This window comes from Chiloscyllium punctatum, chromosome 5 (genome assembly GCF_047496795.1).
Source record: "Chiloscyllium punctatum isolate Juve2018m chromosome 5, sChiPun1.3, whole genome shotgun sequence".
NCBI classification, from domain to species: domain Eukaryota; kingdom Metazoa; phylum Chordata; class Chondrichthyes; order Orectolobiformes; family Hemiscylliidae; genus Chiloscyllium; species Chiloscyllium punctatum.
In genome coordinates this window covers 37,494,718-37,638,896 of record NC_092743.1, presented here as the reverse complement: position 1 = coordinate 37,638,896, position 144,179 = coordinate 37,494,718, and the positions used below count along the sequence as shown (strand labels likewise).

At 41.7% G+C, this 144,179-nt stretch overlaps 1 protein-coding gene across 1 annotated transcript; it reads left to right on the top strand.

The window, feature by feature from the left end:
* The first annotated feature begins 44,344 nt into the window (after positions 1-44,344).
* Positions 44,345-126,831, top strand: wnt9a (wingless-type MMTV integration site family, member 9A). The gene is made up of 4 exons (XM_072570049.1): positions 44,345-44,513; positions 72,342-72,601; positions 83,164-83,429; positions 116,845-126,831. The coding sequence occupies exons 1-4, from the start codon at positions 44,428-44,430 to the stop codon at positions 117,325-117,327; spliced, it is 1,095 nt and encodes a 364-aa protein (XP_072426150.1). The 5' UTR covers positions 44,345-44,427; the 3' UTR covers positions 117,328-126,831.
* The last annotated feature ends 17,348 nt before the right edge of the window (positions 126,832-144,179 follow it).

Here is a 144,179-nt window from a genome sequence, read left to right as displayed (position 1 = left end):
ACAAATTACTATATTTTACTCTAGCTGCAGATAAACAGTTACAAACTGTCAGCATTTCACACTACTAAATAAAATTCTATTCTCCTTATACACATATAGGCAGACAAACAGACGGGATTAAATAGGTTATGGACAAAGGGGAAAGACTGGAACTTCTGCTTAATAGTCTTTGTTCCCAGACTCTATGACTATTCTGCCGGCCAGCACGTTGTTCAGTTGTTCTATTCTCTGGTTGCTTCCATAGGTTAATGAGAATAAAATGACTGGTTCCCTTAGGATCTTTGGTTATGGACATTCTCTTCCAGAAGAAATAAAATCTGTCCAAAGGTATGCAAGTTAGGTGGATTGGCCATGCTAAATTGCCCTTATTGTCCAGGGATGTGCAGGCTATGAGGAGTAACCATGTGAAATGTGGGGTTACAGGGATAGGATGGATCTGATTGGGATGTTCTTTGGAGAGTCGGTGTGGACTCAATGGGCCAAATGGCCTGCTTCCACACTGTGGGGATTCTATGATTCTATAACTTTTCTACATTTGACTATCGGGTAAATGTCAGAGCTTACAACAACTGTTGCAGGATTTAAACTGGTTTTCTTCAGGTTTATAATGAGTTTCATCTACGGAGAACAGAGCGTTCTGTCCTGAGGAAGAACTAATAATGTCTCTCCCCCGGAACATGTTCCCAGCTCCAAGCTCTTCAGTTAAAAGTACTAATCACACAATTGTTGGCAGGCTAAAAAGGTCTCTGACATCAATAACTAATCACTAGGCCATAGACCAATCAACTCTTATTACCAACAAAAGCTGCACACACTTGTGGTTCCAAACCAACTGCAACTCAACTTGCACTTACTGCTTGTTCAAACAATTGTTTACATGATGCCTGAATCGATGTCAGGTCACGTGTTTTTCAGAGTTGCAGCCACTCCTTCAAACACTTTCTCATTTCAGTTCCCAGTTTTCAAAAACACAAAATAAAAAGTCACAGTCCTTACAACCTGCCCTAACACAAATACTGACAGAATTGTTCCGTACTTGTTAAAAATCACACAACAGCCAGGTGACAGTCCAACAGGTTTATTTGGAAGTACAAGCTTTCAGAGGGTTGCTCCTTCATCAGCTAGCACCTCCACATCATGTTTTCCATTTTAGGTACAGTTTCAGGATTAGGGGGGATTGTTTAAGGCCGAGATGAAGACAAATTGCTGCAATCAAACCATTGTAATTTTTTGGGAATTTTCTATCCCAGAATTGTAGACACTCCATTGTTATTTATATTTAAGGTTGGGATTAACAGAGTTTCAGGCACTCTGGAAATCAAGTGACATGGGAAGCAGGTGGATAAGTGGACTTGAAGCCCAACAACAAACATGATGATATTGAGTGATGGAGAAGGCCTAAAGCACCGTGTGTGTCTCCTATCTCAGTGTTCTTGTATTCTAGTTAATCCCAAGAACGAAGATTCTCTGCAAATGGATGTTAGGAGAGAGACTTGCCTTTTTAAAGTGCCTTTCACAGCCTCAAAACATCACAACCAATGAGATATATTTGAAGTGGTGCACTATTGTAACTGAGGGAATAAATCAGTCAATTTGTGCACAGCAAACTCCCACAAATCGCAATGAAACAATAACCAAATAATCTGTTTTTACTGCCAAAACTAAAATTGCTGGAAAAGCTCAGCAGATCTGGCAGCATCTGTGAGGAAAAATCAGAGTAAACATTTCAGCTCCAGTGATCCTTCCTCTGGTTTTGGTGATATTGGTTGAGGAGCAAGCTTTGTCAAGGAATTTCATGCTCTTCTTCAACATAGTGATAGCAAGTCTAATACTTGATAGGGCGACGGAACTTTACCATAACATCTTGGTCAAAGGACAACAGCTTTGACTGTGCTGCATTTGCTTGTTGCTGTACCTCAATATTGTCTCAAGAGAAACTTAAATCTCACCATCTGATTTAGCAGCAAGGGCACTATTTACTGAGTTATAGCCAACACCGGAAGACTAGAGTGAAGCATGAGAGCTCACCTCTTGACCCATGACGTTATTAAGTTGAGAGGCAGGACACCTGCAATGTGCTCAGAGAATGACTTCAAATGTCCATTTAACCCCACATACAACCTAACCTAACCATAACATTCCCATCCAGCACATCACTTCCCATTCACATTCAATATGTCGATTACAGCGTCCAGGAAAAACATCCCTCGATGTATAATCCGGCTCCAAGGATAACATTTTTCCCAATTAGTCCTGTTCCATGGATCCCGTGCACTCAACAGCGTCAGTTCATGGCCTGAAGTCAGTTAAAGTCAGCAGCAGCTGTGAGCTGACAAGCTTTTCAGCACATTAGCACCTTCCAGATAAGTGTCAGCTTGGCTCACTCACAGCACTTTCACCCCTGAGTCAGAAGGTCTTTAGGTAGATGGAGAAAGCTATTTCCTCTGCCAGGGAAAATTCAGAACAAAGGAGACTAATCTTAAAATTAGTATTTAGGAGGGAAATTAGAAAACACTTACTCACTCAAATGAGAATGGAAACTTGGAACTCTCTCCCACGAAATGCTGTTCACATTGGGTCAATTGGAACTTTTAAGGCAAAGGTTAATAATCTATTGTTACTAAGACTATGAAGGAAGTTTTTTTAAAATTCATTCATAGGATGCAGACAACCTTGGCAAAGTGAGATTTTAATACCCAACGTTAATTATCTTTGAGAAGCTGGCGGTGAGCTACCTTTTGAATCTCTTGTGGTACAGGTAAGTGAATTCCAGGATTTTGACTGCGTGATGATAAAGAATCATCGTTAAACTTCCCGGTCAGGACGGCGCGTAACTTGGAGGGTGACATACAGGTGGTGGTGTTCCTATATCCCCACTGTTATTGTCCTTCTTGTGATGGATGTGGAAGAAATGGTAGGTGGAGTTTAATTCAAATTAATAAATAAATTTCTTTGTTGTTGAACAGAGTGACCTAAAGGCAGCCCAGAGATACGTTGCTCCTTGAAAGTAGTATCACAGGTAGACAGGGTGGTGAAGAAGGCAGTTGGCACGCTTGCTTAGAGAATTGAGTACATGAGTTGGGAAATCATGTCACAGCTATACAAGGCATTGGTAATACCACATTTGAAGTATTGCATACAATTCTGTCATCCTGCTTTAGGAAGACTGTTATTAAACTGGAAAGGATGCAAAAAAGATTTACAAGGATGTTGCTGGGATTGGATGGTTTGAGCTATAGGGAGAGGCTGAATAGGCTGGTGCTATTTGTCCTGGAGTGTTGGAGGATGAGAGGTGACCTTAAAGAGGTTTTTAAAATCATGACGGGCATGGATAGAGAAAATAGACAAGGTATTTTCCCCAGGTTAGACAAAGTTAAAAATCACACAACACCAAGTTACAGTCCAACAGGTTTATTTGGAAGTACAAGCTTTCAGAACGATACTTCTTTGTCAAGTAGCTAGTCAGGGTAGGGAAGTCCAAACTAGAGGACATAGGTTTCAGGTGAGAGGCAAAAGGATTAAAAGGAACATATGAGGCAATGTTTTCACACAGAGGTTGGTGCGTGTACAGAATGAGCTGCCAGAGGAAGTAGTAGAGGCAAAGACAATTACAACATTTAAAAGACATTTTGACAGGTTTAGAGGGATATGGGCCAGTCAAAGACAAATGGGACTACTTCAATTTAGGAAGGGTCTGTTTTCATGTTGTATGACTCTATGACTGAGAGGTGCTGCTGAAGGGGGCTTGCTGAGTTGGTGCAGTGCATCATGCAGATGGTACATTCTTCGACCACTTTCAGTGGTTGAGGCAATGAAAGTTGAAAGTGGAGCAAAGTTGAATAATGGAGTCAAAGTCCAGATCAGCCATAATCTGATGAAGTAAGAGTGACAGTTCTTGACATTAAGGCTACTTTTTGAGTGTTAGAGTCATAGCTGGCACATAGGAAGATGGTTATAGGTGTTAGAGGTTAGTCATCTCAACTTCAGGCCATCTTTGCAGGAGTTCCTCAGGGTGATGTCTCAGGCCCAACCACCTTCAGCTGATTCATCAATGACCTTCCATCCATTATAAGGTTAGAAGTGGGGATGTTAACCAATGATTGCACAATGTTCAGCACCATTCTCAACTCCTCAGATACAGAGCTGAAAATGAGTTGCTGGAAAAGCGCAGATCAGGATCCTTGGATGCTGCCTGACCTGCTGCGCTTTTCCAGCAACACGTTTTCAGCTCTGATCTCCGGCATCTGCAGTCCTCACTTTCTCCTCAGATACAGAACCAGCTCATTTTCAAATGCAGCAAGACCTGGACAATATCCAGGCTTGGGATGAAGAGTAGCAAGCAACACAAATACCAGGCAACAATCATCTGCAATAAGAGACAATCCATCCACCACCACTGGACATTCAATGGTATGACCATAATTGAATCCTTCTGTATCAACATTCTGGGGGTTGCTATTGACTGGAAGCTGAACTGAATTCATCAGGTAACTACAGTGGCTATAAAAGCAAGTAAAGAATCTAGGAATACTGCAGAGACTAGCTCGCCTCCTGACACCCTAAAGTCTATACAAGGCACAAGTTAGGAGTGTAATGGAGTACTCCCCACTTGCCTGGATGAGTGCAGCTCCAACAACAATGGGGAAGCTTGGCACGATCCAAGACAAAGCAGCCTGCTTGATTGGCACCACATCCACAAACACCCACTCCTTCCACCACCAATGCTCAGTAGCAGCAGTGTGTACTAGCTACAAGATGCACTGTAGAAATTCACCAAATATCATTAGACAGGACCTTCCGACCCACAACTATTTCCAGTTAGAAGGACAAGTGGAGCAGGTAAATGGGAACACCACTACCTGCAAGTTCCCCTCCAAACTACTCCTGACTCAGAAATGTATTGTATTTCCTTCGGTTCATTGGGGAAACAGCCTGGAATTCCCTCCCTAAGGGCATTGTGGGTCTGCCTAAAGCACATGGTCTATAGTAGTTCAAGAGACACCTCACTATCACCTTCTCAAGGGCAACTATGGATGATAATAAGTGCTGACCCTGCCAGCAATGTCCATGTACCACAAGTGAATAAAAAAGAAAATCTACCTGAACTTTGGAGCATGAGTAAGAAGCTGAACATCTACAACTATGATGACAGGATGAAATTTCCAGATCACCTGCCAGTGTGAATTCAGTGGTCCCATACATTAAAGCATTGTGTCATTTTTGGCACATTTGCCTCTGACCCACTGAATGTCGCCTTTGTTACAAATTCTGGCTAAGACCAGATGTCATCATTTGAACCAATCATCATCCAGAATTCCTCAAACTCTGGCCGCTTCCAGTAGCGACAATGCCTTCAGCTATCTGGGACTTGTTGCCTATGGTCAGAAAGGGTTAACACAAGCACCACCCAGTGTGTTGATTTAATGAGAACTTGTGGGAAGGATAATCAAGAAAGTTGAAGGAGTTAGATCTGAAACCAAGTCCTCCTAACAATCTCTGTAATTAAAAACAGCTTGTTCCTATAAACTATAAATACTTGCAGAGATGCAATAAACTATATCTTGATGACTCAGCAGCACTCTTCTCATTAACCCAGAAGGTGAATACTCCCACACTGCTTGATCAAGCCCCTAAAGGACCCCATATTTAGAAGATAAGATTGAAAGCACACACAATACCTCAGTTCTAGAATTTTCTCCTTTGACACTTCTATCCTCTTGAAGCTTTCTTAAACCTAACCTTTGATTAAATCACCAACCCTGAAGTTTTCATCTTTGTCTTGGTATCAATTTTCTGTATGATGAAGGGCTTGTGAAGACCCACATCATGTTGTTCCTATTTTAAATATGGTTATTTGTGTGATTTTTCTATGTTTTTGATTATTCTTTTTGAGGTGTGGGTGCCACTGGTAAGCTTGATATTTATTCTTCATCTTTTATTCTCCTGAGAAATTGTCAGCATTCTTCTTAAACCACTGGTCTATAGTATCGAAACACTGGAAGTATTGCGAGCTTGGAAACTAAATGTTAAGAGGACTATGAACCAATTGATGCTCCCATTGCTTTAATGTGTCTTCCTAAGGTAGAGTGATGTACCATAAAGGTTAGAAACAGCAAGCCCCATTCCTATGTTGTTGACTATGGTTCTGCAGTAGTGTTCCTGTCTTTAAATCACAAGTTTGAGAGTTTAAATGTCCACTGTATAGATGCAAGGACAAATATAGACTGACATTTCAATGTAGCAATAAGGAGGTGTCAACATTTTCTAATGAGGCGGAAAACAGAGGATCTGTCTGTCCCCATTTACAGACGTAGACAGTCTGATGGCAATACTACAGAAATGAACAGTGAGGTTCTGCTGATGACTTGATTGATGTTTATCCATCAACTAAAAGCTGAGACAGATGACTTGATCGCTTATTTCATGACTAGTTGTGGAATCTTACTGTGCACAAATTACCTACTATGTTTTCTGTAGTAGGCTGTTTTCAATCTGGTGATGTGTAATGAGGCAGGTTTAATGAATTATATCAAAGGAGAAGGTTCCCATGGAAACAGCGACTATAACATGGTAGAATTTAGAACTAATTTGAGAGAAGGAACTTGGGTCAGCAATGACTGTACACAGCTTAAATAAAAGTGATTTTAAAGGAATGACGACAGAGCTGATTGGAAAGGATAAGGTAAAGTCATCATAGTCTCAGAGAACCCATGGTCTGCTCTCACATTGGAGAGAGATGAATGGTGGTAAGCTTAATCTGATGGTCACCATGCCTCAGGTCAGGGACAAGGTTGACAAAGCAGGTAACCTTCACGGTAATCTCAGCCAGTGCACTAATTGAACCCATATTATTCTGCATCGCAAACCAACCATCCAACAAACTGAGCTAACTAATTGATCAACAAACAAGAGGGTTCCCTCCCAGTCAGAGAACACTTCAGCTGTCCGGGACATTCAACCTCGGACCTTTGGGTGACCGTCCTCCAAGGCAACTTCGGGACGGCAACAATGAAACGTGGCCGAGCAGAGGCTGATAGCCAAGTTTGGTACCCATGGGGATGGCCTCAACCAGGGCCTTGGGTTCCTGTCACACCACAGGTGACCCCATTGCACTATACACACAGACAGACGCACAGACACCCCTATACACACACACACCTACAGACGCACACACTCTCCTACAGACCAATATACTCACGCTCATATATGCTCACATATACACTCCCACACTCTCACATGCACCCTCTCACAGACTTATACCGCCTTACACTCACGTACACACACTCTCACAGACACTCATAACGCGCCCCCCCCTCCACACACACACACACACACACACGCACACATACTTGCATGCACATATACACATATAAGCTTGTGGGGTGAATTTGTACTTGTAGAATTACATTTTACTTTGCTCAAATATTGCATGAATCTATGCAAGATTCTGTAAATCTGTTTTTTATATTAGAATCAGTCTGACCATTGTGGCACAGACAGTCTCACACAGGGCAGCTTACACCTTAACTGCATTATCTGGGCCGACATGACACCAACTGTTAAAGTTCACTTGAAAATGTAACTTTTTAAAAAGTTTTGCGATTTACATATGAAAGAACTGAAACCAACATGGTCATACTAAAAGATGAGAGACTTAACAAACAACCAAGGTCTTTTTCAATATATAATCTCAGTTACAACACACTGTAAACTTTTGCTATAAATTCTGTGTCTTAACTCTTAAACTCCACAACTACCTGATGAAGGAGCAGTGCTCTGAAAGCTAGTGCTTCCAAATAAACCTTTTGGACTATAAGCTGGTGCAGTGTGATTTTTAACTTTGTACACCCCAGTCCAACACCGGCATTTCCAAACCATAATATGATTAAACACAGTTAGCATGGTTTCGTGCTGGGGAAAACATGCAAGTCAAATTTACCAAATTTGAGGAGGTAACAAGCAGGATAGATAAAGGAAAAGCAATGGACGTAACATATTTGGATTTTCAGAAGGAATGTGATGAGGTACCATATATTCGTTGTTTAATAAATCAAGAGCCCATGGTGTTGGAGCTAGCGTATTAACACAGACAGACTAATAGAAGACAACAAATTGGGATAAGGGGCACATTAGCAGGATGGCAAACTGTAACTAATGATATGCCACAAGGATCAGTGCTGGGACCACAATTATTTCCAAGTCAAATTTGTGGATGACACAAAGATAGTGGTGAGGGTGATGCAAAGAGTATGTAGAGGGATATATATATATATATATAATATATATATGTTAAACAAATTGGAGAAAATCTGGACAAACGAAATATCATGTGGGAAAATGTGAGGTTATACACTTTGGCAGGAAATGTAGAGGAGCTGAGTACTATTTAAATGGAGGAAGACTGTAGAAGCTTGTGAAACAGAAGGATTTGGAAAAGGTTAGCATTCAAGTTCAGCAGCTAATAGGGAAGACAGATTGAATGGTAGCCTGCATTTAAAAGGAAATGGAATATAAAAGAAGAGAGTTCTTCCTAAAACTATACGAAGTACTAGTCATGCCACAGGTGGAACACTGTGAATTGTTTTGGGCCCCTTATCTAAGGAAAGAAATGCTGCCACTGGGGACAGTCCAAAGTTGAATCACTAGGCCAATGAGGAGAGGTTGAGTAGGTTGGGCCGAAACGTGGAATATAAAGGAATGAAAGATGACCTTATTGGAACATGCAAGACTCTTAGGGACTTAACAGGGTAGATGTAGAAAGTTGGCTTCCCCTTGTGGGAGAGTCTAGCACCAAAGGGATATAACCCCAGAGTAAGGGGTTTAAGACAGAGATGATTAGAAATTTCTTCTTTCAGAGACTAGTGAATTTGTGAAAAATCTGTGGATATTAAGGTTGCGTCATTCAGTACTTCATTGTAAAATGCTTTGGTGCATCTTGAAATACTGAAAGGCACTATATAAATCCAAGTCTTTCTTTTCTGATTTAGGCATTCTTATATCTCATAGTGAAAAGGCAGAGCAATTGGTTTCAGTATCAGTGTTAAGAAACAGAACAAAATCACATGGAATTCACCCCATTGATCTTTATTCAGTCACTCCTGCTGGATAGCCTGTTTGTAAGGATGTAAAATCAGATCCAGTCAGGGGTAACTGTGATGACTTCCTCCAACACACAACAACTGCTCCAAAATGTAAAGCATTGAAAAACATTGACAACACTTTTTTCAGACAAAAAGACCCACGGAGTTTTCAGAAACATCCTCTTATTCCACTGTAGTTTATGTAATTAAATGAGCTCAAGAGGAAGGAATGTTCTAGAGCTTTGATATTCTCAGTCATTTAAACTAATTTTCCCAAGTTCTGCTGAGTTAGCTCGTCTCAGCTGGGAAGAAGCCAAGAGGGATCTTGCATTTGAGCTTTCCCACCACAGGGGGACAGGTCTGCCCACATTGTGGAAAGACCACATGGTTGAGGCACAAAGATATATCCCTCCATTGTTTATGCAAAGATGTTCCATTGTCTGATGTCAGTTGGCTGAATGCATGATGCCCACTGTCCCCGCAGTTTCCCCCACTCATTTACTCAACACAAATCCTATTTGAGAACTCAGTTACAGACTGGTTATCATGGGAGGACAGGGTACAAGATGAGTATGGAATGAAAGGAATGGCATGGCAAGTATGGAATGGTATGAGTTGGGGATTTAATGAAGTATTGCTGCAACCAATGCTCCGAATTGCACCATAAATGTTTTGCACATCTCTGCTGGTGTTACAATGAAGTGCAACCAAGAGATCCAGGGTTACTATTCAGAGATATATTTACAATACTGGGAATGGCCTTGGGAATGCTCTTAGTCAGCCATCAGAGCAGCAAAACCAGAGGGACTGATGCCAAATAATCTAATCTTACATATCAGAGGCTGCCATTCAGCCTGTCATGCCTGTGCCACTTCTTTGAAAGAACTATCCAATTCACCCCACTCATCTAAAAACAGAGTACTGGGGGTGCTGGAAATCTAAGATAAAAACACAAAGTGCTGAAGAAACTTCAACAAGTCTGAGAGCATTTGTGGAGAGAGAAATAGAGTTTATTATTTCATTTTAAATCCCGTGACTATTTTTGTGTATGTGTTACACAGCACATTACTACAGCAATACTGAGAGCCTTTGGTTGTGGCTGAAGTGTTAATGCACTCATGGGCATGGCCAGACTAGATAAGGCATGGCAAGGTGAGGCAAGGATGCTGTGAACATGCAGGTAGGTGTTACATGAGCTGGTGCCCGAAGTATACAGCTCTGAGATGCAGCCTGGTCTGATCCATGAGCTGGGTAACTGTGACCACATGGACTCTTTCAATGCTAATTGCTGGTATTGTAAGACTATGTTTCATAAGCAGCCTGCAAGTGTAGCAAGGAGGTGCGACGGTAATCATGATGGGTTGGTAAATGTTGAGTGTCAATGTCTATGTTGTCGGTGCTCATGGATGCTGTTTGTGCTGAGCACTATGAAGACTAGTCACATCTGAAGTTGCCAAGTATCCGCTCTGACCTCCATTCTGAGAATTTTCTACGTTAAGTTCTTTTGTTACACCGGTCAGCGAAGAAGCTGGATATTGCAGTGGTGAGTTGGGCCATTTATAAAGTGTTTAACAATCTACAATCCTCCTTAAATGGCAACTCCCTGCTGTCTTCCAAGATATTTACCTTGCCACTTGGCAAAAATATATAAGATGCGGATGGATGTTCTCTGGGGTTCTAGCCTGATTCTGCACAAATCTTGCCGTTGTCCATGTTGCTCAGATTCCTATAAGATCCATCCCTCTGTATCTCTCTCCACAGATGCTGTCTGACCCGCTAAATGCAGGCACTGTCTGTTTCTATTCCCAATCATACCTAGTTTGTGCAAACCGCTGCAATTGTTTCCTTTCTCAGTGTATCTTCAGTTTCCATTTGCAAGGTCTTACTGGAACTGCATTCCCAAACATTCAGAGAATACATTGCATAATATAAACAACTCATTGCATAAGAAAATGTTTCCCATCTCCTCCCTAATTTTGTTGTTAATGATTGTGTTTTACTTTCAGTGCCGTGTGGTGTTTTACATGGAGATGGTAGACTTGATCACCGTTAATGCCTACAACCACCCCCACCTTTGGTCAGCTTCTCAGGCAGCAAAAGATACATGCTGGTCTGGATCTCCCAGGAGCTACTGGTCCTGTGGTTGTTCTAATGGACCAGGTGGGAAGCCTCCCCTGGGCTGCACTTGAAACTGCTGCTGACAAACGAGTTCCTGTGCTCATGGTCTTGGAGGAAATGCCAGTGTCAAGGTAAATCCACTTAATTGCTTTGTCGGTGTAGATGGTGTAAGTTACTTTGCTGGAATTTCTCGTCTTCTTGCCACTCTTCACAGGTGCCCTCTTCATTGCTTTCTTTGTGTCCTTCTTGGCAACTTGTGAGTTGGTGTTTTCATTGATACTCTGCCAGTGTAAATAATTTTCCATTGTCTATTACATGAAGGCTTCTCATCATTTTTAGCACCTCCGTTAAACCCTCCCTTAATCTTTTCTGTTCTGAAGTGAATAATCATTACTTATCTTGACTCCTCTTATAACTGACGTCGATCATGTCCAATATTTTGGCGTATCTCCCTGCATGCTCTTGAAGCCTTTGACATTCTTTCAGAAACATGGCGCCTGCATACTATCAAGAATTCTGTTGATTTTATCTCCTGAGGAAATGTTTCAATAGTTTTACTTCAGCCTTTTCCCCATAATGAAATCAATTAAGCCTCCAAGGACCTTCTTCAACATCTCAACCTCCTTATAATTTATTTTGACAAGGCCACTGCTGTAATCCCTGCTGTAACAGCTCAAGGCCACCATATCTCAGATCAGATTTGATCATTCCTGTCCTACAGACTTACATCTTCTTTGTTGCACATTTTCAAATGCCACTTGTGTAAGATCTTCTCTGCTTCTTGATGCTGTCCTGTAGCTCTGGAGAACAAATTAAAAAGTAAACAGGTAGACATTAGACTGCAGAGTTGACGCACTAACACATTTGAAAATTCCCCTTTGCTTGCCACTTTAATTTCGTTTATTTAAATCCTTGTTAAACTGGTGGAGGGAGGGGAATGTGATAATCGCACTCATGACTAACATTACAACACAATTTCAACCCCAAGGTCACTAGAAGCCTATTGAGTAAAAGCAAAACCGGTGATGGTGTGGGAGCTCAAGGAATAGAGATGCTTTTTATTTTATAAGTGACATTCAGCAAACAAGGAATGAAATGAGTCACTCACATAGCAAATGAATTAATGAGTTTCTTTCCTTCGTTTAGCTCCAACATTTATGAGATGATCTAATCTTCATTGAAGCCATTCTGCAGGGCTGTAGTACAATATGTTTGTTGTACTTATGTCTTGCATAGCTGTTTCCAACATTTGCCCAGATGTGATTCCATTGCTTTGCCTGAAGATTTTGGATCTAAATGTTTTAGATTTGGTGACAGTTTTCAGTTAAACTCCACTCTAGTCACCCTCTAATCCTCCTGGATATAGACAAATGCACAGGATCAAGAGGATGAAGTAGTGGTATAATTTACACACTTTTAGTCAATGCGAAGAGGGAGTGAAATAAATAGAAATATAGATAGATAGATAGATAGATAGATAGATAGATAGAAAGATTCTGACATTTTCACACCACTTTTCAGAACCTCACAATGTATGAAGGTGCCTTAGAGAGATTGAACAAAGTGGGGGAGGTGATACTATTACTCAACTGTTAATCCACAGACCCATGCAATGACTTAGTGACCTGGGTTCAAATTCTGCCATGGCATATATTTGAATTTCAACACAATAAAAAAAAATGTGGAACTAAGTATCTAACGATGACCATGAATCCAATGTCAGTGCAATCAGTCTGTTCTTGAACATCAGCAAAGTGACGGAAGGGGCCACAAGTAGTGCAATCAAGTAGTACTTGCAAAGGAATAGTTTGTTCAATGATACTCAGTTTGTGTTCCATCAAGGGGCACTCAGCTCCTCATCTCATTACAGCGTTGGTCCAACATGGACAAAAAAAACTAATCTCTAGAAGTGTAATGAGAATGACATCAAGTGGTCTGCGTTCTTATGCAGGAATTTCCTGAACAACATCCAGGCTTTGGCTTATAAACAGCAAGTAACATTTGTGCCAAAGAAGTGCAGGTAATGACTATCTCCAACAAGACTGAACAATTCAATGGCATTACCATCACTGAATGCCCGAGTTACCAAACTGAACTGGACTAACCATATGAATACAGTAGCTGCATGAGCTGATCTGAGGCTAGGAATTTTGTTGTGAGTAACTCACACACTGTCTTGACCAGCTTCAAGTAACAAGCTAGGAGTGTGATGAAATGCTGTCCACTTGTCTGGGTGAGTGCAGCTCCAACAACAGTCAAAAAGCTTGGTACCTTCTAGGACAAAGCAGCCTGATTGATTAGCACCACATCTACTCCCTTCAACATTCACTCCCTTCACCACAGGCACACCAGTGGCAACAATGTGTGCCATATACAAGATGTACTGCCATCACTCACCAAGGCTTCTCCAACAGAGATTCCAAACGTATGACCTTTACTCTTTATAAGGACAAGAGAAGAAGATGCATAGGAATATCACCACCTGCACGTTCACCATGTCCACTCTAAAATAGACTCATGGGATCTTTTATATGTATCTTTGTCGTAAAGAAGTGTCAGCCTGGGTTTCATATTCAAATCTCAATTGAGCCCAACATTCTGACTCAGATTGAGATTATTATTGCCAAACCATTGATAACATTTTGATGGGGTTAATTTTCTCCTACTCTGTGCTCCAGTTGTAAGAAAGTCACCTTGCATTGTATGATATTTCAGTGCCAGATTCAAAAGCATTGGTTAGCTGTCACAGTGCAACTGACCACATTGAGGCAGTTTTGTGATTTACATTCCAGGCTATAAAGAATTGTTTTAAAGAATAACTAAACTCATTTTACAGCTGTTAAAGAGAGAGGGGAAATTTATTCCATTCCAGCCTAACAGTGACCAGAAAGAGTTCTGACTCATGACATCACCCAATCCTGCTGCATGTTTTCCATTTTACGCTCAAATTTGGTTGAGAATGCCACAGGATTCTTTTTCAGATGAATGTCGTGTTATTATATAAAATTATGAATAATATCATATGCTGACATGTACACTCAAGCAGTCACTGAATAAATTATACCACCAAGATAGGGGATGGCACAAAAAAAAGGTGTTTACGGCATTTGTTGCTTGGCAACCTCACAAAACTAGGGATGCATAAAATGCACATAGTTAGGAAAGAAAGATTTGCATCATTCACTCAACATGATGTAAGGGCTTTCCGAAGTGCTTTATGGCTCATAAGGCATAGGGTGGATATTTGTGGAGATGACAGGGTTCTCAGCTGCTGACTGAAGAGCTAGGAGGTAGCTATATCACCTCTTTACAAGAAGGCCTGCTGCATCTTGCATTCTACAGGCTCTTAACAGTACAACAAAGGGTCCTCTCCCAGGATCAAGGTCCTTGAGGTGAAAGTCCTGTCTACTAGCAACTCTTCTGCACTCATCACTGGGGAGGTGGTGGCTGCTGCTAAGACAAACACTCAAGGAACAGGCTCGAATGAGTGATGGTGGAGGGGAATACAGCTGATGGTCATGGAGGAGAGGAATTTGACAATATATCACCGGGTGGAGATTGGCTTTGGGGGACACCTGTCCTCCCACACCTTCCTGATGCCATGTCCTTTGATCACAATCTGAAAATCTTTGCACAAAGACCTCCCGCTGCAAATCCACAAACATATAAGAATTTGATTATGGCAGTTCCTGCTTGGTGACTCCCTCCCCTAACTGTCACAGGGGTAATAATCTTAATACTCCTCAGAGTGTGGTGAACTTGTGAAATTCTCTACCATAGGCCAAATTAATGAATATGATTCACCAAATCTGCTTAGGCAGCACCTTCCAAGCCCACAAGCACTTCCATCTTGAAGGACAAAGGCAACAAATACATGGACACACCATCACCTGCAAGTTCCCCTCCAAGTCACTTACCATCCTGACCTGGAAATATAACACTGTTCCTTCACTGTCGCTGGGTTAAAATCCTGGGATTCCCTTCCTAAGGGCATTGTGGGTTTTATGAGTTACTGTGAGGTATGTGATTTATATATATTTTAAGTTTTGTTTTAATTTGGATTTTGAATTTGAACTAGTGACATTTGGGTTTTCTGTTGTTTTGAAGGGACTTAAAATTAGTGTGTATATATTTCCATAATCACAGGTCAAGAAGGCAGTTCACCATCACCTTCTCAAGGGCAACTAGAGGCAGGTAATAAATGCTGGCTCAGCCAATGACACCCAAATACCATGACTGAATTTTAAAAAGAACATAAGAAATAAATAGATTTCATGAGGCTAAAGATGTCAAGAGTTATCGGTGAAAGTGGGAGTATGACGTTGTGATAGAGGACATTGAGTGTGAGAGCAGCCTTGATATTTGGATCATTATAGTCATAGGTGAGGTGCCGGAAGACTGGAGGTTGGCTAACATGGTGTCACTGTTGAAGAAAGGTGGTAAGGACAAGCCGGGGAACTATAGACCAGTGAGCCTGACATTGGTGGTGGGCAAGTTGTTGGAGGGAATCCTGAGGGATAGGAAGTACTTGTATTTGGAAAAGCAAGGACTGATTAGGGACAGTCAACATGGCTTTATGCATGGGAAATCATAAACTTGATTGAGCTTTTTGAAGAAGTAACAAAGAGGATTGATGAGGGCAGAGCAGTAGATGTGATCTATATGGACTTCAGTAAGGTCTTCGACAAGGTTCCCCATGGGAGACTGGTTAGCAAGGTTAGATTTCACGGAATACAGGGAGAGCTAGCCATTTGGATACAGAATTGGCTCAAAGGTAGAAGACAGAGGGTGGTGGTGGAAGGTTGTTTTTCAGACTGGAAGCCTGTGATCAGTGGAGTGTCACTAGGATCGGTGCTGGGTCCACCACTTTTCATCATTTATATAAATGATTTGGATGCGAGCATAAGAGGTACAGTTAGTAAGTTTGCAGATGATACCAAAATTGGAGGTGTAGTGGACAGCAAAGAAGGTTACCTCAGATTACAACAGGATCTTGATCAGATGGGCCACTGGGCTGAGAAGTGGCAGATGTAGTTTAATTTAGATAAATGTGAGATGCTACATTTTGGGAAAGTAAATATTAGCAGGACCTATACATTTAATGGTAAGGTCCTAGGGAGTGTTGCTGAACAAAGTGACCTTGAAGTGCAGGTTTATAGCTCCTTGAAAGTGGAGTCGCAGGTAGATAGGATAGTGAAGAAGGTGTTTGGTATGCTTTCTTTTATTGATCAGAGTAATGAGTACAGGAGTTGGGAGGTCATGTTGTGGCTGTACAGGACATCGGTTAGGCCACTATTGGAGTATTGCATGCAATTCTGGTCTCCTTCCTATCGGAAAGATGTTGTGAAACTTGAAAGGGTTCAGAAATGATGTACAGGGATGTTGGAGGATTTGATTTATAGGGAGAGGTTGAATGGGCTAGGGTCATTTTCCCTGGAGTGCGGAGGCTGTGGAGTGACCTTATAGAGGTTTATAAAATCATGAGGGGCATGGATAGGATAAATAGACAAAGTCTTTTTTCTGGGGTGGGGGAGTCCAGAAATAGATGGCATAGGTTTAGGGTGAGAGGGGAAAGATATAAAAGAGATGTAAGGGACAAACTGTGGTACATGTATAGAATGAGCTACCAGAGGAAGTGGTGGAGGCTGTTTCAATTGCAACAATTAAAAGGCATTTGGATGGGTATATGAATAGGAAGGGTTTGGAGGGATATGGGCTGGGTGCTGGCAAGTGGGACTAGATTGAGTTGGGATATCTGGTCGGCATGGACGAGTTGGACCAAAGGGTCTGTTTCCGTGTTGTACATCTTGTGGGCTTCTTACAATCTCTATGACTCTTTCTAAAATGGATCATCTTAGCACAAAGAGTTTTGTAAGACCTCAAGACTGGAGAAGTTTGGTTAAAATCCTGAAGAGATTAGGGCGGCACGGTGGCACAGTGGCACAGTGGTTAGCACTGCTGCTTCACAGTGCCAGAGACTTGGGTTCAATTCCCGCTTCAGGTGACTCTCTGTGTGGAGTTTGCAGATTCTCCCCGTGTCTGTGTGGGTTTCTCCGGGTGGTCCGGTTTCCTCCCACAATCCAAAAACGTGCAGGTTAGATGAATTGGCCATGCTAAATTGCCTGTAGTGTTAGGTGAAGGGGTAAATGTAGGGGAATAGGTGTGGGTGGCAGGTTGGTGTGGACTTGTTGGGGTGAAGGGCCTGTTTCCACACTGTAAGTAATCTAATCTATGTAAGACAATTTGAAGTTGAGAAAGTTTGAGGTCAGTTAGATGAAGTATCCATAAAGAGGCTATCAGATTCTCCATGCAAGGAGTTTAAAATACGGTCAAATTAGTCCTATACAGTGTTTTAGGAGGGTATTATTTGGGTGTGAGTACTATAAAGGGTTGCTTCTGGAATTAATGGAGTTATAATCTTACTGTATGTTTCAAAATCTTTAAATTTATGTTATATATAAATAGTTTGATTTATTCTATTTTATCTGCATTTCTTTTGCATAATAAAATTTTGATTAATTGTTGAAATTAAATTTGTAACATTACATGTTGATGTTTCAGTGAGTGACCCACCTCATTAAAATCAAAAGAAAGAATCTATCTAGCTAGATTTCATTCTGGGATTCAATGAAGTCATCTTTGACTCTTCTGAACTCCAGAAGGTACAGGCCTAGCATGTCTAGCCTTTCCTCATAAGACAATCCAACTATTCCACTAGTTGTTCTAATAAACATTCTTTGAACTGCTTCTGATGTGTACGATATGCAATACTCCAAATTTGGTCCAACCAATTTTCAAACTAAAACATAACCTCTGTACTCTTGCCTTAAATTCCTCTCACAATAAGACATGACATTCTACTAGCTTCCGGGATTACTTGCTGCACCTGCATACTAACATTCTATGATTCTTGAACTGAGACACTCAGATCCCTCTGCATCTCAGTGCTCTGAGATGATCTGCCTTTTAATTATTCTTTCTGTGAAAATAGACCATTTCACACTATTCTATATTATACTCTATTTGCCACATATTTGCCCATTCACTTAACCTATGCATATTCCTTTGTAAGCTCTTTATGTCCTCTCAATAACTCACTTTCCAACTTATCCTTGTGCTAACAGCCAATTGAGCAACCATATATTCAGTACCTTAAAAAAAAAGGGCGGCACGGTGGCTCAGTGCTTAGCACTGCTGCCTCACAGCACCAGGGTCCCAAGTTCAATTCCAGCCTCAGGTAACTGTCTGTATGGAGTTTGCACATTCTCCCTGTGTTTGCGTGGGCTTCCTCCGGGTGCTCCGGTTTCTTCCCACAGTCCAAAGATGTGCAGGTCAGGTGGATTGCCCGAATGTTAGTGCATTAGTCAGAGGGAAATGGGTCTGGGTGGGTTACTCTTCAGAGGGTCGGTGTGGACTTGTTGGGCTGAAGGGCCTGTTTCCACACTGTAGGGAATCCAATCTAATCTAAAAAAAAACTGCAAAAGATTTGTGGTGCCCATACTGACTCCTAAAACATAGAACATAGAACAATACAGCACAGAACAGGCCCTTCGGGCCACGATGTTGTGCCGAACTTCTAACCTAAATTAAGCATCCATCCATGTACCTATCCAAATGCCGCTTAAAGGTCACCAATGATTCTGACTCTACCACTCCCACGGGCAGTGCATTCCATGCCCCCTGTGGCACACCATTCATGCACAACTGGCTAGCCATAAAAAAGACCCATTTATTCCTACACTCTGATTCCTGTTAGCCAGCTAATCTTCTATCCATGCTAATATGTTACCCCCATGCCGTGAGCTTTTATTTTCTGCAATAGCCTTTGATGTGGCACTTTTTTAGATGCCTTCCAGAAATCAAAGTATAATGCCTCCACTGGTTTCTCTAATCTAGACTCCCTTTATCTACAGAACAATTTATTTCTTTAAAGAATTTTAATTAATTAGATAAACATGATTTCCTTTGTTAAAACCATGTGGGCTCTGCCTGATTACCTTACACTTATCCAAGTGCCTTGTTATATCTTTAATAATAGTTTCTCACTGTTCCTGTGATAAATGTTAAGAAAGCAGGTGTGTAATTTCTTGTGTTATGTATCCTTCCATTTTTGAATAAGAGAGTTACATTAGCTGATTCTTAATCCAAAGGAACTGTCCCCAAATCTAAAAAGTTTTGGAAAATTAGAAACAACACATCATTTGACTCATTAGTTCTTTCAAGGATGAAATCCATCAGGACCTAGAGACTTGTCATCTTACAGTTCCAGCAATTTACTGAGTAATATTTGCCTGGTGATTGTAATTTCCTTGAATCCTTCCTTCCCTTTCAATTTACAGCTATTTCTGGGGTGTTACTTGTATCTTCTCTAGTGAAGACTATTGCAACTATCTTTTCAATTCTTCTGCCATCTCTTTATCTTCCATTACTAAATCCCGAGACTCATTTCCTATAGGAACAACATTTAATTTGTTAACTCCTTTTTAAGTATCTGAAGAAACTACCTATCGATTTTTATATGTCTGGTTAACTTTCTCTTGTACTCTCCTTTTTCCTCCTTATTAAACTTTGATTTTTTGATTTTTTAAAAGAGACTTTGTTCAATCTTCTGATCTGCCACCTATCTTTGCATAATTGTGTCTTCTCTTTGATACAATCTTTGACTTTTTTAGTTAACCACAGAAGTAGAATTGTTCTTATTTATTGGAATGTATCTATTCCGTGATTTCTGGAATTTCCTCTTAAATGTTTGCCACTGCATCTCTACTGACCTATCCTTTAAACTGAACTGCAGTTTACTTTCACTACCTGTGCTTCTATAATATTCCTTGTTTAAGTTCAAAGTCATAGTCTTGGACTCATACTTCTCTCCCTTAAACTATAAATTCAATCACGTTGAGATCACTGCTATGAAAACATACACTGTCAGTAATTAGTCCCATCTCATTGGTCAAAACTTTGACTACCATTGGCCTGCTCTCTCATTGGTGCCATAACATGCTAGCCTAAGTCGTCCTGAAAATATCCAATGAATTCCTCATCTAGACTACTTTTTCCCATTTGCTTGCTTTCAGTCTATATGTAAGTTTAAGTCCCTCCATTATTGCTGTACCCTTCTGACAAAATCCCATTTCTTCTACCAAGGTACCCTGTCTTACAAGGTGGTTACAGTTCGCAAGCCTGTACACAACTACCACAAGCATCCTCTTGCCTTTATCAGTCTTTATCTCTTGCTTCTAAATCCCAATTTGCTGAATTTAGGTCATCCTTCTCTATTGTGTTATTATTATCTTTCCTGAACAGAGCCATTCATCTGTCCTTTCCTAGCTCCCTGTCCTTCCCAAATGTCAGATACCCTTCAATATTCAGGTCCCCATCTAGGTTATTCTACAGCCACTTCTCGGTAATAGCCACTAAATCATAATTAACCATGTCAATTTGTACTACTAGTTCATTTGTTTTGTTTCAAATGCTGTCTATTCAAGTGCAGTGCCTTAAGTTGTGCCCTTTTATTAATTTTGTATCCTCTAGTCTTACCTGTTGATTGGGTCTTAGATCTGCATTCTTTATCCCTTCCAGTCATCATCTGTCTATCATTTCCCCCATGAATTCCTTCCTCTGGTGCCTTAGCCCCACTCTTTGATTCAACACAACTTCCAAATGCACAATGTTTGACCTCTGATCCCTTGAATATACTCAATGACTCTACCTCTAAACTCTCTGTAGTAAAGAATTCCAGAGATTCACTATGTTCTGAATCAAGAAACTTCTCCTGATCTCTATCTGAACTGGGTGACTCCTCTCCAGACTGTCTCCAATGCTGGTATATCTTTCCTTAGATAGGGGGACCAAAATTGTTCACAGTATTCTAAATATGGTCTAACCAATGACTGGCATAGTTTTCGCAAAGGTTACCTACTTTTGTACCCTATTCACTTTGAAATAAAGGCCAACTTTCAAGAGACCTTCCCTATCACCTGCTGAGCTTGAATGCTCGTTTTTTTTTGTAATTTATGCATGGATACCCTCCAGATTTGTGCTGCAGCTTCCTGCAGTCTTTTTCCAATTAATAAATATTCAGCTCCTCCAGTCCTGTCAAAATGCATAACCTCACATTTTTCCATATTCTATTCCATCTGCCAAGTTTTTGTTCACTCTCTTAACCTGTCTAATAAATTTGTCAGGCATGACTTCCCCTTCATGAAACCATCCTGACTCTGCTTGATCATATTTCGGATTTTTAAATGCCCTGCTTTCATCGTTTATAATAAGTGTTAACATTTACCAAAAATTGATGTCAAGCTAATTGGTCTATAGCTATCTTTCTTTTAATCTCCTTCTGTTTTTGAGTTAGGGTGTGACATTGCCAATTTTTCAGTCCTCTGGCACTGTTCCAGAATCTCAGGATTTTTGAGAGATTATTACCCGTCCATCCCCATCTCTGTAGATATTTCCTTTAATATCCTAAAATACAACCCACCAGGGGATTATTGGCCCTCAGCCTCATTAGTTTTCCTAATAGCTTTTCTCTAGTGATAACTATTGTACTTACTTCTTCCCACCCTTTTGCCACCTCATTATTTAATATTCTTAGAATGCTTTAGTGTCTCCAACTGTTAAGATTGATGCAAAGCATTTATTCAAGTCCTCTGCCATTTTCTGGTTCCCATTATGAGTTTCACAGTGTCATTATTTAGGCATCTCTCTACATTTCCATATTATATATATATAATATATATATATATATAAAGAAGTTCCTCATTTTGACAATACTTGCTAATTTACTATCAATTTATTTTCTCCTTTTTTTATTATTTTTGGCCACCTTTTCTTGATTTTCAAACTTCTCAATCCTCTGGCTTATTACTAATTTTTGCCACATTGTATGTCTTTTTCTTTTGATTTGATGCTACCCTTAACTTACTTGGTTAACCTCCTTAGAATTCTTTCTCCACACTAGGATTTATCCTTATTATGAGTCACAAACTGTTTTCTTAAATGTCTGATGTTGTTCCTCAACTGTCTTTTGTGCTGAACACTTTTCAGTGTCCAATCCAGTTCACTCTAGCCTCATTACCTATTTGGTTTAGCCCAGTTATTTCTGACCCAGGTTTCTCAGTCACAAACTGGATGCTAAGTCCTATCACATTCTGGTCACTGTTTTCTAGGGGATCATTTATTAAACCTACTTCAAATTATCAGATTGAAAATAGATTGATCCAAAACATATTGTTCGAGGAAACTGTCACAACTCAATTTTAAATTCTGTTTGGCAGCCATCTCTGCCAATTTTATTTTCTCAACTCACGTAAAGAGTAAAGTCACCCATGACTAATTGACTTCCTTTGTTTACACGCGCTCATTAAGTCCTGATTTATTCTCTGTCATATACAAAAGTGGCCTATAGACTACCCCATCAATGCCTTCTTACCTTTGTTATTTCTTACCACCCTCATCTGGATTCAACATCTTCTGATCCAAGATTATTTCTTGCTATTGTACTTATTTCATCGCATACTAACAATGTTACTCTCACTATCCTTCCTGCCTGTTCTATCCAAAAGTCACATACCCTTGAATGTTTCACTCCAAACCTTGTGACCGTGTTTCTTTAGTAACTTTAAGACCACACCCATTAACCTCAATTTATTCCATTAATTCTAAACACTAACTGATATGTAATTGGCAATATCACCTCATTTTCTAAGTCCAAAATTCAATGTTGGAATGGAACAAGCAAAAGAATCAGTTCACCCTTCCTGGCAAGGAACAATTAATCTGCAGTCACAGCACTGGATAAAGGAAAGTGTAATTGATTCTGTCATATTTAGATTAGATTCCCTACATGTGGATACAGGCCATTCAGCCCAACCAGTCCACACCGACCCTCTGAAGAGTAACCCACCCCATTTCCTCTCTGAATGATGCACGTAACACTATGGGCAATTTAACATGGCCAATTCACCTGACTTACACATCTTTGGACTACGGGAGGAAACCCACGCAGACACAGGGAGAACGTGCAAACTCCACACAGACAGTCACCCAAGGCTGGAATCGAACCTGGGACCCTAGTACTGTGAGGTAGCAGTGCTAACCACTGAATCACTGTGCCGCCCAAATAATTAAATAAGGTATGGCTATTTATTTGTGTTGTGTTATCCACTTTTTTTTCTCACAACAGATAAAACTCAAGCATATTACATAAGAATCTGAAGCTGTACATATAATTCGAGTTCTAAGCAATATTACCCTCAAGTATCACCTCATCTATTTACCATCTTGGGCATTCCAGCTGTAAAATCTGTCTTCTATATTCATTCTTTCTGTTATGCTACCCAATAAACTCAGATGTCAGTATGAAAGACAATTCTACATAAGCAAGGAAGTTATGCCAAACTTTTATACCCTGGGCACCTCATTTTAGGAAAATTCCAAAGCTTTGGAGAGGAGGAACTGAAGAGATGCCTGTTATAAGGAATGTCAGTTATATAGACTGTGATTGCATTCCTTACAGTGGAGAACATTTAATAGAGGTGAGCAAATTTGTGAAGTTTTCATAGTGTTGCTCATGAGAAACTGTTTCTGTTGCCAGGAGAGTCAGAACTGAGAGGATTATTTTGTACAGTGAGTTGTTATGGGAATTACACTGTTTTATTCACTCAGGGAGTGTGAGCATTGCTGACTAGGAGAAAGTGAGGACTGCAGATGCTGGAGATCAGAGTCGAGAGTGTGGTGCTGGAAAAGCGCAGCAGGTCAGGCAGCATCCGAGAAGCAGGAGAATTGATGTTTCAGGTATAAGCCCTTCATCATGTCCGAAACGTCAATTTTTCCATCACTGACTGGCCCAAAAATGTCAGTGGTGGAAGGACTGAATATTTGTTGATGTTGTGCTGATCAAGATGGATGCTAGGTCCTGGATGATGTCAAAGAATCATGCACTACATGGGAAGGATGGAGGAAACAGATTCAATAATAACTATCAAAATGAAATTGTCCATACATTTGAATAGGAAATAAATTTTAGAGCAATGGGGAAAAAACAGAAGAGTGGGACTAAAGGCAATTAGCTCAGTCAATGAGCTGCCAATTTGCCCCTTCCTATGCTGTAAGATCCTAATGTTCACTTCCAAGTTAATCTTCGAGCTTCCTTCCCAGGCTGGCAATCTGGAGTTGTGCAATGAATCTTCCTTTCTTTCTCTGTTCAAGGATACCTTTACATAAGTCTTATTTCACCATTACTAAATCATCCATGTCTCTAATTAAGGAACAGTTAACAAGCATCACCCAGCAGGACAATCCAAGACTAATAAGTGTAGGGGAGGTTAAAATGGATAAAAGCAAAATACAGCAGATGCTGAAAATCAAAAATAAACAGAATAAGGGAGAAACTCAGTGAGTCTTGCATACTTATGGAGAGAGAAACAAGTCCACTATTACTGTTCTTCAGAACTGAAGACTCAGAATGTTAAGTTTGTTTCTCTCTCTCCACAGATACTCCCAGACATATTAAGTTTCTCCAATATTCTCTGTGTAAATTAAAGTGGAGTTGGAGGGGGACATAGCGGACTCTAAGCTTTGGAGTGCTCACATCATTATTAAGGCTTTGAGGATATTGGTGGAAAAGTGAATTTCCCTTTTAGACAGATAAAGGGAAAGACAAGCAGTCTATTGAACTCCTGCACACATACTTGCTGGAGGATGATTCTGCTATTCCTCACTGAAGTGGTCAAAAAAGCCTCCATGCGCTTCACCATCTCCCAGCCAGGCTATGGTAGGTTCTGGGAGAGGAACACCAGCTACACATCATCATAAGAGATGTTTCCATCTCATCTACTTTTAAAGAGTTCACACTAAAATGTTTTATTTTGTCATACTAACCTATTCCACCATTAGCCATGCGGCTGATGCAGCTACCACCCCCACGCTGATTGATGATGTCACTTCCGACCCATCATGGCCACCCCCACAACCACTTCCACCCCTCACAATTCCTCATGCATCACACCTGACATCACTTCTGCCCTTCACATCAAAGCTGATGCCACATGCTCAGTGACTTCCGCCACCCCTACTGCCGTGGTCACCACCACTTCCACCCCCACCAGCGCCACTCACCTGCATTCTGCTGACATGCCCCCCACAGACCCCACTGTCACTATCCCCACCCCCCAGAACCCCAAAGGGAACACTACCCCTGCTCATGACTCCACCCTCATTCCCCCCACCATCACACCCACTTCAGTTACAGGTTCCGCCCCCACTCCCATCTCTACACCCACACCAGATCCCAGCTCCCAGCCCCCAGCCCTGCCGAGTTTTCACCATCGCCTCCAGGCCTCCCCCTGACTGAGGACGAACAATCAGTCCTCAGCAAAGGACTCACCTTCATCCCCCTCCGTCCACGCATCAATGCATTTAATACACGCCGTGATGTCGAACAATTCTTCCATCGCCTCCGAGCTTACTTTCACAATCAGGACTCCTGCCCACCTTCCGAGGACCCCTTCGCCCACCTCCAACACACTGCATCCACCTGGACACCCCGCGCTGGCCTATTACCTGCCCTCGACCTCTTCATTTCCAACTGCCGCCGGGACATTAACCGCCTCAACCTGTCTACCTCCTTCCCCCACTCCAACCTCTCATCCTCACAACACGCAGCCCTCCAATCCCTCTGCTCCAATCCCAACCTCACCATTAAGCCAGCGGATAAAGGAGGTGCAGTGGTAGTCTGGCACACTGACCTCTACACCGCTGAAGCCAAACGTCAACTCGAGGACACCTCTTCCTACTGCTCCCTCGACCATGACCCCACCCCCCATCACCAAACCGTCATCTCCCAGACCATACAGAACCTCATCACCTCAGGAGATCTCCCACCCACAGCTTCCAACCTCATAGTCCGGGAACCCCGCACTGCCCGGTTCTACCTCCTTCCCAAGATCCACAAGCCTGACCACCCTGGCTGACCCATTGTCTCAGCATGCTCCTGCCCCACTGAACTTATCTCTACCTACCTCGACACTGTCCTAACCTCCCTAGTCCAGGAACTCCCCACATACGTTCGAGACACCACCCACGCCCTCCACCTCCTCCAAGACTTCCGTTTCCCTGGCCCCCTATGCCTCATCTTCACCATGGATATCCAATCCCTCTACACCTCCATCCGCCATGACCAGGGCCTCCAAGCCCTCCGTTTTTTCCTCTCCAGACATCCCCAACAGTACCCTTCCACCGACACTCTCATTAGTTTGGCCGAACTGGTCCTCACCCTTAACAATTTCTCCTTTGAATCCTCCCACTTCCTCCAGACCAAAGGGGTAGCCATGGGCACATGTATGGGCCCCAGCTATGCCTGTCTCTTTGTTGGCTATGTAGAGCTGTTGATCTTCCGTAATTACACCGGCACCACTCCCCACCTCTTCCTCCGCTACATTGATGACTGCATTGGCGCCACCTCGTGCTCCCGCGAGGAGGTTGAGCAATTCATCAACTTCACCAACACATTGCACCCTGACCTTAAATTTACCTGGACCATCTCTGACACCTCGCTCCCCTTCCTGGACCTCTACATCTCCATTAATGACGACCGACTTGACACTGACATTTTTTTACAAACCCACCGACTCCCACAGCATCCTGGATTACACCTCTTCCCACCCTACCTCTTGCAAGAATGCCATCCCATATTCCCAATTCCTCCGCCTCCGCCGGATCTGCTCCCAGGAGGACTAGTTCCACCACAGAACACACCAGATGGCCTCCTTCTTTAGAGACCACAATTTCCCTTCCCACGTGGTTAAAGATGCCCTCCAATGCATCTCGTCCACATCCCACACCTCCGCCTTCAGACCCCACCCCTCCAACCATAACAAGGACAGAATGCCCCTGGTGCTCACCTTCCACCCTACGAACCTTCACATAAACCAAATTATCCGCCGACATTTCCGCCACCTCCAAAAAGACCCCACCACCAGGGATATATTTCCCTCCCCACCCCTTTCCACCTTCCGCAAAGACCGTTTCCTCCGTGACTACCTGGTCAGGTCCACGCCCCCCTACAACCCACCCTCCCATCCTGGCACCTTCCCCTGCTATCACAGGAACTGTAAAACCTGTGCCCATACTTCCTCCCTCATCTCTACCCAAGGCCCTAAAGGAGCCTTCCACATCCATCAAAATTTTACCTGCGCATCCACTAATATCATTTATTGTATCCGTTGCTCCCAATGCGGTCTCCTCTACATTGGGGAGACTGGGCGCCTCCTAGCAGAGTGCTTTAGGGAACATCTCCGGGACACCCACACCAATCAACCACACCGCCCCGTGGCCCAACATTTCAACTCCCCTTCCCACTCTGCCGAGGACATGGAGGTCCTGGGCCTCCTTAACCGCCACTCCCTCACCACCAGACGCCTGGAGGAAGAACGCCTCATCTTCCGCCTCGGAACACTTCAACCCCAGGGCATCAATGTGGACTTCAACAGTTTCCTCATTTCCCCTTCCCCCACCTCACCCTAGTTCTAAACTTCCAGCTCAGTAACTGTCCCCTTGACTTGTCCGGACTTGTCCTACCTGCCTATCTTCTTTTCCACCTATCCACTCCACCCTCTCCTCCTTGACCTATCACCTTCATCCCCTCCCCCACTCACCCATTGTACTCTATGCTACTTTTTCCCCACCCCCACCCTCCTCTAGCTTATCTCTCCACGCTTCAGGCTCACTGCCTTTATTCCTGATGAAGGGCTTTTGCCCGAAATGTCGATTTCGAAGCTACTTGGATGCTGCCTGAACTGCTGTGCTCTTCCAGCACCACTAATCCAGAATACTGAGGCCGAGGTCAATCCCAAAGTTTAACTATTGATTCACATGTCACAGTTGGAATGTTATGTGGAATGTTAGTAGGGCATTATGATTGCCTGAATGTTTTGGCTGAGAGAGGCACTCCATTATACTGATGGTCATTCTGATTAGTAACTTCTAAGCAGAAAAGTGCATGTGAGTGGGACGGACAAACTAAACAAAAATGGCAGGAAAACACCAACTGGTGCATCAAAAATGCACACACTCAATAGCTGGACTGCTCTGATTAGGCACTTGCCAAACTTGCCTGTCAGCCACTAACTGTCCCATCTCCTCCCAAAGGCTTGTAATTTCCTCAGCGAAGGACAAATATTAGAAAGAAAATCCAGTGTTACAATGAGGAAAGAATTTCAGATATTCATTTTCATACTCAGTCAATCAAAGTTAGTTTGGGAGACCACATTGACTGGATGAACATTCATTGTTTATCCACCTATCTTCAATTTGATACATCTGTGACCCAGTCAATAACTGATTTTTTTTTTCTAAGCATGAGGAGAGATAGCAGACACTACAAATTTTAAAAGGCTCACCACCCATCAGAGGAAAGTGATGGCCCATTGATATTATTACTGAACTGTTAATCCCGAGATCCAGATAATTTTCTGGGGACCTGGGTTCGAATTCCATCATGCAGATGGTAGAATTGGAATTCAATAATAATCTGGAATTAAGAGTCTAATGATGAATTGATTGTTGAGGAAAAATTTAATCTGGTTCACTAATGTCCTTTAGGGAAGGAAATCTACCATCCTACCTGATCTGGCCTACATGTGATTCCAGACATACAGCAATGTGGTTGACTCTTAACTGCCCTCTGGGCAATTAGGGATGGGACACTAAATGCTGGTGTAGCTGGTGACACCCTCATCCTGTGATTGAAAAATAAAACAAACCTTTCTGTCAGAAACAAAGAACCAGCTAATTTGCCTATTTTTCATCATTTCAATATTCGACTCCAGCCTTCCCAATTCATTAATCTGAAGTGATGATGAAATAGTTCAGAACACATAGCTTAATAATTCAGCATCATTTAAGAGTAAGGTATTGAACCTGAATATCTAACCGTGAAGCCCTCCTGAAAGGGCACATTGATGAGTAACGTGCTTACAATATCTTGTGTCTGAGGACATTTGCCAAGGCAGCAGAGAGAGGCTGAGAATTAGAGAACAAATAGTGGAGCAGTAACAATTATTGAGACAAAGTTCAGTTAGAAGGGGTCACTGTCGACAGTTTAGGAGTAAATCAGTGCATGCTGTTAATCTGGAAACCTCGCTCCTGCTTCAGGCAATCTCATTTTCATTCCAAACACCAACTTCAAACAACTTGGCAAAAGTAAAAGCAGGTGTTGATCCAACTAACATCCCATGGGAATTTAGCTCTTTACTTGTAAAATCAAACATGTTCCTCACACTTGGCATTTTAGTATTTCAGCTTTAAAAATATTGGGCTGAATTTTCAGGACTCCCATCTGGCAGTTACAGGATGGCTGCCTCAAAATTAGAAGGGGGAGTGGGTGCTGGGGGGAGTTGGTAATGATTTCCCACCCTACAGCCATTGCTGCTGTAAACCTGAGCTTGCCATAGATGACCAGAATGCTCCTGAAGTAAGTACTGGGAAGACTGAATGGCTTAATCCTGTCCCCATGATCAATTGAAATCAAGGCGGGGGGGCTTTCAATTATCATTTTTGAACTGACTTGAGCAGAGTGCATGCTATTCCCATGCTGATCAACATTGTACTGTTACCAATCTGGTCTGTTGCTCCACTCCCCCAGTGCTTTCCATGCCCCTGGACACTGGGCCTTCCCCACAAACCTACAATCTCCAAGGCCACCTGACTGCTTCTATATTATGGCCTGAGTGTTACACCCTAATGTTAACATTGTCAAGGTGAACTGTGCCTTCTTCAGGGCAGCTGGTTGACCAGCCAATTGTGCACACTTGGCTCAGAGGTAGACCCACCCTCCATGGGTTTTCAGGCAACTTATCAAATAAGAGATACTTAAGGATTTACGAGCTGATTCTTATTGAGCACAGTGATAACAATTAGCTGCCAAGTTTCAGCCACACAAATTTATCTTCTTATTAAGATTTGATTGACTCAGGTAAAATGCCAAAGAGGCTTGATTGCATAAATACCGAGAGATTAGTTCTGTTGGGCAGGGAATTTAAAATATAGGGGTACAGTTTTAGGATAAAGTGGCCAATAATTTAGGACTGATATTTTGAGAAATTACTTAGTGTAAGTAGTTTTGATTCTGTTATTTAGGAAAAGGTACCTATTCATTTGAGGCAGTTCAGAGAAGGTTTACTGGGATAATCCCTGGTATGGAGTGATAGTCTTATGAAAAAAGGCTAAATAGGTTGGAACTTTATGAATTGGAGTTTAGAAGAATGAGAGGTGATTTCATTGAAACATATAGGAGTCTAAAGGTGCTTTACAGAGTAAATGCTAAGAGAATGTTTCCCCTTGTGGGAGACCCTAAGACCAGAGGGTGCTATCTCTGAATAAATGGGTGCTTCTTTAAGACTTTTGGTGAGGAGAAATTTCTTCTGTTTTCAGAGTCTTTGGAATGCCTTATCACAGAGAACTGTGGGGGAGAGTCCTTGTGTATGTTTAAGGCTGAGAAGGATAAGTTGTTGATCAGTAGGGGAATCCAGGATTACAGGCCAAACCTATTGAAGTGGAAGTAAGGAATGTCAAATCAGCCATGACCCTATTGAATTGCAGAGTAGGCTTAAGTGGCTGAATGGTCTACTTCTGTTCTGATTTCTTATGGCCACAAAGGGTTGAGAATTGATGGAACTCTCCATCCCAGAGGGTTGTAGATGATCCATCAATGTATATATTTAAGGTTGAGACAGGCAGACTATTGGTCTCTTTGAGAATCAAGGGAAATGGACACTCCAACTGAAATCTGACATCTGTCATGATCATATTGAATGTAAAGAAGGCTTGATGGGCTGAATGGTGAAATCCTGCTCCAATTTCTGGTGTTCTTGTGCAGAGGCACTATATAGAGAACCAAACAGAGGTTAACTGTAGAGGGAGGTTGATGTAGATTGGAAGCTGCTTGTAACTCTGACTTCTCTGGAGAGTGACTTTCTTCAGAAAATTGGGAAAGCAGCAGGAAATGACTGGCTTTCTATTCTGTTTTGACTTCTGGCATCTGTCTAGAGTGTGTAAAATGCAAAAGATGTGTATTAGTTGCAAGAAATACACCTTTTGCTGGCTGATTTCTCAGTGGTCTGGTCCATGGAGATTCAATGAGTTCTCTAATACCATTTGGCAGAGGAAGCTCACAGGCCGCAGGGAAATAAACCTCCCATCCTATGCAAAGGTGTCCAGAGCAGAGCCAGGATCTAGGGTTGGGGAGGGTGTTGGGCGCAGTGATGCAGGCACTGGATCAGCCTGACTGGGTAGAACCAAGGAACGAGAGCTCATCCCATTAGAGAGTGGGATAGACATTTTGAATTGATCCAGAAGGCAGGTGAGAACTTTTACTGAATACCATGGTATTTGTAGTATGTTCAGGTCTACACTCTTGTATGTGAACTTTAATAGTGATATTAAACATAAATATGTAGAAGAGTTGTTGAGGGAGGAATCTTCTGGAATCTTATAGACTTGGGCTCCTGTTCCATGTGGTTTGATATCAGTTTGACCATGCTCCTTTAACTATAAGCTCAGTAGTCTTAGAGTGAAGATAAATTATATATAATTTATAGAATGGTGTAATATTGAAAACTGTAATTGATGTTGATATATCTCAGCCAGCAAATCTGATCATTGGATGTTCTGTTAGAGTGCCATCTACTGGTGTTAAATGAAAATGTAACTGTTAAATACAGCAGTGGTATTTAATGTGGTATTTTAATGTCTTAATAAAAGAAAGAAGATATTATTAGCATTTTCCAAAATGACCACTACTGTTGACACCTCATGGTATTGGTCATGGCTACCAGTATGTTGTGCTGCGTGAGAGTTGTTTGAGGTAGTTTTCTGCCGCCAACCTTGTTTCTCTTCACTTTTGCCCTGGGTTACCTTGAAGGACATATTACTGTAGAGTATCTACAGAAGAGGCACAGTTCTTTGATAGCAAAGAGTTGTAGTACATGTTAGTAATAAGCACAACTATATTTGGTCAGTCATTATTGCTAGGATCTTGGGGATACATTAGCTGTCTCAAAACTGGAACAGATCTGCTTGTCTCCACCAATGGACTGTGTGTAACATTAGAAGAATGAAGTTAATGTAACAAACACTAACCCCTTCATTGCAAAGTTTAAAAATCACACAACACCAGGTTATAGTCCCACAAGTTAAATTGGAAGCGCTAGCTTTCAGAGTGCTGCTCCTTAATCAGCTGGACAACCACCTGAAGGAGCAGCGCTCTGAAAGCTAGTGCTTCCATTTAAACCTGTTGGACTATAACCTGGTGTTGTGATTTTTAACTTTGTACACCCCAGTTCAACACCAGCATCTCCAAATCACCCCTTCATTGCCGTTATCTTGTCCACTATATCCATAGAATGCATGCAGACATCAACATGTAAACAGGCCACATGTTGTGAAATTTGCTCACCTGTGTTTTCAAAATCTGCTCATTTGACCCTAGTTACTCCTTATGGGCTCAGTGACATACTTTATACCATCTTGTTTTATTACTTTAAAGGTGGTATACAGGTTGTTGGAATCAGCTGTTAACTCTCGAGATCATTTTATAATTGATCTGTGACCTTGGGCTGTTTTTATTTGATATTTCATTTGAAAGTTAACTTGCCTTTGTTTTTTTTTAAAAAAAGTTAAATGTTATTAGTGGTGATCAGTTAAAGGATTCTTCTGAAAGGGTTGTTCAGAATTACAGAGCAACTTTTTCATGCAGAGTGTGGTGCTTGTGTGGAATGAGCTGACAGGCAGTGGTGGAGCCTGGTACAATTGCAATATTTAAAAGGGTGTCTGGAGGGGTAGATGAAAAGGAAGGGTTTAGAGGGATATGTGGCAGGTGCTGACAAATGGGACTAAATTAATTTAGGATATCTGGACTGTGTGGATGAATTGGACCAAGGGATTTTTCCATGCTATACTGACTCTTGAATGATAATAAGTGAGAGTGAAGTTAATAAAGTCAGGCAAAAGAACTTTGATGGTTGTAAGGCACTTTAGGATGTCCTGAGATTTGTAAGCGGTGATAGAAAATGCAACTTGCCTTTTTCTTTATTTTATTCATCTTCGCATCTTTTGCACTCATTCTGCCCAATGCTGTTTCACAGCAAGAACTTACATGAATCCACCACTTCCCAGGCTGCTCTAAAGGAGCAAATCATTACATTGAACCTGGCTAAGAGATGGTGGTTAAAAGCAAAATCCCTGCTGTGTTTTGAAGATTATTTTAAGGGAAGAGGAAGTGTAGATGGACAGATTGATTGAGTAGTGAGGAAATTCCAGAGCTTGGAATCCTGATATGACAGCTAGAAACATGATACTGAATGGAGGGCACTAAAGAAATGAACAATGCACAAGAAGCCAGAATTGGAGTAAAATAGTTCTCAATGGTTGCATGGCTGGTGGAGATTACAAATTTAGGGAGAGGGGAAACTACAATGAGATTAAGAGTGAGATGTGGTTGGATAAAAATATAATATACATCAGTGAGCACATAGATGATTTCTGTGAATCAAGACATGGTCAGCAGAGTTTTGCAAGAGGTTAAAACGTACCACCAGGAGGCTTTAAAGTAGCGCTGGTGTCTGGAAGCAATGGCTTTCCATGGAGTCAATGGCTTAATTGTTGTGTCTACATCTGAGTTACAAGATTCTGGGTTCAAGCTCCAATCCAGGACTTGCACACAAGAAATAACTTCATTGTCATATTGAATTGTCAGAGGCGTTGTCTTTCAGATGGAATATCAAATCAAGGCTCCAGCTGCCTCATCAAGTGCTTGAAAAGATTCTATGGCATGAGGCCAAAAGAATGGGGGCTTAAACCTGGTCATCTAACCAACTTCATTGCCTTTAGAGTATTTTGAAATGTTAAGTTTTGTGAAAAGTAATACATATATGCAAATTCTTTTTTATGGATGAGAATTTCAGTAGCAGACATGATGTTGTAGAGGAACAAACAGGTAGCATTACAAAGGTGGAAATCAGTGTACTTAGTAAAAGAGCACTTTTAAGATCCAAAGCTCAGTTCAGGGTCAAACATGATACCAAGGTTTCAAACAAACTGTTTTAAGCTGAAACAGTGGGAAAGATGTTTTCTGGAATTAGTACCTTGCCAATAGAATTTGTAACACAACCTCTTTCTTTTTATTTCATACCTTTTTTTTTCTTCACTTATTCTTATAGCCTCACATTCAATATCCTTTGCTTTCTCAATCATAGTCACGTACGTAATCATTCATTCTACTTACCCGTCTGAAACTGTTAATCACTTCATGGCATACTTTAATTTGTTATTACTATAAGACCATAAGACATAGGAGTGGAAGTAAGGCCATTCGGCCCATCGAGTCCACTCCGCCATTCAATCATGGCTGATGCGCATTTCAGCTCCACTTGCCAGCATTCTCCCCGTAGCCCTTAATTCCTCTAGACAACAAGAACCTATCAATCTCGGCCTTGAAGACATTTAGCGTCCCGGCTTCCACTGCACTCCGTGGCAATGAATTCCACAGGCCCACCACTCTCTGGCTGAAGAAATGTCTCCGCATTTCCGTTCTGAAATGACCCCCTCTAATTCTAAGGCTGTGTCCACGGGTCCTAGTCTCCTCGCCTAACAGAAACAATTTTCTAGCATCCACCTTTTCAAAGCCATGTATTATTTTGTACGTCTCTATTAGATCTCCCCTTAATCTTCTAAACTCCAACGAATACAACCCCAGTATCCTCAGCCGTTCCTCATATGCTAGACCTGTCATTCCAGGGATCATCCGTGTGAATCTCCGCTGGACACGTTCCAGTGCCAGTATGTCCTTCCTGAGGTGTGGGGACCAAAACTGGACACAGTACTCCAAATGGGGCCTAACCAGAGCTTTATAAAGTCTTAGTAGTACATCTCTGCTTTTATATTCCAACCCTCTTGAGATAAGAGACAACATTGCATTCGCTTTCTTAATCACAGACTCAACCTGCATGTTTACCTTTAGAGAATCCTCGACTAGCACTCCCAGATCCCTTTGTGCTTTGGCTTTATTAAGTTTCTCACCATTTAGAAAGTAGTCCATTCCTATATTCTTTTTGCCAAAGTGCAAGACCTCGCACTTGCTCACGTTAAATTCCATCAGCCATTTCCTGGACCACTCTCCCAACCTGTCTAGATCCTTCTGTAGCCTCCCCACTTCCTCAGTACTACCTGCCTGTCTACCTAACTTTGTATCATCGGCAAACTTCGCTAGAATGCCCCCGGTTCCCTCATCCAAATCATTAATATATAATGCGAACAGCTGTGGCCCCAGCACCGAACCCTGCGGGACACCGCTCGTCACCGGCTGCCATTCTGAAAAAGAACCTTTTATCCCAACTCTCTGCCTTCTGTTAGATAGCCAATCCTCAATCCATCCCAGCAGCTCACCTCGAACACCATGGGCCCTCACCTTGCTCAGCAGTCTCCCGTGTGGCACCTTATCAAAGGCCTTTTGAAAGTCCAGATAGACCACATCCACTGGGTTCCCCTGGTCTAACCTACTTGTTACCTCTTCAAAAAATTCCAACAGGTTTGTCAGGCATGACCTCCCTTTACTAAATCCATGTTGACTTGTTCTAATCAGACTCTGCTCTTCCAAGAATTTAGAAACCTCATCCTTAATGATGGATTCTAGAATTTTACCAACAACCGAGGTTAAGCTGATTGGCCTATAATTTTCCATCTTTTGCCTTGATCCTTTCTTGAACAAGGGGGTTACTACAGCCATCTTCCAATCGTCCGGGACCTTTCCTGACTCCAGTGACTCTTGAAAGATCTCAACCAATGCCTCTGCTATTTCCTCAGCAACCTCTCTCAGAACTCTAGGGTGTATCCCATCGGGGCCAGGAGATTTATCAATTTTAAGACTTTTTAACTTTTCTAGCACTATCTCTTTCGTAATGGCAACCATACTCAACTCAGCCCGGTGACACCCTTTAATTTTTGGGATATTACTCCTGTCTTCCACTGTGAAAACTGACGCAAAGTACTTGTTAAGTTCTCCTGCTATTTCCTTATCTCCCATCACTAGGCTCCCTGCATCAGTTTGAAGTGGCCCAATGTCTACTTTTGCCTGTCGTTTGTTTCTTATGTACTGAAAGAAACTTTTACTATTATTTCTAATATTACTGGCTAGCCTACCTTCATATTTGATCCTCTCATTTCTTATTACACTCTTTGTTATCCTCTGTTTGCTTTTGTATCCTTCCCAATCTTCTGATTTCCCACTGTTCTTAGCCACTTTATAGGATCTCTCTTTTTCTTTAATACATTTCCTGACTTCCTTTGTCAGCCAAGGTTGTCTAATCCCTCCCCGGTTAATCTTTCTTTTCTTGGGAATGAACCTCTGTACAGTGTCCTCAATTATACCTACAAACTCCTGCCATTTTTGCTCTAGTGTCTTCCCGGTTAGCCTCTGCTTCCAGTCTATTTTAGTCAGTTCCTCTCTCATGCCCTCATAATTACCTTTATTCAACTGTAACACCATTACATCAGATTTCGCCTTCTCCCTTTCAAACTCCAGACTGAACTCTACCATATTATGGTCGCTACTTCCTAAGGGTTCCCTTACTTTAAGATCTTTTATAGAGTCTGGTTCATTGCAAAGCACTAGGTCCAGAATAGCCTGCTCTCTTGTGGGCTCCATGACTAGCTGTTCCAAAAAGCCATCCTGTAAGCATTCCATGAATTCCCTTTCTTTAGATCCACTAGCAACATTATTTACCCAGTCCACCTGCATATTGAAGTCACCCATGATCAATGTAACCTTGCCTTTCTGACATGCCTTCTCTATTTCCCGGTACATGTTGCGTCCCTGGTCCTGACCACTGTTAGGAGGTCTGTACACAACTCCAATTATGGTTTTTTTGCCTTTGTGGTTCCTCAATTCCACCCACACAGACTCCACATCATCCGACGCTATGTCATTCAATACCATAGATTTAATTTTGTTCTTAACTAACAAGGCAACTCCACCCCCTCTGCCCACCTCTCTGTCTTTTCGATAAGTCGAAAAACCATGGAGGTTTAACTGCCAGTCCTGACCCCCCTGTAACCAAGTCTCTGTGATGCCTACTACATCATAATCATTCACTATTATCTGTGCCATTAATTCATCGGCTTTGTTATGAATGCTACGAGCATTCAGGTAAAGTGCCTTAATGCTAACTTCCTTATTAGAGATGTTGTAAGTCATATGTCCTAAGTTATCCTTGCTTTTTTCTGCATTCTCAGTCTGCCTCAATTTTAAATCTGCCTGGAAACATGCCATCCTGCTGCTTATCTTTCCATTTACCTCCATACTCCCTGTCGCTTTCACTTTCCCTTCCCCCCAACTCAGAAGTTTAAAGTCCTACTGACCACCCTATTTATCCTCTTCGCCAGAACATTGGTACCTGATCGGTTCAGGTGGAGACCGTCCCAACGGTACAGATCCCCCCTGTACCAAAACTGATGCCAGTGCCCCATGAAGTGGAATCCCTCTTTCCCACACCAATCCCTTAGCCACGTGTTTACTTGCCTAATTTTCTTGTCCCTATGCCAATTGGCACGTGGCTCGGGCAGTAATCCGGAGATTATGACCCTTGAGGACCTGTGCTTCAATTTCCTGCCTAGTGCTTCGTAATGCCCAAACAGGTCCTCCACCCTAGTCTTGCCTATGTTGTTGGTACCAACGTGGACCACAACAACTGGATCCTCCCCCTCCCGCTCCAATATCCTTTCAAGCCGGTCAGAGATGTCTCGCACCCTGGCACCGGGCAGGCAACACACCATGCGAGACTCCCGATCCGGCTTGCAAAGGATACTATCTGTCCCCCTAATTATAGAATCCCCTATAACCACTACCTGTCTATTAGCTCCCCCCTCTTGAATGGCCTTCTGCACCATGGTGCCTTGGTCAGTTGGCTCATCCTGTCCAGAGCCCTTTTCCTCATCCGAACAGGGAGCAAGAATCTCGTACCTGTTGGACAAGGTCAAGGGCTGAGGCTCCTCCACTCCTGAACTCTGGGTCCCCCTACCTGCCTCACTTACAGTCACACTCTTTTGTGCCTGATCACTAGCTGAGTGGGAATTAATTAATCTCCCAGGTGTGACTGCCTCCTGAAACAAAGCGTCCAGGTAACTCTCCCCCTCCCGGATATGCCGCAGTGTTTGAAGCTCAGATTCCAGATCATCAACTCTGATCCAACTACCGCCCATTCTTGAATTAATTCTATTTTGTGTTATTTAGTCCTATTTACTTACTGCTGGATTCGATTATGAAGGCGATCTTAACAACGCACTGGAAGTATAGCATCATTAGAACAAATCAACAAAGTTTTACAAAAGAGAATTCCTGTTTGACAAATTCATTTTGTCTGGGTATTTTCAACTTGTCAGGCTATGACGAGTGGAATGTGCAAGGTTTGGTGTTAAGACCTCAGCAATTTATAGTCCATATTAATTACTTGTATGTAAAAACATAAAGGTGTTTAAGCAAGGGGAGATATTGTTGTAGTAATAATTTAAGTAGTCATCCAGAGAGATCCGGGCAAATGCTCTGTTATTCTAGTGATGTCTGCCTGATTTGATTGTTGTATACTCACAGTCCAAGTTCATTCTCTTTTGTTTATTGAACCCAATGATTCCAAACAACTCTATCCCATGTTGCTTAATTCATTCTACTCCACATCTTTCCTTCACTATTAGCCCATTCTAGCTCACCCACTTAATTTTGTATTGTCTTTTCAAATGAATGATATTCTGCCTGAATCCAGCAATCAGTAACTGCTCTGTTTCATTCCAACAATAAGGATGTCTCTACCTTATACCAGCAATCAGTATTTGTCTGCTTGCTTCCAAAAGCTTGTATTCTCAATTTCCAATTCCATATGAATTTACTGCTCCCTTTCTCATTCCAACTCTCGTGCAGCCTAATTTTGTCTCCTGTCTGATTCCAGAACCCATTGTACTCTTCAATATATTGTCTCCTGATTCCGACTCTCTCTAAGCCAAGGCTTCCCATCAAATTATTTTCTCTCTCTCTCTCTCTCTCTCTCTCTCTCTCTCTTTCTCTTTTTCTCCCCCCCCCCCAAATTTAATTCCAAATCTCCTGTGTAATCTATTTACAACTCTCTCCCCCTCAATCTAATCACAACTTTCATCCTCTCAGTATAATGCCAATCTCATTTTCTTGAAGAATCACTGAATTGTTCTTGTGCAGCAGAGAATGGTTGGCCCATTGAGGCTACATCAACTCTCTGAATTCAAAGTTCAGCTGGTGCCATTTCCTGGCCACTCGCTCTCATCTTAAGTCTAGTTCTCTCTATTTAGATTAGATTACTTAGTGTGGAAACAGGCCCTTCGGCCCAACAAGTCCACACCGCCCCGCCGAAGCGTAACCCACCCATACCCCTACATCTACATCTACCCCTTACCTAACACTACGGGCAATTTAGCATGGCCAATTCACCTGACCTGCACATCTTTGGACTGTGGGAGGAAACCGGAGCACCCGGAGGAAACCCACGCAGACACTGGGAGAACGTGCAAACTCCACACAGTCAGTCGCCTGAGGCGGGAATTGAACCCGGGTCTCCAGCGCTGCGAGGCAGCAGTGCTAACCACCGTGCCGCCCACTCTCCCTCCTACATCTAATTCCAGCTCTTCAAACTAATTACATCTTCCCTTCTGTTTAATTGCTCAGTCTAATTCTAGCTCTTTCCCTTTTCAGTCTAATCAAAAATCTCCATTTGATTTACATCTGCATTCACTTGCCAAGTAAAGAATAGTATTATTCTTCATTAGTAATATGAAGATTTCAGACTCCTCACTTCCCCAATAGCACACCCCACTCCACCAACCGCTCCTCCACAAGTCTCTATTGTTTGAAGGGCTAATTTCTTAGCTGTATAAGGTGTTTGAGCTGGCATATCATTTTCATTGGAAGGCAAACACATTGTGGGATTGGAATGGCAACTCTCAGGATGGCTTCTTCTTGAGCTGTGACACTCCGTCAAAAACTTGAACACAGCAGCAATGAAGATGAATCATGAAAAAAAAATTCAAAAGAACACACTCCAGGACTCAAACAGCCTCTTGAGGAAACAGAATGAACTAAAATTCTTTATCCTGTGGCATTCTCTGGCCTAGGGATGAATTTAATAGATAAAAATAAAACAATAGTTCTTCCCAAGACAACTTTTGGAGGTAAATAAATGGAGACTTCTTTACCACTTCCAGGGTAGGAGTTTATCTTTCTGTAGGTGGTGACATCATGTAGACACTTATAGAGATGTGAGGGCTGCTGAGACATTGGCATGCGAATTTCCTGCAAAGGCAGAACTGCAACATCATGGAGAATGGAATAGATTTCTGTATGAGCATCATTAGAATTTCCTTCAGAATTCAGAGCTGATGTAATACCTGCAGTTTCACTTGAAAAGTACTTCCTGATGTTGGATTAGTTTTTATTTGGCCATTGTGAAGGATTTAAATGTTTCCCTCAATGTTCTAAGTTCATGTTGATGTTCCCTGTGTGTGATTGTAAAGACATTGCATAGAAATGCCTTCTGCTGGCCCAAGTGGGGCATGATCTAACAAGCCTGAAGTTTGAAAGGACATTAATTAGTTTTGAAGCTCTGAGACCGTCTTCCTGCACGATTGAAGATCTTTCTAATTCCATCCTCCTAAATGGATCAGATTATACTGTTACATTAGGGCCTGTAGAAGTGTTTGTAACCTCAGTTGTTATCATTAAGGCTGAACTGCCAAAAAGGCTTTGCTCTCACTTTTCAGTAGTGGTCATTCAGGGGGTGGAAGGGAGAGGGTAATTTAGTGATTTGAAGGAAGTGGTACTAGCAAACTGTTGGAGTTCTGGGCTGGTCAGTCTCCGGATCAGAATCCCAACCGTGCAGATAGAGGCCATGTGGCCAATCAAGTCTGCACTGACCCTCTGAAGAGCATCCCACCCAGACCCACACGCCCACCCTACCCATGTTACAATCTCTCATTAGAGTGAATATAGAGGTGCCTTTGTGGGGGAAAAGAACTCTGGGTAATCAGAGCAGATATGGCTTCATCAAAGGGTAATTATGTTTAACTAATTTATTGGATATCTTTGAAGGAGTAGCACATGCTGTGATAAAGGGTAGCATGCAGATATACTGTACTTGGATTTCCAGAAAGTAATTGATAAGGTGTCATATGAAAAGCTTTTGTGGGAAATAAAAGCTCCTAGTGTAGAGGGTAAAGTAGTATGAATAAAAGATTGACAGAAAACAGATATCTCCAGAGCTTTGGAGTTTACATAAATGCATCTTTGCCTGATTGACAGGATGAGTGCTGTGTCTGTACTGGGGCTTCCATTTTTGACAATTTACATCATTGACTTCAGTAAGGGAAACAAAGACTTGAAAGCTAAATTTATAGATGACAGCAAGTAGTATAAAGAAACCATAAAGAAGGTTCAGATAGATAAGAGTAGTGAGCAAAAATCAAGCAGCTAGAGTATAACTGGGGAAAACGTCAGGTTCTGGGAAGAATGAAAAAGCAGAGTATTCTTTAATCCGAATGACTGCAGAATTCCAAGGTGCAGTGGAATTCAGGCATTTCAGTGCATGAGTCAAAGTTAGTATGCAGGTATGGCATGTAATCATGAAGGCTAATAAGATGCTATCCTTTATCAATGGCATTGAACGTAAATTAAGAACATTGTTTCAGTTACATGGGACATTGGTGAGACCATCTCTTGAATACAATATGGTTTTGGTCTCCTTATTTAAGAAGAGATGTAAGTGCTTTGGAGGTGGTTCAGAGGAGGTTTGCTAGATTAAGATGAGGATATGTCTTATGAAGAGGTTGGGCTGTTTCCAAAAGGGTTTAGAGTGAAAGGAAACTTGATAAAGTGTAAAATTCCTCAATGGTCTCCAAATGGATGTGGAAACTGTGTTTCTGCTAGTGAGTCAATCCACAACTAGGGAGCACTGATTTGAAATTAAGGGTCACCCTTTTCAGGACAGGGGTAAGGAGATTTCTTTTTTCTGATGATTGTATGGTTTTCCGAGCACCACCTCAAAGCTAAGAAGGTGGAGACATTGTGTATTTGTAAAACCAAAGTGGACACCATTCTTTTTAGGCAAGAGGATCATTGGTTACTGGAGTTGATGGGAATGTAAAATGTGTACCACAAACATCATCCATGATCTAATTGAATAGCAGTACAAGCTCAAGGGGCCAGATAGTCAAATCCAGTTTCTATTTTGACTTTGTATGATCTATTCTTCTGAGAATAACCCCTTCACTAACCTTGGCAGATGCTGCATGTTCTTGGTAGGTTCTACGAAATAAGTAGACCAGTTTACTAATTAATTATCAATTTCAAGAAAGGGCTGTTCTAATCAAAAGATAGCTAACTTTACAGGAGCAGAAACACTCAAACATGAAAGTACAGGAAAGTCCAATGTCTTGGGCTCCAATAAAGGAATGATCAAAGCAGTAAGAGCAAATCAATATCCAGAATGCTCTCCAGTAGCTGACCACTCTTTCTTTGGCACCTTTATTTCTCATTGTTTGCAGGCTTTTTTCTGAGAACTGAAGGGTTTGCTTCTTGGGTAAATGTTATTGCTGAAGTGTCTGTAGTGGAATGCAGTTCCTGGCACAGAGTCAATGTCAGAATCTTCAGTAGCTACTGAACCATGAAGGCTTTTCACAGCTCTGCTTAATAAAGAATTAATGATTTTGGAATAATACAGACACAATATGCTCTATTCCATTTTAGCAAAATTTAATGTACATCTTGCCTTTCATACTGTCTAGTACTTCCTGAGCCCCATAGTTGAATAGAGGATGATCTGAGGATCTTCCATTGGTGCAGCAGCTGAAAGAATTAATACATCTGTTGAATGTAAAGTGAGCTGTCTTGCCTTTTCCCATAATCTCTACATGCTGCAATTTGTCCCATATATCTACAAGCAGGAGAGTTGAAATCTTGTATTGGGTCTGCTACATTCCCAGGAAGAATTTGTCCTGCTACATCCCCTGTTGCTGGATGCAGAACTGGATGGTATTTGAACTAATAAAATGCTATTGCATTACCCAATTATCTCTTTCTTTGGACTTGCGATCCTTTGTAAAATAGAATGGATTTAATTCCGGCTTGTGGGGTTCCTTCATGGCATAGACCACACCCTGTTTCTTCACTCACTTGCTATTCGTGTATTTTGAGTCCGAATTTATTCTACATACTTGTAAAGATCTTGGATTGTATGTAATGTTTTACGTTGGCCTATTTATTTCTTGTTCTTCAGCAATATATTCAACCATGGCTCCTCTTTTTTTTCAGTTTGAATGGGCTTTCCCAATTATCATTCCAGTATCTAAGATGATCCAGGGCTAACCTGCCCTGACTGCCACTGAGTTTCTCTTTACAGTTCAGATCACACAATTCCTTTTGCACGTGTTTTATATTCGGGATATTTAGAGTATACTTATCTGAACTGCAGTCACATTTTAGTTCTCTCTCTCCTCCAGTCTAATCCAAGTTTGTTGGAAATAAAGTTGGAAACTGTCTTAGCCCAGTTTTCTCCTCTTTCTGTCTAATCCCAGCTCTCCCCCTCTGATGCACAAATACTGCCTAAATCTCGATTACTTTTGAGTCCAGCCGTGTAGTTCCAGCTGCTTCTCTTTTACCTCAATCCAGATGTCTCCAACCCTCTGTTTAATGCTCCAACTTCGCCTAATTTTAACACCGTTTAGTTGAAATATCCTGCGCCTGATTCTAGTTTTTTTTTCCTCCCCCCACTCCCAAACCTCTGTCTTTATCTCTGCCTACTTTGCCCATCTCTCCCTCTGTCCGAGTGAATCTCTCTCCCTCTAATTTCCGCCCCTTTTTCGATACCGCCCTGATTGCAGCCCACTGCATCTCCCCACTTTCTGTAGTCCCGGTTGCAGCTGTCAATGCCGCCCGCACTGTCTGTCTCTCTCTCTCTATCGCTCTCCCGCTGCTTGCAGCTCCACCCTGGCCGTGGTCCGCTTGTTGTGGTGCTGGCTGGCTGGCTGAGGAGGGGAGGCGGACCGGTCAAGCGCGCCTGCGCCTGCCTCTCCGGCTCACTATAAGAAGACGCCGCGTTCGTGAAACTCACCAGAAACTAACCTCAATACGAAACGAGATGGTCAGCTTCCGAGCCGGTACAGCAAAATGCTGGATGGACACTGCTCTCTGGGATGGGAACTCTTCGCTGTTGTAGTCTTTCTGACCATCGGCAACACCACTGCCTACTTCGGGTACGTCCTGACAACTTTCAAAATTTTATTATCAAGCTCTAACTTTTTCTTGTGATTTCCACACGCCCCAAAACAAAACTTTTTCTCAAACTTTTTTCTTAGATCTCTGCAAAGTTTCGTCTTTTTTTTAAAAAAAGCATTCTCTAAGAAATAGGATCTGCTTCAAAAGTTTCCAGAATTTTTAATGTTTCTAGTCTGGTTTTTCTTGGTTTTCTTGTCACAGTTGCAAATCTAAGTAAGTGTTGAAATTAGCTGGGTGCGCCTCAGTCTCTGAGATTCTGTACTGGAGTCGATCAACGCAGCTCCCAGCTGCAGGTTGTATTTGTGGAATTCTAATTTTTAAATACTTTTTTAAAAAAAATCCCAAATGTGGTTTGATCTCTCTTGGGCAGATCGCTTACACACTTTAAACTTGATTCATTTTTTTCCTTTTGGAGAAAAATTGTGTCGCGATCCAGTCTGATCGTGTCTGTATGTTATACTGTGTGCTTTTCTCTCATGTCATGTCTCATGTATTAAGTGCAGTGTTGGTCGACAATACAGTGAGTATGGGGAGGAGGCGTATGCTGTCACTTATTGCTCCGGCTTCTCTCACCTTTTCTTGTGTATAATAATCAGCTACTACTTTAACACTTACTGACTTTTCTTTATCTGGCCCCCGCCTACTCAAAGCGTTAAACGTGAGAACAGTAAGTCAAGAGCTGGGAGGGCAGAATATTATATATAGATACTAAATCGCGGTTTATATCAAACTCTGGGTTAGATTCCGAGTCTGGAACTCTTTTTTTTTTACAGCTTCGAGTTATGTAGACAGTCTCTCCTTTCCCTGCCCCGAAACCTTCCTCGTCTCTTCGTGAGACCGCCAGATTCACTTATATTTTTGAGACTGCTTTACAGTTACCAGCTATAATAACACAAGTCAGCACATGCTGTTTTACAAAAAAAACCTACGGCATTTAAAAAAAAATGATTGGGGATCTAATCCCAGGGAATCCTTCAAAACACACCGGTCTCCTGTGTTGCAGGGTGTGAGGTGAGGCTGGGACGAGTGGATTGTAACGTTAAGGGTAAAAAAAATGAGACCACACCATTCTCTCTATTTCAGATAGGAAATAATCAAGGTAGTCATATTAAAATATTAGCTTTTTATTTGGAAAAGAAATTCTCTTCCACCTCTTCCTTTAGAAAAGGTGAAATGGATAAAGTTGGAAATTGACCTTATGACCCAGAAGGTTCGGTCACGTTTCAATTTTACACTTTTTTTTGTAATAATTGATCAGATGTTTCTGTATTTCTCACCGCCCCACAAGAGAACCTCCCGTCTCTTAATCCGAATTTAATCCGAGCGCCCTGCCCTGGACACAAAACGGTTTTATAATTAGGCAACGTCTCCAAATTGTCGTGAAATATAAGGCAAAAGCAAACAGGATAACTTCATGTTGATTGGTTGAAGATGCAAAATCAAAGGTGTTTATCGATAAAACTGTACTCTGGCCGAAGTTACAGTCCGCTATTTACAATATTCAAGGAGCACCTGTTTTAGAGGGACAGTGTTGTTGTTTTGCAGATCTCTCTCTGCCTCTCAAAACCGAGCCGCCGCTTTGCAGAGAAAGGTTATTGGATCGCTCGTTCTGCTGGCCTCCTGACAGCAACATCGCAGTAAAACCTGGTGGAACTCGCGGACCCACACTTTTTTTGTGTTTTTAGATTAAATGGTAGTTTGGAGACATTCCCTAACTGCAATGTCTTGGTTTTTTCGCTCTCCGTTCGCATGCTCAAAGGAAGTCCGTGTTGATAGTCCGCTCTGTTGTTTTAGTACAGGTGGGAATCTCGAATGTGTTAACACCTTCGTAAAGTTGAACCAGTTTGTCATTCTTTTACCAATTTCCCAAGTAGATTAAAACTGAGATCAGTCATGGCCTGACATCAACTATTCTCATTCAACACCCTTTTTAAAAAAAATCAATGTCACAAACTGTTATATTCGGGCTGAACTTTTTAAATAAAACTACAAACTGTTTGGAAACCGGTAGCCTTAACTCTTCGATCTGTTGTATAAACGGACTTGACCAAATATTCATCCTAGCGTTTGTTCAATTGGTAAAGTCTTCACCTTTTGAATATTCAAAGTTTGTTCCCTTTTTAATGATTTGAGTTTTCATTGAGAATCAACACAATGGGCAGTGGGTGATGCTGTTCCCTCCTTCTCCCAGAATAGTCCATGGATCATGGGTCACACCGTTTTGATTGAGGAGTGATGGTGGTGAAAGTTTCTCTCTCTGTGCCCCACCATCCCACAGCTGTTTGGTCCACTGGCAAGCTAAACGTGAAACTTCGGCTCTTAGGACGGAATTAAGTCTTGTCATATCCAGCAGACTCCACCCTTAAACTGTTCTTTTTTTCTCTCTCCTACCAGGAGATAGAATGCCATACTGTGCCAGGAGCTCCTTATGAATCTGCTCCACACATGGCAAAGATCTCTCCCCTCTCCATAATACAAACTACAGAAATGTATCTCTCTGGTTTTCCAAGTTCTCATTCTTGGGTCACGACTCCTCAGCTTCTGCTTATGCTGACTTCCATAGACAGACATGGATATTAAGGACAGTCTTTTCTGAATGTCATTCCTGAGCTTTAGGACTGAACACCGTATTAGTTACTGTTGGGAATGAATGAGTGTCTCATTTTAAAAAGCTGTTGCATTTCACAACTTCAAAATGTCCCTAAGCACTTGACGACAGTCAATATTGTTTTTGAAGCTTGCTTGCTGTTGTAACATAGGAAACGTGGCAGCCAACTTAAGCAAACAGGATCCCACAAACAGAAATATGGTAATGACCAAATTCTTTGTGGTGTTGGTTGAAGAATGAATATTACACTGGGGAAAACTGCTGTTTCATCTTCCAGTTGTGTCATGGGACTTTCCTTTCATCCACTTGAGTGCATTACACTCCTCCTAAGTGGAAAGGCTGTGAATTCAGAGCCTAATAGGCAGAAGTTCAGACATATCCGCATTGCACTGTCAGAAGTGCTGGATTCACGATGAGGCTTCCTGCACACTGTGATCCCACAGCATTTTAACACCAGGGAAAATCTTGCATTCTGGTTACTATTTATCCATCAGTTAACATCAAAAACAGATTAGTCAGATTATTACCTGTCTGTGGTTCATGGGAGCTTGCTGTTCATAAAGTGGCTGCCATGTTTTCAATATGAAGTAACTGCACTTCAAAACACTTTGGATGTAAATGCACTGGGATTCTATGCATTTGGCTATACCAATGAATTTTTTTTCTGTCACCTAAGGATGTTATGACCATCATCCTGTATGAGATCAGCCAGCTCAGCAAAGATTAGTGGCCCTTTCTAGTCTCTGCACATATTGAAACAAGGTAGTGGGCTTCTATTTGCAGGGCTGACTTAATCACTTTCCCCTTGTCGTTTAAGTTCATTGCATATTATTTAGAAATTTTCATGTAATTCCAGTTCTAAATGAGATTGTACTGGTGGTGATGCAGTGCTTCAAATGCCACTTATTCAGATGTCTTATTCAAATACCACCTTTGTGACGCTTGGCAATGGGCCTATTCAACTACAGGGATGGTAGGGGAGGGTATTCTTTGGCTTGGTTCTACACTTCAACACATTCCAACTAACTGGGTCAGAAGAACAGTTCTAGTTTGTCTGTAAACCCCTGAGTCTCCTTTTACCTTTATCTCAAAAGAAATCTCTGCAGAATTGAACTATTAGTTTAAGCCTTACTTAAGACTAATGTGAAGGTTAGGGTCTCTATTTCTTTCACTTGGCAAAGCCCAACTATTAAGGAAGCCCCAAGTCAGCAAATGGTTTTTTGGTTAGGGGAATTGTAGAGATGTTATGTGATTGTGGGTACCCTTGGCAGTGAATGGTTTTACGCCTATAAAAGCACCCCAGCTCACATTTTTAAACAAACTTTTATCACCGATGTTGGAGGTACCCATTGCTAAGATGCAAAGTGACCTGAATCAAGAAGCATGCTCATACAGACTTAGCAAGGTGCTCTGCCAGTAATAGATACTTTGAATGTTATATGTATCAATTTGAGTGTAACACTAAGACTCTCTCTGATATCTCCGTGCTTAGGGTGGTGGCTTTGACTTACAGCTGCAAATCAAAATGATGCTGTCTAAAGGTTTGGGTCAACACTCCCTTTCTGCAACAAAATTCTGAAAATTTCCAACAGAATATCCAAAGGCTGGTTTCAGTTTCCACTGAGATTCTCAAAAGATGTGTAATCTATCTTAGGCTCTGTCTTCATTACAATCTTAACACCATCCTCCATCCAACCCCATCTTCCCCACTTTCAAAATGTGGGAAGTGTTTGTGGAATCATTAGGATGCCTTCCCATATTTCTGTGGAACCCAATGTGTAACATTTCAGTGCAGCAGGGCATAAGCTGGAGGCTGATATTAATGTCAATCTCTCCCTGACCTGTGCTTTCTCAACCTAACAGCCAGTGACTGGAGTGTGGGCATCTGTTTCATGCTTGCTGTTGCTATGTTTGGTTTTCTTTTTCTTAAAATTTCAGTGAGGAAGAAAGACCATCATTTTCCCCTAACAACTGGCAAGGTCAGATTGAATAAACTGCATTCACCAGAGGCTTTGACATGATGTTTTGTATTGACCACTGACCTCCAGGAATGAACTATTGAGTTGATGGATTCTGCTTGGAACATGCTATGCCCAACACAATGGTGGGGAGTAACTATGGAGTATTGTTGCCCAGGCTCCCACATCTGTGTCTATCCATTGCCAGAAAATTAGGCATTTTGAAGCAAGGGCTCCCTCACTGGCTGATATTTTTAGAAATGTATATCACTACTTTATCACTTATCAAATTGTCAGGGACACCAACATGCAATTTTCTTGTGTCTTTATTGTATTAAGATGCTTCACAGGAGTGTATTCCAATCCCAACCAACAGAAGGGATGTTGGACAGTTAATCTAAAGGTAGGTTTCATAACTCTTCTTGGAAGACACAAGTTAGGAACCTTAAGGGAGGAAAATCCAGGAATTGATGACTAAAGATACAGCTGCTAGTGGTGGGATGAAGGAAGTGGGGCATGCATAATATTTAGAGGAATACAGAATTGTCTATTGTAGTTGCAGGAGGAGTTTAGGTAGAGTGAGTCATGGTGGGGATTTGATCCATAGACCAGCTTTAAATTGGAATCTTTCTGAAGTAGATAAAGATTTTAACCAAGAAATATAAACAGTCACAATGTTTGTTTTTTGTAAAAACTTTCCTGCTTCTTTTGATCTGAAAATTTAGGTCGAATAGCATCTGCCTGGCTATTCCAGTGAATGGTGCATTTTGGTCTAGTTTGAAGGACCTCTTGCAAATTTAGGGGAGACGTAGTGGATAATTGAGATAGTAATCCAGGGGCCCAGGCTAATGTTGTGGCAGCACCAATTTAAATCTCTCCAAAGCAGTTGGTAGAATTGAAAGTCAGATAATGAAGTATAGAATTTAAAGCTAATATCAGTAATAGTGCCATGAAGCATCACCAACTGTTGTAAGTACCCATCTTGCCCTCTAATATCTTTTAGGGAAGGAAACTTACTGTCCTTGCTGGTCTTATCTACATCTAACACTAGACCCACAGAAATATTGTTGTCTTTGACTCTTGAGCTGTCGTCCCATCAATTAAGGATGAGCAATAAACACTAGCCTTGTCTGTGATATCCACATTACATGAAGGAATCAAGAAAAATTAGATTATCCTTTTTCTTCACCTTCTATTGGTGGTCACCTGACATTTGTGAGTGCTTCCCCTCTGGTACAATGTCTCCCACACTTTCCCTGGCACCATGTCAAACTGTGCTTTGTCACTGAATGCTGTTTTTGGTCAATGGAAAATGGTGTTGTAACAAGTGGCCCTTTGGATTCGCAACTGTCACAAGGAAGAACCTTTTGAGATGAGCTTTTTTTTTTAGGGGTCCCCATTTTTATTCATATCACTGAATAACTATGAAAAGTTGTTTAGCCAGCTTATCTTGTAGCCAAAGTTCCCCTACCCTGTTCTGACTATGCCATGAATCATGCCCCAAGTCTTCCTTAATCTTTTGGACCTTGAACTCTAGGTTCACTTGATACTGCTCCAATCAGAAATCAAGTTGAGAAGTGTCCTATTCTGACCCCACCCAATTTCATATCCAATCTGCTATCCATAAGGACTTGCAAAAAATGTGGTGTTTCTCCCACATCTAGATGAGGCCTATTGAACTTGCCTTTGAGGCTTATTTGGTACTATCTTCTTGCTTTGGGTTTGAAATGAGTTTAAGGCCTAATCCAAGAAATGATCACTATCTAGGACACCTCTTCTGGGCATTAATAAAGATGGAGATGGCTTAGCTCCAGTGAAACATTAATCTGAGGTCTTGTCAGCCTATGGATAGATGTTACACGTAAGCCAGGAATTCTCTATCAGAGGCCATTATGCCTATTACAACCAATTCCAAAAGAAAATAACTAACTAGCTTTCAACTCCTGGCTGGTTATGAGATCTTATTGTATGCAATACAGCTAACTATCTTCTGCAAAAATAAAATTGCTGTATGTGATGTGTCGGGGTAGCAAGGCACAATCACTTACACCTAAACCTTCCCTGGCTTCACCCTGATTTCAACTCCCAGACTGAGCAACCTACAATCATTAGTATCACCCACCACAAATCCAGAATAAGCACTCTGTTGTATGGTGTTTTTGGATTTCAGCTTCAGAAGGGAGGAAACAGTTGTCAGAAGGTAGGTAGAGGGATTAGAAATGGTACATTTAGCACCTAGTGACTGCTAAGTGTCTGTTCTTGTGGAAAGTGGGTCAGATGGGTGTGGAGTTTAAAAATCTCTATTTGGGTAGAAATCTGCACTGAGCAGTGCTGGGCTCAGCAATCACCTGTTAGCGTGCAGTTGGCTTGACCCTGTGCTCTACTGGGAACCTGAGCCAATGAGTTTCTGGCTGTGAGCCTGGCCTGCCTGGGATGCAGTTAGTTCGATCAGCACAAAGCAGATCATTCCAATGTGTTTCTGACTTGACTCTCAGACCCAAGCCTTGCTGGTTTTGGCTGGTAGCTTCAGTTACTGCAAATTGGATGCATGTGGAAGATGATTGGGGTGGGGGAGAGACAACGTCTTCAGTTTTGTTTTTTGCTCTTTAATTTAAAAGACCATTTTTCTTGGCAGACTCTCTCATGTTTAATGGATAAACAAACTATTTAGTTGAATTTTTAATAAATTGTTTTATTTAACCTAATTTTTTTTCTAATCAACCTGTTCAGAGATGGGACTTGAACCTGAGCCTCTGTGGTCTAGGGGGTAGGACTGCTATCACTGCACCACAACAGCCTCTACAACATTGCATTTCTTTAGCACCATTTCAACTCATGGCTATTTCTAACACCTCAATTAGTTGGTTGCATCTCAATCTAATTATCTTGTCAGAGTAAAACATGTTTAGCAAACTGCATAAAGTACACGTGTTCCTTCACACCTTGGAATATTGAGACGAATGATTTGTTAGTTATGTTGTATTGATTAGGATTTTTTTTTTTTGTAAAAACATCTCCCAAAGAAATACAATGTGGTCGCTATTTTATGTACAGCTGAGAGGATCACTGGAGCATTGTCATCTCTGACAGTACTGCACACCATTTGAAATGGAGTGCCAGTTTAGATGTTCTATTCTCCAAAATGGAACTGGCACCTGTAACTTCACATTGAAGCAAGAGTTTTACCACTTGGCCCTGGCTATAAACCTGGAATAGGGAAGTTTGGGGTGGGAGGGTTGGGGAGAATCCACTTTTCTGCTTATCAACGATTCCTGCTGGAACATTTGCAATTCCCTAAAGATGATGGAACTCTGTCAAGAGATTTTTTTTAATTTTTATTTTTCTTGCTTTTGTCCTCATTTTAATCTTTTTTTTTCCCCAAAAAACTGCACTACTAATAGTGCAGTACTCCCTCTGAGTGGAATTAGACAAGGCGTATGTGCTTATGACTGACTTGCATTCATTTTGCTATGGGCAAGTGAGGGAATTGAAGCCTGTAAAATCTCAACACCATTAAATACCCTACAAGTATACTGGTCTAGTGTGAATTTTTAGGGTTACATTAATGGTTGGAAATATTATTAAATAATGGGGTGAATGGTTGAGTTACTGATTCAGCAGCGCATTGAGGAGCAACTTAAGGAATGCAAGCTAACCATGTTGGTTATAATGTTATCCCATCACTAATAGATATTCTCCACAACCCACAATGCTTGTGTGGAGTCACACTTATTTTTCCACTTCACCCACCCACACTTAGCATCAACATGACCTGACCAGTGTTGGACACACAGTAAACATGTTCCTGTAATGTATCTTAGCTGCTTCAATACTACAGTCAATCTTCTGTACCAACCCATCTCATTGCCTAGTCACAAGATTTAGCAGCTATTATTTCTGTCATAATGGTGGGTCTTGAAGGTTGTACCCTCCGTATCTAGAAAAATTGTTCTATTTTAAGCTGTTAAGACACACACTATCATCTGTCTAGAGTCTGCTGTCATGTGTTTTTTAGCCCTTCTTTAAGAGGAAGTCGAAGGTCAGAGTGCAGACTTGGGCATGAAAAATGAAAACCACTTTAGAGCAGGTTTGTTAAAAGCTCTAGTTTCCAAAATCTGTTCTAAAAGGAATCTGGCCATCTTCCGCAATAGCTTAAAATGGGCATTGGCAAATGAGTTGACCTTCGTTTTTCATTTAGTGTTTCACAAAAACAAGACCTAATTTTAATCCCAACCCCTGTATTTCCCCAAGAGACATTAGTAAACCTATGTATTGTTTGTCCAGTCATAGAGCTACTAAACATCTGTACCATATTAACCATATCAGTAAAATTAATATGCATATAGCTGTAAATCTCAACCAATGTATACCCTTCAATCTGTTTTTCTCATCTTTTTTTAGATTATATAATGCAATGGATATCCCTCTTCCTTTGAAAACTTCACAGGGGTTGAGCTGGAGACAGTGATTAACCCAGAATGCATTGCAGACTGGCCACAGGCAGAATTTGCCAATTCTACTGACCTCAGTTAACAATGTTGGCATCTGTCTCTGTTCAGCCCACTAGCCTGTACTGGAAGCATAGCCAGTGGTGCCAAACCTCAATGTTTACATATAAGGGTAGGCTCACCAAGAAGTGCAAGGCTGGTAAGCAATCACCACCCCCATCCCACCGTGAAGAGCTAAAATCTAGAATTTACCCCGAGGTCACTTCCTCTTCTTCTCTCCTAATCACATGAGTTGTTTCAATCTTCCAGTAAGATAAATGGGTAGTGGCTCAATTTCTTTTTTCCCACATTCTTCCCTTTCCCCGCACTGATTAAAATTGCCCTAAAGCTGGAGACTAAGTTGCCTTCCCAGCAAGGACCTCTCTCATGAGAATGCCAGTGTACACTATTTAATCATCTGATGCAATAAACATGAAGCTCTGTGGACCACACTGACCACAATTACAAAATATAACAGGGAAGATGATGGTCTAGTGGTATTATTGCTGGACTGCTAATTCAGAGACCCAGGTAATGTTCCAGGGACCTGAGTTTGAATCCTGCCATGGCAGATTGGTGGAATTTGAATTCAAATTCCAAAACAAAATTCTGAAATGGAGTCTAAAGATGACTATGAATCCTTTGTCTGTTTCTTTTTCAAGAAAAACCATCTGGTTTGTTCATTATTTTGGGAAGGAAACTGCTGTCCTTGCCTGGTCTGGCCTACATCTAACTCAAGTTATCTGCCTGCTAGACATTCAGGGATAGCCAATAAATACTGGCCTAGTCAGCAATGCCCTCATCTCATTGAATAAAAACAAAATCAAGTAATTAGAGTAGACAAACCCAGAATATTACCTCAGTGAGCCAGGATAGTAGATCAAGAAAAAGCAGTTTTTAAATTTGAGTATGTAAAGAGGGCACATTTATTGTTTACCTCTAGCTGGCCTTTAAAGATGTTCTTTACTACTATGAGTAGTAAAGCAATGAGTTTTCACAAATTTAAGGGACAATAAAGAACCATAATGACTGTAGCCATATTTAGTCCAAAGGGTGTAAGAGCTTTAGTTAGCTTTCCTGAAGGACATTAAGAAACTACTTGGGTTTTTCCTACAATATGGCAATTTTCCTGGTTTAGTTTCTTTATCTCCTGATGCTAGTCCATAAATTTCTAGAATTATTGATAGCTGTGGTAGGATTTGAGCTCATAGTTCAATCCATGGTCATACTTAAAATATAGTAGTACGTTGTTTTAGTCAACAGCAGTAGACGTTTAAAATTTGTCCAACAGGATCATGGCAGCAAAGTAACAATGATATAGTAGTGGCAGTGTCGGTGTGCCAGATGCTTCAAAAGGTGAATATAGACTTCCCTAACCCTGGGTTATATTTTGTAATACAGGAGTTTGGCTCACCAAAAATACATGTGTTGTGTGGGGAGCTGCAGGAAGGCCTTAGGCTAAATCTAATTAGTTTGACTCCTGTATCTAGTTGCCCATGAAGCAATCGCATCACATTCTTTCATTTGCAACCTGCCCAGAGCAAGATAGGAGTCTCTTGAATTATCATACATTATGTTCAATAGGTTGTAGTTCTCTACAGTTCACGTTTTACATGTGCTAGTCTGTAAGACTCGTCATCTGAGTGTTTTATGTAACAATCAACATCTTAAAGACAACAGTAGTTATCTGGATTCTACCAGGATAGCTGGTGAATATCCATTAGTCTGACTCCAAATTTCAACCTGTCTGACTTGAGTTTGGAATTTTATTCCAGCTAACTTTCAGTCTTTTATGTAAACATGCAAGGATCTCCTCCATAGCAAGAGAGCATCTTTTGAGGATGGGGAGTTATTAGCAGTAGGCATGGTTGGATTTTGGGGAAAACCTAACTGTTAACAATCTTTGTCAAGTGATAGGAATACAGGACATGTTTCCTGCTTTTCATCAATGTCATTGATCTTCTCTAGTAGAGGTAATCTCCAAAAACTTTTTCCCAATTGTGCTGTTTGAAGCTGAAGCTTAGTCCTCATTGTTCTCTATTGTAGCTACAATTTGCATCTTGTATCATCGCAATGTACAATTCTCAGCTTTCATTTCTGATTCTTATTTGGCTTTGCATAATAAATTAGTCACTTAAATATCTTGGTGTCACAGCTGCCTTGATGTAGCTGCTATATAATTCACAGTAGTATTATCCATGAGGGAATTGCAAGATAATCTTCTATGCTGGGGATGGCTATATTCACTACCACTTATTGGTTTGAATTTTAACATTAATTTTTGGCTAAGTCCAAGTTCCATCATAGTTTATGGAGGGATTTCAGCCCTGAGGCCTGGTGAGTTTTCTTGCTATACCTTAACAGCTCAGCTCATAAACTATTTACCCAGTCCCATGGCATCCCTTGTGTTCAATTGCAGCTGACTCTTTCTAGGTACTATGCCTAAAGCAACTCCCCATTCAGCAGATATCCTGGAATTCACCAGCATCCCTGGCACCAGTGTCTTTTTTTAAAAAAAGTTACCTGGTCAAGCACTCAGTCTGGAACTTCCCTGTATGGTTGTTGACATTTTTCCCCAGATAGACAGAGCAGGGGAAATCACCCCAGTTCATGGGCAGGGATCTAGAGATCCTGCTGGCTGTGGTGATGCAGAGGTGGCTCACTACTACCTCCCAGGACCAGCAGTGGAGGCCATAACACCACATCATGCCAGTCTAGTCAGATTGTAACCTGGATTCAGCCTTCTGGAAGAATACACATGAATGTAGGGAGAAAGTCAATGACCTTCCCACTCTGACCACTTCTCTCCAGAATAGCTGCCAGGAGGAAAACACCAAATAAGGTAGAAAGTCAGACTTTTCCTTGTTGGGCTATCCGACATTTGGTTCCTCATCCGTTATGGATCTGGCTGACTCTCCATTTCAGAACACCTGGACTAACATTGGAGATGGCCCTTGACATACTGGGGCAAGGCCCACTGAATGGAGGCTATCCCCTTTACTTGACTGAGGCCTACTGACAATCAGGCCAGGCTGATTGGCATTTTATGCAGATACAAAGAAAGAATGATTTCTCTGGCTAAAGAGACAAAGCACAAAGGCCAAGGCAATATAGGTCAGGGATGCTGACTATCCAGTAGGGTCAGTGAGTGAGCACTATAATAGCAAATGCAAGCCTGGAGATCAAGTTTTGTCCACTCTGTGCTGGCTGTGTCCATTGGTTCAGCTTATCCTTGCTGCAGCATTCCAATGTCAGTTGTCCAGGCAGAGACCTGAATGCCATGATGGCTCAGCCTGGCACATTGGATGACAATATCAGTGGACAATGGGTGTTTGATTAGTGCCTGTGGAATATCTTTGGTGCCTGGTGTCCAACAGGAGGTCCTTCAGAATCTTCAGGACTAGAAGTCAGCCTGTACCCTGCATTGCCCCAGATACCTCAGGGGAAATCCCACTTTGCATGCAACTGCCCCTTCCTATTTGCAGTCATTGCCCATGGAGCATATCCTGAAATCCTGGCACTTGGTGTACATGATGAGCCAATGGCATGGTAGTCATTTGCACCCATGTCAGTGGGTATCATATCAACCATATTTGTTGGTATGAGTTACATGTGGGTAAGGTATGACATGTCATTTTCTAAAAGGCATTTGTGAACTAGATGGATTTTTACACCAATTTTCAATTGTCTCATGATCCCAATCACAGATTAACCTTTGTTTCAGATTTATTCACCAAATTCAGATTTCACATCTATGACATGCACTTTGCCTTAACCCAGTGCCAAGCTTCAACTTGTGGCCATTAGTATTGGCAGGGCACTTGAGTGTGAAGTATAGTGTTTGCAACAGAGCTCAATTCTGTCTCCAAACATTCTCTTGTCAAGGAAGATAGTGGTTAATGATTAAGAATTGAAAACTTGAACTTCTGACCAATGCAGAGTGGCTGAGCAGAAGCTGATAGCAAAGTTTGGTTCCCTTGAATGGCCTCAACTGGGACCTTGGGTTCATGTCACACTACAGGTGACCCCACTGCATGATACACACACACTCTTAAATACTCTCATTCTCTCAGACCGTGTCATACACAAGCTGTCTCTCATATGCTCATACACCCCCACACTCTCTGACACGCACCCTCTGACATACCCCATCGCACACCAACACACACTTAACCAAGCTTACATACTCTATCATGTGCACTGACACCTACATGCATACAATAAGATGCACATTCAATCTGTTGCTCCCATATGTGCACCCAATTTATGGGGTGAATTTGTTTTTGTAGAATTACATTTTTATTTTGCTCAGACTGCACGAATTCATGTAAAACTGTACAGCAGGTTTGTCATACTGACATAGCATTGGGACACTGACAGGCTTCACACCTATTTAAAAAGCTGAGCATCTTGAATATAATTTGAGTTCTGGTATTTACATATCCAAGAACAAAAACCAGTATATCCCATTATAAAAGATTGTTGACTGTATCACATCTCCATGACACTGGACTCCTTCTGGCTATAAATTCTGAGTATGATCCTAACCTCCACAACCACCTGATGAAAGAGCAGTGCTCCAAAAACTAATGCTTCCAAATAAACCTGTTGGACTACATAAGTGGTGTTTGATTTTTTTTAACTTTGACTACCCCATTCCAACGCTGGCTCCTCTAGTCAAACTTGCTTTCATTATTGTAGACCAAGAGCAAATGGCAATAACTGCAGTGTCAATAATTGTCAACTCGGGCAAAACTCTTGAATGGTTCAAAGTCACTGCAGGCAGTGAAATATGTATTAGCTATAATGAGGCCCCTCTTATCTCCTTTTGACACCTCCTTTCTGGCAAGAAAAGGGAAAACATTTGTATTTTATATAGTACTTTTCATGATTACTGGACATCTCAAAGGGCTTTACAATCAACAAATTACTCTAGGTAAAAACAATGACTGCAGATGCTGGAAACCAGATTTTGGATTAGTGGTGCTGGAAGAGCACAGCAGTTCAGGCAGCATCCGAGGACCAGCAAAATCAACGTTTCGGGCAAAAGCCCTTCATCAGGAATAAAGGCAGTGAGCCTGAAGCGTGGAGAGATAAGCTACAGGAGGGTGGGGGTGAGGGTGGGGAGAAAGTAGCATAGAGTACAATGGGTGAGTGGTGGAGGGGATGAAGGTGATAGGTCAGGGAGGAGAGGGTGGCGTGGATAGGTGGAAAAGGAGATAGGCAGGTAGGACAATTCATGGGGACAGTGCTGAGCTGGAAGTTTGGAATGAAGGTGAAGTGGGGGGGGGGGGGGGAGAGGGGAAAAATGCAGAAACTGTTGAAGTCCACATTGATGCCCTTGGGTTGAAGCCTTCCAAGGTGGAAGATGAGACCGCGTCAGGAGCAACGGATCCAATAAATGATATTAGTGCAAGGCTCCTTTAAAGATGCCCTCCAATGCATCTCGTCCACATCCTGTACCTCTGCCCTCAGACCCCACCCCTCCAACTGTAACAAGGACAGAACGCCCCGGTGCTCACCTACCAACCTTCACATAAACCAAATCATCCACTGATATTTCCACCACCTCCAAAAGACCCCACCACCAGGGATATATTTCCCTCCCCACCCCTTTCCGCCTTCCACAAAGACCATTCTCTCTGACTACCTGGTCAGGTCCATGCCCCCCCCACCCCCACAACCCACCCTCCCATCCTAGCACCTTCCCCTGCCACTGCAGGAACTGCAAAACCTGCACCCACACCTCCCTCACCTCTATCCAAGGCCCTAAAGGAGCCTTCCACATCCATCAAAGTTTTACCTGTGCATCAATTAATATCATTTATTGTATCTGCGCCCGATGCGGTCTCCTCTACATTGGGGAGACTGGACACCTCCTAGCAGAGCGCTTTAGGGAACATCTCCAGGATACCTGCACCAATCCAGCACACCGCCCCGTAGCCCAACATTCCAACTCCCCCCTCCCACTCTGCCAAGGACACGGAGGTCCTGGGCCTCCTTCACTGCCGCTCCCTCACCAGACGCCTGGAGGAAGAATGCCTCATCTTCCACCTTGGAACACTTCAACCCCAGGGCATCAATGTGGACTTCAACAGTTTTTCCGCATTTTCCCCTTCCTGCTACCACCACACCACTTTTCCACCCCCCCCCCCCCCCCCCCACTTCAAACTCATTCCAAACTTCCAGCTCAGCACTGTCCCCATGACTTGTCCGGACTTGTCCTACCTGCCTATCTCCTTCCGCCTATCTCCTTTTCCACCTATCCACTCCACCCTCCCTGACCTATCACCTTCATCCCCTCCCCCATTCACCTATTGTACTCCATGCTATTTTCTCCCCACCCCCACCCTCCTCTAGCTTATCTCTCCATGCTTCAGGCTCACTGCCTTTATTCCTGATTGAAGGGCTTTTGCCCAAAACATCAACTTTTGCTGCTCTTTGGATGCTGCCTGAACTACTGTGCTCTTCCAGCACCACTAATCCAAAATTGCTCTTTATGTAATCATTGCCATAATGTAGGAAATCCTGCCACCAATGCCACACAGCAAACTGCAATGGGCTAATAGCTAGATAATCTGCCTGTTTAAAAGGTAAGTATTGGCAGGTCACCAAGGGAAGATTTTCTGTTCTTCTGAAATAGTACCTTTTATTGGTCAAGAGTATTGAGTAAAGGAGTTGGGAGGTCATATGGCAGCTGTACAGGACATTGGTTAGGCCACTTTTAGAATGTTGTATGCAATTTTGATCTCCTTCCTATTGGAAGGATGTTGTGAAACCTGAAAGGGTTCAGAAAAGATTTACAAGAATGCTGCCAGGGCTGAAGAATCTGAGCTATAAGGAGGCACTGAATAGGCTGGGGCTGTTTTCCCTAGAGTATCGGAGGTTGAGGAGTGACCTTTTATAGAAGTTTTATTTTAAAAATCATGAGGGGCATGGATCAGATAAGTAGACAAGGTATATTCTCTGGGGTCAGGGAGTCCAGAACTAGAGGGCATAGGTTTAGGGTGAGAGGGGAAAGATTTAAGAGACCTCAGGGGCAACTTTCAGAGGGTGTTGCATGCATGGAATCAGCTGCCAGAGGAAGTCATGGAGGCTAGTACAATGGCAGTATTTAAAAGGCCTCTGGATGGGTGTCTGAATCGGAAGGGTTTAGAGGAATGTGGGACATGTGCTGGCAAATAGGACTGGTTTACTTTACCATATCTGGTTGGCATGGACGAGTTGGACTGAAGGGTCAGTTTCCGTGCTGTACATCTGACTCTATTCTTTTTACTACATTCAGCAGATGAGTCTCAATTGAAAGAGGGAAACTGAGCATGGCACTCCTTTGTTCCATGCTGGAGCATAGACCTAGTTCCTGCTTGAACCCCATAGCAGGATTTAAATCTGAAACCATGTAACTGAAGGGAAGAGTGTCATCAACTGTCACAGTTGCCAGAAAGAACTGAACAGACAAATGGTGAGGCCATTAGATAGCCTTAAAGTCCTAGACTTGTTGGTTCTAAAAGACTTTCCCTATTGTATGCAGTAGGACAACACCACTTAACCATTATTTCCTCATGGTAGCACTGTGTGACAGGGGGATAGGGTTTGTGCTATCATAGATCTCAAGTGATCTTTGCTGTTGTAAGTGTTAAGAACATTTTATCAATAAATTACCAACATGGGAACTTCAATGTCAGCACATGCCTCCACACACTTTTTGAAGGAGAAGAATGTGGGTTCAAATAATACTCTTGTCTGCCTGAACAACTGATCCAGGCTGACACTGCAGGTACAACTGAGGGAATGCTGTACTGTAGGAGATGCCACCTTTTTCAGATGTAAGTTTTTAAACCTGGCCACACTGGTAAATATGAATCCTTTTGTGAGACCATTTTGAAAGAGCAGAGGGGGTTGCAAACTGGCTGCTATATTTCTTAAATTGCATTAGTGACTATTTGGCTAGTTCTAGAATATATCTAATTTAGATACCCTGAAGCTGTGAAAGGCACTAACAAGTGCAAGTTCTGTCTGGTTCAGTCTTGTCCCAGCAGTAGTGACAACCTTTTTTTATCCTAATGCCTTCCTTGCTTCATTACTATGCTGTACTTGTGCACTACCACTTTGAGATGTGTGCAAGCCTTTAAGGTGTTTGCTTGCAGTAACGTAAAGATTTCCCCCTCCAGGGTCTGCTTATGGATTTGTTTTGGATCAGCAAAGTCAGTCCTGTCCAGTGTGTGTATTACTGGATTGGTAATCCAGTTAATCAAACTAATAATATAAATAACCTCACTTCACTTCAACTAAATTAAAAATTTAATTTGCAGGTAAAATCTAGAAATAAAAAGCAGACATCAGTAAAAATGACAAAGCTACCAAATTGTCATTTAAAAATGCAATTGGTTCACTCGCTCAACTTCAGCAAGAAACCTACCAGCACTATCCAGTTTGTAACATAAGACCCACTGCATTGTAATTCCAGAAAAAGGCCCACCACCACTCCTTGGAACAAATCACAGTTTGGCATTCAATACAGGCCTTTAAAATTCAGTTCAGGATCCAGAAAATGGTTCTGGAGGAATCTGTCTGAAAGTTTGGGACTCTGCCTTTATCTGAAAATAAAGATTTTTAATCTCTTTACTTGTTACTGTGTTTTTAACATCTTACTCATCGTCAATTCGTGTGTGTGTGTGACCCTCTTCAGTCTGTGTTGGGCTGACCGCTTTTATGTTACTTTTCAAAACCATACAATGCAATATCTGAGCTGATCACAAGAGGGTGCTCCTCAGTTCGTGCCTTTTCTGAATAAATGTTATGACTGAGAGGGTGGAGCTTAGTCATTCCTATTCCTTGCCTACATGTACACTTCAAGTTTTTAAATACTTGTGCAAACAAGGAGGGAGTAGACGCTAAAGGGCAAAATACAGTAGATGCCAGTAATCTGAAATGCAAGCAGGAAGTGCTGGAAAAACTCAACAGGTCTGGCAGCTTCTGGAGAGAAACAACTAATTTCAAGACCAAAATCATGTAATAAGCCCTTCAGTCTGTCTGCTTTCTCTTTTTTTTCAGCCTCCTGTCTTTCTTGTTCATGCTCTCTACTGAATTCCATCCAGCCACTACTTGTACCATGTCCTGCAATCCTGCTGACTGCCTTCAGATCAGACCATATATACATTTCAGACCAATAATTACTTGTCTCTTGAACTGAAATTTACTGACTCTCAGTGCCTTTCCATGTAATGTAGTATAGTCCAATGTTAATTAACCCATTGTTCATTGGCTTTGCCATTGCATTTGTACTAGTCACTTGTTTAACTCTTGATCAAGGGTAATTGTTCTTTTTGGTAAGTTTACAATGTTGATTTTTCAATTTTCTTTGTTTTTTAAAAATCAGGTTAATGCAAAACTTTTTAAACCTGAAAACAAAACTGTCTTCACCACAGATACCGTGGATCATCAAGGGGGAATGGTCTTGCTGAATAAGATCATCAGGTGACCATAACTAAGTCCTCTACATGAGGTCTGGCAAACACTTTCTATAGCAACACTGTAGTCACCCTTTTTGTCCTCTGTTCCCAACTTATCGGAACCGATATGGAATGGAGCCGTTTAGGGGTTTGAACATTAAGATTTGTGGTAGAATCTAATGAGAATTCTGCCAAGGCCTATCTCTGACTCCCAACTCTATGCTTTTGTTTAGTTGAGGTCAGTATGTTTGAGCAGGGCATTGTCAAATTGACAGGATTGCAGTTTGTTAAACATCTTAACACAACACTTTTTAATATTCAGCTTCCTGCCTTGCCGAACAAGCTAGAATTCAAAACTCTTACATGGAAGTCAGTGGTTATGTGGCAACCTCTGTCCGCTACTTTCTCTCCAAAAGACTGGGTTGGACACTGACATCAGCACCTCACCCTATCTTTGTAGACATTGGGATCTGACATTTACCAGTCTAAGAACTCTCCTGGCACAAATCCAATCCACTTGCAGTGCACTTCTGCACTTTAATGCTGCACCAGCAACAATAAACCAACTATAGACTGTTTGCTTATTGTCCGTACTTAATCTCTTTGACCCTAATTGGATGCTCCAACATCTCTGCCTTACATTGCTTTAACTTCTAGCACTTTTTTTATTCACCTCCGCTAAAGATACCAAGCTCCTATTATTTCTGCTTTGGCTTGCTACTTAGTGCAGACACAAAGCCAGGAAGCTTGTCATGGTCAGCAGGCTGTAGTCAATTCAAGGGAGAATTTTGCTGTGCTCAGAGGGTCCTGGCACAGTAAGTCGATGGAAGCTTTCAATACCAGTCCAGGGTTTTGGAAACAGTCAATTAGCTGCTTGGGACTATCAATCATGATGTCGTCTAAGGGTGAGCAACTGAATGTTGAGCAAAGTCTACTGACCTGTGTAGCAACTTCTGACCAGGTTGGCCTGGTCTTGTGTCATTGCCTCAGAGGTGAATGCATTGCCCTGTACATTAGGATCTTTAAGCCACACAGTGGGGTACCATTGGCTGGGTGTACAAATGGCTTTGTAAGATGATGCCACACTAGGGATACCACTCACTTCTGTAAAATCAATGCATGAAGAATTGTTCCGGGAACAGTGGTAAGATGGGGCACAAGTTGGGCAAGAGCAATGTCATGGAGTGGATAGGTAGTTAGAGGTGATTTTGGTAAGATGCAGTGTGAAATCACTGGGCTTCATGGTATAAAACCCTCCAATGAACACTCTGCAACTTGCACTCAAAGGTTCTGCCCAACGTTTGTCAATACATGACTCCAGTGAACCAGTATGATGTAGTATTGTGGATACTTTTTCTTAAAAAAAAAACTTAGTTACATGTATGATTTTATACCAAGCCACCTCTAATTTTTTGACCCTGGTTGGATAGGTTATAGAGCATTGGCAAGGTCATTGCCTGAATCCATCTTTATTGGAGCATGGTGCCATGAAGCATTCTAAAATACACCATGGGTGGAATAAGCTCTCCATTCATAGAGCACCAAGAGTTAAGTGAAATCAAGGACTGGAAAAATGCTTCAGTAAAGCAGCTGTAACTATAATGCTTCCTTATAAAAATAAAATTAGATGGGCCTGTGCCAACCTGCAATGAGGAGAGCTGTCAAAAATGGTCTATTGCCTTCAACTAAGCCAATAATGTCATAAGGTAATGATGTCATCAAGGCTGATTCTGAAGGGAAATGGGCTTGGTTAGAGTATCTTTGGGACTCCTCTGGAGACTGGAAGGCAGTATATGTTCGAATATTGGCCTTTCACCTCCTTGATCTGGCTCCAAATCCAGCCAAGACTGATGGGATGGAAAATCAGTGTGGGTTAAAACCATTTTCATTCCTCTCCTTGACCTAGGTTCAAATTTGTATGATACATAAGGGATAAAGGATCTCTTTCCCTCCCTGCCTGCCTCTGATTTTTGAGCTGTTTGCTAATCTCTGCTTGTCTCAATTTGTGTGGTTTTTCTTTTAAACTTTATCATCACCATGTGCATGGGTAGTTGAGATTGGGAGTGGTAAGGTGGTGGTTGGTATGCCTGAATGCAGGGTGGCCCAAGAGGTATGCACATATTAAACTGCAGGGCCTGGGGGCAATTGGACCCTCAAGGGAGGAAACCCACCTGGGTCCTTGGTCTCTCTCTCTCTGCCCACAGCCATTGACTCAGTGGACCCTTGGGCTGCTGTAGAAAGGCCCCTCCAAGATGCTGGCACATTCACTAAGCAGTGGGGGTGGCCAGCTTAGAGCGATCATGCTAGCAACCAGTTTAAAATTATCTACTATAAATAGACCCTCAAGTCTGAAAACCTACCTCCTTGCAGCAGGCAACCAAGCTTTCAGACCCAGGTCCCAACTGTACTTCTGAATCCCTTGCCTCCATTCCTACCACCCAGTATCTAGTTAGAAGGAGCTGTTCTTTTATCTTTTTTATTCTGTCCTCTGCAGAGATTTTAGGCGTGATTTCTATTCCATATCTCTGCCTTCTGTATACATTGTTTGTTTTATCTTTTAGTGATCTGAATTAGTCAGTCATACAGCATGGAAACAGACCTTTATTGGTTCAACTTTTTTAGTCCACGCTGACCATGTTCCCAAGCTAAACAATTCCCACCTATCTGCACTTGGCCCGTATCCCTCCACCTTTTCCTATTCATGAACTTATCCAAATGTCTTTAAATGTTGCAACTGTACCTGCATCCACCACTTTTTATTTTCTGGCAGTTCATTCCACATACGAACAACTCTGCTTTTCTTTTTTTTTAAAAAAAAAGTTGTCTCCTGTCCTTTTACTTTCTCCTCTCACCTTTTTAATGTGTCCCCTAGTTTTGAAGTCCTCCACATCCTCACCCCAGGGAAATGACCTTCACTTTTTTTTTACTTTTTTCTATGCCCCTCATGATTTTATAAACCACAATATGGTCAACCTCCCACCCTCCAGCGAAAGTCAGCCTGTCTTAACTCCACTCAAACCGTCCATTCCCAGCAACATCCTGATAAATCTTTCTGAACCTCCTCCAGTTTAATAATATCCTTCCTCCTATAAGTGTGAACAGAACTGAACACTACTCCAACTGTTAGTACCTGGTGCAGGTAGAGAAGAAACTTGCTTACCTGTAGGTTTGTGACACAGGGTTACTGAGTAATGCTAGGACCAGATAGGCAAGAGCCAAATGTGCTTATGATATCTCTTTCCCCAGAAGTCATTTACTATTTTAAGGAATGTTCTTGAAACAATAAATATTACAGACAGCTGAGGTTAACAGCATTGGATTAAATACATAGGGCTAATTTTTTTGGCTAAGTCTGACTTGAAGTTTTCTTAACTTCAAGCCATGAGGCCTAGTGAGTGTTCTCTCCATCTTGCATCATGGCAGACTGAAGTCAGTGGCCTGCTTTGTGGGAGAAATCTAGAGGTCCCTGCTGGATGTGGCACAGTTGGGAGTTCCTCTGACCCCAGGACTCTGCAAAGCTGGTCTGAGTCTGCCACCTAGCTTAGTCTTGAGGAATATCATTAATGTAGGCAGAAGGTCAGTGGCCTTCCAACGGCCCCCTAATGTGAGATCATCTTTTCAATATCTCCCACTTGCTCTATATCTGCTACAGTACCCACCTGCCACCAAGGCTTGTGCTCTATTGTCTGCAACATCTCTCTTGCTCTCTCCCACTTTTGACGGGATCAACTTTGCATAACCTCTGCTGTCTACTGTCTCTCTTAGCACAACTGTGTACCTGCACCAATAGTAAAAGCTGTGCTACTGCTTTCATCCTTTATAATACCTGCCTCATGCACCCTCATAAGGACAACAGGCCATAATAGGGTGGTGAGAATCTGTCATTCAGCTCCTTCTCTCTCTTGAGAGATGGCTGATTCTGATCCCTAACAGGGCCTGGACTGAGCAGAGGTGTACACTGCTGGGAAACTGGGCAAAGGCTATCCTCATCGACTGACAACTGCTGAGCTCCCTGGTGGTGTCTGTTAGCTAGCAAGACAAAACCGAAGTTCTATGAGCCTTATTTCTGGCTGAGGAGGGTAAAGTGCAAAAAGAAAGTGAGCCAATGCAAGGTGAAAATGCTCAGAGAAACCAGATTGCTTGCTCGCTTACTGAAACTAAGCAAGAAGATGTAGTCCGGTCCCATCTGAGCTGAATGCTTGTCTGAGTGCAGTGTTTTTGCCGCAACATTTTAATGCTGCACTGGCAATCATTGTATTGTAGAGTCATCCTGAATGTGGATCAGACATGTGCTATGAGTGTTCTTAGAGGCTCTGAAACGTTGGATAAAGAGTGCATGGGGCTAGTGCAAATGGAGTGTTGGTGCCTTTTCTCCAAGATGAAAGTCCTTGAGAGAAAGTGGCAAGCTGAACTCACTGGTTTCCCTGAGATTTTTCCCAGCATCTTTAAGATGGGTGTCTGAATACTAATAAGTGAGGTGTGGCACTAAAGGCATTTAGCAATCGATGAGTGTCAATTGACATCTCTCTGGTGCCTAGGAAGAATCTCAACCATTTATGAAATGTGTGTATGATGGAGCAACATGATCTCAATTTGGAGATGGGCCTCACTGCACCTGTTACCTAATGTTGCTACACAACTTGCTAAAGGCCACATCTCCCATGCATTCCACCATAGTTTTTGAACTCAAAATGCTGTACTTTTGGAAATACAGGTCTTACTGGATATGTTGTCTTTTTGGGGTCAAATATCAATAAAACCAGCACCTCACCATTAACTACAATACAAGAGATTCCTGTCATTGTTATGCTGGTTGTATGTGAGATGGAGTTGTGCTGAAGCAGTCTCCTAGCTTTCAGCAGCGCACACCCTACAAAAAAAACTTCATGATACTCAGTCATCCTCAATGAAGGAGACCCTCCCTGGGAATTAGTAAGCAAACAAAATGGGGGTTGCTTCCTGGTGGGTTAATAGTAGCAGTATCCGGTTAAGCCCTTTTTTATTATTTGGATATTCATTGCCAACAAGAGCTTCAACTTGTTTTGGAATGAGAAGGCCATCCATAAGTCTTCCTGCCATGGACTTAATTGGGGTGAAGGTGGAAATATCAGTGTCCAGCCACCACTGTCCCTGACTAAGTGCATTCTTTGGCTGTGCCAGTGTTGGACTGGGGTGGACAATGTTTAAAAATCACAACACCAGGTTGTAGTCCAACAGACTTGGAAGCACTAGTTTTCAGAGTAATGCTCCTTCAGGTGGTTGTGGAGTATACGATCATCTGACACAGAATTTTATAGCAAACTTTTAGTGTGATGTAACTGAAATTTTTTTTGAAAAAGGTCCTAGATTGTTTAAGTCTCATCTTTTAGAATAGGCATGTTGGTTTCAGTTATTTCACGTAAATCCCACAACTTAAAGTTCACTTGAGAATGTAACTTTAACAATAGGTGCCATGTTGGCCCAGAATGCACTGAAGGCATGACTTGGTAGGTGACTTGGATTAGCCCTGCACCTTTAATTTATTTCTTGGTCTTTCTCCCCTTCCTTCTGTTTTAGTGCTCTGTTCTGAGACATCTTTCATCAAGAAGGGCTGTGCTGTGGAAACCTAAGCTGCTGTTGCGGATTCCACTTGGCAACTGCTAACTGCAGCATGTTTCAGATCAGCAGCTCTTGTTGGGAAGGCACAGAAGTGTCCATCACTCTGATACAGAAATCCGGGTAGTATTCTCAGGAACAAGATTTTTGCTTAAGTATTTGGTTAAAGAGCTTTGAATTTAAACCTTGGTTTTGTTGACCATTTTCACTAAGAAAAACAATAGGATGTATATATGCTATAAAGTCTCTAAGACTAGAGTAATTGATGGAGTTTGATTTAGATAATTCTCTTCTTTTTTTTTTGCAACTTTCTCTATCCAACACATTTATTGGACTAGTCAGTCTTCTGTTTCCCAGAAAATGCTAGTTAAACTGAGTAAAGGGTCACTTTCTGTGATCCTGTGTGAATGACCATCCCATCCAGTGATATCACCAGGTAATTGTGAAATGGGACTAATTCATAGACTCTTACAGGATGGAAACCAACCATTCTGCCCATCAGATTTGCATTCCCTCTGAAAAGCATCCCACCCAGACCCACTCCTATCCTTTTGTAACCGTTTTTCATTGATTAGTCCAGAGTTTGCACACCCCTGGATGCTATGAGTAATTTAGTATGGCCATTCCACCTATGCAGCCCATCTTTGGACTGAGGAAACTAGAGCACCTGGATGAAACCCATGCAGACACTGGGAGAATGTACAAGCTCCATACAGTTAGGTTCATTTCCACCGGAGTCCCTGGTCCTGTAAGGCAGCAGTGCTAACCACAGAACTACTGCTCTTTCTGCCTTCCATTTCTCTCCCCAACCATTTCGTCTCCCTTCCCATGTGAATGTTTGTTTGTTTTTTTTAATGTTTTTAGGTGTGGGATGTCACATTGGGACTGAAATTGAAGTTTTCATTAACTAGTCAATTACCTGACCTCTGAAAAATGCTCAGCTCCAACTGTCTTACCTGAAATGAAAAGTTGTCTATTTCATCACACTAACCTCTCTCACGTCTTAACCAATAAAACCTTTGCAAGTCTCACCTCTTTATTGTTCTTACATGAATAACAGTAAATGAGATTCCAATCTTGCTTTAATTGTTTCAAAGACTTTCCCATGACCTCTTGAGATGCATTATTGAAAATATTCCAATAAGCTAGGAAGGACAATTGGAAAGAAAAATTGAATCTCACGACAATCTAGGTAGTCCTACAGCCAATGAATTACTTTTGGAGTTTAGCCAAGATTGGATGAAACAAAACCGCCATTTGCCCACAAGCAGCAATGGGATAATGGCCAGGCAATCTCTTGTTGATGTTAATTGACAGATAATATTATCCAGCTCCCAAACATGAACATCACTTGTTCTGGGATTGACCTATGAAAGAACTGAAACCAACATGATCATTCTAAAAGATGAGACTTAACAAACAATCCAATTCTTTTTTCAAAATATAATTTCAGTTGCATGACTAAACTTTTTGCTATAAATGGTGTCTCAATCTTTTACTCCACAATCACCTGACGAAGGAGCAACACTCCAAGCTAGTACTTACAAATAAACCTGTTAGACTATAATCTGGTGTTGTGATTTTTTTTTTTAACCACTTAATTGCTTTCTTTTAACCATTGCTTTCTTTGAAATTAGTGCTTTGGGCTAACTTTCTTATCCTCCTGAAAGATAACTGATCCAAAAGCCCAAGACACACGCACACGCACCGTGCTGTACAAAAGTGTTAGCTTGGAATATTGCTCAGGTCTCTGGAATGGAACTCCCTCTTGGAGTTTGCCATTTGATTTGCTCTTTCTAAAGTTTGGGTTGGCGCAAATATTCTTCAGTTTCAGTAAGCTTGCAGCCTGACTTTGCAAAACAATTCTCAACTGCCTAATGCACTGTATAAAGTGGCTGTCCCTCTACTGCTGTCAGCTTATTTGTTCGTTTCAGTGAAGGCTTTGGATTTTTCATTCTTAGACCACTTATTTTTATGTCTAATCAACCACAAAAGATGTCAATCTAGATGGATTGTGGCCTCAGCTGGACTTAACACACTTCTGGAAATGAACATCAGCAGAAAATCTGAATTCTCACCAGCCTTCACCCTATCAACTACAAATAACCCTAGCTTACTGTTCAAATGAAGAATGGACTAAGGTCAATCTGACTGTCTCTGTTTCATGATGGAGACCGTTGTGAACTCTTTAGATGAATGGTTTGAGGTTGGGCTGCCTTCTGATTTCTTTACAACTTTTTTTTTTTAAAATGTAATCTAAACCAAATGTGAAAAGCTGCTTTAAGAGTATAACCACATGCCATTCATTTCTGTGTGGACTATTTTAATCACCTGACATTATTTAATTGGAAGTCCATGGCACACTTTCAGAATGTTGTTTCTGGGAATCTTTACAGATTGTCTCAAGATGAGTCTGAAAAGAAACGATCATGACCACCTCCAATCACTTTATTGTGGTGAATTTTCCATGTGACTTACAATTGCCCATAATGTATATAATGACTACTTCCATACCTCAAGTGCCTCAAACATTTTAGAAACAGGCAATATTTCTTGAAGTCCTGTTACTGTTGCCACATGCAAAATTGGTGTCCATTTTGACCAGCAGAGTCCCACTAACCATCTCTGGGTAGCTGGTTTTCACAATAACTAACTGCAAATTATTTTTGTCTTGACTTCATAGCGTTTAAGATCAGTCATTTTTCACTTGTAAAAAGGTGATGTCACTGCCAGCTGCTTGGTACCAAGTTTGCAAGAATTGGCTAGAGGCAAATGGTTCTGCAGCTGAGAACTTTGGCTAATATGAGGGAACTGTAGAGAGTTGATAGATAGTAGAGCACAATTTCTATGACCCCACCATTATGGAATAACCAATAGTTCATAACCAACGAAATGCATTTGAGGCCCTCTCTCCCTGTTACACAGCAGCAATTTTACATGTGGCAAGATCCCAAAGACAGCAATGAGATGAACTGCCATTTGTCTAATGGCAGTTGTTGATGTTTGGGCAGCTCCCTTTTTTTTAACTTAGTTGTGGACAACTGCAACATCAACATAAACTACCAGGTACCCAACTGAACAGCCAGAGCCTTACTTTAATAACTTACCCAAAGAACTGCAATTTTCAAATTTGTTTTTGAATTATGGATGACACCAGCATTTACTGGGCTGGAGAAATCAATGGTATAGGTACTGCAGATATTTTGAACAATGCATCACTGCAATTAGAGCATAACCATAAATTTATGGTCATGTAGCAGAAAGCAGTGCAAAGCTATAACCTCCTGATTTGATTCTAGCACAGGAGCTACCCTCCAATACATCGAGTGAAGATGGGCAAATAGAGTTGGAGTGCAGATAATCTGTTCTCTAATCGAAAAGGTGAAGCTTAATAATGAAATGTCCTCCCATTCCTTTATTTTTCTACCAGTCCTGGTAGAATGTGAAGTGAGCTTCAATCCTGATCTAATGCATTCCACACCTAACCTGGGAGTGTTTTGATGAAACAAAGTAGAGGAGGATCAAGTATTGAGACCATACTGCAGTCTAGAATCATATGCTATTGCACATGCGGAATGGGGGTGTGTAGATTATGTTAACATTTTTTTCTTTGAGGAAAAATGTCTTTCTCTTTTTGTTTTCTCCAATTTAAACACTAATGTCTTTTTTTTTCTTTCTTTCTCCCTCGTTCTGCTTTCCTTCACAGTTTAACTGGTAATGAACCACTCACCATCTTGCCTCTGACTCAAGAAACAGAACTGACACACGGGAAGGCTCACTTCAAGGTTTGTGACCGTCTGAAGCTGGAGCGGAAACAGCGGCGAATGTGCCGGCGGGACCCTGGAGTGGCAGAGACCCTCATGGAAGCAATCAGTATGAGTGCCCTTGAGTGTCAGTACCAGTTCAGGTTTGAGAGGTGGAACTGCACCCTGGAGGGGCGGTACAGGACAAGCCTTTTGAGGAGAGGTTAGTTGGAGCTCTTCCTGTACTGTTCATTCCTTAATATCTTGTGTCACCTTCACTGTGTAAGTGCTGTACAATCAATGTATTTTTGAGAAGTAAGGTGGGAAAAGGGATGCAGACAGTCCAACATTGGCTGCAGCTATGACCCATTCCCAATAGACAGTGGTTTTCTGTTTGAATGTAACAGATTCAAAACAGCCCTATGAAATGTAGGGCTGGATTTTATTGTATTTTTGGCCTCTTTTTTTTTTTTGACTGAAGCTAGAAAATGAATAGCCAACCCACTCCAAGGAGGCTATTGGGAGTGTTTTAAATATGATATTGCTATGCTTCCCTTAATTCACTGAGTGTACAGATTTGAGCAACGTTAACAATGACACTTTATCTATTGCATTTGGACACTTATATACAATACATCAACTGTGTGTACTTCTTCACAAACTCCAGTTATTAAAATTTACCCTCCACAAATCTGTTCTGCCTTTCTTTAACTTGCCTTTTCCTAAGTGGATATTAATTTAATCCTGAATCATTATTTCTAGAAGCTCAAAACTGAACTATGGATGCTGGAAATCAAACTGCTGGAAAAATTCAGCAGGTCTGGTAGTATCTGTGGAGAGAAATCAGTTAACATTTCAGAACTGAAATTACTGGACCCAAAAAATTTAACTGTTTTCTCTCCACAGATCCTGCCAGACCTGCTGAGTTTTTTTTCTAACTATTTCTCTTTTTTTTTTTAAATTTCTAGAAGCCTTCCTGTTATCAATGTTGAGCAGATTGGTTTTTGTAGTTTCTGGGTTTATCTCTGCACCCTTTTATTTTCTGGAATAAGAAAATGTTTGATTTTTCCAGTACTGACACCACCCAGAGTCTAAAAGACTGAACTTATGGTCAGTGCGTCCACAATTTAATATCTGTGGATACCATCCTATCCTGGCCAGGCTCCTGATACAGACTAAGTATAGATAACCTATCTAATATCTACTCCTTTTATCACTTTAAACCCACTGAGTTTCTAAGCAACCTCTTTCACCATGCAATAGACAGCATCTCTCCTTCCTGCTTAATTGCAGAAGGTAAATGTGAACTGTGCTCAACCAGACTTTGTTTAAAAGCCTAAAAACAGTGCCCAGACATACATGTGATTCTACTATTGGACAGTATTTACTAAATCAAGACTGCTATGAAATTAGAGGAAACTAATCAGTCAAACTTGCAAGTGCTTCATTAGCATGTGCTCGAAGATACAAATATACTCAACCAGAACCCCTTGTGTAAGAAGAGTTTCTGCATAAATTTTTCATTGTCACTTAAACCCTTTAATTTTTTTTTGCAGTATTCCTGTAGTAAACACCTGACAGGTCAGTCAACCTGTCTCATCAAGGACTAACATTGACAGTTAAAATGCTTTGGTTCCTTAGCTATAGCCAAATAGTCTCTTTGATCCCTCTAACATATCCTTTCCCTCTTGCTCTGCAATGTTCTCTTCAATCAATACTGCCACCACTCCAATTTTCCTACCTTGAACAGTTTTGTACCCGGAATACTTAATATCAAGTGCTATTATTTTATGAACCGGGCTTGTTATAGCTACATATTTCCATATTGTAATCTTTACCCTTAAACTTAGTGCGATTTAAATAAGATGGCTTTTTCATTCACATACACAGGAGTCCAGGTTTAGACTTTACTGTTCCCTTCCTTACTCTGAAACTCAACTCCCCTAATAACTCCCTCCCTCATGTACCATGACCTGTGTTCTCAATATCTTGTGCACCTTGATCTCCTCTTTTTGATATTACCTCCTTGTTCCCATACCCCTGCTAAGTTGCATTGAACCTTTCCCAATAGCAAACTGGCCCACAAGGAAATCCGTCCCAGTTATTGGTGTACCCTGTCCCTCCTGTATAGGTCCCTTCTCTGCCAGAGCCAGTCCCTAATACCATGTATCTGAAGCACTTCCCTTTTTTTGTTTTTTGTCTACTCCATGTGCTTGCACATTGGACCAAGTAATGCAACCAGTTACTACTTTTGAAGGCCTGCATGTTGATTTCTTGCCTAAGTCTCTGAATTCTGACAGAAGGACCACATCCATCCATCTTCCTATGCCATTTCATACGAAGATGGGACCATGTCTATTCTCCACCCCAACCACCATGGTCTCATTGACTCTTGGAATGGCCTAAGAATGTTGCTACTTAAATTTGCAACCCAACTGATCAAATTTGTCCAATCCCAAATAACCTCCATTATTGCCACCCCTTCATTCAGCAGCTCCACACGGATCAATATCCATGCCAGTCCCTTATTTGACCTTTCTCCCATTGCCTACTATTGAGACCCTCACTGATCTGCTCCTCACCCAATTGGTAATTCAGATTGTCAGTCACTTACCTTGGTGTTCAATTGGTAAGTGATACGCTGTTGAATTAAATTCAACATATTGGGGAATCTTTAATACCAAGGATTTCTTCCACCTCGTGCTTGACCCAGAAACAAGTCCTGTAACAGCTGAAATTTGTTTTAGTCCTTTGCTGTTTATTTGTATCCACTTTCCCTTTTTTTCCCTTGACTTTACTCAGGTCAGGTGATGGTTTAGGACTCTAAGCTGTTCCTTGCACTTGTTTTTCTTGAAAAATAAACTGGAATATGCTTTGAGGGCCAGGCTATCCTGCAACTAAAGTACTATGGAAAGTCCTTTTATTTTTTGTAAATTTTTTTGTATTCTGTGTCAGCTTGGCTCAAAGACTGGTTGGAATGCTGTCAATCTCCATTTTAATAAATAAACATCTTGACTGGAGGTCCAATAACCATTTGTTCTTAAACCATTTTCTTTGTCTAAAATTTGTTTCTTTCATCCAGTTTCCCTTGCTGGTAGCTGAGCAATAGAGCTCGCGCTCGCTCTCTCTCTCTCTCTCTCTCTTAATGAGGAGAGCCTCTGGTGGTGGAAATATTTGGGAATTATGGGTCAATCATCTGCTCCTCCCAGGCTCATGCATTTGGCGTGGGTTATGTCTGAAATGACTCACATACTATATTCTGGACTGTTTGGATTCTTAAAGAAACCCATCAAATTTTTCTTTGTATAAATCAATACTAATTGTTTCTACCTGCTACAAAGGTTAGTCACTCACTCATTAACCTACTGAGCTCAGAACTAGGAGCATTTTCTTGAAAATAGGTTATTTATTTGAACACTTGACTATCCTTCTGAAGCAACCTGTCTCCCAATTCAAGGTATCTAACAGGGGCAGCACCAAAAATGTACAGCCTGCTACTGGAAACCATCATTTGCAGGAGATTGGTTTCCTTGATCAATACTATGGGTGAACTGGAGAGGTGATCTATGTTTAGATATTAAATGTGGTGAGCTCAATTGTGTTTAGTAAATAGCCATGGCACTGTTCTGCATTCTAATTCAATTCAAAAGTGAGCAGTCTTGCTCAAAATCCAGGGTAGATGTAGGAAATTAAATATCACACTGGAGTAATGGGTATTTTTCTTGGATTGATATGGAGTCACATTTCTGGAACAAGGAAAGATTTTAGCGGCAGTTGAAGTTGTGCTGCATTTGCACTGGTATGGGATGAGGAAGCTCGCTGACCGTGTACATACCAGTGTATTATCTGACAAAAGAAGGGCAAGTGTCATTAGCCCGAGATGTACATTTTTCAAAACCTAGAACCAAGGAATCGAGTGGGGAAGATAAATGAGAAATGGAAGGAAAATTTGCAGAGGAAAGATTACCTAGATGGAGAGAAACAGATGTGGGAATGATAACAGGCCAAAGGGAACCAACCAGAGGTAAAAAGACCTACAGTCAGGTCTGAAAGGGGTAGATGGAGAAAGAGGGAAAAGGCCCAGAGGGTGACACAGGACATACAAAGTACTATTACATTCCTTTCCTAAATGTATGCTTTGTAACTGAAACATGAGAAAATAATGTGTTTGGAAGTGTCTCCAGAGTAAGTTTTTTTTAAACTACAAATGAGTAGGAGAAAGACTCAGTAAAGCAGTAGAATGAAAGTGAATAAGAACATCAAGTAATGCAGACCCATGGCAAAGTTACTGGCATTTGCACTGCCCAGGTATTCAGTGCACAAGTGCCCAATCAAGCTGCGCATGATAACATGAGATCAGCTCATTGTAACTTTTTTTTAATGGTGGAGACATGGGGATTTTGCAGCTGGATCACTGGCCAGTGGCTGCCTGTAAAGTGCTTCATTTACTTTTTGTTCCTTTTTTTAATACAAAGGCCCCATGCAAAAATTGGCTGTATTAGGACACTGGCAACTGAGCCAATAATGAAGGATGGTCCCTGTTAACTAAAGCTTTACTCTGGAGTTAAATAGAGTTGGCTTTCATTGAGTTGTGATTCATTTGTCTACAGCATTACTCAAGGTGTCCAAAAACACTTTAAAGTGTTTTAATTCTGAAATAAACTTGGGTTCCTGATGAATACAGTTGAAAACAAGGTAGAACTATACTATTTTCGGCACTTACTGGTATTTGTCCCTACCTGGTGACTAATGGCACCCTGTAGTCACCATATGATTATCCTTAAATCTCTAAACATTCTCTGAATATCTGACCATATTTCCTGCCCTGGGGAAAAAACTTAAGTGGAAGTTGGTAAAGGGTGCCCCTATACTGAGAAATGACAGTGGCAAATATTAAAAACTTGGATGGATAAATGTACTGCTAACATGCACGGACAGTGTCTGTGCTTCTGAACTTTAACCTGAAGAGTGCAGTTCAACAAGACTAAATTCAATTTTCCAGACTAAGTTCTGGCAATAAATTGTTGACATGCATTGAAATGGGCCTGTCACCACTTATTAAAAACCCAACTGTTTCACTAATTTTGGGAAAACAACCTGCTGCCCTTCCTCAGTCTGGACTATTTACTCCAGTACCATATCATTTCTGTTGATTTTATTAACTGCAAACTGAAGTGGCCTAGCAAGCCATTCAGTTGAATTAGGCTGTTGCACTGTGGTGATTTCAGAAAGGTGACTTACTATCACCATCTTGGCCCACCTGTGAAGGACTATAAATGCTGGCCCTGCACCAGATCACAGGAAGAAATCGAAAAAAACTAATATGGAGTAGAGCAAGGGGCTTGAATTCTTAATGTTAGGCAGCACAGTGGCTCAGTGTTAAATATTGCTGCCATACAGCACTGGTGATCCGGGTTCGATTCCACCCTTTGGCAACTGTCTGTGTGGAGTCTACAGTCTCCCTGTGACTGTTGGTTTCCTTCCTTAGTCCAAAGATGTGCAGATTAGGTGGATAGTCCATGCTAAATTCCCCTATAGTGTCCAGGGATGTGCAGGCTAGGTGGATTAGTGTGATGCTGGAAAAGCACAGCTGGTCTTGCAGCATTCCAGGAGCAGGAGAGTTGATATTTCAGGCAAAAGCTCTTCCTGATGAAGGGCTTATGCCTTAAACATCAATTCTCCTGCTCATAGGATGCTACCTGACCTGCTGTGCTTTTCCAGCACCACCCTCTCCACTCTAATCTCCAACATCTGCAGTCCTCACTTAAGGCTAGATGGATTAGCCATGGGAAAATGTAGAGTTACAGGGATAGGGTAGGGAGTGGATCTGGGCGAATGCTCTTCGGAGGGTCCGTGTGGATTTGATGGGCCCAATGGCCTGCCTCCGCAGCGTAGGATTCTGATTCTACATTGACAATTAGTGTCAAACCCGGTGAGCTTGAGCACTAGAGTTAGTCTTTTTTTTGGACAACATCCATTTCTGTGTCTGTGTGTGGCTCTCTTTCAGTGATGAAGACAGACAGTGATACATATATCAGAAAAGAGCAGACTGAGAAAAAAGGCCGATGAAGACTTCCAGACAGGAATTGACAGGCAGATTAGTGCATGAGGCAGCCTTGGTATTTGAACCCATAATCAAGAGGCTAAGGAGCAGACCTCAATTGTTTCTTCCACTGAGACAACTATTAAACTTGACTTTTCATATTTTTAATGAGAAATTAATATAGCATTTTTGTCCAAGAGGACAAGTACATTTGACTGTAATTATTTTTTCCATTTTGAATTGCCTTGCCAGCAAAAAGGTTATGAGTTTACTACGGCACATCTGGCATACAGCATGCTGATTTATGAGCCCTGGTATGACTTCTGCAAGCTGTACACTTCAGAAACTCCATATATGCAATATTATCTAATTAAAAATTAACTTGCACACTTTGCTTTCTCTTTTTTATAAAACATGTGCAAAGAATAAAAGAATCTCTCACCATAAACTTGTGACTTGTCCAATATCAGATAAAACTGACTAATAGTCAAGATGTTGCCCACTTGTTGTACAAGCTGTTGTCAGAATCTAGCTCCAGCATTGTGTCAGATGCATTAAGCTGTGCACTTTCAACTGGGCAACTATATTCTGTGGAAAAAATGAGAGCTATGTTGATTAAGAAGTAAGATTGCTAAATATGATTATTGTGCTTTTTTAAAATTTAGGTATGAAAATGGATTGTGAATGAGAAATTTTAGTTCAAGGAAGTGAAGCAGTGTCCCACTCTGGTGTCTTTTGTGAGCATCAAGGCCTTGGGAAATGGTACCGGTTAACTAGAGTTTTAAAATAAAAAAATCCCTTCACACTTCCATTATGCGCAGGGTTCAATACTCAGCACTCTCTCTTCAATTTTGAGTATCTCACCCACAGTGTGATAGCAAACCATGTTCGTGTAGAAAGGTTCAGCAAGGACAGGATTTTTGGACTTGAACCTTGTCATTATTGAAGATACTCAGCAGGATTCCAGTGGTCTGTGAGCTTATGTTCAGTAAGGTGGTTGGGTGTATATTTTCTAGAGGGGGAAGGAATGGCTGGCCCTTGGAATGCAATTAGTGTGGGGCCAGGAGATTAGAAAGAAATCTAGAGAATTAGGGCTAGGTCTTGTAATATGACTAGGCTGGGATGCTCTGAGGTTAGGTCCCAAGGTGAGGTTTAGGTGAGTAAGGTGGGAATAAAATTGGACATTACCTGACTGGACAGAACTGACCAACGACAGTTCTTTGCTTTTCTCCTCTGCACAGCTTAGCACTGGTTTCACCAGAGGTTGTCAACCCTAGTACATTCTGGTCAGAAGGAGGATTAAAGTTTCCTGTTTGCCTACATTAATAGACTCTTGACATGGTAAATACATCTCTGTTTGGCCCATACCAAAATGGTAGAATTCTGTTCACATGCCACAGACACCACTTTGGATACAAAATTGCACCTTGCAGCATTGGAAATATAGTTTGGAGCCAAATTGCCAGTGTTGTTTCCCCCACCACACCCGTATCTCCTTTTTAAGGTTTCTTTACAAAGATCTGGTGACAAGATCAGATTCCAAAAGCTTGAGAAAATTGTGCAGTTGGGCTCATTGTTTTCTTCTGAGTCTATTTCGTGTTACTATTAATTGTGACAATGTTTGCAGATTTCACAAAAAAATGTAGAGGAGATCACATGTATCTGAGCAACACTTTCCCAGAATAGGGTTGTATACAGATTGATACACCTTGATTCAATGTGTCTTTTCTCAAATCCTACCTCTTCACGTTGTAACATTGCAATTTGCCACACAGCTATCTCTTGGTGCCTCATTTTAATAAGACTGCCAACCCAGTAGAATTCTGATAATTTAATTTTTCTACTGTGGACTGGTACAGTTGCATGTTACTTGCTAATAGGCATAAGGCCCCTTGCTTATAAGCAAGAAGGGATAGAGAGGTACTGGGGAAAAGGGAAACTTTCCATTTGTCAGTTTTCACTGTATTAAAACTAAATTTTGAGTTAAACTTTGTAACTCATTAGCACATTTGTTTAACCACCATCCGTATCTCTCCTCAATGTTACCATGGTAAGAGGGTTTTGCTTTGCATGCTAGATTCCCTGTTGTGTAGCCAGAATGAATTCTTCTCTTCTGACTTGCATACAGCTGCCTACACAGAGGGAGTTGCCTGAAAGGAACTTATCAGAGCAGAATGGCCACACTAGCTGCCCTCTATCTTGGACATCTATGAAGTATCATGGATCACAGCATGAGGTCACTCAGCCCATCAACTGCTGACAGCTTTTGCCAGTGCCGTTTAGTTAGTCGTCTTCCCTGGCTTTTCCCTATGGCTCTGCAAGTGCCTTGCTTTCAGGGTTTTTGAAATTTCCTTTTCAAAAGCATGATTATAGCTTGTACCTACCACACTCTTAGGCCATGTCCTCCAAACCCTAACCATGTGATAACAACTATTTGTACAGAAACCTTCAAAGAGTGTCTTATCTCTTTTTTTTTTCTAAATACAGAATTTCATTAACTTGATTCCTCATAGGCTGCTTAACTCAGTCTTTAAAGCCTTTAAGTTTTTCCATGACCTTACCATCTCCTTTTCATTTTTGATTTATTTATTGCCACATGCATTGTTACAATAGTGAAAAGTATTGCATGATGTCAATGCTCTCCAGCACCATCTTCTAATGCAGAAATAAACCAGACAGAATATAAAGTTAGGAGGAATAAAGTTAAAATTTCCACATTGCAGTCCTTCAGTGCTTAGCCATGGGCCTGGGTCCGATGCTGAGACCAATATCAGCATGAAGCATTGGGCCAGCTTTGCTTCCCTTCGATCCACCACCACAGAACTGTGGTGCCATTCTTTGGCACCATCTTGCCTCTAAGGATTTTCCACTTGTGTTGAATCTAACTGTATAGTTAATCAGTTGGCCTTTGTGTTCACTCTCTCTACAGTTGGTCTGTTGAGCCTGATTTTCATTTTTCATTCTCCGGTTCCGGTTAATTTAAGTCTTGTCAGAAGGTGGGGTGAGTTTTGGGTTTGTTGGCTAGATTGATGTCATTGCCATACAGCATAGACAGGCTTTTCCCTATGGCCAGCTGAGACTGGGGCGGAAATGGAGCTGCATTATGACAGCTCCCAGTGTAACACCCCCTGCTGGGGAAGTTTCCCAGTGCTGAGTCTAGAATGAATTGGTGATTCATTGAATAGAAGTTGTTGGGCGATATTTAAAAAATATATATAAATTTAATATTGAAGAAACTTCAAGGCTACCAATACATTACCAGTGGTGAAAAATCCCCACATACGGAGTGGGAGGCTACCAGTGTGAGTGTTCAGGGAGATTAGGGCTGGAAGCCATCTCCCAGCATGTCATGGACTCTTACAAATGCTGTTGCCCCCTCTTTCTCCCCCCTCCCCCACCACCATTAAAATACCTATCCCACAGTCCATTACATTGGCCAAGGCATTAAATATAAATTCCCACTCGCCTCAATTTCCCTCCTAGCCAAGCAATCCTGGAATTCAAGGCCATACCTATACTCTGAGAAATGATCTATGGCTCAATGGGAGTGCTCTTGGCTCTTGATTTCTGGAAGATCCAAGGTACCCGAACCACTTGGCATTCTAACCTCACACTTGCATTATACACTTAGCCTTTCACAGGAGCTATCAATGTTGCTGTTTGTGCTGCTGGATATTTAAATCCAAGAATACTGCAACACTGCTGTGCAAAATGGAGTGTTGTTTGCCTCCCCTCCCTCAGTACAAGGACACAGTTTGATTAGCAGGACAGTCTGTATTTTTGCATGATGCATAATTGGAATCTCCTGCCAGAACTATGGAGCTCTTTCTTGCAGCAAAATTAGGAGCAGAGTGGCAATCCAGTTGACTGGCCCACTCTAGAAAGTCTGGCCCAAAGTTCATGCCCTGGATTGATACTGAGATGCCTCTGAGATAGGCAATAACAGAAGAAAATGAATTGTTTAGTGTCAACATTAAAAAGACTCTGTTGCCACCCCCACTATGAAAAAGGCTGCAGATGATGTCCAACTGTATCCTGTGGGATTCCACTACTGGCATTATTCACTACTCAGGGTAGAGCCTGTGTCTGGCTCTGCACAGCACCCTCACTAAGAGCAGAGATGAGACCTAGAATATTGCATGTGTTGGAATCTTCATTTCACAGCTTTAGTGTACAAAGCAGCCCATATTGCTATCTGGGCTGCATTAACTTATGGTGCCTTCATTGGAAATACTGTGATGTAGAATATTTAGCAGTCAATTCCTGCACAGCAAAGTCTCTCCAAAGAGTAACCAGGTAATCTGTTTTGGTGATGCTTGATGAATAAGAATAGTTAGTTTTCCTTTGCAGACTCAATGGGCTGAAGGGGCCATTTTTAACTGTAAGCCTCTACGATTCTAAGTATTGGCTAAAATATTGGTTTAAACTCCCTTCTCATGAAAATATTCCCACAGGATCTTTTACATTAATGTATCTGAAAGTCAACACTTTGGTCAGTGCAGCATTTGTTCAGTGATGTAGTGGATTGTTAGTCTAGTTCCTCATGCTTTGAAAGAGAGACTCCTGGCATAATTTGAAATCAGACTCTTCATCTGTCATGCTTTCTGCCTTTAAACCTCTGGCTTTTAAACTCTAAGACTGAACCAAACATTCTGGATGACAAGCAAAACCTATCATTGCTTTAAATACTCTGACCCACGTTTAATACCAAGAAAAATTCATTGATTTTGTTTCTCTCTAAGGTTTTAAAGAGACTGCCTTCCTATATGCCATCTCTTCTGCTGGATTGACTCATGCCCTTGCCAAAGCTTGCAGTGCTGGACGAATGGAGCGATGTACCTGTGATGAAGCTCCTGACTTGGAAAACCGGGAAGCTTGGCAGTGGGGCGGCTGTGGGGACAATCTCAAGTACAGCAACAAGTTTGTCAAAGAGTTTATGGGACAAAAGAAATCCAACAAAGATTTACGAGCCCGTGTAGATCTGCACAATACCAACGTTGGTGTCAAGGTGAGTGGTCACTAGTGACCAAGCTGACTTTGTTTTGAAGGGTGATTGAATCCATAATGTTCTGAAAGCAACACCAATGTTTAACTTGTATGAGTTTGTGGTAGTCTTGCTCCAGGGTTTGAGCACATCAAGCTAATGTTTCATACTCAATGGAAAGGAAATGACCCTGTTCCACTTCCTCTGTTCCTTGCCACACAAGTTTCTAAGAATCTTTTGGCTGTTTATGCAATGAAATAAGATGTAATTCCAAGGTTCAGTCTTAAGCTGGAAAAGAACTGTTCTATTGAAATGCAGGTGCATTTTCCCATACTTGATTCAGTATTTCTGATGTCTATGGTATATACAAGGTGAATGATGAGCTTGTACGAGCAGCCTACTCTGATCATTCTGTCCAACCCTCTCACATCCAGAGTGCAGAAGAATGCCCACCTTAGCATTTCAGGGGTTTAAAATGAACAACAAGGTTTCAGAAATGTTGTGGAACCACAAATAAACCCCAACACATAAAACATAAGTATGAATTTGGGAAGTGGGAAGTATTCCTTACCAGTCTAGCTGGAGCAAAACCAACAAAAGTTTCAGCAGGTCAGAAATGACTACAACCAGTTTCTCATGGATAGGAATTAAATGCTATCCTTGCTAACGTGGATCACCGTCCACAATAATAATTATTGAAATGAATTAATTTAGAAATATATGAAAATAAATGCTAGCAGCAACATTCTGCAAACAGCATTGACAAATTTTGAAGCAACATTTGCCCTTTTTTTTGATGGAGGAACATTGGCTGAGACATAAGAACTCTGTTTTTTTTATTTTTAAGGGATTTTTAAGATCTATCAAATGCCTCACCCAGTACCTCTGAAAATGTTTAAAGCTCATCACTATAACACTGAAATTCCAGCCTGATTTGGTCTTGCGATTTGAGATGACAATATTTTGACTCTGGAGGAAAGTCTTCCACCAACTGAGCCCCTTCCTACTTGCTTCTGATTTGACAATTATGACCTGGTATTCTGTCTACTTAAAGGGCACAATAGCCAGAGCAGGAATTTTTTTTAAATTTAGTTGTGCTTTTATGTGCCAGAAGGATTAAAAGACCTTGTTAACCATTAGCCGAAGGGTGGTAAGTTGCACACAGCTGTCTTTGTAGTGATTTCATGTGTCGGCAATGGGGGTTCTTCTGTCCATGAATTGAGTTGCACCATCACACCAGATGAAAAATCAAACTGCCAAGTGCTTTCTAGGAAGGCTTTCTTAAAAGCTAACTCCATCTTTAATCAGGGGGTGCATGGCCACTCCTGGATTTTGATATCACCATGGGACTCTGCAGCACGCAGCTGACTTTAATAAAATCCAAGAGTTGCCAAGCTAGTTGCCTTTGTAGTACTGAGAACCTAATACAGCTTTTAAGTTTGTTTTTTGATACAAATGTCAAGCTTGTAAAGAGACTAATCTAAAGTAGAAATGCATTCGGTTAGGCAAGGGGCGAAAAAGCAGAGGGAATGCTTCCAGCTCCCAGTTTGGGAGCAAACTGCTTGAAGGAATTCATACCAATGTTCTTTTATTACAGCCCCAGCCTTCAGACACTCAGTTTCCACTCTGTTCCTGTGCATTAAGTAGACCACCTGTCTAAATTTCAATGCTAGAATTCTTCTGGCTCAATTTCATTCCTTCCTCCCCTTTGTAACCAGGCCATCTACACAGACAATAATTTAGAGACCAGATATAGTGGTACAGGACACAGGGGGGTGGTGAGTTTGTGCAAAGAGGAGATCCTCCCATTCAATTTGTCATGAAGCTGAAGAGCTGTGGAAACACTAGGACTACAACTGGAAAATTCCTCTTCTAAACTGGTTTGCTTTGTACCCATCATGTCCCATTTTTAAAGGCCTCCCCCCAACAAGCCAATTGTGTGCCCACCTCCATGTTAGCACATCACGAAGGTCTGATTGTTGCTGCAGCTTAACAGATGAAAACCTGGTTCCAAGGTGGATCCAATCTTCCAAGCCTCAATATTGTATAGCCACAGTGGAAGACATGAGGTTCAAGTAATGTCGAAGATTACTTCACACAGCCTAAAGCATGCCTTGCACCAACTCACCTCCCTTGTAAATACCACTAAGGGCTACAATACTGTGGTGATGGACAGCATCCTCTGCTCCCCCTAGTGTCAACAGATTAGTAATAACAAGCAGCACAGCAATTTCCTGCCATTGTTTCATCCACACATGCAATGAATACTGCTCCTCAACCCATCAGTTTGGGCACAATCCAATTTCTAGATTTCTGACCCACCTCTCCTACTCAAGACAGACTGGAGTTTCTTGAAAGATGCATCATATGGATTACTACCAACTTGCTACACAGTTTAATGGCATGTGAATTGTAAACTGATGCATAGAGATTACTTAGCAAACTATTCCATGCAACTACCTGGAAGTAATCTAGATGGCTGGTGATCAGTGTTTCACTAAACAATCCCTGTGTTCCAATTTACATGTGTCATAGCACACCCCATGTGTAAATGGTGTGAATATATTTAAAATAAGAATGTCACTACTCAACAATGGGTTTCTAGATTGGAGATGGGATTTTACATTCATCTGTTTTCCCCATTCCAGTTTCCCTCTAATAGAGGTTAAATAGTCTCTGGTCATGTTGAAATCAATTAGTTTTTTGTCATCTTGACAGGCCTGGTTAAACATGATTGTTATTGCTAGCTTTTTATTCTGCTGCCGAGACACAATGGTGATTTTATAAAATTAGCTTATTGTTTGAAAACTCTACTTCTCCTTCACTTTAGGGTATGGAGACAGTTTTTTCTCCCTGTCTGATTTACATATAACTCCAGACCCAAAGCAATGTGGTTTGTTCAAGACTGACTGCTTTCTGAAATGAACTTGCAAGCCTCTCAGATTACCAAAATCATTGCTAAACTAATTTAATTGTACAGACTACCTGACATCAAACTGTGCTGCAGGCACAGTCTCACCAGACCTGTAAATCCTGAAACCACCTGGGCTCTTCAGCCAAATTTGATCAGCTGTTCAGTAGACTATTTTACTTAATCCGACTCCGAGCCATGGATTTCTCAAATGTTCCCAACTCCTCCTCCATTAGTTGTAGAAACCTCCTGTTGGGAGGTATACAGCCAGGAGTGAGTTGCCCTGGGAGTTCTCGACATTGCTGTCTGCCCCATGAAGTCTCATGACATTGGAACAAACGTGGGCAAGGAGACCCCTCAGTAATTGCCGTCCACCACCCTCCCTCAATGAAAGAGTGCATGTCGAACACCTTTTGGATAAAGTACCATGAACAGCAAGGGGAAAGAATGTGTGCTGTGAGTGAGGGACTTCCGTTTTCAGCATCACCATTACTGAACTAGTTGACTTGCCCCTGGAAAGACACAACAGATTGGGTGAGAGAACCAATATGAAAAAAAGTTAAGATGATAAACTAGAAAATTGTCCATCCTTGTCTTGTCCTGGGAAAAAAAAGTGTAAATGTAATACAGTCAATTACTACCTATTAGTCTACTCAGTTGGTTGCTTGAGTCATCATTTATCATCTGGATCCAAACATAGACAAAAGAACTGGATTCCAGTCTGGCCTGTGAATGTAACATCACGGGCCACTGGTAAATTGAAGTCTGTGAGAACTGGGGTAAACTCTCCATTGACTGAAGGAAACTGGTTGTGGTTGCTGACACAATGGGCTGAATAGTTGCCTTCTATGCCATAACATTTCTGTGATTGTTGGAGGTTAGTCATCTTTCTCCCAGAATATCTGTAGGAAAACCAGAGGGTAGTATCATAGGCCAGCTGTTTTATTAATGACCTTGCCTCCAACATATGATCTGAATTGGACATGATTGACTGTGTGCATTGTTCATTTGCAACTCCCCTGATAATGAAATAGTCTTATCTACATGAAAACCTGGAAATCTTTCAGACTTGGGCTCATACTTGACAAGTATCAACAGCATCTAAAGACATTGTCAGCACATCTGAATCGCTTGCCATCAATATCCTTGTCACCACTATGGATCAAACATTTAACTGAATCAGTCACATCACTGATGCTACAAGAGTGTGTCAAGCTAGGAATTCTGCAGCATGTGTCACGTCCTGACTCCTCAGAACTTTTTCACCTACAAAGCACAAGTCAGGACTGAAATATTATCCACTTGAAAAGCTCAACTGTGCCTAGGACAAAACTACCTATTTGGCACCCCATCTAACCCCCGAATAATTTACACCCTCCATCACAGATGCTGTGGTGCGAACCAGCTACAAGATGAATTGCAACCATTTGCCAAGGCTGTCTTCAACAGCACCTTTCAAACACATCTCTATGCCTAGAAGGACAAGGGCAGCAGCTGCATTGGCACAGTTCCCCAATATTTCTCTCCATGTGCTATTTTGGAAATATTTCACTGTTCCTTTTGCTGCTGTGTCAAAATCATGGAACTCCATCCATAATAGCACTGAATGTGCTTTCATCACATGACCTGCAGTAGTTCAGGAAGTCTGTTCACAATCACCTTTCTCAAATTCAGTTCAGATTGGACAATAAATTCCAGCCTTTCCAGAGGAATTCCCATCCCATGTGAGTTTTTCAAAAAGGACCATGCTACATGGTGTAACAATCTTGTCCTTATTACACAAAACATCATATAGATCATGTGCAATGCCCAGGAGATCCAATGTGGAGGTACATTGGAGAGCAGGTAGCTTGTGGGTGAAAGCAACACTGGATCAATGGGCTGAATGGCCTGTTCTCTTTACCGGGACATTCTTTGATCTCTGATACTATTTTTTAAAAATTGGCAGTAGTTCTAAAGCTGCTTTTTGGCATCTTTTCAAGAAGGCTGGTTCTGATCTGTAGTCTTGTTATTCCAGAAATTTGTCCTGTGATGTTTATATTTTTTAAATCTTTTTTTTTTCTTAAATTCCTTTACATTTTAAAGAGCACATCTGATTCTAATAAAACTTGAGACATGTAATTGTTTTCTTTTATTATGTACTGATAAATGGTAATGTATTCCAGAAATCTTCCTATGGACTACAGGAAGGGAGATGGAGAGGGTGGGGCAGATAATGCCATTTGGAAAGGGACGCAGCCTGTTTGAGTCTGCATCATTTTATTGAGTTGTGCCAGCGCTCACTTTTTTTAACCTAAGTATTTCAGTTGATCACATTTTGACATCTTAGTTTGAAGAATGAGTTTAATCTCAATCCAGGACTTTAGTCTACAATCTAAACGTCAACTTCAGTGGAGTAATGGAGTGCTGTACTGTCAGAGGTGCCACCCTCATGCTTTCCATCTTGATTTGAGGGATGGGAGGTTTCCCCACTCCAAGCTCAAGGTGCTTGGATAGATGACAAAAACTGCAAACCAAGCAAGAAATCTGTTTGGTATATTGGTCAAAGCAAATGAGTTGTTTTCCTGTTTCGTAGCTACTTGGTACTCTGTAAACACTGTTCTGCTGCCTTCACCTATTCAGGCTGACTCTCTTGAGAGCTGCAGCTGTTTCGCTGCTATAGTTGCCGAAGTACAGGTACAACGAGCTCAGGAAACTCTTGGTCTTGTCACTGCATACTGGGTTTTTGAAGTGTGATAATGTGATTCTATAAATCCAAATTCTTTATCCTAGAGTCATTTTTAACCAGCTTGGTTTTAGCTATCAGATTATGAATAGACAAGTTTAGGAGGGAACTAGATGGATGTGCACTCGACACAGCAGGCATAGACTTTGATTGTGTTTGGGCATAAAAATCACATTACAGATTGTCCACTTCTTATTTCCATGGTGAAAGGTTTTGTAACATTTGGTAGCTTCTTTTTACTGGTGTGTGATCCACTAATCTGGAATCAGCAAAGGCTGTTGACTTCACTGAGCCTTGGTCCAATGGATCATGAAACTACAAGATCAAGGAGCAAAACTAGGCTATTTGGCCCGTTAGCTCTGCTCTGCCATTCACTTATGGCTAATATATTCCTCAAACCCATTCTCCTACCTTCTCCCCATAAACCTTGATCCCCTTACCAATCAGAACTTTGTCTTAAATACACTCAATGTCTTGGTCTCTACAGTCCCCTGTGGCAATACATTCCACAGATTCACCACCATCTGGCTGAAGAAATCCCTCCTTGCCTGAGTTCAAGGCATCATCCTTCACTGAGGCTCAGCCCTTGGTTCCTACTTGTCGAGACATCTTCTCCACATTCACTGCCCAGGTCTCTCATTATCATGTACATTTCAATCTAATTTCCCCCCTCCACCTTCTAACCTCCAAGAACAGATCTTGACTCCTGCACAACAACTTGTATGTCAAGCTCATCATCCCTGAGATCATTCTTGTAAACCTTCTCTGGACCCCCTTCAAAGCCAAAACATTCTTTCTTAGATGCTCACAATATTCCAAATGTGTTCTGACCAGCCCTTTATATAGTTTCAGCAGTACACCTCTGCTCTTATATTCTAGCTGTCTTAAAATAAATGCCAACATGCATTTATCTTAACTGCCAACTGAACCTGCACATTGACCTTGAATTCTCAACTAGGATTCCCAAGTCTGTTTGCACTTCAGATTTCCAAAGCCATTGCCTATTTTTAAAAATAGTCTATGCCTTTATTCTTTCTACCAAAATGCTAACCTCACTGCCCCACATTCTATTCCATCTGCCACTTTACCCATTTGCCTAATCTTTCCAAGTCCTTCTGCATCCTCTTTCCACTGCCACCCCGCCCCCCCCCCCCCCCCCGCCCAACATTACTTATTCTTCCAATTATCTTTGGATCATCTGCAAACATTTTAAGAAATCCCTTCCTTCATTCACATTGTTAATTCAAAATGTGAATAGTTGTGGTCACAACACCTGACCCCTGCAGAAATCTACCAGTCACCATTTGTCATTTGAAAAATACCCCTTTATCTCTCTTTGCCTTCTGCCAGTCAGCCAATCCTCTACCTATGCCAGTACTTGTCCCTAACACTGAAGGGTTTCTTATTCAGAAGCCTCCTGTGTGGCACCATGTCAAAGTCCTTTTGGAAATCCAAATAGATTTCACACACTGGCTCTCTTTTGTCTAACTTACATATTACGTCCTCAAAGAATTCTAACAGATTTATCAGACATGACCACCACTTGACGAAGCCATGCTGACTCTGCCCTATTTTCCAAATACTCCACAGTCTCAGCCTTAATAGACTCCAAATAATCACCAACGGCCAAGGTCAGGGTAACCAGCCTAGAGTTTTCTGTCCTCTGTGTCTCTCCTTTCTTAAAGAAGGGTGTTACATTAGCCATTTTCCAGACCTCAGAGCTTCTCTCTGACTCCAGTGATTCCTGAAAGATGATCACAACGCCTCTACAATCTTCTCCGATATCTCTTTCAGAACTCTGGGCTATAATCCATCTAGTCTGGCTGATTTATTTAGTTTCAGAACTTTTGGCGTCCCCAGCACCTTCTTTAGTGATGGCCAATAAACTCACCTTTGCCCACAACACTCCTGAAGTTCTGGTCTGCTACAGGCATTTTTCACCATGAAGACTAGTGCAAAGGACCAGATTCAGTTCCTCTGCTGTTTCTTTGATCCTCATTAATACTTCTCCAGCCTCCTCTCTCTCTCTCTCTCTCTCTCTCTCTCTCTCTCTCTCTCTCTCTCTCTCTCTCTCTCTCTCTCTCTCTCTCTCTCTCTCTCTCTCTCTCAATCATCTTGCTTATTACTAACTGGCTGATGCTTCTATTTCATCGGTTTTCCTTCACCTCCTCTTCCACCCCGACCCCACCATGTAGCTGTCCTCTGATTTTTAAATGCTTCCCAATCTTCACCACATTATATCCTTTTCCTTTCACTTTTATGTTGCTTCTGACTTCCCTTGTCAGCTATGGTTATCTCATCCTCCCTTTTTAGAATGTTTTCTCTTCCATGGTATTAATTTCTTATGTACCTCCTAAATCACCTTCAAAACTCCTACCATTGCTGCTCCATCTTCCCTGCTAGGTTCCCCTTCCAATCAACTCTGGCCAGCTCTTCTCTCATGTCTTTGTAGTTACCTTTTACTCAATTGTAATATTACATCAGATTCCAGCTTCTCCCTTCAAACTGCAGTGTAAATTGCATCATATCATGGTCAATTCCCCCTATGGGTTCTTTCACCCTAAGTTGTCAAGTCTGCCTCATTACACATCACCAAATTCAGAATTGCCTGTTCCCTAATGTGCTCTACCACAAAATGCTTCAAAAATCTTGGAGACATTTCATAAGTTCCTCTCCTTGATCTGCTACCAACCTGATTTTTCCCTGTCCACATACAATAATCATAGGGAACATCCATATGTAATAGTGCCTTTTTTATGCCTTTTCTATCTTTTGATTATTTTCTGTTCCACAGCTTGAGCACTGCAAGGAGACTTGTCCACAATGCCCACCAGGGTCTCTTTTTTTTTTCATAGAATTCCCTCCCACACAACCTGGTGATCCTCACATTTTAAGAAATGATGAGATAATTTTCCTAGTATCACTCCAAAATCAAAATTATTGAACAGTATTATGAAACTGCAGGTATGAATCCAATATTTGAGCAGTTCTGGAAATGAAGTAGCTTTTGATCTTTTTTTGTATGAGGTAGCAATTGTTTCTTTCAATCTCTAATGCTCCTTTTGCTTCATTTTCAAAGAAGAGTATGTTGAATTTGGAACATTTAACTCTGTTTCTTCACCGATGCTACCAGACCAGCTGAATTTCACCAGCACTTTCTGTTCTTATTTCTGAGGACCGGAATCCACAATATTTTGCCCTTCGTTTGTTGCATGATCCTTCATTTTGGGTTTGAACCTTAGGAACTCGATCTGAAAGGATAATGGACTAAGATTTTAGTTCTGAACCAGTGTGGAAACATTGAGTGAACATCAGAAATTCAGCTATATATTTCAAATTCTTAATGTTCTCATTCTATAAAGCTCAGCAAAAGGAGCTTTCTATCTCTAAGTCAAGGATCTTAATTAAGTCCAACTTAATATAAATTATATGGAAACTCAAACTTTAGTTAATACAAGTCCCCAATATATTATCTTCAGACTTGGCCTCTGAAAGTGAGTCTGGGGAGGTGATTGCAGTTGTGTTTGGGTAAGTTGGGAATTGAGATCTGTTTTTGATACAGAATGGGAGATTTACATCCTACAGCTAGGGAGTATATGATGTTAATACAAATCTTAACTGTCCAAGGGTTTCAAATCCTTTTCACCGGCATGACCATTGGACAACTATTGTCCTCTGCCTCTTTTTGTTTTCAAAAAGTTTGCCATGCCTTACTCCATCAAAAGAAATAACTCCCCATATAAATGTCTTTGAGTCCTCCAAATGTCCTAAGTACACTATTGCCAGTCATAATGTTCAAAATATAGTCATTGTTGTTCGGAACAAAGGAAAAGGAGTAGATCCTTTAGCTTGTAAAGCCTACCACCCCCTTCCGTACAATCAAGTCTGACCGATCACATTAATGTCTGTTACCAACCTCATTCTTTAACCCTGGAAACCACTGGTAATCAGAAATTTATGTCTCTACCCTTAAACATACAGATTGAGATTTCACAGTCCTCTGAGCTAGAGAATTCTGAAGGCTCACAGCCCTCCTGAGTATTCGAAATCAGCAGCCATTTGCACACTAGTGAGATAAATGATTTGTTTATATGGTGTTGGTTGAGGGAGAAATGTTGGATAGGGCACCAGATGGTGATCCTACAAATCAGACTCTGTTCTGATTGGCCTCTCGACTGGAGAAACAGGACTACAGTGGTTTTGTAGAATCTGAACTACTTCAGTCCTTCAACTGAGAGGCCGTCCGATGTGCATAGGAACTCATTTAAGGCCTTCATGACCTTGGATGCTGGAGGCCAAAGGTATGAAAGGAGATGCCACAATTTAGCCTGTGGTGCTTACGCATTTCTCCAGGTGATATGTTCTAGGGAAAGGTTGGAGAATGAAACAATTACCATTTTTATTCATTAAGAATCTGCTGATTGGCTGTTGGAATTGCAATACTTTTAGATCTGATTATTAACAATCAGATTTTCCTGTTTCACCTCTTTTTAAAAAAAAAAGATTCTGCACCCCTCGTCTTCCCATCAGTGACGCATTCACATTCAGTAACTCGGTGTGGGGTAATTCATGGATTTATGTTCTGGGAATTTTGGACCTAAGCCCATGCCCCACCTCCCTGTATGTCAGCCAAGTCCATTTTCTTCCTTCCTCTCCTAAGGCACTGGCTCATGCTGATACCATTAGCTCATTCAGTAGCCTTTCTGCAGGGGGGAACACAGACACTGAGGGTTAACAGGCTATTTGCTCGTAGAAGGCATCACAGCCAGTCCAGCCCTAACTTTATTATGTGACCACACCTACTGGCTGATGCTCTGGATAGTAATCAAAAAGAGCAAGCCAGGCTGGGTTTGTTTTTGCATTCTCTAGTCTGGGATACTGGAGCCATTTACGGGAGCCTCCCTGTGCTGTTCAGCATAGGCTTGGAATCAATCCCCTCATCTTCCTGTTCCAACACTCTGTCATGGTTTTCTATCTCTGAACAATCCTAATCCTTCCCATTATGAATTTTACCCATTCATGCCTCCTCATTCATGGTAGCCTCAATTTCACATCTTGTAAACCTGTGCTCCGATTCCACCCACAGTCTCCTCTCTTATCATCCCACTGATGTCCTCTATCCTGAAAACTCCTCAAGAGCTCTGCATTCTTCCGTTTCTGGCCTCCTATGAAGTGCCAGTTTGCTTTATTCCAAGCTTGGCAGCTGTGTCTTCAGCCAGCTAAGCTGTAAGTTCTAGAATTCACAACCCAGATGCTTCCTTGCTTCACCTCCTTTTTAAGATTCTCTTTTTAAAAAATTGATCTCCTTGGTCAAGCTTTCTTTCATTTGAGGAGGGAGGTGATGGCCCAGTACCACTATCACTGGACTGTTAATCCAGAGACCCAGATAACATTCTGGGCCCCAGGTTTGAATCTAGCTAAAGTAGATGCTAGAATTTAAATTCCACCAAGTTCTGGAATTAAGAGTGATGATGGTCATGAAACCATTGAGTGTTAGAAAAAACATGTTTAGTTCACTCATGTCCTTTAGGGAACAAAACTGCATTCCCTACCTAGGCTGGATTGTGTGATTCCAGATGTGGTTGACTCTTAATGCCCGCTAAGCAATTAGGGATGGCCATAAATGCTGGCCGAGGTGGTGACTCCCTTATCCTGAGAATAAATAAAGAAAACTTTTCTGGATTCATTATATTTCTGAAGCTATCCAAAGGCGTATTATAGCATTAAAGGCTCCATATTTATTTATACATAAAAGGTCTACCATCATTTTACTGGTGGGAGATTTCCCTTCATATATGGGTATAATGTCCTCACTTACGCAACTAGGACATTGATGCATGCTGTCCTGAAATGCAGAAAGATTTTTTTTCTTGAAATAGTACTAATTTTAATAAAACACTCATTGGTTCTCATGAGGTCCCCATAGCTACTAATCAAATAAAATTATCAGTCTCTGTTTTGAATTCCTTCTCCTCTTCAAATGGTGAACAGGAAATTCACATTAATACAGCGTGAATCTACTGCATTGGGCAGTTAGCACTATTGCATGCCTTTGTTGAGGATCTATAGGTAGAGTCTTTGAATGGTATAGATTCAGATGAGAAACTTTGGAAAATTAGGTGAGATGTCCATGGAGGCCCTCAACATTATAAACTGAAAAGTCTAATTTTCCTAACCAAATTGCGCAACTTGATGTGTTTCTTATAAGTGGCCAGCAAGAAGCCTCATTAACTGAATCTTACCTCATTAAAAGTGGGCCCTCATTCTCTCTCTCTCTCTCTCTCTCTCTCTCTCTCTCTCACTCACTGCATAGAAACTAGATTTGAGAACTCCCAGCATGAGAGTCCAAGCAGGTACCTAGTGATACTAGTTTACCATGTGCTCACCCACAGGTTAATCTTGAACACCCAGCACCAATGTCTTTGGAATGTTACACTAACAGTATCTGCACACACCTCATGCCTGCTGACGTTGACATCCAAGATGTATCAGCCTCTCCGTATCATCCTGGCACTGATCTGATCCACTTACAGATTGATTCTGCACTTCAGTGATACACTTTAAAGCACGGTGGCATAGTCTCATTGAATTACTATTGTAAGGATATTATGCATGTCAAGATGGGCGTCTAACTCCTGAATTGGAGCAGGATATATCTCAGGACTCACCAATCTGGAGTTAAGAGTCCAATGATGATCATGACCATTGTTGGTTGTTGGAAAATCCCACCTGATTCACTAATGTCCTTTAGGGAAGGAAATGGCTATCCTTACTTGGTCTGGTCTACATGTGAGGGCAGACGCACAATAAAGTGGCTGACTCTTAACTGCCCACTGGGCAACTAAGGATGGGCAATAAATGCTGGCCTGGACAGCAACGCCTTCATTCCATGAATGAATTTAAAAGAAGTTCTTTTTGCCACTCACTGAACTCCTAGGCAAAACAAGGCAGGAATACTATTTGCACTTTGGGTGCTCAGCTGGACAATAAAGGACCACAGCACTTCTGTCTTGTCTTTCTCTTTAGCATAGACATAAAATACAGCAGTTTGTCATATTTTTATACAAGGGGTTGGAAATGTTGCTGTATAGTACCATGCTACATCAATATTACACCTGCACTGTGTGCTTGCCTCATCTTTGCCAAAGATATTGCATGTGCTGTCGGTAAGCAGCAACATCTCTCAGTCTGAAGGAGCAGTCCTCAGTCAAGGCCAGGGTGATACCTTTCAGTCAGGGGGTTCCTGGCACAGTAAGTGAAGGGCAGCCTCCAATATCAATCGAGGCACTTGGGCATGTTCAGTTGGTTAATCGGGGCAGTTGTGGTCAGGGGATCAGTACCTTTACAGTCTGGCATTGGGCCACAGTCAGTCCTGTGCAACCAATGCAGTCAGTCCTGGAAGTCACAGGAGCACAGGTACAAGGATCATTTTGGGGTTTGATCACTTGTCGTCTGGGCTGAGTCATTCAAAAGGCTGGGCCATGGTCAGCTTTCGAGTCCATCCACTCCAGATCATGTTACAGTTATCAGGGCCCACTGCTGCAGGAGAAAGGCTGGAAACTTAGTTGTGGGGATTAGAGTCCAAATGCTGGGGTTCAGAAAGGATTATGGTAATTAAGATATAAGACGAGGGACCAACAGAATATTGGAGCGGAAAGGGTGATGTAGTGTGAGAGTGTGGAGCATTCATTGAGTGATCTGGCATGTTTATTTGATAGGCCTGGGCCAGGAGGAGTAAACTGGATGGATAAAGACTTGGAGAGGTAGGTTGGGTGGGGATGTGGGGTGGTGCAAAACCTATAGGATTGACAAGGGCTAACAGGAAGGAGATGCTTACAATTGAGACTTCAGAAATATTAAAAATATATGCCTCAGATTCACTGAAGGAGCAACCATTGCTTCCTCCCATTGTGCTATAAATAATAAGTGATACAACCACATCCAGAGTGAATGAGGTAAAATGGATCATTCTCTGAAAGAAGGGGCTTCAAGTCAAGCAATGTGAGACCCTTCAAAGGGCAATGGGATTACACAGGCACCCAAATTTCTGAAACTGTAAGCTGTGTGCAATCCAATTTCTTTCCCCAAGCACTCCTCCCCATATCAGACAAGGTAATGTGGGCTCAGTTGTTAGCACATTGCCAGGGACCCAGGTTCAATAACAGCCTTGGGTAACTGTCTGTGTGGAGTTTTCACATTCTCCCTGTGTCTGCATGGGTTCCCTCCGGGTGCTCTGATTTCCTCCCACAATCCAAAGATGTGCAGGTCAGGTGAATTGGCCGTGGTAAATTGCCCATAGTGTTCAGGGATGTGCAGGTTAGGTACATTAGGCAGGGGTAAATGTAGAGTAATATGGTAGGGGAATGGGTCGGGTGGGTTACTCTTCGGACGGTTGGTGTGGACCTTTTTGGCAAAATGGCCTATTTCAACACTGTAGGGCTTCTATAATGGATGAATCCTGTTTAATGCCTGTGAAGCAATAGCAAAGTTCAATGTTTAGAAAGGTGAAGTCTAGTTGGCAAAGTGACAATCACCTGTCCTTTACTCTTAGTCTGCATGCGATGCAGAGGCTGCTCACTTCACACCTTGGACTGTTAAACAGTGTGGACCATGTACCTTCAATGTTGCAGTTGTGGCTAGATGGAAACTTGTACTTACAGCTAATGGTGAAATGTGACTATGTATTTACAAATGTGAGGTCTTATTTACATTTCCCCGTACTGGATGAGAAGATGAATACCTGGCTCCCTACACTCAGTCTGACCCTTTCCGGCCTATTATGGGTCATTTTCTCCAGGAATGAGACAAATGGAAGAATTGAGTGTGATGAACATGGCTGTTACAACTGTTAATGCTGGTACAGCTGTGGGACAGGTGGTAGGTTGTTCCAAGTGAGTGAGTAGGCAGCACAGAGGGCATGCATGGTTAGTCATATTGTGCTTTGGAAGAGGGGAAAGTGAGTGGGGGGAATATATTTCATGCAACAGTGAGCATGGTAGAGCGTAAGCCTTTTCAGTAGGTGTGTTTGCAAGCAGAGATACCCTAGTGAAGCAGAAGGTAATTGCCCTTCTCTTGGCACTGCTAGGCATTTCATCAGACTGAAGAGCACACTAACCTGGATAGCAACCTCAGACAAGGCTGGCAGGATCTGATAACCTGAACCTCTTTGCCAGCTATAGAGGAAGAGAACATCTTTCCTGTGTATGATTCGGTCTACAAGGACCTCCAGGTACCTGTTTGCATAGCAAGGTGCCATTTTCCCCTTATCTGCAATATCTGGGGTTTGTGTGTCCAATTCTGTAGGGCAGCTATGGAGTACCAGTGTTTGGCTGGGTGTGCAGTGGCTATATAAATATGACATCAGCACCAGGGATCCTTGAATATCCTGGCAGTGATAAGTACTCCCTTATTTGGTACGATTATGCCAGAAACCTCATCATGCCTTAAAACGAGGAACCATCCATGAAACTCAATGAAATGACATTTAGCTGATTTCTGTTAAATTTTAGCCATTTGTTCTGAATTTCTGTTTGTCTCAAAGAATGAGTATTCTCATTTCTGTTGGAACATTCTGGATTAGTGTCCCGCACCTATACCTTGAGATCATAATTTCAGTTATAACTTCAATAGATTGTTGAGGTAGCACTGCATTGTTGGAGGTGCTATTGCTTGGTTGTGATGTTAAATCAACAAAACACTGCCTGCCCTTTTAGACGTGTAAAGTATCACTTTTATACAATTTGAAGAGCAGGAAAGTTCTTAAATACTTGACCAATTTTGTCACTAATGGCCTGCTGTAATGTGATCTTGAATGTCCTAAATCTTTGAGAGGCACCATGTACAAGTGAGTGCTTACTTTCTTCCAGCTGACATTACTAAATTATTGCATCGTTCATCGCATTGTAATTTGTGGGATGTTTTGTGTGGTTACTGAGTTGTTCCTTAAGTTACAGCGGGAACTACATATCAAAGTCTTTTCTCTCGGTCGTGATATACTTTGAGAAGTCTGGAAATCGTAAAAGGCGGTATATAAATGCAAGTTATTTGTTTCCGAAGGGGCTATGATGAGACATTCATCTATTGTATGGCTGCTAGTCTTGACCCATTGCACCATCCAGTTCAACCAGTGATTTAATTCACTACAGAATACAGGAAAGTCTCACTGAATGATCTGAAACAGAATTCTACAAGCTGCATTTGGGCCCAAGACTATTAATTATTCAGACATTCAACATCTGTTAAGAGGAAAACATTCCAGACCTGTGTTACTCGTAGTAAAGTCACGATCTAAACATGCCAACATGCAAATCATCCATTGTATACACCCATCATCCAGACTTTTGCAATCTTGCTCAGGACATTAGTCTTAGTTAAACAGACTAATAAATCGTGGTGTCATCCATTAGTTGCCTGCACGATGCAGCCTTGGACACAACACAGTTCAAATAACCATTTGTATGCTCATCTTACTTTGTTCAAATAGCAAACAAAAAAGAATTCGATTTGTATCAGACCTTCTATGAAACCCAAAACTACTAAACAGCCAAAGAAAAAGTGCGTTATTGAAGTATAGCCATGGTTTTACTGTTGTAAACAATGCATTTTGTGCAAAGCAAGTTCCTGCAGACTAAAATGAAATAAATGAACAAGTAATCGATTTTCATGATGCTAGTTCAGGTGTAAAAGTTACCCAGAATGAAGGTTGTGGTATTTTACTGCTGGTCACCACATTATAAGAAGGATGTGGAAGCTTTGGAAAGGGTGAAGAGGAGATTTACTAGGATGTTGCCTGGTATGGAAAGAATGTCTTACGAGGAAAGGCTGAGGCTTTGAGGCTGTTTTCATTAGAGAGAAGAAGGTTGAGAGGTGACTTAATAGAGACATACAAGATAATCAGAGGGTTAGATAGGGTGGACAGGGAGAGCCTTTTTCCAAGTATGGGAACGGCAAACACAAGGGGACACAACTTTAAAGTGAAGAGAGATAGGTATAAGACAGATGTCAGAGGTAGTTTCTTTACTCGGAGTAGTAAGGGTATGGAATGCTTTGCCTGCAATGGTAGTAGATTCATCAAGTTTAAGTGCATTTAAGTTGTCATTGGACAGGCATATGGACGTACATGGAATAGTGTAGGTTAGATGGGCTTCAGATTAGTATGAGCTGAAAATGTGTTGCTGGAAAAGCGCAGCAGGTCAGGCAGTATCCAAGGAACAGGAGAATCGACATTTCGGGCATAAGCCCTTCTTCAGGAATGAGGAAAGTGTGTCCAGCAGGCTAAGATAAAAGGTAGGGAGGAGGGACTTGGGGGAGGGGCGTTGAAAATGCGATAGATGGAAGGAGGTCAAGGTGAGGGCGATAGGCCGGAGTGGGGTGGGGGCGGAGAGGTCAGGAAGAAGATTGCAGGTTAGGAAGGTGGTGCTGAGTTCGAGTGATTTGACTGGGACAAGGTGAGGGGAGGGGAAATGAGGAAACTGGAGAAATCTGAGTTCATCCCTTGTGGTTGGAGGGTTCCTAGGCGGAAGATGAGGCGCTCTTCCTCCAACCGTCGTGTTGCCATGGTCTGGCAATGGAGGAGTCCAAGGACCTGCATGTCCTTGGTGGAATGGGAGGGGGAGTTGAAGTGTTGAGCCACGGGGTGGTTGGGTTGGTTGGTCCGGGTGTCCCAGAGGTATTCTCTGAAACGTTCCGCAAGTAGGCGGCCTGTCTCCCCAATATAGAGGAGGCCACATCGGGTGCAGCGGATGCAATAGATGATGTGTGTGGAGGTGCAGGTGAATTTGTGGTGGATATGGAAGTGTCCCTTGGGGCCTTGGAGGGAAGTAAGGGGGGAGGTGTGGGCGCAAGTTTTGCATTTCTTGCGGTTGCAGGGGAAGATGCCGGGAGTGGAGGTTGGGTTGGTGGGGGTGTGGACCTAACGAGGGAGTCACGGAGGGAGTGGTATTTTTGGAACGCTGATAGGGGATGGGAGGGAAATATATCCCTGGTTGTGGGGTCTGTTTGGAGGTGGCGGAAATGACGGCGGATGATACGCTGTACGTGGAGGTTGGTGGGGTGATAGGTGAGGACCAGTGGGGTTCTGTCCTGGTGGCGGCTGGGGGGGCGGGGCTCAAGGGTGGAGGAGCGATAAGTGGAAGATATGTGGTGGAGGGCATCGTCGATCACGTCTGGGGGGAAATTGCGGTCTTTGAAGAAGGAGGCCATCTGGGTTGTACGGTTTTGGAACTGGTCCTCCTGGGAGCAGATGCAGCGGAGACAAAGGAATTGGGAATATGGGATGGCGTTTTTATAGGGGGCAGGGTGGGAGGAGGTGTAGTCTAGGTAGCTGTGGGAGTTGGTCGGTTTATAGTAAATGTCCGTGTTGATTCGGTCGCCCGAGATAGAAATGGAAAGGTCTAGGAAGGGGAGGGACGAGTCTGAGACGGTCCAGGTGAATTTGAGGTCGGGGTGGAAGGTGTTGGTAAAGTGGATGAACTGTTCAACCTCCTCGTGGGATCACGAGGCAGCGCCGATACAGTCATCGACGTAGGGGAGGAAAAGGTGGGGGGTGGTGCCAGTGTAGCTGCGAAAGATGGACTGTTCCACATATCTTACAAAGAGGCAGGCATAGCTGGGGCCCATGCGGGTGCCCATGGCTACTCCTTTGGTTTGGAGGAAGTGGGAGGATTGGAAAGAGAAGTTGTTCAGGGTGAGGACCAATTCAGTCAGTCGAAGGAGGGTGTCAGTGTAAGGATACTGGTTGGTACGGCGGGAAAGGAAGAAGCGGAGGGTTTTGAGTCCTTCGTGATGGGGGATGGAGGTGTACAGGGACTGGATGTCCATGGTGAAGATAAGGCGTTGGGGACCGGGGACCTCTTCAGATTAGTATGACAGGGGGGTGCAACATCGAGGGCCAAAGGGCTTGTACTGCGTTGTAATGTTCTATGTTCTATGTTAATGTTAACCTTTAGTGGTGAATTGATGGGCCAGAAGACTAAGGCAGGATGACATCTGATCAAACCCCCCAGGATTGCAGCTCTACCCAGTGTGTTCAGTGTGACCCCAATTATTTATTAATTCTTCTGATGGCTCACTTATTACTGAGTCATGTTAAACAGGAGGGTCTTGGGTTTGATCCTCAGCCTGCAGGAAGTCAGCAGATCGCAGTAGAAGAAGAACTACACTTGGTTATATTAGTTCATGCAAAAGCAAATGTTAAGTTCAACATTGCATTGAGTTCAATTAGGATTTTTAATTTCAGGGGTGTCTTGATGTTTCCCATTTTGATATTGAAAATACCTCCACTTACTTGAACCCTGTTTTGAATTGAATATGCATTCATATAGTTGGATAGTTCTTAGGTTTTACTTATCCCACCTTTTGAGTCACTAAACTACATCTGAATATTTGGTTTCACAGACCGTTGACATTTTTAAAAAAAGTCTTGTTAACTTCAGACTGGGTGGTGTAAGTGGTTAGAATACTGGCTTATCGCCTCTGGGAGCTCTGTTGAAACCCAGCCGAGTCAGAAGGGAATGAATGTTATTCTCTCTGACTCTATAAGGATACAAACTGAAAAAGCTTTTGGGCATTAAGTAGATGTAGGTTCAGAAAATGAGCAATTTGCCCACCTTCTGTTGATGGTGCTCACTCTCCATTTGTAAGTAATTGCACTTCCGCTGTTTGATGCACAAATATAAATGTGTTGGTTTATTTATTCTGGGAACTGGACTGACCCATGTTATTTCCTTTATGCTGCTGCTACGATGTTTTGTGGTAATACTGTGGTTATATTAGTGGGCTAATAATCCTGTGGCCTGGATTAATTACAGTATATAACTCCCACCATGGTCATTTGAGAATTCAAATTCCATTTCAAAATAAATGTTTATATTGAAGAAAAAAGGTCTAGTATTTGGGCTAGATATTAGGTAACTACAAAAACCTAAATTATTCACTAATTCTTTGTTAGAAAGTAAAGGAAGATCTTGAGCAAGGACTTTAGTGACTCGAGAAGCGGTCCACTGTTATTTTCTCAGGACAACTGGGAATAGACAATGCATCCCACCTTTGGGTCATAGAGCGTTACTAATGATGCTCATATTCTAGAAATGCGGCAAAAAGAAAAGCCTTTTTTTAGCCCACTGAACATGCTCAGCACACCTGCATCATAATTTAAAAAAAGTAACAGCCACAGCCAGATCATAAGAAATAAGTGCATGAGTAGACTATTGGGTCCATTAAGTCTGCAGCACCACTCTGAAAGATCATGGCTGATCAAGAGCAGTGATCTGGCCAATACTTATCAGTCCGCCATTGTCACTAAAGTGTTATCTTTGTAACTGAATCTCTAATCACTTTCTCATTGCTGTTTTGGATCTTGCAGTGCACTGAATTACTACAGTAACTGCACCTCAAGCAGAATTCATTGGCTGTAAAGCACTTTGAGTTGTCCCATGGTCTATGTCATTGGGTATTTTTTTCCATTTATTTTTGACATAAACCTTAATGTCACAGGTAGAAAATTTTGGAAATCTTGTGCTTTTACATTGCCTTTCATGACTTCAGGACTTCTCAAATATTTTGTAGGCAATGAAGTGTATTCATAAGTAATCTAGGAAATGTGGAAGCTAACTTGTGAACAGCAGGGCTCCATAAACAATAATTAGAAATATTTCAGACATGTTGATCTGACCTTAAATATTGTAAATGATACTGATGAGAACTCTTGCCCTTCTTCAAAATAGTACCATGGGAACCTTTACATTCAATTGAGAGGGTAGAAAGAGCTTTGCTTTAACATCCCATCGAAAGGTGACACCTCAGACAGTGCTGTGCTGAAATATCAGCCAAGAGTTTGTGCTCAAATCTCTGGAGTGGGACGTGAACCCATGACCGTCTGACTTGGAGGCAAATGTCTAACCCAGTCTATGGAGCAGTCACATTTTTGTGAATCCCACCTCCGGTATCTCGATTTTCCATCACCGCAAAAATAATGAGCCAACTCCAAGGGCCCATCTATTCCCACAGACTGGGCAAGCTAGCTTCTGCTAGTGTCTTCTACTCACACTGCTTTAAGAGAAAATGATCATTTTTCAAACAAAATGGGCAGGTGTATATAATCAGGAAGTGAAATTCAATATTGAAGCGGCCAGCTGGAATTCTCTGCTTCCTTTTCTTCCAAATTCTTCCTCAATCTTTACTTGTTTTTTCTCCCTTCTGATTTTTTTTTCTTTTCCCTCACTTTCCGTTAAACCATTACCTTGTTTTTCTTCTTCTGCATGTCTTTCTTCCTCATTTGAACTGAATGTCTCTTTAGATTTTCATCTTTCACTTCGTATTTTTTTTTCATTTCTGTATCCTGTCTCAATATTTTTGCTCCATCTGTAAATCTTTCCATATATTCTCTTTTCTTTCTCTCTCTCTCTCTCTCTCTGTCTCCCATTCTTCATCTGTTTGCCTTCATTTTGGTCCAACTCTCTCTCTCTCTCTCTCTCTCTCTCTCTCTCTCTCTCTCTCTCTCTCTCTCTCTATACCCATCCTGTATCTCTATCTTTCTTTTATATTTATTCATCACTTTTGGGAGATAATTCTAAGGCAGCGCAGAGCTTGTAGGGAAACTAATTGGGTGGGAGACATGCAATCAGATTCCCGACAGCGTGTTAAAGGTGTGCTGTTAAGTCTGAAGAACTTCTCTGGCTGATCAACTTCCTATCTGTCATGATCAAAAACCTGTTTTGATTTCATATTATGTTACAAACATCTCACAGGGTCAGAATTATTTTCCTCGGCATAGTTTACTTGTCAAAACTGGGAGACATTCCTGAATTCATGTCTAACATAAACGAGGCTTCTCCCTAGTAAACCTTTGCTTCAAGCTCTGATGAATCCAACACCTTTAGCTATTTGGCTCCTTCGTAATCAAAGCGTTTCAGTATACAAGTGCTTAGTGTCATGGTGAAACCTCTCCATATTGATCCACTCAAAATGTCAGTCATATGCAATCTGGGTTATTTTTCTTAACATTTAAGAGTATTAACAGTGAATCCCGAAAGGGGTAACAAGAAAGCCCAAGTGAGGCAGCCGCTCTGGCTGACATCACTAAACCTTACTGGATCAGACAAGTAGGACCGAACTGAAAAGGGGGCTCAACCCAAAAGACCGTCTTTTGTAATTGCATCGTAGAAACAAAGAAAGTTGAAGTAGGTTATACAGCCCTTCGAGCTTGCTCCACCATTCAATATGATTGTGGCTGAACTCCGAACTCTGTTCTTGCTTTCTCTCCATGCTCTTTGATCCCTTCAGCCCAAAGAACTAAGATGTTTTGGCTTCACAGCTTTCCCTAGCAAAGAATTCTCGTACCCTTAAAGTGTGACCATGGTACAAGATATCCTTGTTCCATGCAAGCCTTTGGTGAAAAGATATCAGATGTGAACGTTCTGCTTGGTGTAATGAAAAGGTCAGTGACTTGATGGTGCATGAACACCTGAATACTGCTGCTCTTTTTCTTTTAAGCGTGAAATCCTGACACAGGTGCCAGAATCCAACCTCCTGTGTGACAGTCCTCCGAAGTGTCGACCTTATAGTGCTCATTCACAGTTACAGGGCCATAAAGGATTGAGTAGACAGTGGTAGGTTCTGGCAGAGCATAGAAGATCATTAATCCTCTAGAAGCACTGGATCCCATGGGTGCTGCCCTCTGCAGCCACCTCAGTCCCGGCTGTCTCCATTAGTCAGACTGGCCCGTTACCAAAACTAGGGAATTGAACTTACCCTTCTTGCCTGAATAGTCTCTTTAGGAAGGTATGGCTAAAGTATGGTCCTGGTCTCTGATATCTTGGTGGGAGTGTGGGGTGATGAGCAGGGATGGAGTGATGCTGCTGGTGTGCGGAGAGTGAAGGGCTGTCCCAGTGCCTTTTAAATATGGTGCATTAACGTTGGAGTCCAAAAATGTCCCAGCACAGAACTTCCTGACCATAAAATGTGGCTTTTTTGCCTGCACACATGTGAAGAGGGATGTAATTGATTGAGAAAACCTGACTTATCCCCATGCAAAAGTTGCTCCTGCAGTTTGGCCCACCTCCATAACGGTTTGAAGAACAACAGAAAATTCTGCACTCTTTAAAACTCTTCTCTTGCCTTCTTTCTATCTTGCCTATAGTTTTTTTTATGTCTCCCTGATTTTTCATTTCTCTCTACCTCCATTTTTCCACCTCTGTATTTCACTCCATATTTCTCTAATCAATCCATGAGTGTTCTTTTTGTCCTCTCCATCTGTTTGCTTCTTACATGTATATTTTATCTTAAGAGCATGAGGAAAGGCATAACCCAATACCATGCAGTACAGTTGCTCTGGGTTTGAATGCCTGTAAGTACTTTCAATGAGTTTCAATTCATTGTGAATGAAGGGCTTGTCTGGAGCGAGGATGAAGTAATAAAGAAGATCCTCTTCAGTTTTTTTTGTGTCAACGTTGAATTCCAGCTCTCAAATAGTGATTTGTGGAAAAAAAAAGTCTTTTCTCTTCTGAAGTACACTCTCTCATTCTGTTCTTTCCCTGAGAAAAAGGCAGCTGCAAAGGAGCATTAATCCCAGTGTAACTGGAAGTCTTTTCTAATTCAGGACATGAGTTAATGGCAGTCTGAGGTGTAAATGCCTCCATATTCAAACTATGACTTCCCTAACCTTACCAATATTGTGATAGCTTAATGCAATGTTATACTTATATTTCATATATATACACTCTCTCCAATGTTTTTACATTCCTCATCAAAACATTGTGGGTTGCTGTAGAATGCTAACTCAACTGCTGTGCATCATGTATTCTCTTTCTCCAAAGCACCTATGTCTCATTTCAAGTAAAAACCTCTAATCTTTGCTTAGGAGTAGGCACTCAGAAATCCAACTCTCCTGTGTTTAATTATGGAATTAGAACTGGAGACCACCCACACATGAATAGCTCACTCTTAGAACAGAACTAATCTCCAAGTGCTTTGTATGTCAGAAAATCATACAGCATGGAAACAGACCCTTCGGTCCAACTAGTCCACACCGACCTTCTTCCCAAACTAAACTAGTCCCACCTGCCTGCACTTGACCCATATCCCTCTAAATCCTTCCTGTTCATGAACTGATCCAAATGTCTTTTAAATGTTGTAACTGTACTTGCATCAACTACTTTCTGACAGTTCATTCCACACATGAATCACTCTGTGTTTTAAAAAAAAGTTGTCCCTTGTGTCCTTCCTAAATCTTTCTTCTCTCATCTTAAAAATATTCCCCCTAGTTCTGAGCTCCCACACCCCAGGGAAAAGACGCTTGTCATTCACCTTATCCATGTCCCTCGTGATTTTATAAACCTCAATAAAGTCACCCCTCCATCTCCTACAGTCCAATGAAAAGAAATCCCAGCCTTTCCAATCAATTTTGAGACCAGTTTGCACATTGTAAGCCAGGTCCTTCTTTGCCTTTGTCTTTTTTTATTTATTCATTTTGTGGGATGCGGGTGTTCATGGCTGGCCAGCATTTATTGCCCATCCCTAGTTGCCCTTGAGAAAGTGGTGGCGAGCTCCTTCTTAAACCACTGCAGTCCACTGCTGTGGGTTGACCCACAATGCCGTTAAGGAGGGAATTCCAGGATTTTGACCCAGCAACAGTGAAGGAATGCTGATATATTTCCAAGTCAGGACAGTGAGTGACTTGGAGTGGAACATCAAGGTGGTGGTGTTCTCATTAATGTGCTGCCCTTGTCCTTCTAGATGGAAATATTCTTGGGTTTGGAAGATGCTGTCTGAGGATCTTTGATGAACTTTTGCAGTCCATCTTGTAGATAGTATACACTGTTGCTACTGAGCATCAGTGGTGGAGGGAGGGGATGCTTGTGGACGCAGTGCCAGTCAAGCGGGCTGCTTTGCCCTGGATGGTGTCAAGCTTCTTCAGTGTTTTTGGGGCTGCACACATCCTGGCAAGAGGGGAGTATTCCATTACATTGCTGACTTGCACTTTGTAGATGGTGGACAGGCTTTGGGGAGTCAGGAGCTGAGTTACTTGTGCAGTATTCCTAGCTTCTTACCAGGTCTTGTAACCACTGTGTTTATGTGGTGAATCCAGTTGAGTTTCTGATCAATTATCACTCCCGGAATGTTGATAGTGGGGAATTCAGTAATGGTAACACCATTGAGTGTCAAGGAGGTGGTGGTTGGATTCTCTCTTGTTGGTGATGGTCATAGCCTGGCATTTGTGTGATGTGAATGTTACTTGCCATTTATCAGTCCAGTACTGTACATGATCTAGGCCTGATGAACATGCATTACTATACCAGTGATATTTTGTCTCCTCCCACTGCGCTAAATCCATTTCTCATCCATACCATGTGTTGCCCCTCCGTTATTTTATGAGCCACTACTAAATGAAGCAAGTATTTTGTGCTATGGATCTATGCCCACTCTGAACTGGACTAAGACTGCATCACATATTTAAATAGTGAAGATTTGAAGTTTGGAATAAAAACATGGTAGGGAGTTTAGAAGAAAAGTCTGCATATGTTTCTCAATACATATGATGTAGAAATGAGATACTCACCAGGTTTTTCCTGGGGCTGACCAACATCTGCAATAACCTCTAGCATGCAGTCCACATTGGACTAATTAAAAGATCGTTACCTCCTTAAGGTAGCATCAATCACCTTTTTAAATAGAATGCACTTACAATTATTTTATTTGTTTTATTTTAAGTAGAGTATAGGTGTTTACTAGTAACGGAGCTAAACATTTGAGAGACCTGGATGAAGTATATGGAGAATTTGAGCTCACAATTAGGCCAAGGCAGTTTGAGACTTTACGTTCAGTTTTAAACAATTCTGACAATTAAAACTTTATGGTATTCATTAAGGTGACCATGAAGCTGCCAGCCTGTTTTCCAGGCACATAGGAGCAGATGTAGGCCATTCAAGCCTTTTGCTATTCATTCCTGCTTCTCCATTCAATAAGATCATGGCTGATCAGGTTGTGATCTCAACTACAATTTCCTGTCTGCCCCACTCTAACCTTTGACTCCCTTGACAGTTGGGGTGTAAAAACTTCAACTGTTAGCTTTTATTGTTTTAGCCAAGGAAATCCGCTGTTCTTACTCCATCTGGCCTGCATATAATTTCAGTACTGCATCATTGTGGTTGACTCTAAACTGTCCTCTGCAGGTGTCCGACAAACCACTCAGTCACAGAAACTGGGAATGGTCAAACTACACTGGCCTTGCCAGTTTCTCTCATATCACCAAAATGAATTGTTTTTTAAAAAAGTAAATGTGTTCCTGGGTATTATTTCCCATTGATGCTCTTGTCAAAGTCAGTCCCTGATTGATAGCCACACAATTCTGCAGTAATGCCCTAATATTTCAGTAGTTCAATGTTATTCAATGGAATAGCAAGGGAATGTACACAGTCTGCAGCCGGTTGCACAATTGGATTTCTATCCAACTTCTCAGTGAGACAGTGCCAATTGAAGGCCCATTGCTGCCAGAGAGGAGAGCAAAAGCGATGACTGAAAAGAGCTCCATTCATCTCTGTCAACCCCTATGGATTCGTTTATAGTGATATTGGTGGTGGCCTGGCAGCATGTTTGGCACAACTGATACATATGTGTCATCTTGGCTCAGTTGAAAGCACTCTCCTGTCAGGTCCAGAAGGTCATGGACTTAATTCCCATATGGAGAGTTCACAATCTGACCTGACCTTACATTAGTGTGCTGACGGAGTTCAGCAATACTGAAGGCAGAATATTGCTGATAACTGATTGAATCGCCAGTGGCCCAGGTGGATTGCTGGTAAGTCATGGCTTTGTTCAAATAAGACACTGAGCTTCCTATATACCCTGACCATCATTCCTCCACTATCTAAATGAATGTGTTCATCTCAATGTTGATTGCAGCATTTTTCTGAATGCAAGATGACTACCACTTTTGCCTGACCTTTGTAACGACAATAACATGGCAAACCCACATAAACCACACAAATAGCAATGTTCAGATAATCTGCTTTTATGGTATTGGTTGAGAAATAAATACTGGCCAAGTCATCTGGGACAACTCTTCTTTGAAATATTGCCATGATACTTTTTGTGCCCACGTGAGAAGGCAGACTGGACCTTGGTTTTGCATCTCATTGGAAAGACAGCTCCTCTCACAATGTCACAGCTCTTCAAGGCGCAGACAGTAGCAAGGTGGCAGCTGACGTGAATCGGTGAAAGATGGTGCCTGAGGATTGGCAACTTAGTTGGGTCTGATGTAGATGGCGGTGAGGTAGTGGTGGTTCAGAACATGCTCAGAATTTGACCATAGATGGACTTTCCTTTTCCTCTTAACTTTACAACTGTCAGAATGGTACCATTATCATAGCAATGAATGAAAGCTTTTCACTGTATTTTATTGTATTCCTCATTGTAAAATACACATGACTATAAAACCATTCAATCATTTATTCATTTATTCTGGAGAGTCAGTCTTGACTTTTGAGGTCACATTGTGGAGAAGATAACAAAACCACAGCCTTCTGACACAAAAGCAAGGAGACTAACATTAGAAGCAGTTTAGGTAGCACCAGGACCCTTGGTTTGCCTGTACTTAGAAACCCTGAGAAAGTTTTAGTATAACCAATTATGCAGTAACTAGGATCATGGAGTAATCACAGAAAGAGAACATTCAACGCCTTGTGTTTGCGCCAACTGAATAACCTAGGTGCCTACTTGCCAGCCCTTGGCATGTAGCTTTGCAGATAGCAACACTTGCAGTGCAGATTGAGATTTCTTTTTGAGGGTTTCTGCCTGAACCATCAAATTGAGCAGCAAATTACAGACATCTACCGTCTTCCGAATGAAAAAGCGTTTCCTCATCGAACTGATGTGACAGATAGTACTGAGGACTTTCCTCAGCTATGGAACTAGAGTAGTAATTCAGACATTTTGAGTAGAATTTAACTGAGTTTGTAGGAATGGGCTCGATTGCTGGAATCGGGGACAGTTTGTGCTGAAGTACCCACATTTGGTAAAATTGGAGGTGGGAAGTGCTCAATACAGGGATCCTATCTGCTGGCACAATATGTCAACTAAATTCATTTACAAGCTAATTGACACCAATTATATCTGATGATTTAGTGATGATTTGGGATCAAAGGGGAGCTGCATAATTCTCCTGTATCTCTCCAAAGCAGTCCTGCTGGGTTTGTCACTGTTTCACAAGGCAGTAGTTCCCTTGTTATTAAGTATTCAGTATCTATTTGAGAATCTGGAAATTGGGGAAGGATTTGACAGCTAAAAGCCAATCCCTGCCATTGTCTCCAGTGGTTCAGCTCCCCTCCCCATGATGCCCTCTTGACAGCCCTGACCCATCCTAGCTCATTTTTGGCTTGGGGGCCTTGTTGATCTTGCATTACCAGGACCAACCTCTGGTCAGCAAATCACTACAGTGGGGTGCTCTCACTACAGGGAAGGTCCAATTACATTCTCTCTCTCGGAGCTGACTGGGGCTTTCCAACCAGTGGACAAATCGAATCATAAAACATGGTCAAATTTTGATATAGGAGACCAGAAGTAGAGAGACCTAAGTGAGTAGCACATGGAGTTCAATGTGGAGAAGTGTACTTTGGATCTGACCAAAGCAAATTGGAATTTTTCTTAATGATGAAAGACTAGGAGCTGTAAAAGACTTAGGTGCTCATGTGTGCAAATCATTAAAATACATAGACAAAGACAAAACAAAATCCATCAAAAATTATTCTTGGGATGCTGGCCTTTATTTGAAGAGGTTTTGAATTTAAAGTTGAGAGCGCGATGTTTCAGTTTTAAAAAGCCTTAGTCATGTCTTAGCTGGAGTATTACAAAGTTAAAAATCACACAACACCAGGTTATAGTCCAACAGGTTTATTTGGAAGCTAGATTTTTAACTTTGTCTGCCTTAGTCCAACACCGGCACCTCTAAGTCCTGGAGTATTACATTTATAAAACATTAGGAACAATTTGCTAGTCTTGCAGGAGGGTTGGGGATTCCGAGCTCATTACCCAGACTGATACCAGGCCTTATAGGGCTAAATTGAGGGCAAGCTACATGAGCTTTGCTTGTATTCACTTGAGTTTAGAAGTGGTACACTGATTTGACAGATTCAACATGATTGTCTTTAGCAAGGGAATTTGAGCTTTTTGTGCTGAATAACGTAGCCCAAAGATAAATGGTGGGCAAAATGAAAGGGAATATCTCCTTTAGTTAAGTCTTCTAAAAGTCAGATCAACACCTTAAATCACTGTGCCAAATGCAATTCCCCTGTTTTTCAGACAGACTTTTCCACTGGATGATGTCATGGGGTTAACAGATAATACACAGAGCATGGCAGAGAGTCAACTCATGACATCATCAGTGGAGCAGTCCATCGGGAGCATGGGGGTAGAGGGGAAGTAATGTAAATTTGACAGCAAATAAAACTCAATGTTCACACACCACATTAACTCTTTCAGCATCACTAACCTATGTAAATTTAAAGCAATTGCAAGTGGAGTTTCTGTTGATTTGTGCCAGCTTTCATTTTCAGCTTACATGGTTGGGGATCATAAGAGTCTCTCATTTGTTCCCAAAACTAACGTTGACTGCATTTTATAAACAATATTTTTGAATTGAAATTCCACACTTCTGTGTGCAAACAAAAGACTTGAGTACTTGTGTCACATTTTTTTCTCTGTGGTCCAAAGGATGCAATGACTCCACTATAAAACTATTTAATGTTTGTGTCTGTTCTCAGGGAGTGGCAGTTGCTTGGAAGCTGCATTCATTGCCCCTTCCTTATTTATTTTGACAAAGGATGTAGTAAGCTTCACTTACAAACTAGGTGACTGAAGTAATGTAACCTCAAATTTCCAAGCTCTCTGCCACTATGACTGTCCTACAGCCAACCTTAGAATCTGCAACCTCTACCATTTAGAACAAGGGCAGTAGATGTATAATAATGTCATTGCTCTACTGATTCCTGGAATGGGGTTGGGTATTATCTTATTGGTTGAGCATATATCCATTGGAGTTGAGAAGAATAAGAGATGATTTTATTGAAAAATGTACAATCCTGAGGGGACCAGTGCTGAAAGGTCATTCAATCTTGTTGGACAGACTACAACTAGAGTACGCAGTTTGAAAATAAGGTGCCACCTATTTAAAATAAAGCTGAGATTTGTTTTCTCTCTGAGGGTTCAGTCTTGGAACTCTTCCCCAGACAGTGATGGAAGGGAAGGCCGGGCCATTGAGCATTTTTAAGGCAAAGGCACATAGATTCTTGAGTAACAAGGAAGTCAAAAGGTTTAAAATAAACAGCAATGTAGAGATAAGGCCACTATTACATTAGCTATGCTCTTATGGGTGGAGTAGGATTAAGAATCCAAATATCTTATAGGTGTTCCTAAATAGACAATAGACAATAGGTGCAGGAGTAGGCCATTCTGCCCTTCGAGCCTGCACCACCATTCAATATGATCATGGCTGATCATCCTTAATCAGTATCCTGTTCCTGCCTTATCTGCAATAACCCTTGATTCCACAATCCTTGAGAGCTCTATCCAACTCTTTCTTAAATGAATCCAGAGACTGGGCCTCCATTGCCCTGTGGGGCAGAGCATTCCACACAGCCACCACTCTCTGGGTGAAGGCGTTTCTCCTCATCTCTGCCCTAAATGGTCTAACCCTGTATTTTTAAGCTGTGTCCTCTGGTTTGGCACTCGCCCATCAGCGGAAACATGTTTCCTGCCTCCAGATTGTCTAATCCTTTAATAATCTTATGTCTCAATCAGATCCCCTCTCAGTCTTCTAAACTCAAGGGTATACAAGCTCAGTCACTCCAGTCTTTCAGTGTAAAGTAATCCCACCATTCCAGGAATTGACCTCGTGAGCCTACGCTGCACTCCCTCAATAGCCAGAATGTCTTTCCTCAAATTTGGAGACCAGGACTGCACACAGTACGCCAGGTGTGGTCTCACCAGGGCCCTGTACAGCTGCAGAAGAACCTCTTTGCTTCTATACTCAATCCCTCTTGTTTTGAAGGCCAGCATGCTATTAGCCGCCTTCACTACGTGCTGTACCTGCATGCTTACCTTCATTGACTGGTGTACAAGAACACCCAGATCTCTCTGTACTGCCCCTTCACCTAAATTGATTCCGTTTAGGTAGTAATCTGCCTTCCTGTTCTTGCCACCAAAGTGGATAACCATACATTTATCCACATTAAACTGCATCTGCCATGCATCTCACCACTCACCTAACCTGTCCAGGTCACCCTGTAATCTCCTAACATCCTCATCACATTTCACCCTATCATCAGCAAATTTGCTAATGCTATTGCTAATACCATCTTCTATATCATTAACATATATTGTATAAAGCTGCAGTCCCAGTACTGATCCCTGCGGTACCCCACTGGTCACTGCCTGCCATTCCGAAATTGAGCCGTTTATCACTACTCTTTGTTTCCTATCAGCCAACCAACTTTCAATCCAAGTTGGAATTTTCCCCCAATACCATGTGCCCTAATTTTGCTCACTAACCTCCTATGTGGGACTTTATCAAAAGCTTTCTGAAAGTCCAGGTACACTACATCTACTGGACCTCCCTCATCCATCTTCAGAGTTACATCCTCAAAAAATTTCAGAAGATTAGTCAAGCATGATTTCCCCTTCATAAATCCATGCTGACTCTGACCTATCTAGAAGGCTTTGGGATAAAAGTGGGAAGGAGGACTAATTGGAAGTGTACCTGCGGAGAGCTGGCACAAACTGATAGGCTGAATGGCCCTTTTCTGTGCTGTAATCTTTCAATGATTCCACAATAGAAGGCATTGAGTTATGTATGCATGAGAAGCTGAAACTGAGATCGATGTGAGTGAGTTGGTCTTTTTGAAACAATTGTTTACTTTGACATGTTTCTGAAAGTTGGCTTATATCCTGAAATTGAAACATCTTAGAATCAGGAAAATAATCACCAACAGTACCTGGGATATAGACCATCAGGCCCCGGGGACTTATCAACCTTCAGACCTAACAGTCTCTCCAACACCAATTCCTGGCAAATATAAATTCTCTTAAGTTCAGCTCCTTCAACCACTGTTACCTCAGGGAGATTGCTTGTGTCTTCCCCAGTGAACACAGATCTGAAGTACCAATTCAATTCTTCTGCGATTTCTTTGTTCCCTATAATATATTCCCCTGTTTCTGTCTTCAAGGGCTCAATTTTACTCTTAATCATTTTTTTGCCTTTCACATACCTAAAAAAATTTTTACTATCCTTCTTTAGCTTATTGGCCAGTTTACCTTCATACCTCATTTTTTCTCTGCGTATTTCCTTCTTAGTAATCCTCTGTTGTTCTTTAAAAGCTTCCCAGTCCTCCGTTTTCCCACTTATCTTTGCTATGTTATACTTTTTCTTTTTTAACTTTATATGTTTCTTAACTTCCCCCGTCAGCCATGGAATATAGATCTCATGGAATATAGGGAGGACTAGCCATTTGATGCAGAACTGGCTCGAAGTTAGAAGTCAGAGGGTAGTGGTGAAGGGTTACTTTTCAGATTGGAGGCCTGTGACCATTGGAGTGCTACAAGGATCGGAGCTGGGTCCACTACACCTATATAAATAACAAAATGATTTGGATGTGAACATAGGAGGTATAGTTAGTAAGTTTGCAGATGACACCAAAATTGGAGGTGTAGTGGAGAGTGAAGAAGATTACCTCAGAGTACACCAGGATCTTGACCAAATGGGGCAATGGGCTGAGGAGTGGCAGGTGGAGTTTAATTTAGATAAATGCGAGATGCTGCATTTTGGAAAAGCAAATCAGCAGGACTTATACACTTAATGGTAAGGTCCTAGGGAGTGTTGCTGAACAAAGAGACCTTGTGGTGCAGGTTCATAGTTCCTTGAAAGTACAGTCACAAGTAGATAGGATGGTGAAGAAGGTGTTTGGTATGCTTTCCTTTATTGATCAGAGTATTGAGTATAGAGGTTGGGAGGTCATTTGTGGCTGAACAGGACATTGGTTAGGCCATTTTTGAAATATTGTGTGCAATTCTGGTCTCCTTCCTATCGGAAGGATGCTATGAAACTTGAAAGGATTCAGAAAAGATTTCCAAGGATATTGCCAGGGTTGGAGGAGTTGAGCTATAAGATGAGGCTGAATAGGGTGGGGCTGTTTTCCCTGGACCATTGGAGGCTGAGGGGGGTGACCTGAAAGGTTTATAAAATCATGAGGGGCATGGATAATATAAATAGACAAAGTCTTTTCCCTGGGGTGGAGCAGTCCAGAACGAGAGGGCATAGGTTTAGGGTGAGAGGAGAAAGATATAAAAGAGACCTAAGGGGTAACAGTTTCACAGAGAGGGTGGTACATATATGGAATGAGCTGCCAGTGGAAGTAGTTGAGGTTGGTGCAATTGCAGTATTTTGAAAGCATCTGATAGATATATGAATAGGAAGGGTTTAGAGGCGTATGGGCCAAGTGCTGGCAAATGAGACTAGATTGAGTTAGGATATCTGGTTGGCATGGACAAGTTGGACCGAAAGGTCCGTTTCTGTGCTGTACATCTCTGACTCTATAAGTAAATTGGATAAATCTTTGAAAAGCAGGATTTTCATAGGCTGTGGAGAAAGACCAAAGACAGTAGTGCTTGTAGGTTAAAGAGCCAGACAGGTATAATAGGCCAACTGATGTATAGTTCTATGAAACCAAGTTTACTTCTAATGTAATCCTTACTACTGAGTCCCCAGTTATGTATGTTTTTAATGTTGACTGATATCTGTATTCCTGTCTTCCCTACAGGTTATCAAATCTGGTGTGGAGACCACCTGCAAATGCCACGGTGTTTCTGGTTCCTGTACTGTTCGGACTTGCTGGAGGCAGCTGTCCCCTTTCCACGAGATTGGCAAATTGCTCAAATTGAAATATGAAACCTCGCTCAAAGTAGGCAGCACGACTAATGAAGCGACTGGCGAAGGAGAGATTACCCCACCGAAAAAGGCCATCGCTGCTACTCATCACCAACAGCATCAAATCCCAAGGACTACTGATTTGGTATACATTGATGACTCACCAAGTTTCTGCCGGCCCAGCAAGTACTCACCTGGCACTGCAACACGCAAGTGCTATAAGGACAAGAACTGTGAGAGCATCTGCTGTGGTCGGGGGCACAATACTCAGAGCCGAGTAGTGACTCGACCCTGTCAGTGCCAAGTGCGCTGGTGTTGTTATGTGGAGTGTAAGCAATGTACTCAAAGAGAAGAGATTTACACCTGCAAAGACTAAAGCTTCTGCGTTCCTATGGGAAGGGCCCTGGGGAGTCATGGTGTGGACCATGGACATTTTGCCTGAGGAAATACTGCAATAAATCCCAATAACTCCGGAATTCCATTTTAATGTACAGAAAATGTATAAACTATATCACACATCTCTTGAATTCAGAATCTGAAGTCAAAAATGCAGAGAAGATAAATATCAATCGGTTGAACACCTGGTTCTAGAGAAACCAGTTCACTCCAACATCCTGGATATAATTAACTGTCATCAGCAGCAACTGAACATATCAATGAAACCTTCAGTAACTATCACACTCACGAGCCAATTAAGAATTTGGGAAATGCAGTTCCAATGACTGACAACTGGGGATGTTCAGTTTAAGGTCCATGCATATCATTCAACCCTCAATTAAGTAATTATTGATATTACTTAGAAGCTTTTAAACAGGCTAGGTAGATACGGAAGATCTAGCAGGTTTCATCTGGACTGCAGTGCAGAAGAGTAAAGAAGCAATTTAAAAAGTCAACGTGTAACAAGTAGATAAATCCAATGGGATAAGTGATTACTGAAAAGGTAGTCACAACCTCCAAACTTTTAACATATTTAGTGGACTTCAGGCCATCCTCAAGGCATCATTGAGTAACACCTATTTTACAAAATTTGCTCCTTGCATATGTTCATTGTACAATATTAGGGTGCAAATGTACTCCTTGACATAATGGCAAATCATAGACCAGAGAAAACTTACATTTGATTCTATGCCTATGTCAAATTAATTGAATGGAGAGAATGCTAATGCAACTGATCTAAGTGCCCTATACTTAAGGAAAGGGAAGTAGACTCTCACCAATTTCTGATTACTATCCAGTAACCTTTGCTAGAAATGAATCTGAGGTCAAGTCTGGGTTTGGCTGGGACAACTTTCATAAATGTGCAGAATGCTGACATTCATCACCTAGCTCAGTGAAGAATGGTTACTGGTGTAAACTAACTATGACGGACACGTGGAGTGTCCCAAGTGTCCCAAGGGCATAAGAAGGGACATGTGTTGACAACAGATATAGAAATATATTGAAGAGAGTTGCCCTTTAAGTAGGGTTCAGTCCCAGTGCTGAACTAGATAATCTTTGTTGGGGAAAGTGAGAGCAGTGTTCCAGGGTTAGGAGAGGACAGTTAGCCATGACCTTCAGTTCCTAACTATTACACTCTGACAGCTATTGTTAGTGTTTGAGTATGGAAGTAAGTTGGGTTTAAGCAAAGATGCCGCTATCACCCATTATGATGGAATAGGCTCACAACCCTTACATTCTCAGCTCACAAGGAATAACAATGAGATGATGATAGCTGGACTGTTCCTATAGTACTGAGTTTCAGCAAGAAATCCATTTCTTCCAGCAAGAGAGAGGTGGGGCTAGGGGTAGGGGGCTGTGTGGTGATTAGAAAGAAAATGCATGAGACTTTTCATGGTTTTATTTAGAATCCTGGCAAGTTCTTGGCAAAGCTTTCCCTAACCTTAACATGCCTTTTCTGAAGGTCACTTGGTTTTCATGTTTGTTCTGCAGGGTTCAGGTTGGGTTGTTAAAAGAAAATAGGTCTCCATAGTGCAATTAGAACAAGAAGCCAGACAAAGCAGCTTTTGTACATATAAGGGGCTTAGTGAAGAGTGCTAATATGTTCAGGTCCGTTCATTTGGGAGAAGTGCGTTTGAATCCAGCTGAGGTACCAGGCAGATGAAAGTCTCCTCACTCCAGTGGCTGTTAATTGTCAGGCTCCCAGAAGATGCAGACCCACTGTGTAGTAGTATCCATGCCAATAGACATTAATGATCTGTTTATATTGGGTCTGGGACCATCCCAGTTTAACATTAATTGGCGCAAAAGAGCTCATACAAACTGGCCATAAATTGTGAACTCTGGACAGTTACATGGCCCCAGAGTCTGGCTATGAGTTCCCACGCTTCAATGACGTAATGATCTCATTACGTTGTGGTATTCATAATAAACAAGGTCTGCAAGCTAAATGTTTGCCAATAGCCTGTGGATTTCTATTGAATGGGCAATTTGAGGTACTAGAAAAGCAGGATTTGCACATGTAAAAGATTTGAGATACAAAACAGACTAGAAGTGTGGCTCTTTCTCCTCAACTGGTTGAATAATGACTACCAGTATAAACACCAGCAAACCACTGACCATGTCAATGTAGCTTTCAGTGGAAACCCAAATTGAAAATGGGCATTGCAGTTGAAGGTTCAGAATGTTCCAGTTTCCAACTGTCCGAATAGTCAGAACTTTATCCATTGTTCTCACACTGACTGTTGTAGTTCAACTACATGTGACAGAAAAAAAAATACTAGCCAATAATGTTAAAGAACTCTAAAGATTGTGTACAGACTTGACTGTCAAATGCTGTAAGGTTCAGCAAGGATGAGATATTATTCCTCAGATTGTGGTTGTTCAGACTGAAGACTAGCAGACCTTAATATAGACATGGTGAAACATGTTGATGGAAAAGCTGGTCTCTGATACTAATCTACTGTGCTTAAGTGGATTTAACTGTTGGGAGATCTAAACAACTGGCGTAATTGCATATTCCACACTCTATTATAACAATTTGACGTATCACCGTGCATGTTCACAAACAGCTATTTAACCCTGACATCCCCTAATCTCTACAAGATGGATTCAGATATTAGTAGCTCAGCTGGGAACCATTCAGAGCTGAAGTGAGCAGACTGCACAAACAGGATTACCTAAAGGATCAGCAGGAAGATACAACCCCATTATGTCTCACCTTCTGAAAAATTTCCATCCAACAAACATGGCTTGAAAATAGTATTCATTGAATATGCTGGTGGCATCTAACGGTTGAATATCAGCATTGCGTCAACTTTTAAAACAATGACAGTACCTGGAACAGTTTGGGTGGGGAGCCTTGAGTTCATTGGATCTTATTAGAATGCTAATCAAATATGGAGTGATTAATTATGGTTAGATCTAATTCTAATAAAAAATGACTAACTCTTCTTCACAAGTCAGTAAATACTGTACTTCTACGAAATTGAAGCTCTCTTCGATGTGTGACTGATTCATTCAGCCGAAAGGCCTATTACATACTGACTGTGCCCCATGCATCAGATTAGTATCAATAATTCAGACACCATATCCCCCAAAATGTCAAGTTACATCAGAGTTTTTAACATTACATGGATCCATGCCATCTGTTTCTTGAACTGAGACAATTCTAGCACCTTGGGTTCGAAGTTATACTCAAGATGGTTTCTTGCAGCCAAGAGATTTTTTTGACAATGTGGAAGCCACTTAGGCCAAATTAATTCTGCAAGAAAATGCTGATCAATATGAGGACGAGAACTCCCAGAACCAGTTAAAAGAGCTACGTTCGTCAAGTGTGGAATTGGGGATAGAGGGTTCAGTGCATGCAAATATGGTGAAAAGCCTCATTATTAACTTTATAGAATTATCAAAAAAGTTGATAGGTTTTTGAAAATGACATATTAATGTGTTATACGCTCAACTTATAACACACCCTATAAACTATAATGTGCTGGGAGAACTAAAAATGTCTTCAATGCCGAAGCTGTATACTTCTGAGAATGGAACTGAGCCATACGAGGCCCAATTTCATACACAGAATAAGCTGATCTCAGCAAGAAAACAACCTTTAAATGCAACGATTGGGCTCAGGACCTCTGCGCTCGAAGACAGAACGGGAAAATCAGAAAATGTTCCTGCTCCAGATTGCTATCCAATGACTCTAACTGGCAGGCACTTATGTGTGGGGTGTGTAGATGTTGATTCAAGGACAAGTTTGTTCTCAGTCACAATTCTTCTTGGGTTCAATCTTCATCTACTTTGAGATGGTGCTGAACTCACCAGGCAGTGCCGTTGAAACAGGGGAGGAAAGTAATTTGAAGCTGAGGAAGAAACATGTTTAAAAGGTTATGCAATCATGTTTTGGAACATGTGTTCATACCAAGAGGTGGATGACAAATCCTATTCTTTAAATGAGGCAAAGTAAACATGATGCAAACCCCTACTATTACAGGGTGCGTTATAAATGACTAGCACAGTACAGATTATATTGACCCTGGTAGCAGTATCTGAAAGGCTTTACTTTAACTTTCTACCACAGTGCACCACTGGCTGATAAAAGTGTGCCCATTGCTGTAATCTATACTATAACGGTCACAGAACCGGTCAGTTCTAATCATAAATATATATTTTATATATTATAAAATATGTAAATGTTAGAGGGAGGGAAGGGGTGCAATGGCTGTGTGTGTGTGTGTGTGTGTGTGTGTGTGTGTCTGTCAGAGAATTGGATCAAAAATCTCCAGGAATCACTTGAGGTAAAGGTTGTCTCTGGTCACTGTGTGTTAAGTGACATTCTAAAACCTAACTAAGATTTTGAGGCATCCACTATTTCTAATCAAGCTGACATCTCCATAGTGGACCAAGGACACCTTCCTCTAACTCAACTGAACAAATAACTATTGACAAAAAGAATGTTAAAAAGGAGCATGTGAACAAGATTCTTTTTTAAAAAAAAGGATTCCAATTAAACAATGGTAAACAGTACTTCCAAAACTTTCATAAATAGGATGCTATGTAGAAATAACATTGATTTCAGGCATAGATTTTGTCACTTCTGAAGAATATCTGATGTACTGAACAGCAGCATATGATCAATGTAAGATTAGTTACTTTGATGAATTATGTACTGGAGAGATGATATGGAGGTGGGGGTAGTTTGTTTATACTGAAAATCATGCAGCCAATTGCCTCTTAGTTCTGGTACACCAAATAACCACAGGGGAATATCTTGGTGACAGGGTTTGTGGAGAATTGGCTTTTCCATGAATGAATGAATGGAAAAAAGGTTAACTTTTCAGACAGCATTTATGCAGGCTTGAAGATTGTGGTTCTCTTTTATTCATGACAAAAGGTATAAAGAGTCTAAATTCCATTTTTAGGCATACTATCAGAGGTGGAGTTACAGAAGGGCTTGTAGTTCAGCATAATTCTTCATATTAATAGTTGGTCTATAATAAATCAGGGTAATGCAGAGGTCACTTCTTAACTTTATTAGTAGTAATGTATCAAGAAGCTCAAACCCAACATGTGGGAATGTTCAGATTACTGGCTTGGTATCACACCACATGGTCCACCACTAAGAGCCTGAAATTGTATTTAGGGCCCATGGAACATGTCCTTCATTCTTTGAAGTTATTTATTGGAGTGTGTGAAAATTCACTATGTACAAAAGAGGATATGATCATGTGAGTGAGTTTGAAGCAGGAGTAGAAAGCCTGCACCATCGTTCAGTAAATCATGGCTGATCCAATTGCTCCACATCCACTTCCTGCCTATTCCGAATACTCACTCTGCTTTCCACTGCTTTTTGAAAAAGGAAGTTCAAAAGATTCTCAACCCTATGTGAGGGAAAAAGAATTCTCATCATCCCTGTCTGAAATTGGGATATCTTGTTTTTAACAAGTGAGCCCTGGTTCTGGAATCTCCACAAGAGGAAGCATTCTGTCTACATCTGTCCTGTCAAGTTCCCTTTGGGTCTATTATGCGTTAAGCAAGTCACCTCAGTTCAATCACATTTAGATACACGATTGACTAGACTGCGTAGCAGGAATATGTCTGGCCTATTTTGATACTCATTTTAAACACTTTGAGATTGAAGTGTTCCACACTTCTTTAATTGGAATCAGCAAGCAAATCCTGAATCTTCCAATTTAGAGAATTTGGGATAACAGCAGGGGAAGAATTCTATTCACATTCACACATCAGAAATCTTATTTTGGCAATAAAGAAACAAGGATCCAGAATTCTCGGAGTACGTGCTTGAGAGTTCAGTTTTTTTTTCCCCCTGTCAAAAGGGGTAACTCTAGGCTGTTCACTGAGGATCTTTAAATGAGTTGAGGAATTATCCTAAGATAAATTTTAAAGGAAAAGAATGAGAAGGAGAGGCAGAGATAATTTAGGAGAGATTTCCAGACTTTAGAACTGAAGTGGCCAAAACCATGGCCGCCCTTGATGGGACAATGGAAATGTGGGTCAGAATTATTTTCTGAGGGTTGCACAGCTGGAAGGAGTTTACTGGATGGTGAGGGACAAACCCATGAAAGAATTTGAACCGAAGAATTAGAATTTTAAAATTCTATGTGTGGGTGAATTGGAAGTCCATATAGCTGGCAGAACACTGAGGAGATGGATGAATGGGAAATTGGAAGCAGAGTTTTGGATGAGATTATATTTATGGATTGTGAAAGTGGGAGGCTGACCAGGAGAACATTTAAATGCTAAAGAGGTAACAAAGGCAAGTATATAGGGCCATGTATTTACTTACAGAGCCAAAAAATATCAGATGTTATTTGTATCTTAGGTTAATTTTTGATAAATGACAGGCGACAGTGTTTTTTAGAAGACTCAATGAGGAATTGATAATATTAAAAGTACAGCAATAATATTTTACACAAATGTTTTATCAAATTTGCATTGCAATTAAGCAGAGCATTCACGTAAATATTAAAACTTAGATTTGTATTACAATTTAAATGTATTTCTTTTGCATAACTGAGGTATTTGGCTTTATTTTCAATCATCCTGAGGTCTTGCTGCTGCTAGCTGAATGGTTTCCCCCTCACACATATTCCAACACTCAGCTCATATCCTTGTCCCCACCTCCCATTGAATCCTCTTCATTATTCCCCAGACTGCCAAAAATACTCCGCCTCTTCTGATTGCTCTCCAGCCACGCTCCAACTCCATTCTCTTGGGTCCTCCCCATTATTTTCCTGAATGCTTGATATGCTTTGTTTTCTTCATGTTTAGTGCGTTGAGATGCTTTCTGTATTCAGGGTGCAATTTGTGGACTATTAATTTCAGAACTCTGCCACTCACTTGAAGGAAGCAAAATAGATTAACCCCGTTTATTAAAAGAGCACAGAGAGGAATTTCATGGGGTAATCATTTAAATAGGGTTGCTTCATCCCAAAAGAAACATGGGGAACAAAATAAATGAATGCCATTGTGTTTTTTTTTTTGTATTTTGTACATGTGTGGTGGTGTATATGTGCATGCAAGGATGTGTATGTGTGCTTAAGAGTACATGTATATGGGCGCTAGTGGCTATGAGGGAGATTGAGGGTTGCTGTGTGACTTTGAAAGCGGATTCTCGCACTGAACCTGGATGCTTTCTGTAATTATTTAAATATATACTATTTAATGTGGATATATTTTGCTCTTGTAAATTGTAAATACTGAGTTTTCTCCTGTTCTCCTGTGGTATTAATACGTCTCAGTTAATGCGGCACATATACTTTATATTGACATTAATTAGGAGTGCAATGGTTACAGTCTTTCTCTTTTCAAGCCAGTTTGCAGCATCTCATTAATTCCTTGACCATCTCCTCCTGAATTTCCACCACCTCAAGCACTTTAACCCTGAGTGACCAGTAGCTGAGGATCCCGCAAGGCTTTGATAAGGCTGTGGAGTCAAAATGAGAAAACAAAAATCTGTGATATCCGAAAATGCTGGAAATGCATAGAAAGGGGTTTCCTACCAGCTGAGGAAAAAGACTTAATAGCTAGTGAAGGATTTTGTTCAGTATTGCCCAAGACCTACATCTAAAGCATGTGTCCATCCGCTCTGCTCCTGCTGATTTGGTTTTTATTTGTTAGTTGACAGAACAGGATATTTCAAAATAATTTGGCCCTGAATGTTCAGACCATTAGATTTATGCTGAGGAAAAGTATGATGTTTTAATTTCATTCCAGCAGATATTCTTAGATTGATCCTATCTCTAGATATCACTAACACATTTTTTAAGCAGATATCCCTGACCCACAGTGACATTGAAATTCTTGCTTCCTGAGGAAGGAGGTAGACACAGAAGTGCAGAGGCCAGCTGGTCACTTGCCTTGATATGATTTATAAGTTCTTAACTTTCTCTTGGAGCACCAAATGTAACCAGCTCCGAAGCAAAGGTCAAATTCTGACCAGTGTGCACTTCTGCCCTTTCCAGCTTATCTCACTCTCAAGTGTTAATCTGTGGTCAGTGATACCATTTACACAATACAGCCTGTGAGACTCTAGAGTTAGAAGCTATCTAGTCTATTTGAACCAGAGACCACCTAACTCCATTGAAGACATTATTCCAATATTTTACAATTTGAAGTAAAGAGGAATAAAATATAAAAATGTATCACGTGGTTCTGGCCACATTTACTAGGGAGAAATATTAATATTGGATAGAGTCCAATGAGAACTTTGTACTATGCTCCAATGCAGTTATTCTGGTGAAACCCCTTGTGTTATGTAGTGCCCCAAAGTTTGATGCAGTTTGATTAAATTGGCCAGTCTTTTTCAATCAGCCTCTGAACTTGCCTCACTCTAATGACTGTCATATAAGTTGTTCTAGTAAGTGATGCTGTAGGTGCTTTGCTCTCATAGGCTGCCCTAATGAGCCCCAAAAAAATAGTCTGTGCCTTTCACAGCAGTTCCCTTGATAGTCACAAAACTCAATGCCCTGATCCCAAGAAGAAATCAGAAAAAAATCTCTTGGGAAATATTAAAAATCAGTCCACATATTAAAATTATGAACATTGCTGGCAAGGCCAGCATTTATTGCTCTTCTCTAGTTATCCCTTAGAAGGTGGTGGAGAGCCGCTTCGAACTGATGCATTCTGTACAGTGCAGGTATTCATAACAAAACGTAAAGTTGAGACCACTGGGATTTTCACCCAGTAATGATTAAGTAATGGCAATATATATCCAAGTCAGAATGATTTGTAGCTTTGAGTGAAACTTTGAGATGTTGATGTTCCTAGATACATTTTCCTTTTATCCTTCCAGATTGCAAATTTTGCATTCGAGAAATAGTGTTGGCAGAGATTTGCAAATCAGTTTTGGTTGTGACAACTTTGAAATACAGACACTTTTTGTTTCATAGAGAAAATTGCAGTCATGATGCAAATGGCAAGACTGCAGAAACAGTGAGTTGAATAACCAATTGTTACTTGCAAACCTTTCCAACTGCTTTATGGCAATGCAGTGAGTTCTTTTTAATGTTGAACTGAACAGATTGGATATAGACTCAACATTTCATCCAAGTAGCAATGCCTCTGACAATGCAACATTCCCTTTGTACTGCACTGCAATGTTAATGAACATTTCCTAGTCAGACAAGGTGCGGGAATCTGGAATATCTAGATTTGACAGCAGGAGCGTTTGCTACATGTATATTGCAAATTTAACTGGATGGATAGTGGAAAAAGAAAAACAAACTTGCAGTCATTGCACTCCTGATACTAACATACCCAGGTTATGTGTGTTTTTTTTCTCACAGAGTCTAATGGAGCCTAAATTATTTGTTTCTACCTCATGTGCATAGCTTGTAGGTAATGTACTGATTCTTCAGAGTGACTGTGGAGGATGTATTTAAGTTATTTAACACCTTGGTATACCAAAAGCAAGAGAATTTTGGAAATAAATGAATTGTGAATTATTTTTCAAATGTGTTTTGTATTCATCCTTCTCACATCTAATATTCAGAAATCAGAATGAGGGAAGGCCTCATAGACCAGGGTGGGAGACACATCTCAATTGTGAGTTAAAATTTAGGAAAGATACCATGGATAGTGTTTGGAAACAGAAACAGGAAAATAGAACTTGGTAGAAGAAGCAGGTGATTTGGCCTGCTCCACCATTCAATAAGATCATGGCTAATCTAGTTGTCATTTTAAATCCTCCACTTTCCTGCCTGCTCCCATAACATGTGACTTATTTTTCAGTCAAAAATCTATCTAACTCAGAGTTGAATAAATTTAAATGCGTAATCTCCATTGCTTTCTGGGGAACGGAATTCTCATACAACAATCTAGAGGGATAATAATTTACCTAATGTCTGACTGAAAGGGGAGATAGACTTCTTAGAATCATATCGATGTACAGCATCCTTTGGCCCAACTCACCCATACTGACCAGATATCCTAAACTGGTCTTGTCCCATTTGCCAGCATTTGGCCCAGATCCCTCTAAAGCCTTCCTATTCATGTACCCGTTCAGGCATCTTTTAAACATCGTAATTGTACCCACCTCCACCAACTCCTCTGGCAACTTGTTTTACACTTCCTAAACTGCATTCCTTCACTTTAGTTTTGTCTGCAACAGGAAGCAATCTCCAGGTATCTGCCCTATCCATTACCCTCTGGGAACTTACAAAACTCTGAAATTCAGATTTTCTGGGTAGGGAGGGTTGAGGAAGGGGCCATCCCTCCATCATGGGATCAGAGTTGGGAATGTGTGCAACAATCAGCAAAATGTTCCACACCATTTACAATACCTTAGCTCCTGAAATGCCCCATATTTTCCAGTAAAACCTGGAAAATATCCAGATTTGGGCTGAAAAGTGGCAATTTGTATCGCACAAATGCCAAGTAATGACCATGTCTGACAAGACAGAATCTGAACATCTCCCCATGAAATTCAATGGCATTACCATCACTGAATCTCCCACTATCAACATCCTGGTGGGTTACCACTAACCCAGAAATTGAACTGGCCCAGCAATATGAATACTGTGACCTCAAGAGCAGATCAGAGGTTATGTACACTACAGTGATTAACTCACCTCTTGACTCTCAAAGTCTGTGTACCTTCTAAACTTATGACCCGTGCATATGGAAAAAAAACAATGGCAGTAAATACATGGGAATGCAACCACCTATAAACTCTCCTTAAAAACCACTCACAATCCTGACTTGGAACTATGTCAACATCCCTTCACTATCATTTTGGCCAAAGTCCTGGAACACCCTCTTTAACAGCATTGTGGGTATACATCCACCACCTGGACGGCAGCAGTTCAAGATGGCAGCTCATTACTACCGTCCCAAGTACTATTAGGAATGGCAATCAATATTACCCCAGCCAGTGATGTCCATTTCCCCTGAATTAGTAAGTTTTAAAAGAAAGCCCTGAGTTGTACTACCTGGTTGAATTCACTACTTTCAGGCCTTTGGGGGCTCCAATATGGTGAGTGACCAATGGGATGAATGTTCCCCTTCCTTCTGGATGTTAATATTTTGGAACAAATTGGACCTGAGGTAGGGTCATATGATCTTAAATTCCAACAGCATGGAGCTCTGCAATATTAGTCAATTCATACTGTTATCCAGAAAAATATCTGGAATTGCCAAGTTTAATACAGTGAAGAGTCACACCGGTGCATTAGAGCAAAGTACACTCTTGCAGTAGCTATTAAGTAATGTTTCATGGTATGACAGATAGACGTACATTCTGTCTCTAGTAATTCTGCATCTGACCTGGAGAATACAATATGGTGTGAGTAATAGTTGGTGGAAATATTTATTCCAGTTATGTAGTTAACAGATCTCTATTAAACTAGGATGTAAGTTTAAGTGCAGTTCTGACTGATGGGTTGGAAATCACATCTGTCTGCTGGCTATTCAACTGGCAGCTGAGGATCAATATCTCTGCTTGTAATCTACTTTATCTTTGTGTTTATATATCACATGTTGATATAAAAAAAGAGAACCATCCACATATCACAGATTCTACTCCACGTATGTCAGGCATCACATGTCACACATTACACTCCGCACATCACATGCCAAAAATCACACTTCATACATCATGAACCACACATACTACACGTCAGATGCCAAAGGTCAAACTTCACATGTTTTATGAGGGACTGAAATTGCAACCAAATAAGTTTCAAAACAAAGCATAGAGGAGGAGAAAGAAAACCAATTATTTTTGATTGATTTTCTAGCTTTAAGATATCTCCTGAGGATTGGAATCAAGCAGCTGCCAGGCTAACAATCATGCAAAATAGCACCAATAATTAGAATAACAGAATGGTTGTAGCACAGACAGTGTCCATTCAGTCTGACATGTCGGTAACCAGCTCTCTGCAACAATTGCCTGGTTCATCTCACCCACCTGCAATCAATCTCAAACTGATCTTGTGCCTTTATTGATCACAAGAATTAACTCTACCACAGTTTATAGTGACAGGATCAGTTAGCTCCTGAATGCTAGCCATACTTCAGCTCTTAGACTACTGAAATTGATGAATCAAAAGTCAGCCAGTTCATAAGCAAAAATGCAACACCATTGTCTAATGTTTTGGACTGATTTATTCTCACTGCTTCAACTATGTGGGGAAATCATCGAGTTATAGAGTCATGAAGCACAGAAACAGACCCTTCAGTCCAACCAGTCCAAACCGACCATAATCTCCAACTAAACTAGTCTCACTTGCTTGTGCTTGGCCCATAACCCTGCAAACATTTCTTATTCATGTACTTATCTAGAAGTCTTTTAAATGTTGTTACTGTACCCGCATCTACCACTTCCTCTGCAAGTTCATTCCACGCACGAGCCATTCTCTGTGTAAAAAAAATTGCTCCCATGTCTTTTTAAAATCTTTCTCTTCTCACTTTAAAAATATGTCCTCGAGTCTTTGAATTCCCCCAACCTGACGGAAATATACCTGCCATTCACCATAACTATATCCCTCATTATTTTATAAATCTTGATAGTCACCTCTCAACCTCTTAGGCTCCAGTGAAAAAAGTTCCACCCTATCCAGAGTGCTTTAGGGAACATCTCCGGGACACCCACACCAATCAACCACACCGCCCCGTGGCCCAACATTTCAACTCCCCTTCCCACTCTGCCGAGGACATGGAGGTCCTGGGCCTCCTTCACCGCCTCTCCCTCACCACCCGACGCCTGGAGGAAGAACGCCTCATCTTCCGCCTCGGAACACTTCAACCCCAGGCCATCAATGTGGACTTCAACGGTTTCCCCATTTCCCCTTCCCCCACCTCAACCTAGTTCCAAACTTCCAGCTCAGCACTGTCCCTATGACTTGTCCGGACCTGTCCTACCTGCCTACCTTCTTTTCCACCTATCCACTCTACCCTCTCCTCCCTGACCTATTACCTTCATCCCCTCCCCCACTCACCTATTGTACTCTATGCTACTTTCTCCCCACCCCCACCCTCCTCTAGCTTATCTCTCCATGCTTCAGGCTCTCTGCCTTTATTCCTGATGAAGGGGTTTTGCCTGAAACGTCAATTTTGCTGCTCCTTGGATGCTGCCTGAACTGCTGTGCTCTTCCAGCACCACTAATCCAGATTCTGGTTTCCAGCATCTGCAGTCATTGTTTTTACCAAAATGTTCTTCCTGCCTCTTGTTGCAACAACTCCAGATCCTGTGCTCTCAGAAAGGGTTCAGGCAAGGAAGTGGTGAGCGGGAAAGTGAGAGATTCAGTGAGGGCAGGATCAATGAGAGGGTATATCAGGGAGTGGCACAGGGAACAAGTCAATGTGTAGGCAGTGGGAGGAATTACAATCTCAATCTCTGTACATTGTGCCCTGGTACGAATCTCCTGCCCTTTCCTGAATAACCCTGTAAGTTGTTTCCAATTTAAACAACCATCTCGGGGTCTCCCAAATGCCTCCTCCCCAGCCCCAACACCCACCCTCCCAATCTCCTTTTTCTTCCACACGCACTCCCCCCTCACCACACCACATGGAACCTTCACCCACCACATGCCATCACCTTTACTCCTTCAGCCCCCTTGGGAACCCCCCCCCTCCCCACCAAAACCTGACCCCGGGCCTTGTCACATGTTCACTATCCCCCTGACCTGGAACTCTCTGAGGCCGAACAGTCCATCCTCAGTAACGGACTCACATTCGTGCCACTCCACCCCCACCTCAGTGAGTTCTGTACCAACCACGATGTGGAGCTCTTCTTCCACCGCCTCCATTTCCATGCCATGTTCTTTGACAAAAACTCCCAACCTCCCTCTGAGGACCCTTTCTCCCACCTCCAATCTTTCTCCTCCACTTGGTCACTCCCCCGCTGGCCTTTTACCCTCGACCTCTTCATTGCTGACTGTCAACGTGACATCAGCTGCCTCAAGTTCTCCACCCACACCTACCTTTCCCCCTCTGAACGTACAGCGCTGCACTCTCTCCGCATGAACCCCCGGTTCACTATCAAACCCGCTGACAAATGCAGGGCAGTGGTCATCAGGAGAATGGACCTCTGTTACAAAGGCCGAATGTTAACTCTCTGACACTACATCCTACCTCCCCCTTGCCCATGACCCCACCACGACCCATCAAGCCAAAATCACCGCATTGTCTCTGCCCGCATTGCCTCCGGTGATCTCTCCTCCACTCATAGATCCCTCAGCCCTGCACTGCCCGATTCTACCTGCTCCCCAAGATCCACAAGCCCATCTACTTGTCCTATCTCAACTCCATCCTCTCCCTCTTGATTCAGGCACTTCCCACCCATGTCCATGACATCAACCACACCCTCCATCTCTTCAGTAACTTCCAGTTCCCCGACCTCCAGCGCTTTATCTTCACTATGGAGGTGAAGTCCTTATACACGTCCATACCACATAAGGATGGCCTCCAGACCCTTAGCTTCCCCAACAGACCCACCAGTTCCCCTCCACCAATACCCTTCTCCACCTTGCTGAACTGATTTTCACCCTTAATAACTTTTCCTTTAACTCCTCCTATTTTTGAAATCCAGGGGGTGGTCATGGGCACCTGGATGGGCCCCAGCTATGCTTGCCTCTTTGTTGGCTATGTTGAACAGTCCCTCTTCAGTACCTACACAGGAACTGTGCCACAGCTCTTCTGCTGTTGCATCAATGACTGCATTGGCACAGCGTCCTGCACCCAGGGTGAACTGGAGCAGTTCAAGGGCTTCCACCTGTCCCTCAAATTCACTTGGTCCATCTCAGACACCTCCTTCCCCTTTCCTGACTTCTCCATTTCCATCGCCAGCAACAGTCTCCAGACGGACATTTACGACAAACCCACAGACTCTCACAACTACCTGGATTACACCTCCTCCTGCAAGAACTCCATCCCATTCTTCCAATTCCTCCACTTTTGCTGCATCTGCTCAGACAAGGGGACATTCCACTCCCAAGCACCCCAGATGTCCACCTATTTTGAACAACGTGCTTTTCCTTCTTCTGTCATCAAGACAGCCCTCCACCGCACCACCTCATTTCCCGGTCCTTGTCTTCACCTACTACCCCATCATCCTCCGCAGCCAACACATTATCCTTAAACACTTGTGCCAACTCCAACTAAACCCTTCCACCAAGGACATCTTCCCCTCCCCATCTCTCTCTGCCTTCCAAAAGGACCGTTCCCGCCAAAAGTCCTTGGTTTGTGCCACTCTCCCCACTGACCCCCCCTGAACCCCCAGGTGTCTTCCCCTGTAGCCGGAAACATTGCAAAACCTGCCAGTACACCACCCCCCTCACCTCCATCCAGGGCCCTAAACAGTCCTTCCAGGTGAGACAGAGGTTCACCTGCCTCTCCTCCAACCTAGTTTACTGCATCAGGTGCTCCCAATGTGGTCTTCTCTAAATCAGGGAGACTAAGTGTAAACTTAGGGAATGGTTCGCCAAGCATCACAGCTGGGCCCGCAGGGGCCGACCGGAACTCCCAATCACCACCCATTTTAATTCCCCTTCCCACTGCTTTTCCGACATGACCATCCTTGGCCTCCTTCCATTGCTACAACAAACCAAACTGCAAATTGGAGGAACAACATCTCTTTTTCTGTCTGGGCAGTCTGTAGCCCGGAGGACTCAACATTGAGTTCTCCAATTTCAAATGACTTCCCTTCTGATGCCCCGACTCCCTTCCCAGCCCCTCCCCCTCCCTTCCACTCCTCCCAGGCACCTACTGGATTCATTCCTCCCATTGACCAACCAGGCGGTATCCTCTTCCTGTCTTCACCTATCCCCACTTTATCACCCTGCTCCCACTACTCCCTTTATCTGCAGCTTCCCTTACACCCACCCCCAGTCCTGAACGAGGGTTACACCCAAAATGTTGACTTCTCCAGTTCCTGATGCTGCCTGGCTTGCTGTGTTCTTCAGCCTCCTGCTTGTCCACTATGTGTCCAGGCACTCATTTCATGGCTTTGTGCACCATCATGCCCTTCTGCAATCTTCACTTAGCCAAGATTAATTACTTGCTTGTGGTAATAGTAAAGTAAGTAACCAACTCACCATAGATCCTTTGACAGCATTTTCTATAACCCCTATTGCCTTGAAGGACAAGGCCATCAAATACATGGGAACATCAAGTATCCATCCAAGCCATACGCCATCCTGACTTGGAAGCATATCATATTCCTTCAGTCTCACTGTGTTGAAATCCTGGAATTGTCTGGCTGCATAGTACCCACCTGCCATGTGATAGTTTAAGAAGGCAGCTCACCACCACTTCTCCAAGTCAATGGGCAATTGATGGTGACCTCACCAGCAACTCACACATCCGCTAAGGTGCTGACCATGAGGTTGCAGATTGTGGTTGAATACAATTCTGCTGTTGCTGATGGACCACGGTGTCTCATAGATGCCCAATTTTGAGTTCCAGATCTGTTTTGAAGCTCTCTCATTTAGGGTGCCATTAGGGTAGAGGATTTATTCAGTCTGAAAATGGGACTTCACAGGGGCAGTGCGGTGGTCTCTCCCACCAATACTGTCATGGACAGATATATCTGTGGCAAGTGAATTGATGTGGACAAAGTCTCGAAGATGTTTACCTCTTGTTGATTCTCTCATTGTCTGCCTGAAGTCCAGTAATGTAGACATGCTCTTTAGGACATAGCCATTTCAGTCAGTAGTGCAGCTACTGAGCCATCTTTAGTGATGGGTATTGAAATTCCCCATTCAAAGTGCATACTTTGTCATTGCGACCCTTGGAGCTTCCTCTAAGTGGTGTTGATCATGGAAGAACACTGGTTCTTCAACTGAGGGAGGTTGGTATGTGATATTCAGTCAGTGAAACTTTACCCGATATCATGAGACTAATATTAGTTTGGGAGTACAGATCCTGAATAAATTGCTGAAAAAAAGACAAATTTTGCTAAAGCATTATCCTCAGGACATTCACAAGATTACCCATTACAAAGGGCAACAAGAATTTATACTGCATGATAAAAGTGTGCTGCTGAATTGGCAAGTGGATTCAGATTGGTTGTATTGCCATGAAGAATGCACCAATTAATTGATGACCAACATTTGATTGCCATATTTTATTGAGATTAAAACTAGGCAGGTTTAGTCTGATTGGTCAAGGTATTGCCCTGAATAATGAACCAGAGAATGGCTGATGAGTTGATACAAGTGCATCATGTGTGCATGTCCTTTCTGTCTGCAAAGGACTGGGCCCTGTGCTTTAATACATGCACCTTCTAGTATGTGCAAGCACACCACGTTGGCGAGCCCAAGTGACAAGCTTACATTTGAAGTCAACATGTTTCTTAACCCAATCAGAATTATTTAGCAAGTTATATAATTTTGGAATCACAATGTTGGATACTTTATATGGGGATTTATAAGCACTGGCTGTTTGAGTACAGTTAGTATCTTTCCTGTTGCAAGCAACTAAAGCAACATTCTGTTTGATAAGATCCTCCAGTCTTGGGATATATTGACTACATACCTGGCACTGAAATTCATACTCCACATTACTCATTTATATGATAAAGAGAACATTTTTTTGGTTGGATGACAATAACCTATTATTGGCAAATACCATTCATGTTGCTACTGCACACTTCACGTGTTGCTTGAACTGGTAAGATACTCTATCTTATTCTGAGGGAGGCTGGCCACCTTTACAGGAGCAAAACCTTGTAAGAAATAACCTGACTAGACCAGCTATTATCCTGAAGGATAGCATTGATGCTCCTTATTTCAACAGCAAGCTTGCATGGTGAGCAAATTTCTCAGGCCATATTATGTTTCTATCAAAATTCACTCCGGACTTCAGCTCTTAAAAGTGTGTAAGGTCTTAGCTAGACTGAGAACCTATACCACGGAACCTTTATAGAGTAAGGGTACAACTTTGGTTCCATTCTCGTATAAGAAGCACTAGGTTCAGTTAACACTGATTGTGGTAAAAGGTTCGGGCCCAAGCTTTATGGGGTGAAATTGGTTGAGAAAGTTTCACCTAGATCGGTACAACTTTATTGAATTAAAAGGTGGCTGCCTGACTGATGTCATAACTAAATAACCGGAAGTTTTTCAAGAAGGTCAAGGAACTATCAGAGAAGCCAAGGCTACCTTATATGTTGACCAGGAAGCAATTCTACAATCCTGCAAGGTCTGCCCAGTGCCATATGCATTATGCAAAAGGAGATGCAGAAATCAGGAGGCTGGAAAGTGAAGGAATCATCAAACCAGCCCAGTTTGTAGAATGGGCAGGACTGGTCATACCGATTATGAAAGGAGAAAGTGAGAACTGCAGATGCTGAAGATAAGAGTCGAAACTGTGGTGCTGGAAGAGTACAGCAGGCCAGGCAACATCTGAGGAGGCCTCATTCCTGATGAAGAGCTTATGCTCGAAACATCGACTCTCCTGCTCCTCAGACGCTGTGCTTTTTCAGTGCCACACTCTTCGATACCAATTATGATGTCTGATACATTTGTTTGTCTTTGTGGGGAGGGTAAACAAATGGTAAACTGCTTTCCATAGCTGGATAAATAACCAATCCCTCACATAGAGGATTTATAAGCAAAGCTGGTGGCGGAGTCTTGTGTCCAGCATTGGAGTTCCAGATGGCATTTCACCTTACCCGTCCCATCCCCTGCCTTGGTCTGAGAATATCAGGTTTAGCTGGGTGCAGAGTCTTCTCCTCATTAGCAACTCTGCTGGAGCTATCCATGTAGTTATGTGAAGGATGGTTCTATAACCAAATAGGAACTGGGACAGTTTGGTATCAAGCTGTTAACCTGGTACAGTCATGGAGCCCTGGCTGACAGATATAAACAGTGTCAAAGCTTCTGTTCACTCCAGGAGCCATCTTTGAGTGAGCTGGATCAGTGCCATGTACTGGGCGTGGGTAAATAAAAAGTGATTTAGTGACAGGAAAAGAACCAGGAGTATCAGAGGTTCTGTTCACCCTAAGAGCTGGCTCCGAGGAAGCTGGACCAGTGTCAAGTACTATGCACTTGTAAATAAAGGGCGACTTGATGATGGGATATTGGCCTCTGTGGTGTTTTTTTATAAATAACCATGAGACTTCATGGAGATAGTATTGAAGATTCCAAGAGCATCTCCCTCCTAACTGTACATCACTGTGTTGCCACCTCTGCTGTGTCAGTCATGTCAATTAGATATAATGTTCTCAAGGATGGTGATAGTAGTGTGTGGAACACTGTGTCCAAGGTGCAATTACACAAATATGACAACATTGTTTGACTAGTATGAGGGAAGGGTCTACAAATTTCTCTGGATGTGAGTAAGGAGGAGTTTACAGGGCTGGATGTGGTTTTAGCTTGGTGCCCAAGTCAATACTAGGTGTTCAATCCAGGTTTGCTGTTTTGTGACTTAGCTGTAGCAGTTTGCTATAAGTTAGTAGCAGTTCAAAATCAAATAAAATTTTGCTGGGTCTGGAGTCACAAGTAGGCCAGATGAGGTATGGACAGCAGATTTCTTTCTCAAAATGGCCTATTGAACGAGAAACATTTTTATGGCAATCTTTGAGAGGTTCATAAATCCAGACTGTAAGGACATTTGCCTGGGTTTCTGAATTCAATGACAATATCACTGCATTGCCATCTCTCCTATCTGTAATTCATCTCTAATTCATGTTGGATGGCTGTGTTACTGCACATGAGAGCATTCCTCCACGTTAATCTCCTTTGGCAAAAGTTTGAATGGATGGTCACTCATTGTTGGCTTGCATTATCCTAAATATAGTGGATTTTGGGGTTGTCTGATTGAGCTGTTTAGAAGTTTAATACCAAAGAATCATTCAGTTCAGTAAACACAGAGGAACAGTTTCCTCTGATGTGGAAATCAAGAATGTAATTTTAATGCTAGAATGTAATTTTAATGCTAGAAGCAAGTCATTTCAGGGGACAACCAGGAGCTTATTTTTTACTTGAGGGGAATATGTTTCTTTCCTCCTCAGGGAATAGTGGAGAATGTTAGCAGGCCAATTATCAACTGTCAGACTGTGTCATGAATGCTCCTTCCATGGCAATAGGTCCTGAGGTTGGACTTGAACCCAAAGCTTCAGGATTAGCAATGAGGAATCTATCTACAGAGTTACTGATCACCACTGGATACATTTTTTAAAAAATACCTTCCCAAGGGCCGGGAATGCTGTGAGGCAATTGGAGATTTGAAGGAGATCAATTGATTTTTGTCAAGTAATGGTATCTAGGGATATGGAGTTAACTGAAGTACATAGGGCTGATATACAGATCAGCCATGTCCAATTGAATGGGAGCAGTACAGACAGAATTAAGAGAGTGAATGGCTTACTCGAACTGCCCATGTTCCAATGAATAACCAACTAGCCATAATGTCTATCAATTTGCTTCATGAGCATTCCCCTTCAGCTCAGGAGGAAATATCAATTCTCAGTAACACAAAAAAAATTAACTCACGCAGAATTGCTCTATTGTATCAATATTTTAAATTAATGGATAAATTGAATTAAGATATTGACAACATCTGCCAGTTCACATTTGTAAATTTTCTCCTTGGCTTTCACATAACGTCTCTGGCTATTGTAATTCACAAGAACGAAATAAAAGAACAAAAACTATAAGGCACATGATACTTCTCTCCTGCACACGCCTGGAATTGCCAGCAGAAGCCAGAAACCTCCAGCATGCAGGTCTGTGTGAAATGTTCACCTCTTGAGACTGAACAAAAACTGAAGCCTCAGGCTCCAGACAGATGGGCACGCCTTGCTCAGGGAACATACTTTTCAATGAGGCGCACAAAGCCATAAAGCATACACACACAGAACTATCCCTTAAATGATCACTTTTATTGGCAAAAGTGATGTATTTTTCTAAACCTCTGCTTTTCCTTTGTGTGTGTAATTGTTACATTGGCCCAAATGCGATGGCTTGCCATGTGATGAAGTTGATTCAGTGATTTAACTGGCTCATTTTATCTTGGTTGCAGAACGCAGAGTTTTACAATGTAGTCAGTGTCCCCAGCCCTCAGCCGGCAAGTCGGTAGTGAGCCCTCCTCCAGTTGGCTGGGATATTCCAAGTGGATTTTACGGCCAGTCATCTGTTAAATAGTTCATATTGTAGCTTCTTTTCCTGCCTCCAAAGAATTCCTGACATTGAGAGCTGCTGGGTTAAAATATGGCAGATAGAGTTCAAGGTGGATAAATGCAAGGTATTACTTTTTGGTACAACAAACAAGGGTAGGGCTTATACAATTAATGGTAGGGCCTTGTGTAGTGTTGTAGAACAGAGGCACCTAGGGTTGCGGGTACATTATTCTTTGAAGTTTGTGTCACATATAGACAGGGTGGTTAAAAAGGTGTTTGGCATGCTTACATTCATTGGTCAATCCTTTGAGTATAGGAGATGAAGTTTTACGGGTCATTGGTGAGGCCTGTTCTGGAATATTGTGTCCAGTTCTGGTCACCCAGTTATAGGAAGGATATTTTCAAGCTGGAGAGGTTTCAGAAGAGATTTACCAGGATATTGCTGGGTATGGGAAGGTTTGAGTTATAAAGAAAGGCTGGACCTTTTTCCATTGGAGCACAGGAGGTTGACAGGCAATCTGATAGAAATTTATAAAATGGTGAGATGTATAGATATAGTTAGTGGTAGTTGCCTTTTCCCTAGGAAGGGAGATTTCAAGACTAGGGGGTACATTTTTTAGGTGAGAGGAGGGAGATTTTAAAAAAAAGACATGAGAGGCAAATGTTTTACAATCGCATGTGGAATGAACTTCCTGAGGAAGTGGTGGGTACAATTACGGTGTTGAAACAACATTTGGATAGGTACATGAATAGGAAAGGTTTGGAGGCATATGGGCTAGGAGCTGGCAGGTGGGATTTTCTTAGTTTGGGTTTATGTTCAGCATAGACTGGTTGGACCAAAGGGTATGTTTCCATGCTCTATGACTCTATATGAATCTATGGTCAATAAGATGATCAGCATCTTTTCAGTTGCAGCACCACCACTGTGAGTGATGGCCACAGTTGGTACTGCAGACTGTCCCCTATGAGAAGTGTCGATGGAGGTCAGACGCTGAAACAGTTTCTCTGGGGCTCGTAAAATGGGCCTTGGCAATGGGAGTAGGTGTTGATTAAGTATTGAGCTGGAAAAAGCACTGCAGGTCAAGCAGCATCAGAGGAGGAGCGGCATCGACCTGATGATAGGTCCTGACCTGAAATGTAGACTTCCCTGCTCCTCGGATGTTGCCTGACCTGCTGTGCTTTTTCCAGCTCCACATTTTATCGACTCTGACTTTCCAGCATCTGCAATTCTCACTATCCCCAATGGAGGAGGTGTGTCTAAACAGGGGGGCCGGTTGTTCCAAGATATCATTATCATTTAATTTTTTGCATTCTCTATCCTATCCTACATCTTCACTTTTGTTCTTCCTCCACTAGTCCTTTACATGTCACAAAACCTATCATGTTGTCTGCTTCTTGTCCTAAAGAAGTCATATTCTGTTGTATTGTGGAATAGACTCAGATCATGCTATTCCTGTATTTTTAAAACAGTTGCAAAAGATCATGGCATGTGATATTCCTGTATCAAGGTATCCACCTCACTTTCATTCTGGAGTCAGTGTAATGTTTTCAGTCAGTTAGTTATGTGCATGTGATATAGAGTAAGATCAAGCTTAGTAGTGTAACTGCAAGCTCAGATTATGTGTATATGTCTATGATACTGGTGCCAGTGTTAGTAGTTACTGTTGTAATTAAGTTTCAAGATATTGTCTCAACAAGAACCTGGCCCTCTGTGGTATATGCTATGTGGACTAACATACAGAAAACGACAAAGGGCTTCATTTTTAATGCAAATAATAACTCTGTATCTTCACAAAGATGTTGCCCAAGCTGCCTGATTGTTTCCATTAGGTGTAAGTGGGCAATATTGCAGCCTAATCCACTAACTGACATCAGAAAATATCTAGGTAAAAACAATGACTGCAGATGCTGGAAACCAGATTTTGGATTAGTGGTGCTGGAAAAGCACAGCAGTTCAGGCAGCATCCCTGAACTGCTGTGCTCTTCCAGCACCACTAATCCAAAATCAGAAAATATCTGACTAGTTGAACTTGTCTTACTTTTCCTTTCTGATTTCTGCTGGTTTACAGTCAGCCAATCTGTTACCATGGGAATTGTAGCCATGGATGATTTTACCCACATTATATGCATTTGATGGATGTGCATTTAGATGAGCCATTTGACTCAAAACAATTTGGATCAAATGAAATGATAAAATGAAATTTGTGCAAACTATTTTTAGCCACATTAAATGTTGACCATTGTCAATTGTCAAAAAAAAAAAATTTGGTTCACTAATGTTCTTTAAGAAAGAAAACCTACTATCGTCACATAACCTGGTCTACTTGTGATTCCAGGTCTACAGAAATGTGGTTGACTCTTAAGTAACTTATGAAAGCCTAGCATACTACTCAGTTTTATCAAATCTCTTCAAAGCCTGATAAAAGCAGTGAAACTGGACAGACCACTTGACATCAACCAAGTCATTTGAAACATAACAATGACACATATAGTCCTGCTGACTCTGCAAAGTCCTCCTTACTAATATTTAGGTACTTGTCCAAAATTTGAGAGAGTTGTTCTACAGACCAGACAAACATAGTATGAGCACAGAATCATTGCTTACAATCTCCTAGACCATCATCAAAACCTGCTTGAGTCCTAACACTCTGACAAGACAGACCCACTAGAATTCATGACACAGTGGCATACAGTTGGGAGAGAGTTACTCCTGGAATTGTCAGCATTTTTTCTGGACTCTGTGAAATCCCTTGGCCTCAGATCAAATATGGGCAAAGTTACCTCTTGACGATTATTAACTTGCATAACTTTCCCCTGGGTAATGAACCAGTGCTACATCATAGTGGACACTACTTTGAACATGCACAGAGGGTGGCAAGGATACAGAATGCACTCTGGGTGAAGAATGTCAATGGGCCTCACCAAGAGTGGCTCAGACTGATCTGGTCAAGTCCGAAAGGATATAAATATTAGATTGGGTCTTCTGTTTAATCCATGGAATCTTATGTTTTCATTATGGAGTCATAGAATCATAAAGCATGGAAACAGATCCTTTGGCTCAACTTGTCCATGCTGAATAGGTATCCTAAATTGAACTAGTCCCATTTGCCTGCATTTGGCCCAAACCTTTCTTATCCATGTACTTGACCAAATGTTATTTAAATGTTGTAATTATAGCCACCGCTACCACTTTCTACTTGAGATTTTGGACTTCTTAACCTTTTAAAAGAAAAAAAAGTGTCTCATCGAGATTGTATCATGGAAGTCTGCGAGCAAATTTGACAAGGATTATATTTAAGACTTTCTGCAATATCCTGCTCACCAGGTTGAAGATAATAATTGCCCAGTTAAGGACTTCAATTGGTAGTAGGCTTTAAAGGTTTTCCACAAGCTTTCCCACAAGCCTTCCCATCCTTGTATTTAATCAGGGCAAATGTAGGAAGTGGGCAGGGTCCCCACCCACACCATCCTGCCTGATTAAATCCCACCGTCCACTAAACTCACCCCAGGAAGTGGCAATGATTTTTACTTTCAGTCTCTAGCACCAGTTTTTTTTTAACTGCTTGTTCCCCTTATTTGTTCAGACATATGTTCTTGTCATCAGAAATCCTTTACTCATTTCCTCCATCTTGCCAGTTTCCCCTCTACATGTTGCAATGTTCTCAAGTTCCTGTCTTTGGCCACACCTTCATGACTCATCCCATTAGACTTGTAGGTGTTAGTAGATTTGAGGTATGCAAGGAATTGAATTAAGCAAGTTCAAGGCACTGAATAATTGACTTTTGTAGGCTATGTTTTTTCTGCTATAGCATATTATGAGAAAATAAGCAATAACTTGCAGAAAGAATTGGACAAGGAAGCTATGGCAGGTCACTGCGATATTGTCTACGAGGAGAAGTAAAGTCTATGAGAAAACAGAATACAAGACTGAACAACATTCTTCAGAACATGTGTTTTCAGTGAAGGTTGGGTTGTACCAGTTCCTTTAGTGAGATTAAGAAGATTAGTGATTTTGTTTTCTAATCATTCTTTATTTAACCCAATCCCTGACTTTAATTTTCTTTTTCCATTTACTTTTTCCAAAGGAAGAGACTTTGAAGTGCGATCAGATGCAGCAGCCAAGATGCAATCCAGGGCTGAAACTCAGAATCACATTGAATACTTTTGGATGCCACATGATTAGTTAACTGCAGACATAAACTAGGCCAAAGCCTACTCCAGAGAGTACTGAGGAACATGGAGGAACTGAAACTGTTACAAAGGTGGGGTCCGTCTTCATGGCTTTTACTCCACGAGAAACTAATTTCAGAGTTAAATAGTTGAAGAGGGAACGTATTAACTGAACCTAGTATGAAACATATGTTCCTCTGAATTTTACCATATTTTAAAATATGTTTCTATAGGCTGGTCATCATAGAATTAAATAGAGATTATAACACCAAACTAGCCTAATTTTTAGTTCATTCTTAGGATGTGGCATTTAATGCCAAATGCTTTGGCAATAGTTTTTTGCAGTTATTTCTATTCCAGAATTCAAGCCAAGACCACACTGTAGTGGGAAAATGAATGGAAATGCAGGGTATTATACAGCAGTTTGTGGTGTTGTGAGGCTGTTCTAAGAACACCATAACCTGAGTAAGTGCACGTGGACATGCAATCTGCAGCACCGGTGTTCTTGATGTCTATGCATTGCTTCCTCTTCTTTTCCTCTCCTCCCCTCTCAATTCTGTACTTCCCATGCATCCAGCAGCCTTTGTGTACACGACACCAAACCATTTGCCTGCAATACCATTTTATTAAATTCATTCATAGGATGATGGCATCACTGGCGAGGCCAACATTTATTGCCCATCCCTCATTGCCCAGAAGACAGTTAACATCCATAACATTCACATTGTTATGGATCATATGTAGACCTAACAAGGTAAGGATGGTAGATTTCCTCCTTCAGGGACATCAGTGAATCAGATAGATTTTTCTAACAATTGACAATAGATCATTAGACTCATAATTCCAGATTTTTAAATTGAATTCAAATTCTATCATCTGCCACAGTGGGATACAAACCCAGGTCCATGGGACATTATCTGGGTTGTTGGATTAACAGTCCAGCAATAATGCCACTCAGCTGTCACTGCCACAGCACTGCCAAGTACTATCAATTAGCAGAAGCTCTTCTAGATTATCTCACCTGAAATTTGGATGGCTAGCTATTGCACAGCAATCATATTTCTGCAGTCAACCTGCACTGTCCAATTATGGAACAAATGTATCATACAAATTGGAAAGGCTATTTGGTATTAGCGTTGGATCAACTGGAACTTTTTAGCATTTGAACTGCATGACTGTGTAATATGCCATGCCCAATGTGATGTGTATTGCGATGTAAGTGGATAGAAACGCTCCAGCCACCAACTACAACTTTGGCACCTAATTTCCAATCCCTCCTTGGGAAATTGTGAAATGGTGTTTCACAAAATTAAATGCTAAACATAATTGCTGGAATGGGACCAAAAAAAAACACACACACACATGAGAGGTCATTTTTTTAGGTAAAATCTCAACAGGTTTGCTACTGTCCTTCATGGAAGGGAACTTAATCCTTCTGTTAGTCTGGTTAACACATCATTCAAGTGGAACACTACAGCTTTCTGCTGACTTCAGAGCAAGTAGTTTCAGACACTAAATGCATCCTTGCCAATGTTGCACACCTT

Bases quoted from the DNA above. Each gene is read 5' to 3' on its own strand.
- wnt9a (XM_072570049.1), top strand. From the start codon at position 44,428: ATGCTGGATGGACACTGCTCTCTGGGATGGGAACTCTTCGCTGTTGTA. The intron at 44,514-72,341 runs GTACGTCCTGAC...TTTCCTTCACAG, and splicing joins AACACCACTGCCTACTTCGG to TTTAACTGGTAATGAACCAC. The intron at 83,430-116,844 runs GTGAGTGGTCAC...TCTTCCCTACAG, and splicing joins ATACCAACGTTGGTGTCAAG to GTTATCAAATCTGGTGTGGA.